Source organism: Athene noctua, chromosome Z (genome assembly GCF_965140245.1).
Source record: "Athene noctua chromosome Z, bAthNoc1.hap1.1, whole genome shotgun sequence".
NCBI lineage: Eukaryota > Metazoa > Chordata > Aves > Strigiformes > Strigidae > Athene > Athene noctua.
In genome coordinates this window covers 4,952,486-5,096,664 of record NC_134077.1, presented here as the reverse complement: position 1 = coordinate 5,096,664, position 144,179 = coordinate 4,952,486, and the positions used below count along the sequence as shown (strand labels likewise).

The following is a 144,179-nucleotide window of genomic DNA, read 5'->3' as shown; positions in this document are numbered from 1 at the left end:
TAGTCCTGGGAAGCTGAGGACCCTCTTGCTGATGTTTCCCCTGTGCCTGTTCTCTAACAGCCAAAAGGTGAGAGGAGGACAACTGCCACTTTACACCTCCTCCAAGTCCTTACAATAGGGAAGGGCCAGTTGCCCTAAAGAGGACTTTTCTTGGGAACCTTTTCGAAAACCTCTACGAAAGAAGCCTGACAGAAAGGCTTACTCGTTCTAAAGTTATTTCACATGAGCAGACCCGAAGGACTTAAAATTTTAAAATCCAAAGAGACTATGCAACCACAAACATTCAGAACAGATGCTGTCCTTCCTGCCTCTTGATGTAGGACTGTTTTGTGGGTTCATATGAGGGTCTTAGAGCCGGTGAGAGCCCAGCTCGAACCCAGCACATGGACCTTTTTAGGAAAGGGGGGTCTGAGTGCTGCTCATAGGACTGTTTGTGTCTTTATAACCAAAAGACCAACAGCACCAGCAACTGTCAGAACTCTAAATGTCCCCTAGAAATAGCATCCAATGTTGAATTCAGCCTGGAAGGTGAAAATATAGTGCCATTGAAGTTCATATATGTTCAGATGCATTTTAAAAGGGTTGGGCCATCCCAGGAACTCTGGTAAAATTTAAGTCCTACTTCCTCCCTGTGGTGGTTTAAGCCCTGCCAGGACCGGAGACCACGGACACAAGTAGGGCACAAAGCCTGGGTTAAAATATGAAGAAATTTAATACAACAGTGTGATAACAGTCTGAACAACAACAGTAGCAATGATAACAACAATAAACAGTAATAACAAGATAAGAATAACAATAAACAAGACAGAAGATATACAGAGAAATACCGCAAATGGTTACAGGCAGCTCGCTCACTTGCTCCCCCCACCAAAGCCACAAAGGAAAATGTTCCCGCGCTCCCGCACCCAGACCTGACCTCAGCATGGTATGAATAACCCGCCCGGAGATCCCTTCCCCCTCTTTCTCTTAACCCTATCCCAGCTGATCCAGGACACTCCCCTCTTTGGATAACAACAGATTTGAGATTCCACCTGGCAGAACAGCTTCACACATGCAGATAAGTCTAAATTTCAATAACCAAGATAACTTGTCTGAAAATTTAGCTATCCAGTGAGCTTTGTAACCATTAAAACCTGGTCCAACCTCTGACTTCAGCACCTGAGTTACGCTTCTGTCCATTTTAAACCTCAGGATAACCTCTGAACCTTTCCTGGAGGGCTTTTGTAAGTCTACAAATGCCCTCCAGGAAAGCACCGAGGGAATAAACTGCCATTCCCACATGCCACAAGTCTTTTCGGAGATTAACAAAAGACCAAGAATCCCAGCAGTCTGCCTGACATGTTAGCATGAGACTTTTGTTGGCCCAGGGCAAACTAAGAGGTATGGGACTGAAAGCATCTCCATATGTAACCTGTCTCTTTAGAGGGAGGAAGATCTGGCAGATGCACAACTCCAGCAAGCAGAAAAGCAAACACACTACAGTGGCCAAAACCTCCCATGCAAATCCCAGCAGCCTCCTGGAGATGCTGATCTCTGACAAGCAACAGGAGCCCAGACTCACAGCTGCATTCCTACACAAGAGCAAGGCATGAAAACCACTAATTTAGGAGAAACAGATTGTTTGCAAAAAACAACCCAGGATCCAGGCACTGGACAAAGGCAGTTATGCCTTTAAGCTCTCACAGAGGACTGAAGCAAATGGATCTGCCAGTGTTAAAGGGTATTTTTAGGCTGCATATGTAGCCGCTTATTCCTGCATGGTGACTCTAGAAAAGGCGAAGACACCATCAGAAAAGGTGTCAGCAGGTGGGAAAGAAAGCAGAGAGTCTCAGAACAGGCTGCCAAGCTGCCTTTTGAGCCATGATACCAGCAAATCAATGCAAGTGAAAAAAACAGTCTCATATGGTCAATACAGACTGCAAGATCAGGGACAACTCAATGTTACTGCTGCTGTAGACAAACAAAGAAAGGCAGAATAACACTGGAGGTTATACATAGCTGCCTGAACACTTTTCCCTGTAGCAGTCAATGAAATACTAAGCATGTGCAAACTATCAGGACCCATTCATAGAATCATTGCAGTTTTGGGTAAAAGGGACCTCTAAAGGCCATCTAGTCCAACCCCTGCCATGGGCAGGGACATTTTCACTAGATCAGGTTGCTCAGATCCCGTCCAACCTGGCCTGGAATGTTTCCAGGGATGGGGCATCCACCACCTCTCTGGGAAACCTCTGCCAGTATTTCACCACGCCCGTGACGAAAAATACCCTCCTTGTATCTAGTCATCTGCTCTGCACAGTTTAATTTAGCTCATACACAGTCCAGCATTAGAGAAAGATTTGAATAGTAACAACACAACGTTACAAAAATACTATAAAATAATGTTAGAGCCATATTTTTTAAGAAAAACCTCAACTGTGGTTAGTTATGCCAAGCATATTATTTGTTTTCTTAAAAATAAGAGTGAAGTCCAAACACAATATGGTTATTGGAAAGAATTTGTCATGCAAGAGCCACTGCAGACATTAATTCCTCAGCCACAAGCAAATCCATCCTGAAATCAATTAGTAAAGCAATTTCTAGAGTTGAAGCCATCCATAAAACATAGGATATAAATAGCTTTATTAAGTCTCTAACTAATCAAAAGATGTGAGTAGCTATAGTACTATTAATTCTGGAAAACAAGCAAGACAAATAAAGAGTCACCTGGAAGGGAGCAGTAGATAATAAAAGCACTAGCTGAAGTTATCAATGGTAGCCTGGCAGCCTGTTGTGGATTGAGTTCTATTAGAAATTTTCATTGATAGAAATAAAATATACAGTTTTACAATGGGACTAATAATTCTGAGACAGTGCCCATACATCTAACATACAACAAATATGTCCATAAAAAAAAAAAAAAAAATAAAACAAAACAAAGACAAACAAACAAAAAAACCCTAAAAACTAAAGCTTCTTCTATAGCTAGAGTGGTCACTCCATCCAGCTCACTTTCGCAGAAAATGAAATAAATATTCCTGTACAAACCAACACCTGACTTAGTACTAGTATATATAAAAACAACCTCCTGAATATTTGCTTTCAAAAAGAAGAGCAGCAGCAAATGAGGGAAGACTAAACAACACAAAGGAATTGCAAGAGACCTCCCAGGTGAACAGAGAAGACCATCTATTCTGTTATAACTAGAGTCCAGTGTAAAACCAGTACATATACTACGTGGTTCTAAGAAAAATGCTGTCTTTAGTGCTCCAAATGTAAGTTTTCTTACTCTTCTATTTGCTCCATGCACCCTAAAATCATTTAAAAAAAAAAAAAAAAACAACAACTTTGCTCTTTGAGAGCATGTTCCCAGCTCTTCTCCCATAAACATAGGTAGTTCTGTTGGTAAGATCAGTCACAGAAGCTCTTACAGAAAAAGCTGAGGAAAGTGCTTTAGATGTCTTGGCTTGGGTATTGATGACTCCAGACTAACTTACCTGTTTAATCACTCTTCATGAACAACCAGCAAAGCCACACTGAGGGCATCTGGAGGGGAGGGATTTGTCTTTTCTGTGGACATTATCTGCTGCAGAGGTCAGAGCCATGCTGTCATCTGCATCAGAACATCTTAGTTGCTGGAGCATCATGCTTACCTCCTGATTTTTTCATGTGATGATCCTTTTTGAGACCCAACAACCCCCTCACATACTACAGGAATCCAGAGCAGACAGAAACAGGTAGTCACACCTCTCAGCCCGGGGAAGATAGTCAAAGCTGTACGGATGGAAAACCTACTGCTATGCTTTCAAACAGTGATGGGGAGAGCAGCTGTACTGTTGCATGGGAAGCAAAATCCAAGCAAAACGTGATGGATTAAAGTCACCTGTCACAGAGCAGGTTTCTGTGTTGGTCTTTACTTTCAAGCTCTGCAGCAGAGCCTGGGCCCTTCTCTCCCTGCTCGATTCAATACTGCTGTGAGCTTAAAACAAATATTGTCATTTTTTCAGCCCTTCTGCAATGTCAAGAATGTCTTCTTCCCATACCTGCAACTACAGATGGGTACAACTAGCAGTGTGAAGCTGTCAGACATAGGGAGAGCAGGCATCCAAACAGGCAGCCAGCACATGAGGCCAGCCAGCATCCCAGCAGATATCAGGAAAGGCTTTATGCTCCAGAGGCGCACTCCAGCAACACGGGGCCTCTCTACAAGCTCAAAAACCCAAAACTCTACAACATGTCCAAATAAGATAAGTCCCTAAAATTTCCAGCTGCTGGGAAGTTGCTCTGTGCTTTGTCCATGCCTGATATCTCCAGTCTACAATTACTGACATATTCCCCAACACTGCAGGCTGACTTGTTATTTTTGTAGATCGCATTTGCCAGGGTTACAGAAATGCCACCACTCTGAGGGTGAGAGTTGTTTACCAAACACTGTCTACGCACTCCCCTTTCAAAAGAAGGGTGTGTTTTGATTTGGAAGATGGAAGGAGTTCAAAGAGCAAACAAACCCTTGATTGTGGTTGATTTTACAGTTCTCAGGGGATCTTTTACAAACTCCTGCAGCTGTTGCCACAGCTGGAATTCACACATCCCAGTGGTGGGATGAAAAGGCCTGGGATAGCTCTATGGGAAGCAAAGGTTTCTTCCACGACATTTTCCCTGGGAATTGAGCTTGGGCACCTCCAACTACAGCTCAGCAGCTCCTGAGCTTCACAGTACAGCATCTTCACTCAGTACAGCAGGGATGAAGCGCGAGGTACACGCAGGATCCCTTCTAAAAGCATCCAACTACCTCACTTGCCTAAAATGCATGAGGGTTCAGGCTGCTTAGCACATCTCAGCAGCTGCAAGTCAAACAGGGCTGTGCACTGAATTGCAAAAGGCAAAGACACACAGAGACATCCTTGACTTGTGAAACTTAGGATGACCTGGAGTCTTTTTTTCCCCTTGCTCCAGGGCACCCCAGCGTGTACCTGACCCCGCTTCTCCCAGTTCCCTCATTTCAACCAAGTGCTGATACCTCTGTTGCTCTGTCATCCCCAAACCTCCACTCTGCAAAAGCACTCAGCCAGAAACCGGGCAGCCACTTCCTGGCTGTGGAGAAAACCAGAAAGGCACAGATGATGACAAACTAGCAGCCAGCAATGGTTTCTTACTGTAGCTAAGTGAGTTTATTTCACTTATGTTGAATTAAAGCCTGTTTAGAGCATCTTCCGTTCCCAGAAATTGAGTAATCCAATACATAAGACTATTTTTTTTTCTTTGTCTACTACAAAATGTGTCTTTACTGCAAATGGATTTATGTCTGCTTGCGGGTGTCCATGAAAATGCCGCCCTGCAGTACTGTTTGCAAAATCCCATAAGCATCTACAGCCACTGTAACTGCACCTCTACCCATTCCACTGATTATTCTTTTTCAGTTGTTCCTACTGTCTGCTAGTTCATTTCTGGATTCTACCAGTCTTCTTTCTCTTGATGATCAGAGCTGCAGCTGATGCACTGTACAGCACCTTCCACTTCTATTAAGAACTATTTGGCAAAAAAATAGTAATCATTAGGACTTAAATGCTGAAAGAGTTTCTTGTTGGAACTATGATAATATTCCGCTCTTTGCTAAGGCCTAACAGATTCATTCCCTACAACCCTGTAGGTTTGTGAGAATGGGTTATTTCCTTGAAAGCAGGCATGCCCTGGCTGAGTCTCACGCCTCTACTATCAAGATAAAGGAAGGGGAAAGGCCATGAAACTTTACCAAGGTGAGATGAGATGAGACGAGATGCAGGGAAGTTAACTGAACTGACTCTGAAATTGCAAAAGTGGATGAAACAGCAAAAAAACCCACCTTGGCTTGTGTCATAAAACTAAGGCAAGTCTGGCCAGCTTTGTCATTCTTATGGGGATCCTGCTGACTTGAGGTAGGTCTGAAAAATGAGCCTTTTCAGATTTGGATCTTTCCCTGGAACCAGGAGAACAGGAGAGGGGTTTGAAGCTGAAATTTAGAATTGCTTCAGTTGCAATTTCCTCTCCAGTCCTGAAATACAATGACACATCTAACCTCAGGCTTACAAAACCCTCTAGTATTTCAGGATGTTTCAATATGACTGATCCAGTTTATAATGCTACGATGACCAGAAAATCAAGTAGCCTTGAGGTTCAAACACATGAAGCAGAGAGCTTTTCTCACTACCAGGACCTGGGCAAAGAAACAAACAGGAACATGCCAAGACTTGGGCAGAAATGATACTCCATCTTCCAGAATAGATGCACACAACAGGGAGAGAAGAGAAGATCTGAAGGTGTCTGAAGCTGCAGACAGCCAGAGGAGAGGCCAGTGTCTTCCAGCCAAAGTGCACGTTATCTTGGGAACCAGTTTGCCACAGTAAGTAGTTGGAGCTAGGAACATGACGGTGAAAAGAACAGTTTCCAGTGGAGGTCCCAGAGGTGCTTGCAACTCAATCTCATTTCCACAGGCATCAGGCCAGCCTAGAGAAATGCCCATTGCTGATAGGAAAAGTGATAGTGCTGCCTGGAAAAAGGGCAGGGAGCACAAAACCAAACAAGGGGAACCAGCCAGATGAATGCACCAGGCTTTTCTTTGACCTGTATTCCACTGGGTTTCATGAGAGATATGACTAACTGGTCTTTCTTGGGGTCTCAGAGACATTTCCTGTGCTGAACACCACAGCCACCTCTACACTAGTGTATGGAACGGTGCCAGGTGCCAGCTTGTCATCACCTACATGCTGAACCACCAGCACAGTCCTTGGCATGGGTTGGCCTTGGCCCACTACATCACTTCCAAGTAATTCTCCACTCGCACTAGCAGCAATGTTTTCAACAAATATCTCAAAAAACCTGCAACTAGAAGAGATGTGTTGTTTGCTAACCCAGCACTCCTACATTCAGAGCATCAGCCTACAGGAAGAGAGTCTGAACCTCTGCTTAAAGTTGGCACTTATTTGCCATGACAGAGTAGAGCTTTTTTACACCCTGCTCTAGCCATAAGACATCTACAACCCGCTTTTCACAAATTCCTGCCCACTCCTACCCCAGGAGACAGAGACTATTGTTGTTAATAAATGGGTTTCCAGAGAGCAGTTGTGCACTCTTGCAGCTGCATGGACTGAGAGGGTGAGTCCTGAGAGCATGTCAAGCTGGACAGAAGGGATAGTGGGTCTCCAGAGCATGTGGGCAGAGGAGGGAAGTGATGTGTGTGCATTAGGAGAAATGCTTATTTTGGGAGCATAGATCAGCAGCAGTATCCAGAGCTTTATACAAGCTCAGAGCATGGTGAGTTTTGACTGGGCCAGGGTCAGGTCACTGCTATTTATGAGCCCTCTAAAAAATGGACATCTCAATATTTGCTCTGATTTCCGTAACTCCACATGTGACTGTGCTGGAGACATACCACGAGAGGGAGTGGGACACCGGAGCCAGACAGCACTCCTCTGCAGCCATCCTGATAGCCACTTGCTAAACGCCATCCAGTTGTTGCATAGAGGAATGTCAAAGAGCAACTTTCTCTAGAGAATTTTTACAGGCCAAAATGAAGGGATAGGAGCTGCCCACACCAGCTTGGCTTTTGGTCCACCCTGCAAAAAAACAAAATCATTTCCCTCAGTGAATAAGTGCAGAACTGACAGACCCCTTGGTACTCTGTGTTGAAACAGATTTTTCCACTCTGCATTTGCTCATAAAAACAAGACGATGAAAAGCAACATGGCCACAGATGTTGATGGGAACAGATTTGCTGATGTTGCTCCTCTGGGCACCCTACTCTTGGAACAGCTTAGTCCTTACCTGGCCAGAGGAATTGCCTCCTCAGCCAGCACATGGGCTGAGCATCACTCTCCCTCAACACACCATGTGGTTATCTCCCCTTCCTGCTGTACTTCCACTTCCATTGCTGCTTCTCCACAACTCTCTGGAGAAATCACAGATTGGGAAAAATTCTGGAAGTGAAGCAGTGGGTTTGGTCATAGTGATCCTTACAGCAGCAGGCTAGACCAGATGAACTGCAGAGGTCCCTTACCTTACCAGAGAAGTTTTGGAGCATCATCTGGTTTTGACACTGTTTCCATAACATCCTCATAGACAAGTTAGTGAAGTATGGGATAGATAAGTGGACAGCAAGTTAGACTGAAAACTGGATGAATAGTTGGGCTCAAAGAACTGTAATCAGTGGCACAAATTCCAGCTAGAGACCAGTCATTAGTGGTGTAACCCAGGGATTATACTGGGGCCAAAACTGTTTAACATCTTAATTAATGACCAGGGTGATGGGGTAGAGTGCAAATTTGGCAAAGATACAAAACCAGGGGTTGTGTCTGATGCACCGGAGGGCTGTGCTGCTATCCAGAGGGTTCTCAACAGGCTGGAAAAATGTGCTGAGAAGAACAGCATTAAGTTGAACAAGAAGTTCAACAAGTCCTACATCTTAAGAGGAAAAATTCCATGCACCAGTACATGCTGGAAGGCCACCCAGCTGGAAAGCAGCTTGGTAGAAAAGGCCCTGGGGGTCCTGATGGACACCAGGCTGACCATGATCCAGCAATGTGCCCTTGCAGCAAGGAAAGTCAACAGCTCCCTTGGCTGCATTAGGTCGAGCTTTGTCAGCAGGTCAAGGGAGGTAATCCTTCCCTTTTACTCAGCACTGGTGAGACATATCTGGTGTGTGGTGTCCAGTTTTGGGGTCCCTGGTACAGGAGAGACAGGGACATACCAAGCAAGTCAAGCAAAGGGCCATGAAGATGGTCAAGGGATTGGTGCATCTGTTATACACGCAGAGGCTGAGAGAGCTGGGACTGTTCAGCCTGCAGATGTGAAGGCTCAGGGAGATCCTGTTCATGTATACAAAAGTCTGACAGGGGAAAGAAGGCAGGCCAGAATTTTCTCAGTGCTGCCCAGTGACAGGAGCTCAGTTGCGGGAGGTGATTTCCCCACCAATGAGGGAAGAAGAGGAGCCCACAAACATTGGCTGTATTTCACACATCCACAGCCCAACCAAGCAAAGACAGACCAGGACTTGAGTTTTATCAATCTGCAGAGCTCCATACGTGGATTTACGTCATGTTAAAGCACCTGTTGGAGTCCAAGAACTGATGCACCTCCCTGCACAGACCTAATCCCTGCAGTGCAACCTGAGCTGAGGAACCCAGGCAATACCAACAGTATAATGGCAATCTGCTACTGAGTGGTTTTCAATGCACCTATTGAAGGCCACTGAGCCTTGAGAGGGTGTGGAGACAGAGTGTGTGAAGCTGGATTACAGCCATTGGAGTCTTTTCTGGCAGAGCTGACAAGTTCAAGCGCTGCACCTAGCTAACGCAGCTAGACATCTCCTGCCTGGGGAGCTAACACAGTCGGATCATTCAGAAATTTCTCTGGGGCAGCTCAGGTACTAAGTCTGGTTGGGATCCAACCAGCAACCCTCTTCTGACCATGTCCATCACTGGGGTCAGTCCAAGGGACGTGCACAGAGCCACCTTCCCACAGAGCACAGCAGGCAGAAGAAACACATCAACCAGTTTCGCCAGCAGAGAGATGATGAGTTGAGCCATAGATTCAGCCCTCTCAAACCACACAGGACTTAGCTGCCAAACACCAGCCCCAGCTGCCTTACCCTCTGCACCAAGTAGCCTTCACACGAACCTAAAATTAAGAGGTAACTCGCTAGTTACCTCTAAAAGTTACCTCTAAATGTTACCTGCATGTTCAGTCTGCACATCATTACAGGGCTGTCCAGAGCTCACCCAGAACTGGTGGCCCACTCCCAGGCAGACAATACCCAACAGCTATGTGACAGGCACATGGCACATCTCGATACTTTTGACAAGGAATGACTTCTGCTGTTTTAGTCTTCCCACCTTGAATTCCAAAGCGCAAAAGTCAGGAATAGATACCTATGCCCTTGAGTGCCCAGAGGTTAGCAATGGACACCTGACTTAGCATGGACTGAATTATACCTGGGAGGTTTTCTATCATTCCCACCCCTCTGCACCAGTCCTGTAGGGTATCTCAGTCCTCATGCAACAAGGAGTGCTTTGGCCATCTAAGGCAGAAATCTGTGGGCACTCCTGCACCTGACTCCAATATGCAGTCTGGGATCTGGCCCAGACCTTTTCAGAATTGTTGGAAATTTAGGGATTCCCTAAGGCACTTGCTGCAGCAGCTAAACCCTCCCCGGAGTTGGCTGCACCTATGATCCAGTGAACCCGTCACATGGCAGTGGAGATCATCACTGCTCTGTCTCTAGTTCACAGAGCAGGATGCTGCCAGGGACCTCATTCCCATGTAGACATCAGCAGACTGTGATCCTGTTACTTATTAACCCGCTCTGATAATCTAAACAAAGCATTGCTCCAAGACATCCATCACGGACCTGAAAGCCAGCGACTTTTTTTGTCAATTCCCCTCCAACGTGTCAACAGCCCCATTAAAGTGACAGAATTGGACAGGGTGGCCCTGAATCTGGTTCCCTGGAGGAATGAGCCACCCCACCACTCCGCAGATGGAGGCAGCACAGCCTGACAGCAAATCCTCCTGTCCCCTGCGCTGCATCCCTTTCACGGAGAGCAGGAAAGATGTCTTAAATGACTTGAGGCCAGGCCTGAGCATCCCTGAAACATCAAAGATGTGAAGCCCAAAACTCAACCCAGTCAGATTCCCTGTGAGAATCTCCCATCCAAATTACTCAATGTATTTCCCTTTTGAGATGCAAGGATTCATTTTACCAATGAGAAAGCCAAGGCAGCCCAAGGAGAAATTAACAATAAAGGGAAAAAAATTAAGTGCACTGAAGTGAAGTAGCTTCCCCAGCAAAATTTCATGTAGCACATACCACTGGGTGCAAAGTCAATGGACATCAGTGTCTGGCTCACTCACAATGGCCGATGCCTGTTTGAGGAGAGGAAGCCTTGCTTACGCAGCAATGTTAAACTAACAATCACTATCAGATACCCTACTCTTAGGAGGGAAAAAAAAAATCCAGTCTCCTGTTAAAAACATGTCCATCAAAAGAAAGGCACCCTAGGAATGGACACAGTGAGAATAACATCACGGCAGTTCACGTAGATGTTGAGGCTATTAACATGGGGCTGGAGGAAGCAAAGTCATAAAGCTAGATGGGTTCTGGTTCAACAATGAACCATTCACTCCAGCACTTGGGTGAAGTTGCAGGGTTGCTTCTCTAAGTGATCACCGTGAAAGAATCCTAAAGTGAATTAAACTGTGGTTTAAATTAGCCTGCCAGGTTCCTTAAGTTCGCTAGTTTTTTGTCTTTGTCCTTTGTCTTATAAATCACTCTCTCAAGGCTTCCCTCTCCAGCCTCTTCTTACTGCCCTTCACAGTGGTTTCACAGCCTTATAAACCTCTCAAATATGACACACTTCTAATATTCCAGATTCCTTCAGTGAGCCAGGGAGGCCAGGTAAAAAAAAAAAAAAAAAAAACAAAAAAAAAAACAAACACCTTGAATTTCTCAAATAGCTGATAAAAAAAGCAATTAAATGATGGAAGGTCACCAGGTCCTTCGTTCTGATGCGTTAACAGAACAGTGATTCCAGAAACTACCCATAAACAGGAAAACTCAACAGGCTGCTGAACACAACACACTGTGTTGCACGCTCCCATGTCAGTGTTGTGAGAGGGAAGGATGCTGAGTTGTCTTGGATAAGGAGAATAGCACTTGAGAGGTCGAGCTCAGGTATACTGAGTGTGTGCTTTGAAGCCTGGAGTCCTTTTAAATGTTGGAGAAGGAGAAAGGACAGAGTTAAAGGAGAGTTAGTTGTTAAAAAAAAAAAAAAAAAAAAAAAAAGCAGCAGGGAAGAGGACATTTGGAGAGGCTGTTGGCAAGAGACCAAGGACAGAGCAAGAGGAAAGGTGGAGAATTCAAGAGGGAACCTTCTTAATATTCACTTGGAGCTTACCAAGTGGGAGGAGAAACAAACTAATTAGTAATATCAGGACAGGAGCCATGCTAGCCTATATAAGCTGGTGGGGCATTTTATTTTTCCCACTTTCTTAGCCCTGCTTTCCTTTTGTCCCAGCCACCAAAGCAACAGCTACCCCTGAACTCATCAGAGAGGTAAGAGCACTCTGTTACTTCCTTTTAATGCACAGCAATAAACATGAACCCTGTTACTGACTTACTGGCTTACCTGGATCTCCTTTCTCCCACAAAATACCTAATAAACAGTGTTTGAACAGTCCTCCTGAGTGGGAGCAGCTAAGGCTCAAGAGGAGCACAGAGGTTAGTCAATGTCACAAGATTTTCCATTACTGAGAATTTTCTAGCAGGGTGAGGATTTATTAGTACTGCTTAGCCTAGTTGGCTGAACCTCTGAGAAAAAAAAAAATAAAAAAAAAAAAAAAAAAGGAACTCTTTAACATCTCCTTTTGCCTCCTTTCTAATCTGCAAAATGAAAAATGCTCAGATAGTAATAATACACAATTAATGTGATAGTGTCTCTGGATTTCTCTGCCCCCAAGAGACAGATCTCTGATAATTGAATTGTGAATGTGCTTAATGAATATTTGAATTTTAGGGATAACTTTTCTTTTGAACTCATGCTTTGAAATGTATCTTCTATGGGAAAAACCTGATTTTTTTTCCAGTGAGGGTCAAGTGCGTTATAACCACTCTGTTTTGGGGAGTGTACTTGTACGTGCATGTGTTCCTATACGTAACACAGCACTGTACTTACCCAGATTTACTAAACCCCCGGTAACATTTCACAGGCTGTGCTGAAATCAGAGTAGATGAGAATCTGGCCCTTTCCTCCTATTGTACTTGGATGCAGGAATTCCTCTAAAAACATGCTGCACCCAGAGCTGGCTGCCCGCACACATCAACAATTCAGAGAATGCAAGATACAATGACTGTGATTGTGCAGTAGCAGCTCCTTGGACAAATACCACAGGGTAATTTAATCCTCTTCATTTACAAAGTAACTTGAATTTTGTCTGGGAGAGAGGAAAATTCCAGAAAGAAGAGAAAGTACTAGATAACTTTGCTACATTTTCAGAGATAAAAGCCCAACGCCTAGCAACACGAGCACTAGCTTGGAAATAACTACTGCCTGGGAATATTAAAACAGCCAATAAAAGCCTCCGTTCCTTTCCCTGCTGCCAGCACAGCACCACTCTTACCGTGCATAACACATAATGAATGTGTGACCAGGCTTGTCTCCATTTCAGCACATGAATAAAAAAGTATTTGCAGGCCAGATGTTGCAGGAGTGCAGCACTGGCATGGAGTCCGCTTCACTGCAGCTTTAACGAGGCATTACTGAGATGCCGTAGGTATGGCGTGACATGGAAGAAGTGTACACAAGCGGAAGAGAAATTGATTTAGGGAGACATTACGTTGCATAAGATCAGTGCTTTGCTACAGGACATTTATTAACTCTGAAAAGATGATTAAAAAAACAAGAGATTAGCTTCTTGGCCCTGTAATGATTTCATTGTCCTGCAAAAAAAACATCCTTTTTTTTCCTTTTCTATTCTCACGGGTTCTGTTTCACAGCTGATACAAAAGTATTTAGATACTTTTAGCGGCAAAGCTCCTTTCTGCTTACATGAGCATCCTTTAGTGAGGATGACAGAGGTATTATCCAACAGCACAAAGATATCTAGGCACAGGGAGGCAGCAAACATCTGGAATCACTTAGAAAAAGCAGTAGTGCCCCAAATCAAGCTCTCACTTTCCATGGTACCCCATGGGAAAATAGTTTTAGACAATTCTTCTGCACTTGCAGCAGAGCACAAATCAGCACTTGCACCACAGAGATGAAAATCACGTTCCGACTCGCTCTGCCTGGGTCCTGCTGCTGCTCCTGTATCACACCAGTTACACACCAGCACTGCATTTCCTACCACATGCATGTCTGGAGCACCCCTCTAGAGCCTGTATGAGGTCAGACAGTGCACTTCAAGCTGTGTGCCTGAGAGCAAGACTTACACAGTCTTCAGTTAAAAATCTGAGATAAAGAAATACTTTCCCAGACTGATAGAAATAAGGAATTTAATTTTTTTTTTAAATCCTGCCCCCTCCAGAAGCTGAGCAGTCTGTTCCAGCAGAATAGACCTTTCACAATTATTTCCATTTCCCTCCTTTATCCACTAAGAAGAAAAGCCCACTTTGACTGAAAACTGCATGTTAACTTAACTTCACGCAATTCCCATCAGAACATGCACGCTTCAGCTTGAATTAAAATTCAGTCACTGTCTTAAAATTCTCTGAACATCTCCATGTATTCTGTCCTTTCTTAAAACGGCTGCTATGACCTACCTCCTCAAACAAGGTAATGTGTTAGCAGATCTTTAATCTGAGCAAATATGGCAGCTTTTTACAGGCTTTTTACAATGCAAAAAACTATTAACATTGCCAAAAAAATTCTCTGCTGGTGCCGGTTTCCAAGGGCTCTGCTGGTGGCGGTTCTCTGCTCCTTTATACTTTCTTTGGACCTCTAAGTAGAAGCAGTGCATGTCCTCCGTGGACTGTTTTTCTGGACAGATGGGACAAGCCCCAGGGCTGCGGTGACAGCAAACCACTGCACACAGGAGTCAGTTCTCACACAGCGCCTGGGGTGTGATCGGGGGGGGCAGTGAAGCCAAAGGGGCTGGATCTGGGTCCTTATGGTGTCATGAAAACCTCACCTGAAACTAAGAGTGCTCTTAGCCTACCCATTACATAGCAGGCTGCTCTGCAGATGATGGAGGTGTTTTGTAATTATTTCCTTTCCCTTTAGCATATATAAGCTGATAGGACAGATGAACCAAAGTTCATGCATTTCCTCTCTAGAGACACGTGGACAGGGACATAATGAACATGAGTTTGGCCACTGGCCAGGAGGTACCCGTGATCACTCCTTCAAGCACTCTGATTTTGAGTATTCGGGAAGAACAGGTATGCAGGGCATTGACGCAGCCTTCATCAGGGGTTAAGTTCAAGCCGGGTTGGTGGAAGTGACTCACCTGGTCACCTGGTCTTTTTGCCATGCCAAACGCATCGAGCTGACTTCATTTCTGCCCATGAAAACCCAGAGCAAAGGAGTTCTCTGGACTTGCACAGTGCAGGACTGCCTCGCACAGCTGCCGTGCCAGCAGCACAGCCCATGCATCAAACACAGATAAAAGTTTTCACATCTCACAGGGACTTAGAGCGTGTAATTATTATATATCCCAGGGTAAAAATTACCTTGCACAAGAAAGAAGCAAGACTCCACTCGGGTACTCACCAAGGGAGAAGTCCTTTCCCCTTCATTCTGGTCCTGATTCAGCAAAACACTGAATTCACCTTGTTTCACTGGGAAGTTAAGTAAGCACATGCTTAATCTACTTCATATGACAAAGCAACTCGAAGTTTTGATGAGTTATGTATTCCAGTTCGACCAGTTTTCTTCTCCAACATGCAAGCGGGCCAGACAGCGACTGACACTTCTTCACATGCACTGCAAAACTGCACATCCCACCGTGCAAAACATCTCCAGAGCCTTGCAGTGCAAACAGCTCCTCACGCAGTGTGCAGGGAAACATACGGGGCATGTTACCACAGGACACATAACATCACTCTGCAAATGCAAATGCAATGGCCCTTGACTTTATGGATTAGCAGCAGAGAAAGCTTAAGTTACATAAAGAGGAAGATGCTTTAAATTGAAAATGTAAATGCAGTTTCACCAAATGAAGATCATTTATCTTGCCTGGAAATTTTGATTTAAGTGAAAGTGCATCCAATTCACTTATTCTATTTTTTCAGAATAAAATATGAGAAAAGCGAAGGTTAATGAATCAAGGTAATGAATTATAACTGAGCCAGGAAAAAGCCTTCCAGCACTGAGACACCATCCCTAGCAACACTCTTATCTTTTTCTCCCTTCTCTAGTTAAGCTCCTTGTCTTTGTGTCCTACACAAAGTCAAATTCAACACTCTTCTACTTCTTACTGGTCCTGTCTTCAGTCTCTTCCATGTGGAACGTATCCTTGCATTAGCAGGGACCTTCCAGAAGGCAGAAAATGTCTATTTATTACTTGTGCTAATATTTACTGCTTCCTGAACTGTCACCATCAGCCTTCCAATAATACACAGTAAGAAACTGGCCAGGATGTACCTTAGCCAGCCATTCCTCTATACAGACTCAGAGCTGCTTAACCATATGTCTGGGTCCGCAAGTGTAATGCCCAGAGGTAAGGCTGCTTTAAATTACTCAGCACCTGTATTTCTGAAGTATGAATTCTCTTCCCCAGCTGCCAAGAAGGCTTTTACTGAAGTGGCAAGTGAGTCAAGGACTAACTCCAATAATCACATGCTTGTATAATTTTATTTAGACCATTAACTCACAACCTAAATTCTTTATTTATTGTACAAGCTGTTAGTCACCAGTGAGACCTGAAGCAGCTCTGTTTCTGTATTCACTCAACAATGTACCTGGTCTTGTGTTTTCTTTGTCTTGACAATTACCAGGAATTAGTCCTGCTATTCAGGAAACTGAGTACACTCCAGGGAAAGGTTTGGCTCTTTTTTAATTTGCTGACTTAATATCGAGAATTGGCCCTTAAAAAATAATAACTTGGCTATAAGACATTGTTTTTAAAATTTGTTGTTTACAGTTTTATGTAAGTCCCCGATCCTTGCGCCAGAATGAAGCTGTCTAGAGCAGTATGAGGTGACAAAGAGTATTCCGGCAGTTCCTAATTCAATGGTCTCCCATAGTGGACCCCATTTTTGCCAAGCCTCTGTGGATGCCCCAAACACCTTATTTAGGCCTAAATACCTCTGTTTGGTCTGTAACTCTCCCCTACATTATTTATGTCTTGATACAGTGCCTGCTAAATTTAATAAGAGTCTTTTCATTAGTCCCTGAGGGTTCCTTAATACAGGTCCCAATATGTGGTCATCAGTCATGTCTATGCTGAAGAGCAAAAGACCAGTGCAGACCACCTAACAGCCTACTGGGCAGCTGGCAGGTAGAAGGAGGCCACATGACCAAGGCAGAATGGAAAACAAGCACTCTGAATTTAGCCTTTAATCTCTTAATTTGCACTGAGTACTTCTGAAGATGGGGCAGCTAGAAGAACGATTCCATAGAGAAAAAAAAAAAAAATGTATGTGAATAATGGAGTGAGACACCATGAACAAACCCTCAAGTGAAGTCCATGCTCATAGGAAAGGCTGAACTGATCCCAATAGGTGACAGCACATTGACCTATAAACCTAAGTGTAGATACCTATTATTGATGGTTGATGGATAAATTCAAACTGGAAATACGGTTTAAGCAGCAGGGGAAACCTAATCAATGAAGCATCTTCCTACATTGTGGTTCAACTTCTACCAACTTCTGCCTTCAGCTTCTATCAAGCTGAATCATGAGGTAGGCTTTAACTCCTGTGAAGCCACTGTCTTGCTCTTCTTGAACTCACCCTTTAAATCAAGAGCTGTTTGATCTCTAGAAAATATGGTATAGCTGAGCCTGGTGTTAATACCAGGTGAAATACCCCTATGACACAAGGCTCAGTGGTTCCTTCTGGTATTCACATCTATGATGCATGAAAGTCTGGAAGGACAGTGCAGGGTCCCAGGAGCACATGAAGAGAGAATGTGCTCATGGAGACATGAGAATCAGGTGTTCAGAGTAAGGATTTTCCTCTTTCTCGCTCCAAAATAACACGTAGTGAGCAATAGTACATGGTAGAGAAAATAAACAGGGATCAGTAAAAGGTATTGTAATTAACTGTCTTTTTTTTTTTCCTTTGAATTTTACCAAAGAGTCAGAACATTAACATGGAAAACAGTGTTGATGTGAAGATAGAAACCAAGGGGGAAAGAAAGTCAGTAAAGCGGAATCCACTAAGCAAAGCTGGGAAGAGAGTCTGCAGAGCTGTTGGGTACATCACGGGAGACATGAAGGAATTTGGAGCCTGGCTAAAAGGTAAAGCTACTTTATTGTGACTAATTAGGGGATTCCAAAGAAAAATTACATCAAAGGAGTAATAACTAACTTCTCAGTAATGTGATTCAAGTTGGAGTAGTACAGAAACTTATCTCTGCCCTGATTTATTTCTGTTTTGTAAGGAAAAAAAATCTCAGCTTTGTGCTGAGATCCTCACACTGCTGAAATCTTGAGGATGACTGAGATGAGATTTACCTCTCAACATGCCATGTACAAAGCTAATTTAGTCCCACAGAACATAGCCCAGGATGGTTATTCTGTGCTCTGCCATTCTTCATAGCATTCTCTGTCCTTTCAGCTGAGCAGTTTCTGTCAAGCCTAATGCCACTGTGAAGTTAAATTACACACAGGTAGATATGTTTTGTCCCCATAATAAATCAGCAACAGTATACATACATGATTTGCCATCTGAGGCACAGACATCATAAATTAGACTGTTCATATGAAACCAGTCCAGGGTACTTTATAACAGGGGACTCTGGAAACCACACTGTTCATGTCAGCTTTCCAGCTGTAAGACTTCAGTATAGACCATTAAAAACATCCCAGTCAGGTTTTACAGTCTTGTTGATTCATTGTTTCAGCCATGCTGCCAAGTTCCACTGCCAAAACTCTTCCTGAGCTGCAAAAAAATATCCCAAGTCAGTATCATCTGCATATTTGTGCGTTTGCTCTTTTTTAATTATTATTTAATTTGATCTCTTCTAGATAAACCTCTCATGATCCAGTTTATTGACTGGGTGCTGCGTGGGATATCCCAGGTGATGTTTGTCAACAATCCCCTCAGTGGGCTTGTCGTGGTTGCTGGCTTCCTAGTACAGAACCCTTGGTGGACACTCACAGGCTGTTTAGGAACAGTTGTCTCAACTTTTGCAGCACTTATTCTGGGTCAGGACAGGTAAGTCCATTCTTTTCTCCTCCAAAACCAGACTGTCACTTTAATGCTGACTTATATGTTAAACAAGCGCCATCGATGAAAACATGTATCTAGCCTTCACTGGCTATGTATCTGGTCTGGTAGGACCAGATAGATCTTCCCACCCCCTGCATCTGATGCAAAGGGACACTGCATGTAACTGTAGAAGGGGTAGTGGCTGAGTGGACATGGGACTCAAGCGTGTGAAGCTGGAGGTTGATGCATAACCCTCGGCAGATCATCATCACACAGAGTCGTGACTGCATAGGGAGGGAGGTGGAGATGTGAGCAAAGCGCCCACAGGGGAGAAGATTTCAAGGTGTTTGTCTCCTTCACACAGATCAGCCATAGCAGCAGGCCTGTACGGCTATAACGGGGTCTTGGTGGGATTGCTCATGGCCGTCTTCTCTGCTAAGGGAGACTACTATTGGTGGCTTCTACTGCCGGTAACACTGGTGTCCATGATGTGGTAAGTCAGATGGCTCCTCTGCTTCTCAGTCCTGCCCCAACGTCCCAACACTGAGACTGAGCCGTTGTATTTTTATGCACTATATAGACTACAATGGGAAAGAAACACAATTGGCACATATGTGCTACTAATTCCGTATCCTTACTTGCACCTTTAAACTCAAATGTAATCCCAAAACAAATAAAATACCCACACAATCACAAATAAACCCGACGGGGGAAAGGAAAATTGATGGCTGATCATATGTAATTCAATGACCTAAATGTTAGCCATATTGCAGCGATGCGTCAATTCATTTTTGTCTCAAGAGGAACATTATATTCACTGTTCCCCACCACTATCAACCACAAGTGTTTCATCTATTTAAGCCATCATATAAAAATGTCAAGAAAATTTACGTCCCTAGGCACAGAAGCTGTTCAGTGGTCCCAAGACATGGTGGTTGATGCTAATGAAAACAAACAACTAATAATACTTTGCTCATATATATGACAGGTATTTGGACATATGTATTTTGCTAGGTATTTGGACAGCAAAAATTCTGAAAGCTGGTCTTTGGCCCCCAAATGTCTAGTTGGAGATTGCTAAACCATACATACCATCAGTCTGCCTGGAGTTCATGTGGTGTTATACTCACTTTAATTAAGCAGACCTTTGATATCAGCCTTTTCTTCTAATGACCCTGATCCACAAGCTTGAGCAAGGACACACAGCCTTCCTCACTGTTCATTCAGACCTGACACGAGTGTCCTCAATTCAATCCACTTCAAGTGATAAAAGAAAACAATAAACACTGGGACTGTGCTGGGAAGTAACTTCCTTAAATCACTGGATCCTCCACATGAGAGGAGGATCTTGGCCTCTTCATGGTCACCAAATTCACCCACATATATTGCATAACACAACGGGAATCCGTACCTCGCTAACTGTCCTGGGAAGGGTAAGCAGTTTACTGAGTGACCCTAACATACCTCTGATTTTATCAGAAAGACTGAGGCAATTAAACAGCTTTTTATAAAAAATAGTGAATTTCCTGCAGTTGTGTTTTTTTCTGTTGGGTCTGGGTATTTTTCCTAGCTGTCAAGCTCCTGGTGAGATCATTTTGTTCTTCTTTCAGCCCTATTTTCACCAGCTCTTTAAGCTCAGTCTTCTGTAAGTGGGATCTGCCTGTTTTCACCTTGCCTTTCAACTTGGCCTTGACCTTCTACCTGGCTGCATCAGGACCCCATAACCTCTTCTTCCCAACAACTGTTATTCAGCCTGCAACAGCAAGACCAAACATCACCTGGGCAGATGCTGAAATGCCAATGGTAGGATGTCTTAAAGACAACGGCCTTCTCCATTTACAAAGAAAACCAGTACAGAATCATATTGTCTTCCTTTATATTACTTCATTGTGGCCTGGCAATACAAAATTGCATTTATAACATAGCTATTATTCAAAAGGTAAAGGTTTACTCTAGGAATTGACATTTTTGAGAGCCTGAAAATGAGAGTCTCTTTGGTATCTTTCACTTACAGTGGATCTAAATGTATATATTATAATCTTCAAAGAGTCTCTAGAATGTAATCACCCATCACTGTGCACATATTGATCAGCGACCCATGGCTAAGGTTGTGCTGAGACTACCTTTTCACTGACAGATTCATTTTTTCCATGTACAGAGTGCTGCATTTTTAAAATTGCATCTTTCTAATTAGAAATGAGCAAGTAAATACTACTATGGAAGAATGGTTGCAAACTTGAGTGCAGGCACATGTTCAGATATTTTTAGTTAATATTTAAGTGGGACCTTTCCAAATAAACAATTTATTCTCCTGCATAGCACCATAAAAATATAGATACTAGAGTAATAGCTTTCCCCTAAGCCTCAGAGGATTATTTTGAGGGGTTCTCAGGGAGAGATTAAGAAAAGAAAGTTGACACTAAATAACAATCCACAAGTGACATTTCTCAAAGAACCTGCATAATTTTATGGAGGCCATAAATGGATTGTTCCACATTGAGGAGCACAAGTTTCTGAGGGAAAGTGTCTCAAAACCATGTCTAAGCTGTGACCAAGTTGGGCTCTGTCCCACCAACCCAACAAGTGTCATTCATACTCCTAGTGAAACCCAAGGGAGTTTCAGGTATATAAGTAGATCAGGGCAATAGCCTTACCTGATTAAGTTCTTGAAATTTTGGCCAAGACATTATTGGTCAATTCACCCTTGTATCTGTCCACTCAGAAGCCAATGTCTTCTCAAAGGTATCAACTACAACTTCTGCTCCCTAGATTCACTGACATGGTCCATAACAGCCTGCAAAAATGGCCGAGTCAGCAGCACATGTAAAGATGATGAGCAAAACCTTTCACAAAAGACATTTACCTTTGCCAGGTTTTCTCTCTAATATCAGAGAACCTCATGGCTAGGGAGCAAGGCATGACTCAGTTTCATTGAAGGAGAAACCCTGTGGAAATGCCCTGCTGTCTCCAGAGAAGTGTCCAAACTTTCCATTTACAGTCCAGAAAGAGAAACAGCATCCAACAAACATCAACATGAGCTTGAGCAAGAAAAATAGATTAAAAAAACAACAAAAAAAAACCAAAGCAAATAACAAATTGTCTTCTTTTTTTTTTTGCCTTTTTGTTTTTCTTTTTAAAATTCCTGCAGCTCCTGCAATCCGTTCCAGTTGGGGTGGGTCAGGTTTATGGCTGTGATAACCCCTGGACTGGAGGAATTTTTCTGATTGCTTTATTTATCTCTTCTCCACTCATTTGTCTGCATGCGGCAATTGGATCAGCTGTGGGGATGTTGGCAGGTAAAGAATTGACTTGTGTCACAGATTTATATGAACGCATGGAGAATAAAAGAGGAATGGCAGTGAAATGAGCACTTAAAGTCACAAATGTTTTTTTCCATTGGAGAATGACTGCTTGAAAAAAAAAATATACATACACTTCTGTTTCAAGAATTCATTTGATTGACCTCCCTATTCTCTTACCTCATTTTATGATGGTGGAAATCTTCAGAAGAAAGAAGCGTATTTTTGGATGAAATGATTTTTTATCATGAAATACTTCATTTCTAGATATATTCTGATGGGTTTAAGAGCGGCTTAATAAAAGTCATAGCCATCAGTCTGAATGTGCAGGCCTCAGGGATGCGTTTAAGGTTCATACGTATGCTCGTTCACTCATATATCTTTTGCTGAAATCGCATGGCTAAATTCAGCTCAGCAGCACCAAGGAAATTCTGCTGTGATCATATTAGATTAAAGTGGCTTTAGTCTTAGACCACAGTAACACAACTGCAAGTAGGAACTCTGTGTATGTATATGGGCTACAGCCTTTAGGAAGCTGGATTCATGCCATTGCTTAGCTGTTTTTTATCTCTTTGGCTAAAGAATGACGCATCTTTGACTTATTTTCCAGCACTGAGCTTAGCAACACCTTTCAGCAAAATCTACTCCGGCTTGTGGGGCTACAACAGCTCCCTCTCATGCATTGCGATCGGAGGCATGTTCTACGCTTTCACCTGGAAGACACATTTGCTGGCAATTGCCTGTGGTACGTACCCTACAGACTTTCATTACTGTCCCGTTCCCTTTTGAAGTGAGACAAGATGCATTTATACTGGAGGTGGGCTGAAGCCAGATGGCCACCTCTAGCCAAGCAGATGGACTTTGGCGGGACTGACGAATGATTGAGGCGGATGTTGGAGCCATTGCTCTAACACAGCCTGACAAAATAAAAGCGGTGCTTTCACTTTCAGCCAAGAGTTGTGTTCAACACAAGAGATGTGATCAGTGGACTGAGGTCTTTGAAATTAGATGCTTAGTTTTGAGGCATTAAATTTGTTTGTCCAGCAGTGCTGGATGAACCGTATTGTTTTTCATATGCTTTTATCATACATAACAGCTCAAATTCTTTCTTCAGAGAAGCACATATCTAAACTTTGAGAAAATCAGAGCTCAAGATCAGTCCACAGATTAGTTAGTACAGTTTCCCCAGTCTACTGAAATGGATACCAAAGGCATGAGCTAGGCAACACAAAATGATTGAAGAATTATTTATAAGGCAATTTCACATAAAATTTCAATATCACAGTGAGCTGGGAGTGAAACTATAGCTCATTCTGTGCTCATATAAAAAAGATTTAGCTTTGTATCTCATTGACCCACCTTCTGCCCTAGAGGCAGGAGAGATGGGGGTGGAAGGGTTATTTTCCTATTTAACCCCATCCATCAAGCTACATACTTTCCATGTCAGTGCATTTTTCAAAAGCCCCTGTTTCCATAGTCACATTTTTCATCACTCCAGTTCTTTTATTGTTTTGCCCTTTCCATGAGCTCCAGGTTAGAGGGGACACAGTGCAAAGGAAAGAACTTTAATAGGGGCTGTCCAGGCATGGTCATAAACATTGGTTGAGTGATCCAGTGCAGTGTGAGAGATGTTTGTCCTTGCTGGTCTCTTCTACGAACAACTGAACTCACCAGGAACTACCTTTCTTTTCCACAGCGCTCTTCAGTGCCTACCTGGGAGCAACACTGTCTAACATGTTGTCTGTGGTAAGTAGTATATTAGCTTTTTTCCAGAGACAGATTTGAACACTGTATATTCTCCTGGCTTGTGGAATAAAACACCAAGAGCACAGTTCAGCCAAAGGTAGAACTGGTCTAGGAGAGGAGATACAGCCTGCCCAGGGGCTGGGTGTTGTTCCCACTGAAACAGGCCACTTAAAATCATCACCACTTCTCATCCTTGGAGTTTACATGACCTTCCACAGCTCAGCCCTCAGCACCTCTAAGATCATTCTATGTCTATATTTTGTGACTGAAGTAATAGAGAAAAAGGCCCTCTACATGTGCAAAGAAACTCTAAATTTTAATTGCCTTGCTCAAGTGCCAAAAAGCAGTCAGTACAACAGCCCAGGGAAAAGCTGAATGCTTCTGGTATCCACTCCTGTCTCATCTCCATCCAAGACCACAGCAGACGCTCAAAGAAAAGGCAGGCTTCTCACTAGAGCTGGTAGATGTTGTAGGTTAATGCACAATGTCAAGCTCTTATAATGAAATCCTGCCCTCCCAGGGAGAGACTCCATCCAAAACCAAGCCAAGACTTCATGGAGAAAGCTTGTTCCAAGCTGCCTGGCTCTGAGTTTTGTTCAAGGGCTGGGGGATCAAATGAAAGAAAAGCACATAGTAAACAGGTGGTTTGTGTTTTTCTTTGCAGTTTGGGGTGCCATCAGGAACCTGGTCTTTTTGTTTGTCTGCATTGACCTTCCTATTAATAACCACAAACAACTCTGCCATCTACAAGCTGCCACTCTCCAAAGTCACCTATCCAGAAGCCAACCGAGCTTATTACCTGAAGATGAAGAAGCATCAGAGGTCTTGCTGTGAGGTATAAATACCCAAGAAGAGGGATACTTGGTGGATTTTAAGACAAAAGTGCAAACTGTTTCCCCAGAAAGTGTGATTTGTATGCTATAAAGTCGAAAGACTGAAAAAAATTGACAACTTCTGAGTGGAGAGACTTTTCCCACCACATTCTTTTGTTCTACTCTGATTAGACAGGACTGTGCTATGTTGGAAGGACCTTTCCCAAGACCAATCTGTAATGATTTAAAAACACATATGTCTGAAAAGACACTTGAATTTTAAGCAGTGGGGATATGACATAGAAGTTGAAAATCTATAGTATTTGTTAAATCCAAGTCATGGCAATCAGACATAAAGCAATAAAGAGCAGAGCATCTCTCATCATCTGATGGGACTCCTAATTAATGGTTAAAACTAGCTTACAACAGTAATAGGATACGTCTTAGAGACCTTGATAGTAGCAGAGAAGTGCAATAAAGAGTACCCTTTGCTAAGTAGAAAATGGGTGGTGAAGAATTCTACCTGCAGGATCTCTCAAGCCCAGTGGAGAGAGATGTGCATTAGCATCATCACACACAAGATGGACAGAGACAAACTGCAGGCAGCACTGCTAACACTCGCAAGACTTGTGGTAAAAATCACAATAATGTCAGGGAGGGAGTGTCTACCAGCCCCACCATTTGGAAGTTTTAGTTTGCACTAGGCTTTAACATTTCACGAAAAAAATATTTCAGGCTTACCCAGTTGCAGGGAAAAGTCTGTAAACCAAAGACCAAGGAAGAAAATGCTGGTGAAAAGAATCTTTTTCTTAAAAAAAAAAAAAAAAAAAAAAAAAAAAAAAAAAACACGAAAACCTTTCATGGTTTTATGTTAATCTCATGATTTTTATTAATACTTGAACTTGGTCATGGGTTAGCAAAGCAGGGGACAGCAGCAGATATTCATTGCTGTCCCTTTCCTATGCAGTAAAATGGCTCTGTTCAGTCCTCACACAAGTAGAATTAATTTGAGCTGATTTTCTTGACTTCTCTCTGTACACCGTCCCCTTCAGCCCACAAACAGTCAGTAGCAAAATGCTGCACTCTCCCAGCCTGCTGCTGAAGTTGCTGCTTGGCCATTTCTCTCCACTCTGCAATGGAAAGGAGATGGTTGGGGAGACTGAAGGACACAGAAGAGCTCTGCAGCAGACCAGCCTTGTGCCACCTCTGCACAGGTTCCTGGGGTCTGCAGGTAGGGAAAGGGGAAGCTGACTTCACACCCAGCAGTGCTGGTCACCTCAGTGGGTGTTAACTCAGCCACCTTTCGGCTTGGCTCATCGAGATACTCCATCTCATGATGAAGCTGACATCTTCATCAGAAAAACTCCATAGGATCAGGTCCTTCAGTTGGCATACAGCTTACACACATTAATGCTGCTCCTGGGAAAGCAGATCGAAACCTGTTCTTTAAGCAGAAGAAATAAAAAGAAGCCTGTGAACAGTGCTAGTCCTGATTTTTGAGATTGGAAAAAAAATATCTTTTTAAGAACATCAAAAAGATCGGAGTAAAAAATATTTGAGATTAACTGCTGGCAGTATTTTCTGGTGAAGTGTTAGGTTTTCAGATATTTGACAGTATTTCTGTATGACTGACACACCAGAGATCACTTGTAAAAATGTACCATTTCCTGTGTTTTACTTGGTAAATAACTACATAATACTGTGTGGAGTTAGTTTTTCAGAGAAAATATTCATAATTTTTTGAGTTTGGTATAAATTCTCCTGTATTTATCATCACTAAGGTCTTTCAAAGACAGGTTCTCTTTTGAATGAGTAGTCTAGAAGACATCGGAAAATAAAATTATTAAATCAGTGTATGGGGGATATTTACGAAACTTCTAACTTCTGCTCTTTATACTTATGGCATTTTGATGCACCATTATCTTCTTAAATGTGCAAGTGCAAAGTCTGCTTCCATACAGGAGGCACAATCAGCCAAAGGCACAGTGTCGTGCCTGCAGAGCTGCAGGCAGAGCTGGAAACCTCCTCGAGACCAGATGCGGACTTGTTCCTAGGGGAGATGCTGGACAGGCCCCCAGACTGGGATTCGATGAGGTCACATTCTGTCCAGAGGATGCACCTCTCCATTTGTCAAACTGTGATAGAAAAGGATATCTTTTGCTCTCTGAACTGACATCTCCCCACCCAGGACCACGCATGCCCCAGAGAGGCAAACATACAAAGTCTAGCTTTCACTCTAACGTCAAAATCTGCACTCGAGTAAGAGTACACACTTTATGACCAGTGTAAATCAGCAGATTTTCTCCGACTAGTGCTATTTCAGCTTGCTGTTGCTGAGCAACAGGGACATTTTGGCAGTACCATAAAGAAACCATATGCATAGAACAGAAAAAACAACAAAAGATGAGTGCCATGTCTCAGCCATTAAAAAGATTTTGCACATCATTCAGAATTAATTCTTCATTTTACGCTATCCAGAGAATTCATTCTTCCCATCACCCCATGCAAAATAACAGTTATTTGATAATTTGACATGTATATCAGTCAGAATATGCATAGCATGCTTTTTCCCATTATGGTTCATAACACAGTCTTTGCTAACAGAACCAATTTATCTTATTATTGAAAGTGTTCTTTTTTTTCTTTCTTTACATCAAATAAATGTTATTCAAGTCACAATTTTTTTCAAGCACTCTTTTTGCATTCTTGTTTCTAATCCACATGTGATATCAGACTCATATTTGTGTTGGGCAGAAGTTTTGGGGTTCTTTCCTGGACTATTTCTCTCTCAGTGTCAGCATAACACAGCAAAAGAGATGTCACCGAGTTTAACATTTCTAAATAAAAAAAAATTTAAAAAATAAAACACAACACCAACCCACTTGAAAACATCTGCTTGAAATCAGATTTTATCCAAAAGTCTAACTCAAATCAATTGCCTCACTGCCATTTCTTAAGCCACTTTAATTGCTTCTGTCTGATGTGAATAATTCTGTCCAGGACTCCTAGTTCCATGACAAGCAACTGCCCCAGTTTCCACCATTTGACACTGGTGTGTCTCCTCCCCTCCAGTACTTTCTGCTATGGTTCAGCTGCCCAGTAGCCCTGGCTGCAGCCACACACCTCAGAGTCCTGCATGGGGTTTGCTGTTGGAGGAAAGGGAAGGGAAAGTGGAAATGACAACTTCAGATGAGAAATTGGAGAATGCTGAGCAAGGACCAGGTCAGCAGACCTCTCTCCCTTCCCAAAGCAGTTCTGCTTCCTCACGGAGCCCGGGGCATGATGAAAGCACCAGCAGCAGTACCAAAACACAGGCTACAGCCTTCATTTCCCCTTCCCCCAGCAAACCAGTATCTGGACAAGTGCAGAAGAGGCCAATATTGAGCCATGCAGTGAAGATCATAAACCCTTGATGATGCTGAACCGGGAGGAGGAAATGTTCAGCCCAGGTTACCTGAGCACCAGACACAAGAGCTGGTTGCAGAAACAGGACCAAAAGCAAGAGGTATGAGTGCAGCACACTAGCATTCTAGATGCTTAAATCTGGGGACATGCAATAATACAATCTCCTTTATCTGATCTTCTGGGACTGTGGTGGGGTTTCTTTCGTTTTAACATGTTGTACATAAGATATAAACAGTATAAAGAATGCTAGTGTTGATAATTATCTAATCTTTTGAATCTTGATATTTAGTGTAAAGTGTAGAATTGGCACATAATTTGGTCATAGCTAGGAAAAATTCACCTGCTAAGAAAGACAGTAGCCACAAGGAAGTAGGGCTGTGTGTTCAAAATAAATACTTGATTATTTTCCCCTCCCTCAAAGTCTAAGCATTACAAAGGCCACTACAGCAAGTGAACTGTTAGACCCAGATGAATGATGCTTTCTCTTTGTCTTGCCATGGAAACCTGCCTTCACGTGGTGAGGCCTTTTTTGTTACCAGCAGCTCAGCTTACTCCAGATTTTGAATGAGATGGGGAAACAGGGGAACTCTCAAAGCAAATATATCCCAATGACTTAAGACCCTCGCTCTGCTTATTCTCAGAGGCACAGATAGATCAAGGTACTTAGTTTCCCATGCATAGAAATGGGAAGTGTTTAAACAGGAGTTGGAAGCCTTAATATTTCATATCTCTGGGGCTGAGGTCCCCCAAAGGCTACGTCCATGCTGATAAATGAAAAGGATCAGGTGCTGGCACACAGACACCCACCCAGCTCGACTACGCACACACACCCTGGCACAATCCCAGCCCTTGTCAACCAGCATCCCCCAGACAGTGTCTAGACACAGCTCAGCAAGCAGCATGGACCTCTCTTGGCTCCTCAGCACTTCTACACCAGTTAATATTTAAAGATGTTTCACTTGCAAAGGAGCTCTGAAGGTGAAATTACCTGCCTTGACGCTGAGCCCTCCCGACTTGCTATTGCGTTTCACTGCAAAGTAAACCAACTTTGCTGCACGACGTTCCTGCACTTCTCGTCAGTAAGAACCCTTTGGTGCCCAACTGTTTGTAAGTGCAGTCTCCCGGTCTTGCACGGGTTGGGGTTCAGCTCCTGCACTGCGGGGCTGCTGCACACCCTGCCTCCAGCATCGGGGCCAAAGACACCCTTGGCACACACGAGGGCCAGACCACAGGAGACAGCAGTGTTGAAGCCCTGCCCTTTGCCTGACACAGGAGTACTTGTCTGGGGATAGAAAGAGGAACAGAAATAGGGGTCATATTAGAGGCAAGGACAGCTCTTAAAAAAAATCAGATTTATTGCTGTGCCAACCTTTTAGGGGGGGAATTTTTGCACCACTCACTCCAAAAAGGCCATTGAATGACTCGAGCGTGGCCAGAGAAGGGCAACGGAGCTGGGGCAGGGTCTGGAGCACAGGTCTGCTGGGGAGCGGCTGGGGGAACTGGGGGGGTTCAGTCTGGAGAAGAGGAGGCTGAGGGGAGACCTCCTGGCCCTCTGCAACTCCCTGCCAGGAGGGGGCAGAGAGGGGGGGTGAGTCTCTGCAGCCAAGGCCCCAGCGCCAGGCCCCGAGGGAATGGCCTCAAGCTGCCCAGGGCAGGGTCAGGCTGGCTCTGAGGAAGGATTTCTGTGCAGAAGGGGCTGTTGGGCGTTGGAATGGGCTGCCCAGGGCAGGGGGGAGTCCCCGGGATCCCTGGAGGGGTTGAAGAGTCGGGCTGAGCCAGCGCTGGGGGATCTGGGGGAGTTGGGAACGGTCAGGGTGAGGTTCAGGGTTGGGCTGGAGGAGCTTCAAGGGTCTTTTCCAGCCAAAAGTATTCTGTGAATCTGGGAAATAAAGATGGGGAGGGAACATAACTCTGCAACCTGGTGGTTCTGGGCATCACCCAACAAGGGTTCTGGGCATCACGCTGAAGAAGGATGCCAGTGAGAGCCAGCAAAAGGGAGGCTGAAAGGGCAAACATGTGACAGAGGAGGTCATGTTGCTTCATGTTATGGCAAGAGCCTCAGAGACTGAGGCAACAAGATCCAGTCTGAGTCTGGATGAAATCCTGCCCACAATACCAGTATTTCAAACTGCCCCAGGGAGCGATGCAGCTGGAAAGCTGGCCCCAGATGTGAAGCATATTCAACTGCCATGAGAAGGTTTTTCTCACAACAAATTCAAGCACTTAGAAGTGAGCAATGAAATCAATCCTGCGATCAAATAACAGTACCTGTGCAGGAAAATACGGCTCAGTTGCGTATGTAACGCTAGAGCAATTGTTTCCACTTTTAGGCCCAGTGGGGTCAATGAGATTATTTTTTTGAGTAAAATAAAACTACATGTGCACATGATTGCAAAATTGGAAGTTCAAATGCCAACACCTTCTAGGAAAATCTGTATTTTCCTTTCTTTTGCCTCCTGTGAAAATATATAGATTAGAAACTGGATGGGAACCGTGGGTTTGGAATACTGACAAAGTACAAATCCCCTCACTTCAGATTAAATATTCTTGGATTCATCAACAGTTTAATCGAATAAGGCTGAGATCAGTGGGAGGTTAAGGATCAGATTTGTTAATTAGTATAATTAAAGAAATCATACTAGGGAAAGCGTGCTTCTGGCATGGTGAGCTGGGAAAGAAAAGAAGGAATTTTTTCAAGTGGAATTTTCCAGCAAGCAGTCCCGGTGCCTCAGCTATAAAGCAGCTATAAAACACATTGTAGTATATACTTTTGGTGGGGGAGGATGTGATACTCTGTAAGAAAACCAGCCACTCTGGACTACATTGCTGCCTGCACAAAGGATTTGCTACAGGTGAAGACACTACTCATAGCGCTATCCTTCACTGTCTGTGGTTTCATACCACATAGATGTAAGAAAATGCAGGACAGCCCAGCAGTGTGGTTTTCAACTTTACAGAAAATCTTTGATTGGTCTCCTAACAATAGAATTATTTATTTATTTATTTATTTTAAAACAAATTAAGGGTTGCATCTCTATCTTTGAACTCCCTTTTCTATTAGAGGCCATTCTAATAATCTCATGATACCTTTCCTTTCCATACCTGCTGCTTATGAGACACAGAAGTAGGCTATTTAAAGAGATAACAAAACTTGAAAACAGCTTCGAAGAAACAGAGAGGGAAGTTACAAACTGAGGTGAGTAAAAGTAACCTCCCCGGTCACTTCCTGCACTGTCATTGCAAGCTGAGCTGGAATTCACCCTCATGCAGAGGGTGGGATGCTCTGCCCTGCTGCCAGGTTACGCTCTGCACGTGTATGGCAGAGGTTGCAACGTCTGTGAAAGTCCAATCAAATGTTCAGGGCAAGACAATTACATGTGTCTAGAAAAACAAACAGGGCAGAGCAAAAACATCTCTAGATTACAAGAAAAAATGTTTCAGAACACCAGTGAGCTACAAATATAACAGCCTGACTATCGTTAAAGATCTGTGCATAAAGTTCTAGGACTTATACTAAAAAAAAAAAAAAACAAACAAACAAAAAAAAAAAAAAAAACCAAACAAAAAAAAAAACCAGAATGGGAACATGTGTACTGAACACCCTGCATAAGAATCCAATATATGTGTCTACACACATAGACACACACTTAGATGTGACTACACACATAGCAGGCAAACCCTCCGCATTTTTCTTTCTCATCTCTAAAAGGAAGATGTATCACACTCTTTTTTAACTTGCCTGTCTTTATCCTTTAGATTTCTCTGTGGTCAGGCAATGCTTGTCTCCTGCTGTGGTCTCTGTGATAATAATGTCTGGTACTCACCAAATGCTGTCCCAGTAAAGGCCCAGATACATCCTGTTTGTCTTCAGAGACTCTTCTTGAGATGCCAACCTTTGGAGCCTGGTAGCTACAAACACTTTATACAGTTCATGGGGGGAGAGAATTATTCAAGGTGGAGAGGGATATTCAAGGTAGAGAGAGAAGCACTTCAGTAATTCCATGTACACCAGTACACCACTTTCTGAAATATTTAGCCAAGTGGGAGCAGCCTATCTTTCTCTGTTGACCACAGAAGGAACTGAGGGCAGCTAGACACCTGCTTTAATGACAACCAAGTTATATGGGACAAATCTGGGCTGTGAGTGTGGATCCACAAATGTTCTAGGCCCACAGTGAAACAGCTCCCAAGAGGCACATGACTGTGTATTGGCTAATATCCAGCTTAAGCCTAAATTCAAGATTAGATCCTCAAAATTCCTGCCTAACTATGTGTTACCTATAAAGTAACCAGAGGACCACAGATAAAGAAAACTAAATTTAGGTGTCTACATGTTGCCACCTACATGTGTATTAAGTGTCAAAGTCCTGCTCTAGCCAATGGAGATACAGTCAATGCAGTCCATGGAGTCCAGACAGCAACTCAGCCGGCCAAATGTGGAGGTCAACTTTAGGGCATGCTGAATCATTCTCTAGACCCCATGGACACTACTGAGTAGAACTACAATGATCCTAACAAAAGCCTGAATGACTACTCATGCGCATACACCAACAAGTAGGTTTGTCATCCTGGGAGGTGACAACACCCATGTGCACAGCTCCTTGCTCTTGGACATGTCTAGAACCACCGGAATCCTGAGCCACCCACACCTGGCCAATAATCCTCCTGAATGAAGTGCTCCTTCCTCTTAACTTGCCTAAAGGTCTAGTTCAGCAGGAAACTTGAGCATCTCAGGGCGTGCTCACTGACCCACATACACAAGAGGAGGAAGAAGTGGTGTTCCTTTCTCTGCCCTGAACGGGTACCTGTACTCAGCACCATACCACATAGGCAGATACTACCCTTATCTACCTTGCTATATGCTCTAATAATCTCACATTGTGTACTCATTTGAACAGAGACTGAATTCTCTACCCTACTGTGTCATGAGTACTGGAAGGCTCCTGAGAAAACACTGAGACAGCCTAGTGGGCTAATTCTAGGTGGTAGCTTAAGAAATAGGCAAAGACTCTAAGTATGCCGCATCCTCCCCAAAGCCTTTCTACCAGGCAGTCCAGAAACTCCCTGCCCACCACGATGCTCTCTTGGTTCGCTGGTCATGCCAGTGAATCATGAGCAAAACACTTGGGGGTTAAGAGGTGGATGACTGAAGGATCCCAGCACTCCTGTTCTCTGGGAACGGAGCCTTCATATGCTATACAGCACCACACTCCAGAGAGTTAGATCCTATAGAGGAGAGCAGAATCCATCTAGTTTTGTTTCAAGTTGTGATTCTGAACCCTGGTTTCTCACACAAGGAAAGAGAGAGGGAGGTGGAAAGCCACGTTACTTTGGAGAAAGCAAAAACATCACTCGTAAGTGGAAAATGCCTCCTCTCTAAATAAAACTGCGAGTGGGTCTTTACTGCTCTTGAAAATACAGAATGGAACTACACACTCAAATTATGACATTTTCTGGGGTTTAACTTTTCATGGGAGAACAAATACAACATTGATTTATTTGTGCTGAGATGCTAAAAACCAAATAAGACTCTCAGCAAGCAGTCAAGGGGAATCTGTCTAAGGCCTCTTCACTGCTTGTCTGTAGAAATGTTGTCACCTCACCTGCCAGCCCCAGTGAACTGACCATTCATCTCATTAGCTATCCTGATGCTAAACACTTTTTGTGGGGGTAAAAAAGGTAGATGAGGTTTTGTTAGTGATGACAAACAGGCCACGTAAGTAGTAGTTTGTGTTATATCTGTCTCCCCTGACCTGAACTTTCTCTTGTCTGCAGGTCAAGAATATAAGAAAATTTCCTATATCTGGAATTCCTATATATATTTCATTACACATTCCCAGCTCATCCCCATCTTGCCTTTCTGTTGGTTTCCTCTACTCACATGACAGTGAACACCAACAATAAGTGGCAGCATCTGACAGCAAATGCAGGATCCTCAGCCACCTCCTGCTCCCTGGAATGTCCTGACTTTACTCTCAACCAGAGGAAGGTACAACCCTTTCCTATGTTCATGCACTCGCTGCACATAAAGCAGCAATTTTCACCTGAATAGGAAGATCCAGAATGATAAACCCCTTGACACATCTCTCCAATTTACTTCAGCATAACCCAACAGATCACTTATCTTCAGTTTACCCTTATCTAGACTGCATAGGTGACTCAACCCTACCTACGCACAGAATTTCTTCAAAATACAAACTGTCCCTCCCCGGAGAGATAAATCCCACTTAACAGCAAGTGTTGTGTGGTGGTGGCTTAGCAACAAGATGCACCTTTGTGTGTAACTTTTCTGCCAGGCACTGTGAGCAGCTAGGAGGTTTGCTATGTGTAATGAACCCAAGTTTTTTCCAAGAGACAAGGAACACAGCAATAATTTGGAACAATTAAAAGTCAATTAAACAAGCCCATAGGGATATTGCCCCAAGAAACCCCTTCCCTTTTTGGCCATCCCACCATGAATGGCTCTTTGAGCCTTCCCTCCCTTTTTCATTTTCCCGTTCCTGGTTTGATTGCAGTCTGTTGATGGTGATGTACATGGGCACGCACCCCTCTGGGGAAGCATTCTATCTTCTCCACCACCACCACCAAACACTTTGAATTTTACTTACTCTTTAATATCCTTAGCCACAACACCCTCCTACTAGAGCTTGTTCTGGGGCTCCCTCAACCCCCATTCCTGTCACAGCAGTGTCCATCCATAGGCATCCATGAGCAGGACTCTTGCTGGAGTTCACTCAACCCTTGCTGCCCTCAGCAGCTTGTAGGAAAGTACATACCATTCATTTCTCTTCCGAAACACCTAAAGGCATAGGATTTCATCTCTGTGGGGTGAAGAATGACGAAAGACATGTGACCTGGCAAAAGAGTCCACAGCACCAGAGACGTGCTCTGTCCAGGTACAGGAGCAGCATTCCCAGAGGGCTAGGACAGCAAAAAAACTATCACAGGGGCATTCAGTAAAGGCTTCATGTGGGCAGATTACATACCGTTTGATCACCCGTCATCTACATGATACAGAAGACACTGTTTGATTACACTAGTTTAACTGGAAAAGACCCAAAAACGGATTCAGGAAAGAGAGGATCCACACAGCAGTGCAGAAGACAGACCAGCCCATCCAAAACATAGTGGGGATTTTACATAAAGGAGCATGAGATTACATTTAGCCAAAACATGAGTGATACAACATTGGGAAGAATTTGCCATGTTACAATTTTTTATTTTACTAAGCCGAAGTTAAAGGCTGAAAGCTGATACAAAGCAGAGAGAGACGAATGAGATTAGTTCTGAAAGGTCAAATGCCCACTAACATAGAAAATGATAGATGTTGTGAACTGAAAGTTGTGCTCGGGATTAAGAGCAGAATAGCAGGAACAGCATAAGATCTATCTTTATCCCTGAGATGTTTGCAGATGTGCTGAAAAGAAGCAGAGGGGTGTTACAGGAATAAATTACATCTAATGTGCTTGAGATATGGGCTCAGTTAGATTGAGACATCCAGACTTTCTCCACTGAATATCAAAAGCTTTACTCTTTAGTAAAAAAAATGTTTATTGCTTTATACTTTGCCTGCAGTGAATATTCCAGAAAAACACCTTTCCCCTGACTGATACATCTCGGAAGCTGAAGTTGTCTCTCATCTTCAGCACAAGCAAGGTTCAGGAGCAGCCGGTGCCAAAGAAGGATTTACACAAAAGGGATGCAGTCTGCACAGCTCCAGCTTTAACTCTGCTGGGATCTTGTGGAATGGTCCTTCACAGCAAGTTAAACCACCCATCAGCTCCTTTCCAGTACAGCTGAAAACCATAGCTGTGAGCGTTTCACTGCCTCCCAGGGTGTCAGTCCTGCAAACAATCAGGAATCCACAAGAACTCACATAGACCAGCCAGGCGAAACCAGTGACACCCTTCAAGCTAGAGCACATGGCAGGCCAAGGATGTTTGAAGCCTACGATAGCAGAGGAAGAATGTCAGCAAGAATGCCGTGCAGGAAAGGCACACTGTCCTTACAACAATCCTTCTCCCAGTGGAGGCTGCTAACCTGTATGTCGCAGATTTACGTCATAAAGCTCAGGAGGTAACAGAGGCCCCATTTCAGACGTGACCCATAATCATGCCAGCAAGTTTTGCACGTTCATTTGTTCCATTGTCCTTTCAAAGAATGATGGCTATTTGTAACCCTTGCAGAAACCCGTGCTTTTAGATCAAGCTGTGAGGAAGCAACAAAAGAAATGCACCCAAACAGCTCTGACTTCAGACGCATGGAGTTGTTCATGTGCTCCTCAAATACATATAGCCAGATTTTTCCTGATCATGGGAGAGGTAACCACATACCAGTGCTGGAGAAGACAGTTGCTTACAGACATGTCACAAAACCATCCAGGATTTAAGTTCTTCTGGGAACCTATCCAAAAGCATTCAAGGATAACTGAGAATCATTTATACGCTCAGAGAAAAAGGGCTAAAGACCTGGATTATTCAAAATAATCAACCCTGACAGTCACATGAGTGATGGCACATCAGAAGATACACGTGCCTGTTCTTCCTTCCTTTCTTAAATCATGGGCTAATCTTTCTACAGTATGATTATCTATTACAAAGTCTTTTGCCTGCAAGAACTTGGCTCTGTTTCATCAATATGGGCTAGATAAAAATCTGTATTACAACACTGACACAGGTTTCCCAGAAAGGTGGAAACATTCCAGGCCAGGTTGGACGGGGCTCTGAGCAACCTGATCTAGTGAAGATGTCCCTGCTCATGGCAGGGGTTGGACTAGATGGCCTTTAGAGGTCCCTTCCCACCCAAACCAGTCTGTGATTCTATGACAAAGTCACCTGCAGTCTACTCCTTGAAAGCCTACCAGCTGATGGACTTAGTCACTCAGCTCCCTAACAGAAACCGAAACCTCCTTTGCCTCTTAATACTGAAAACTACAACATGGGCAACCTAGGGTCATGTATTTTTACTCCTTTAGTTACTTAAGGGCATGCTGCAACAAGGCACACCAAGATTTTTAAACACACCAAGATAAACTCATACTCAACGCAAGTGGATTGTGGAAACCCCAGGAAGTGCTGGCCTTCAAGGACAGCAGAACCTCTCTAGTTCATGTAGCTAAGGCTTCTTAGGATGTCATGTGACAAGCAGAAATTTGTGAGAAACCCGCCTGCCCTGCGAGCCAAGAATTGCCATTAACTGCTCCTTCCATTCATCATGTCCACTCCTAACCAGCACATTCCCCTCCCTTCCTGCTTTACCAGATTCTCAGCTTTACACTACCGGTATTTTATTTACCCTGCAGCACGATCAAATTTCATCTTGTTGATGCCCTGGCTCCATCCTACCATGCTTTAATGAAAGCAAAAGGGACCATGGCCAAAGGTCACAATCCATAAAGGGGGTCCAGGATTGGAGAACAGAGAAATGACTGTATGTAACTGTCCACCTCACAGAAGGGCCATCCTGCCCTCATCTCCCAGGCTCTGCTGTTCTCTGACACTGCAGCATCATCTTTGCCCAAACCCAGGTTGTCGTCTTCACCCCACTTTCCCACCATGTTTCCTCAACTTCCCTCACTTTGCCACCTCTGTGTCAAGCAGGTTCCCTCCTCTGGTTCAACTTCACCTTCTAATCTTGCCTGGTCAGGAACATTGAACTTCAACAAGGTCCTGCTGGTGAGTCAACAGCCGCTTGCACACAGGGTTGTAGCAGGGTGTATTAAGTGATGTAAATGGATCTATTGTTTGCTTCAACCCTGTGAGTGGTGAGAACTGATAAGAACAATGCACTCCCCATAACACTTCTCCTCCACGTTATCAGCCTCTGATCTTAATCCCAGGAGTCAATGTCATAATCCATCACTGTTAATGAGTGTGAGCTCCCCTAGGCAGGGGCCTTATCTCACTTGGCATCTAAAGGGCCATATGAGGTTATGGCAATAGTGCAATTAAGTAAAGGTTACGTTGGCCTGGAAGTGTTAGGACTGGCTCTTTGGGAACAATTCATCAGAGACCAGAGGAAGCAAAGTAAATGACTTTATATGTTACAACTCACATGTCTCTCCCCGGCACTTCTACCGCTAGGATCTTCTAACCCAGCAGATCTCAGTCTCAGAGAAACTGCCAGCCTTGGGCACCCACCAACACAGGCATGCGAAGTGGTGTGGTTTAGAGGCAGGATTGAGCGTGCTGGAGAAGTGCTGAAAATGGTTTGCCATCTATTGCCACTAAATGTTCCATTTACAACCAGAAATATTTCCTGAGGTCAAGGTAAAGAGTAAACACACAGGCAGCAATACTTCATCAGTATGTCCTATTCAGCCCTGTTGCCTGCATGGATCAAAACACCACACCCATTGAGCAAACCAAACTCTAGAAGAACAACCCCAAATAAGATCAAACAGCAACACAATCCCATCTTCAGTCTGCCTTCTGGGGAACCACTGCCATAGAGAGCAAAAATGATCCCCTCTCCTGGCTCTTCCAGGGGCCGGTCACTCCATCAGGGCAAAGACAGTTGCTGCCTTTATTTCATCTAATTCCTGTCCCAACTAGACAGGAGCTGATCTTGCACTGACAGGCTCTGCCAAGATTTCAGGTAAAGGTCTCCTCTGTCATAGTACCTACACTGCTTGCCCTCCATACAGGTCATGAGCTACCTACAAAAATTATTTGCAGCCCTTAAAGGCCAAAGTGTCTACAATGCCTTTAAGATACACTTGCCTCTTCCTATGACTCAGCTGCAGATTTAACTGTGATGTAGACAATCCTGGGACAATCAGGTCAAGGCTGTCAAAGCATATTGCCTCTGGACACAGCTCATTGGAAAGAGTGATTGCTCAGCCTTGCCTCATTCATTACCTCAGCAGCTTGGCTTCATCTCTGCAACTCACCTTCCCTCCCACACCTGCCCAGCCTGTCTGGACAGGGGCTGTGGGCACTGTGCCCTCCCTCACTCCTTCCTACCACACATGGTAACTCGGTACCTACGTCAAATCCAAGTATTGGAGTTCAGCTCAGGATAAAATGGATGAAAACAATCTATGTTACACTAGAAGTTATTATACCAGGTCCGATTGGATGGTGTAGTGGTCTCCCCTGGCCATTCAACCCACCCTTGAGAGCTATCACTTTCAAACACACGTTGGACCATATTTAAGAGCATGTACGGCGGCAAGATACCCATGCAGGATGGAAAACCTGTGGTTGACGCTTACAGGTGGGTGAGCTGAGGAGCAGTCAAAGTATTCCTGGAGCTGCACAGCAGCAGATAATGCCACGGGGAGAAATTCAGCTGGAGCTTGCCAGCAAGTGAGGGGAAATGGCTGAGCAGTCTAGGATTAATCACATTTCAGGAGCATGACAGCTTCGGGCACCAAGGTTAAAAAGACAAAACCAAAACCCCAAGCCAGTAATAACAACATTATGGTTGTTTCGCATTTGCATCGATGAAACACTATAGGCTGTCAGACATTAGGAAGGACAAAGGACAACAGAATGGTATGTTTCTGGGCAAAGATGCCACAATAAACTTCACTGTAGAGAGGCTGACCACGGGATCTCAGGCAAGGCAGAGTGTGAGCAAAACCAAGAGGCAGAGAGGTATTCTCCAGAGATACATCCTAGAGAGAAGGGTTTCTCCTCATTGCTGCAGATTTAAATCTAAGGTCTTTTGAATCTGCTTTGAGCCTGCGAAGTGAGACAGCACAGAGGTGGTGGTGCCCACAGCTCAGACCGTGCCCTCAGTCCCACTGCTTCACGGGCTGAGAGCGTTGTGTCAAAGGAAAGTTCAGGACTTGCTTCAAATACCATGTGGACTGATGGGTACAGCCAGTACACACTCCTTTCCAAGCTGCAGCTTAAAGGAGCGCAGCTCTCATCCCAGAGAAGAGCCATCAAATCTACAGCTAAAAGAGCATAAATCTCTTAAATCACCAGCTGCTCTCATTCAGCAGGGAAAGACAGAGCACATAAATCTCCACATGCTCACTTTCAGTAGGAAGGGTAGGCAGGGTCTTCTCTTCTGTTGGCATTTCAAGCGCCTTTAATCAGACACGTCATTTGGATTAGGCTAAAGGAGAGGTTTAGCATCTCTGTTTTGCCAGCTGGCTCAGCCCCTTGCTCAGGCTAATCCCAGCGTCACACAGAGACCAGACCTTCAGTGATTATTTGTATGACAGGATGACCAGGGTAGGGGAGGACAGTCAGTGGTTGGTGAGTTCACATGGGTCCAAGGAGCACTGTGTTCAGTCCTAAAACTTTCCATTGCTGTCATGAAGCAAGTGCATATATATCCCTTGTGAGTCAAAGGTCTCTTAGGCTTGCCTTTCTAAATGGCCACATCAGGCATTTTAGGGCAAAACAGTGATTAAATGAGGTGTATCTACACTATCGGCTAAGCCTGGGACCAAGTCCAGTGCTGAGATTAGACAACACCACTTTGCAAGGATAGTTGTAAACAGGTGCCCTATCCTGAGCTCTGTTGCTGCCCGGAGAAGGTGGACATTGGCATTATCATGGCCACAGGCTCATTCTCTCACAGGCTTTGACCTACCCTGGTGTGGGCAAAATTGAGCACACCGTGTCACTGCGAGTCTGCAGGTGTTCCAAACACAGTTCTTCATGGTCACAGCAGAACTGGACTTTGAACAGGCATCGACAGGGACAGAAACACACGGGTCTGGGAGATCAGAACTTCATCTCAGTACATGGATGTGACCGCAGAAGTCAACAGACAACAACTTACTCGAGAGATGCTTTCTCTTTCCCTCTCTACCCATAGCAAGATGCAAGCTATGTTTTTCATACAGTAATTGCCCACTAGGAGAAAATTACCCTAACATTCATTTAACTTTCTTTAGCTGACATTCACCAGAGGCAACAAGGGCTCACCAGCACCCCCATTGCTGCTCCATCAATTCGCCGCTGCAGCTTTGGTGGTAGAACAGCTCAAGATGATACGGCAGCCAGGAAAGTTTCCCAGGTCAGGAACATTTGTAAGGGGCTGAACAAACACCACAGGCAAGTGCCTGAACCTGTACTTTCAAATTGGATCAGCAGGAGCTTGACGCAGTGGTGACCATGTTCTGCAGCAACCTCCAATGCCAGCAAGCGGATCAGTGTCACCTACAGGAATAGTGTCTGGCTTTGACACCCTCCATCCCTCCCACCCCTCCTAATTTCCTTGCACTGTAAGTGTACCCGTTGATTTTTTTTCTCCGTCCAGCTTGGTGAGGATCAAGAGAATGCACAGGGGAGATCAGCAGCCCACAGCAGGTCCCCGAGAAGGGGACCATGGTTCAGCTTTCTCCTGCTCAACTGGCAAAGACCAGTCAGAGGGAAAATTCCTCTGCCCTCCTAGCTTCACCTCCCAGCTACTTCACAGACCCAATCCTTTCAGGGAAGAATGCCAGATTTGACAAAACATAAGGCTTTTGCGTCGAACATGTGCAGATTGGCACACTCAAAGGACATGGGGCAGGACTTACACATGCCACTGAAGTAATTGAAGTAGAAAACCTTGGAGCTGAAACTAAGACCGAAAGGGAGGGAGAGGGAACAACCAGCTTCACTCTGGTCCTTGAATAAGAGGGTGCATTATCAGTACAGGTACAGTTAAACAGGAAAGATAATTGCTTAGTTTCTCAGTAACAAACCTGGGACCAGGAGGCATGAGCTCTGCCGTGCTCATCTCCATCTACATGTTGCAACCTGGGTGCACATCACCACCCCCCAGGACCAGACAGATGCTCAGATCACAGCAGTTTAACACGGTGGTCAATGGAGAAGGATGCAAGGTTCCATGGAGCAGCTTCTGACAAGTCCAAAGGGCTCTGCCAACAAGTTGCTGTCTGCCAACGCATGTGGTGCAACGGGTATCACGAACAGAGGGCACATCTGCTAAGAAATCATCCTGGCACGATTCTGGGTTGCCCTCCAAGTTTTGTCAACCACCTATCACAAAACACTGCAGGAATTTCTCAGGGAGTTAGGAGAGATGAACACTCGACAAGAGGTTCACCTTTACAAGAAGCCTGGCAGCTGGGAAAAGTCAAAAAATAGCTGGGAAATGCTGCTGGCCGTGTAAAACATTCACACTAGCGAGATATAGCCATCTCGATCAAATTATTTCAACACCAGTCACCCCTTCTTCTGTGCTTTCTCCATCAGACAGCGCTTTTAAGTTGCAGTCTATATGGTACGGTACATAACTCCTTACAGTGCCACTAACGCATGGTTAACAGAGTCAAAGCGACACCCAGACACCGTACATCTCTCGCCTTTCTCAGTGCCCATGAGGCCACCACCAGGATTCTGGGCAGACAGAGGAGGCAAAGCCCAGGAAGGAAAAGCTGATGTTGGCTCTTGCTGAAGGCAGTCTGATTTAGTCAGTACCATCTTCCAAAGGCAGTCTTCAAAACCCCAGGAGTGCTGTTCACAGGACCAGACTCAGCCATAAAGGTGGGGGCATATGAGATGCTCCCCTTCAGCTGCCCAAGAGCATGGCATGAGCTGGCCGTACCACTGGCAGGAAGGGCAGATGTCTCCATGTCTTTGGCTGAAAATTTGCTTCTGGCCTATATTTGATTGCTACTTCCTTGTATCTACAGGTTCCTCTGGTTTTTATTTACAGGTTCTCTTTATTTGAATAGGTTGATCCATTTTCTGAGTGTGAAAACCCACAAGTTTCCGTTCTCTTCTCCTTCTCCAGATTCCATATATTTTCATAGCACAAGAAAACACCAGAAACTAGGGTGTCTCCGGGGCCAGATCTGAGATTGTTTCCTCTGTACAAGCTCGGAGGGAAAATATTAAAGTAGCATAACAATTGCTGTCATTACCTACAGCCCTTAATAAAACAGATTTACCAGGAAGAAAACTAGTATTCAGCGAATACGGAAGGCATCCTGGTTTTGGTGTTGGACCAGAAGCAGCCTTCTTTACAGAAATCTTAGATATTATATAAGCACAAAATGGAAGAAGTCACCGATAAGAGATCTGTGGATCATATAGCCATAGACGGTTTTGTTTATAAAATTTTATGACTGATTCAAATAGTTATAAACATTTTCAGCTATACGTTTTCAACTCTATTTTAATTAAAATGCTTAATTGCAAATAGCCATCTCATTGTCTGAAAATAAGATTATTCCAGAGATAGAACTCAAAGGATTCATACTTCTGCACTGATTTACCAGATATTTGTCTAGGACACGCTGGAGTAAACATTTGAGAGGACGAGGTTCATACTAAGTGTTCACCACAGCTACTCTTTACATTAATCATTTCTGCTTCACTGTAACAACATGTTTTTAGCACGGATTTCACTTCAATCTTTTACTTCAATTCACTGAGCCCCACTGTGCCATGAGGGGCAAAACGCTTAATGACAGTCACAACACCAAAAAGTTTACATCACAAATAGAATCAAACAGTAAACGGAGGAAAATGGGAAGGTACACAGAAAAGGCACATAACACGGATGGGATAAGGATAAGGTTTTTTTATTTGTTGTTTCCACCACCCCTAACATTAGGCTTCACTGCTGGCAATGGCTTGCACTATTTTTTATAGCTGCTAAGGACAGTTTGCAAAGGATTTAAAGCACTGGGTCCTCATCCTCCTGCTTGAGGTATGCGTAGATATGCACAGGGACTGAGCAGGGGTCTAAGTCATCAGCTGAAATAATAACACCTTCTACTGAGTAACAGCAGGTCTAAGCCACTGTAAATAATAGCTAGGTACTCTCAGACACTCCTCCAAAAAGCCTGGGAAAACAGAAATCCCTCCTTTCACAGACACTCTTTGACCAGAACGAAGAAAGGGTTCAGAAAGCAGCAAACACTCTTAATACTACCAAATCTCTACGTCCCTCTTGCTAAGAAGGGAACATAGGTGGAAAGTTTAAGGTGAAGAGGTGAGGAGCAAAGGGGGAGCCCTGGCATCTCTGCTGGGGGAAGGCGCTGGCTCTTGGCACAGCGCAAGTGGCGGCAGCATCTTCTTGCGTTGACTCCGGGAGCCCTCCAGCGGCCGCACACCCACGGCGCGGGTGCCCACGGAATCGTGCGGGTGCCGCTGTGCCCGTCCCCCGCAGGAGCCAGGCAGCGGGGCCCTACAGCAGCACAGCTGCTGAGATGAGAAGAGGGAGTCAGACATCCTCCGGTCAGAAGCAAAAGCGGCAAACCCCAAGCTAAAACCAGATTGGGAATACATGGTCCAAGGGTAGATTTAACAGCATCGCGGGATCACCGTCTGGGAGATGACGTGGAGGATGGTCAGCTCTCCACACGCCCCGGGCTCTGCAGATCAGCAAACTGCACAGTAAATCTGCTCACGCTAGAACCACAAGGGAAGAGCAAGCACTTGCTCAAGGATTCTGGGCAAAAGCCGGAGCTCAGCTTATTTCAAATGTGGGTTAAGAAGGAGGAGAACGACTTGTGACTCGTCAGGGTCATGGGAGTCCAGACGGAGCAGGGTACCAGGGGACACCAGAGCGCTCTGCCACCACTGAGCCTTGGCACAAGGGCTCAGATGGTTTCCAAAAAGGAGGGGGTTTGTTTTTTTTTTTTTAACACCTGGAGGTGACAACAACCAGTAAGCATAAGAGGTAAAGCACAAGTCAGCTTGCAGACTCCAGGCTCAGGAGGAGGAACTGCCTCAAGCCAGGAAAGCAAGGGTCTTGGTTGCCACCTCCCTAGGCAGATGGCAAGGACTTCCTCGAGACTGGCGAGTTGGTAACACCTGAAAGCCACCCCCCTTTTTCCCCATCACACACATGGAATGGGTGTTCACAGCCCCCAGCTGCAGTCCCCTTCCTTTAGCTGGAAAATGGTAATACCCTGATTCCCTCTGGTGTATTTTTCACATGACTGACCACAGATCTATTAATATCTGAATCCAGAGCTGGTTCAGCTAGACAAGTCATTCCCTCCAAGGAGAGGAAAACCACAACTTCTTCCATCCCTGGAAAAAACCTTTTGTGACCGGCAAGACCAGCAGCTCAGATGTAGTAGAGAGGGTCTGGTTTGCTGAGACACCTCAGTGGAGAACGTCAACCAGCATGAGAGAGTTCAGCTTGTTTCTCCTGTGCCTCCTTCGTATCTCCAAGAAGGGTGAGTTCTGAGCGTGCTATGAATCCCTGTCTGATCAGGACTTTTCTTCTCACTCTAGTCAAAACGCCAGGGGAATGACCAGGTATAATAAACTCTCCAAGAAGTGCACATCCATCATGTTGCTTAAAAGAATCCTGAAATTCCAGATACATGTGAGAATACTGGAAAAACTCAAAAGGCTTGACTCTGCAATTATCAGAGAAGTCTCTATTTGTTTGGGTTTTTTTTTTTGCATTTTTTATTTTTTTAAACTTGCGCAGGGAGTTCATCTAACTTTCCCCCTGCATTGTCAGTTGGATGCGGCATTTCCATTACCACCCACAAGTGATGTTTTGCACTCCTAGGAGTTACTATGCAACAGACACTAAGTGCACTGAGCACTTAAGGTCACATTTAACCTCAAGTATGCACTTAAATTCCATTAAACTCAATGGGATTTGCCTAGATATACTGTCAAACAGTGTTTGCTAGAGCAAGGACAGTGTCTGTGATGGTCTCCAGCTCTTGATCTTGTCTTCATAACCTTTCCATTGACAGCTAGCAGATACATTGACCTGACAATTCCTTTCAGGAGTTACCTCCTGTAAGGTGCATAGACTGTTTTCCTATGACCTTCTCTGTTTCTTGTGAGAGCTTCAATTCCAGGAACAAATGGAGGCTGCATATTAGCAAGAGGAAGCCATGGAAGACCTACCATGCTGAAGCTTTAAGGTTAAGGTTAAATTATACACAATGCTGCCAACTCCCTCCACTCAGCCTAGCCAAACTGTGTTTTCACAGAACTGGGTTGAGCTGGTAACATCAGAAGCACTTATTTTAAAAATTATTTCTCATGTGTAAGGCAAGGGGATGTGTCTGTGCTAGAAAGAATGCTCTTTACTTAAAGATTTTTTTAAAAATGCAAACCAAAAAGGTGGCAGAGAAAAGCAAATGATGTACTCAAAAGCACATGATCTGTAGTTCTCCAAAAGTAAGGGTTAGAGTGACATGCTGTAAAGTAACCAAAATAACATGAAATAAACTAGAAAGAAATAGCATTTTCTGTTTTCACTGCCAGGTGTCCTTGTGCTCAAAGTCTATGAGCTTCCTGGAGCTTCAGCGGTCATGTATATAGATTACCTAGGATGCAAAAAGTACTCTCATCTTACAATAAATGACAAGGCAGCCTGACTCCAGATCTCAGTAATCAAAATACTGGCTTGGCACTGATTCCAGATGAATAAATTAATGGCAAGCACAGGTCCTACACTGGCTTTTGTCCATTGTGCAGCACACAACAGATTAATACAAGCTGCACCGCCACAGAGGTATTTGTCAAATATCATGGTGACCAGATATATGAACAAGCAACAAGTCTTATCTTGGAGTTTACACAAATAACCCAACAGCTGACAATGCCCGCAGACCACAGTGAAGCCAGACAGACCAGGGACGGGTGGCAATGACGCACAGGACACCTTTACATTTTTTGCAGCTATTCCCAGTTATTGAGGGAAAAGCTCCTGATTTCGTGAAGTCATCAACTGAGTTTTATAAAAAACAGGAACATAGCCACAGACATTCCTGAGGCCACAACCTGCTGCTACAGCTGTTGTAACTAGCAAGACAGTGGATAGCTACACATACCAGTATGGAAAGTACTGCCTACAGGTGTTGTTTGTTGATGATCTTGGTTCCTGGGAAAGAAAAATGGATGAGACATTGAGTTTTCCCTATATACTTCAAGGTGGGGAGCATCCATTCGGGTGAAGGCTATTTTTGTCACTGGACAAAAATTATCAGACTGGGTCTGGTGGCAGTGAGGTTCAGCTCCTCAGACTGCATTAGGATTTACTGTGACCAGATTTGGCCAAGAGAGAAAAATCCCAACTGTTGGTAACATCTCAGCTGGAAAACTCAGGACTTCCCTCACTATGACACCAGGACGAGGCCTGTCTGGGAAGATACTGTCAGCTGGAGTCCACGCAGTAGCAACCTGCTCTGCTAAAGGGGAGATGCTTTCTGCACTGTCAAGGGCATCCTCCTTCCTAGGACAGGAGCTGATACAGGGAACTTGCTGTTCTCACCAGCCTCTGTAAGATGTGTATCTTCAAGTCTTTACTGAGATCCTGTCTCAGCTTACGAGTAAGATGCCACCTTGTGATGATAGCAGCACTGATCATCACAAACATCAGCTGTTGCTGCCTTCCCCAGGGGTAATATATCAGTGTAACAAATATTATAAAGTAGGAGTGTGCGTGTGTGTGTGCGAGCACTCAAAAGTGGGGCTGCTTCAACTACTGTGCACTTCAGTGCATAAAGCCACCAGATTTCTGAATACATACAAAACTTTTATTTTAACTTTCTGGTTTTTTTAAAGAAGTCTGTTCCTCCAAGCATACAAACATCTATTAACGGCAAAAGACTGTTACACAACTTAAGGTGCTATTATTCACTTGACAAACAGAGGCCTGATTAGGAATTACATCACTTCCAACATGAGCTAGTCAGTCTGCTGAGCTCTGCTGCAGCCTGGTAGCAAACGCAGCCACAGTAACTGGGCTGCTCCATCATCTGCAAGTCCTCAGCAAGAACATCAAGCAGCACAGGGCCCGCCACGGGTACACAGCACCCCTTTTCTGACCAATAAGACAGTAAATGCAGGAAGGATGCCCCACTTCCTTCTGAAACACCCCAGATAAATCAGTCTTGATCATCTCTTTTTGCTTCTAGGTGTGCAGTCCAACGGCTGGTCCGTTCACGTCCCATCTGATGTTACTGGTGAACTTGGGAAGATGGCTATCCTGCCCTGCACTTTCACACACCCCTACAAAACATTTGACCGGACCCTCACTGCCATTTGGAGGATCAAGGAACCTTACAACGGCACGGTAGTTTTCAAGTGCATTAGTCAGAGTGCCAGCGAGCTCTGTAAAACTGCCATCAGCTACAAAAACAAATACAAACTGCTTGGCAACCCCCGGCACAAGGACCTTTCCATCAGGATTGACAATCTGACCTGGAGTGACAGTGAGAGATACTTCTGCCGGGTGGAGTTGTCCGGAGATATCCACGACAAGTATGAAAGCAGGAATGGGATAAAGCTGCATTTGATTGGTAAGAGGGCGTGAGAGGCAAACAAGGCAAAGCCTCCTGTAGGGAAACAAGAGCCACAGGATGTGGAAACTGATGAGATGGTAACAGAAGTTGACCCGAGATTGTCTTCCAAAGGTTGGCTTTCCCTGCTCTGTGGATAGTTTATAACATTTGGGCAGGGAATACTCATTGCTTTCCACAGGCTTCCAGTATCAGGCGATGAGCACAAGTCAAGGAAGGTAAGGAAAGAGGCTCTGGCTGCTAAGGTAAGAGACAACCAAGTTCTGGACATCCCACTCTGCCCCTGCAGCACAGGAGCTGTGCAGGCAGCAGAGAGGCACGGGAGGGTCAGCAGCCCATCTGGTGGGGTCAAAGACTTCCTCTTCAACAGAACCTAAACTGGAGAGCCTGGGTGCTGAGCACACATAAGCACGAGAAGGCCTGGATGGTAACACGGGTTTGGAAAGCCAGGATACCTGGTACTGATGTGCCATAGGTCCAGACTTCTCTGGAGCAGGAAACATTAATTACAAACAACCTGAAAAAACAGCTCAGATCAACAAAAGTCAAATGCTATTCCCATCTCCCAGATCAAGGGAGCGCTGGGAGACCCAGGTGGTCTCAGAAGCAGACTCAGGCTTTACCCGTGAGTGCAAAGGTGCCGCGTGTTGGATGATTTTGGTTGTCAACTGAAACTGCTTTACGCCTGCTCTGCACTGTGGGCATCCAGATGGGACCTGAGGATGAGCTCAGTTACTGCTTGGGAAGTTCTGTGTAGTTGAGGCTCTCCTTCACTTGGAGCAGCTCCTAAACACCCACATACACAGCATGACCAGGGCAGGATGGCAGCAGATCTGTCTCTCAGGGCCTGCCTAGATTTTAACACCAGAGGAATGATAACACACACAGATATGGTACCCAGGCTGCACCCTGCTTCAGGAATGGGCCCTGGCAGTGTGAATGGGAGGGGTTAAATAACACTTAGAATGTTAACTTAGACACCAAAACACAGACATGGGACACACAACTAACACAGCTATCTTTCTTGTGGATCAGTCCTCCAGCCTCAAATTCCTCCTGCATTACACAGGCACAGGGGAAGATGTGCTGTAGGTGGTTGCAAGCTGTGTATTTGTTGTCTCGCCTGGCAAAAAATGAAATCAGTACTGAACTCCTGCTTTTCTTCTGTTAGTTCCCTTCGGTTTTCACAACGCCTTTCAGAACCACATGCATTAAATGGGTCAACAGGCCCAAGAAGAGAGGATTGATGGGTAAGAGAAGCTTGGTCATATCCTTAGCAGATTAGACCAAAGATAACATGTTGAACAGCACATCTCTCAGCGTTTTGCACGCCCCAAATGATCTTTACCGCCGTTCACTCAGTCACACAATTGCTACAAATTCAGCATACTGTATCTTGGCATGGGTGTGCTACCCCAAAGCAACCAGGAACCTACACCAACTGTGGGGTGGTCACTACAGGGTTGGAAAAAAAAACATCAAAAATAGGTGGTAGCAAGGAATGCCAATGTTCCCTGACAATAATTTCCCAAATCCGGCAAGTCTCAGGCACTGAGCAAAGGGCTTACACAAGCAGATCAATCCATCTGAAGGAAGAGCCACAAGAAGCTGGCAGGAGAGCACTGTGGTTGCCTTGTCCTGGACCATGTAAAGATGCAGCCGGTCCGAAAAGGTCACCAGCTGCACCTGTGCCTACGTCACGGGCAGCACTGGGCTGCGATTCACGGTGCAACTGCAGACAGCAGCCCATCTTCAAAGGTCATCGCCCTGCTACAGCACAGTGCCTTGCCATCTGCCACCACAGAAGGTCACAACAGCTGAAGCTGACCAAAACTCAGAAAACAGCGTAAGGCAGTACAGGGATAAAACACAGCGTACACGTCCTTGCACCCAGGCTTTGCTGGGTGAATCCCTTTGCTCCTCTATCCAACACAGCAGGGTAGGGAAATCTAGGGAAAGTGCCAAGAAAAATAAGGAAGGGGAGGTTCGATCCCGACGTTACCCTGATATAACACGCTGAGGGTCCACCAAGACCAAGGTGTTTTGCATTAGACCTGCCTTTGAAGCCTGACTCATTTTCCCTCCCCTGTTGCACTTCCCGCAGCTGCCCCCAGGATCATTAACATCACCGTCAGCTCCAATGGGGATCGCACCTTCCAGGCACGCTGCACCGCCGAGGGGGAGCCAGCACCTGCTCTGACCTGGACCGGACCACCCTACAGCAACCTCACCTCCATCACCAGCATGAACCACCGCGTCACCAAGGAGCTCCGGTACCTGACCCACGACGGAAAATACACCTGTACTGCTGTCAACAGCCACGGGAGAGCAGAGGGGGCTGTGTACTTCTATAAATTCAAAGCATCCAACACCTCTTTCTTCCTGATCCTGATCTTTGTGCCGCTGGGAATTAAAGTGCTCATTTTGCTGGTGATACTGAGCTTCACTGTTTTCTCAAGAGGAGGTGCGTATCGCTCTTTCCCTCGGTAGTCTTCCTCCATCAGACCGGTAACCAGCAATGCGATATGGCAGAGAAAGTCAGGAAGGAGGGGTTGGGTTTGTTTGCAAGGGGGGGTTAAATGATTATGATTTCCCACCCTAGAAGGATATTTCTAAGAACAAGTAAGAGGGACCTCCTGGCTGGCTGGTCTCAGTCTGCAGTCAGGAGGTCTCCTTAGGGAAGGGACCTTTGAAAACACAGAGGTAGGAGTTCCCTTGCACCCGAGGAGAAAGGTTAAACTAACAGATGGGCAATTAGCAGAGAACCTGCTGCCTACACAACCAGATTATTTTTTTCTTTCTTTCTCAAAGCAGACTAGTTTCTGCCTCTTCCCCTGTAGCCATGGACAGGATTTACCCTCACTGCATCCCACGCAACAGTTTAATCTCCTGGGGTGGGCATCCTCATTTTACTGACCACCTGTCTCAGTCCCCCAGCCTTGCTACCTGGGTGCTCCCTCATCGTTTGTGAAATCCCACCTCCCAACCAAACCAAGGCCATGAGAGCAGGGAAACTACAGCTCATAGGAGATGAGAATCAGCTTGTGAACCGAGGGAGGAGACATCCCAAGAAACCCAGAGGCTGCTGGCACCCAGCCCACCACCCTGCTATGTGATGGCATGGGGAGTAGGGGACCAGGAGGGATGCTGGGCTCTGCCTCTCAGGCTGGGTGAGATGTCACATCACTTTGACTCATCTGTGGGGGCAGTCTGATGACAACACTTTGCAAAAGTCACCTCTTCTGATGTAGAACCTGTAAGACCAACCAGAAATGCTTTGCTCCTTATATTCCAGGGCCTAATTCCCACCCCCATGAAGAGGACCACATGCCTGATGAAAGGTCTTCTCCCCGTTCACTGGAGTGTCACAGCCACCCTCCAGTGCAGCTTCCCAACAGCTCTAGGTCAGTCGTGGCTCCACAGCTCACTCCAACCACATTGCTAACTCACATCTTCCTTCCCACTTCACAGGTCCCTCCTCTGCCCCATCCAGCCTGGCCCGGTAAGGAGATCTTACCTTCTACGTATGTTATCCAGCAGGAAGGTGGAGATGACTAAGGAGAAAAATGCAATGTGCCCTTGGTCTTGGCAACAACATTCTGGCCTGAGAGCAGGCTCCTGGGACAAGGACAGGGTTGAGCTGATGGCCAGGCAAGACAATGTGAGGGACCAAGGCTTGGTCAGGGCTGAGAGGAGGCTCTGCCTTGGGTACAGCTGAGAAGAGACCCCACCAATGTGAGGACAAGGGGCTGGGGCAGCAGGGTGGAGAGACCATAGATGCTGTAGTAGCAAAGGGCTAGCAGAAGTTTAGGTGGGCTGCAGGCCCAGAGCATGGTAGGAAGCCACATTAAACTAGCAAAAGAACAACCCACCAGAGGGACAGGCAAGGGGAACAGGCTGGGATGGGGTCTGTGACAGGCTGAGGAAGGATGAACGAGAGAGGGGAACCTGTGCCACAGAAATCTTCTCCCTTTGTGCTCCAGCCTCATAATGGGGCAGGAAAAATGCCTGCACCAAAGATAATGAGCTCTGCCATGTGTGGAAGAAGGTACCCAGCCCACCTCAGAGCCAGCTCAGGTGTGGCAGAGCCCCATTCTTTGGCTGGTATCCATCCCATGCTCCCACAGTAACCCTGGCATTTCCCACTGCCCAGCCCAACACCAATCCTGGACACTCCTGACAGCTGTGGTGGCCAAGCTAGAAAAAGATGGCAGGAGGAAGGGGTGGAATCAAACTAAAAACCAAAATCAACCCTCAGGCTAAACCTAAAAAAGCTGTGTAATACTGTGTATATATATATATATATACACACACACACACGTTATATATACTATAATAATACGTCAGTATAATTACACCTGCCCAGGGCTGCTCCCTTCCAACCTGAGTTATCCTTACGTGATGCCTCTTCCCTCACCTTACCCAAAGATGGTCATTTCAGCAGAACAGTCAAGCACACAGCATTGGGACACTGCCAAAGAGGCAATGGGGAATTTAATCCTACAGTTACATTTGTAAAAGCATAGTTTTGCTGATTTAACAGTGTCTAAAACATACCACACCCTTGACTGTATTTGTATAGACATATACATAGATGAAAGCTTAAAAACCAAGATCCTCCATGCTGTAGGTGAGAAGATCCTTCTCAAGGGAAGTTTGTCACAATCTTGAGGCTCTGGGCAGCAGGACAGGAGTAGTAGTTAATGCTAACAGTGTAGATCATTCTGGATACTTTAGTATGTAAAGCATTACATGCAGTTCAGACACTTAAAAGCTACTTGCTGCAGAAGGGAGGATCCATGTCAGCCAGAATTGCAGACACTTACTCTGACACTCCTAACTACTAGCTGAAGCCACTCAAAAAGTCTAAGAGTCTTCATCTCCTTCTACTGCCAGGCCACAGCTGCAGGACTCCACCTACGAGAACTTTGACCGCAGACACGGCGGCAGCCAGACTTTGCCGACAGAAAGAAGAGCGTCAAGACACAGCTGAGGACCGGGGCGGTCTCATCCACACCCGCTCGCACGGTTCAAATTCCCATCCGCCCTGTTCAAGGGTGCCTTTTCCCACTGAACACAAGACTGACGGTGACTGATGCACTCAAGGTCAAGCAGGCCTTGCAGGTGCATGACTTCCATCCCTGCTGCTGTGCTTACAAGCAAGAGAAACCCTTAAAGGGAAAATGGAAGAAAAGAGAAAACAAAGAGGGATGGAGCTGGGAGAGCAGAAGAGGATCTACACAGGATGTCAGTTCTAACCAACCTCTGTGTTGTCAGATAATGCTTAGAAGCAGGTAACAGTCTACCATTTTCTCACATCTTTTTGCTTTGGCATTTTTCAAATGTTACTTCACAAAGCGATTCTCGCCACTCCACTTGTCAAACCACATGCAGCTTGCTAGGGCCAGCAAGTGAACTATTTTTGTGTTTTAAATACGGGCTGTGAAAAAAAAGCACTACTGGAATTTCTGCTGTGTTTTTTGTTGTTATTATTCCTCCTTAACTCCTTATTTAAGAGTTTAAAGGAAATCTTAACTTTCAAGAGGACTCCAAGCAGAAAGAAAAAGAGGTTTTCCAAAAGCTGGTAGAGCTGAAAGCAAGACATGTAAAGGGTGGTCTGTATTGTAACTCTCCTGCAGCTCCTAGTGCCCATGTGTGCAAGTGAGCAGAATCTCAGAGCTTTGTGATAAAATATGCTGTGAAAGTGTTCTAATAAATAAAATTGGCTTTTCTTACCAAAAAAAAAAAAAAAGAAAATTATTTCTTAGGCTTCCATCTCTGTATTACATGAAAAAGTTCCTTTAAGGCCTGACTACCCATCTCTTACATTCTTCTGAGATGGAGTCACTGCTACAGTAAAGTCACTGGCCATCCAGAGACAAGTCTCTAACCCAGCCATGAACGTGCTCTGAGACCAGGTGAATAGACCCAGCTTATGGTACAGGACGATGCAAGCCAACCTGGAGTCTTGGTCAGGCAGGTCCAGGACGGGGCTGTGAAGAGCGACAGGCTGGCATAGAGGATAAGGAGAAGGAATGAAAAGAGAAGAACCTGCCTTCAGGTTTGTGTAACTGGATTCGATGCTCTGTGCAATCATTCCAGTGCAACAGCTCCAAAACTCTTCCCCTAACAATCCGGCTTTCTGGTAACAACCACCACTGGCCAGGAGCCCAAGCTGCTACTGAATTACCATTACTGAGTCCTGCCTGCAAGCTCAGCCCCAGCCTGGGAAATTTTAAAAACTCACCTCTTCATAACATCTGCACTGAGGAACTAAGGCACAGTTTTAAATAACTTGGCCAGGATAACAAGGAAAAAAAAATAAAAAAATAAATGCAAGGAAATATTTGAACCTGATCTTCTAAATCCCAGCAGTGGCAAAGCCGGGTTTAATAAAAAGAGGAAGAGAAAAAGGAAATTAGAGCAGAGAGCGTAGTCACAGACCAGTAAGCTGTTTCACAGGCGCCACAGGAAGAGAGAGACCTCAGAAATGTTAACTGGACAAACTGAATTGAATTTCTGAGCCCTTATGATTTGTAAACATACGTTAGAGCAACGAGAACCCATTCCTATCCATGTGTGGGATTGAGGCTTGGTTTACAGGATTTTCCTCTTGAAAACTACTTCTTTACCTCAAGTAGTTTGGGTCCAAATGGAAGAGTCAGACCTCATGCCCCAAAACCACCCGAGAAGTACCCTATGCTCGCAGCGCTGCCAGCAAACACACATCACAAAATTGCTGCAGCAATTCAGACGTGAGGAAACTCACGGCTCGGCACTGTTTGACTTTTACTCACCTGGTTTCCAGTGCACAGCTCACATTAGCGCAGCAAATGGGAGAACAAGGATGTGCAGGTACAGGAACCCACCACACCCCTGGACACTAGGAAAGGCACAGAAATGAGCTGGCCTGTGAACCCTGCCCCTCTCCCCCGTGAGGGATGTCTTTAACCCATGCAAACCCCTGCAAGACAGATCTTCAGTGGGAAGAGTCTGCTCTCAGCATTGCTCTCCCACTGCCTCTGAGAAAGCTCTCGTACCTTTTCTGAGAAATCAGCACAATCAGGTGTCTCAAGTGGGGGAACAAGCAGGAGAAATTAAGAGGTCCACATGCAGTTAAAGGGCTACAATCTCACCAGGGTAATGGAGATGCTGTGGGACAGCTCACAAGCCAGGAGTGCTTCCTTCAGGAAGGACAAGAATTTTTCCCAGCAAGAGTGGTCCGAGAGTGGAACAGGCTGCCCAGGGAGGGGGCAGTCCCCATCCCTGGGGGGGTTTCAGGGCCGTTGGGATGAGCTGTGGGGGATGTGGGGTAGGGAAGAACTTGTAGAGTCGGGCTGAGGGTTGGATTCGATGATCCCAATCATTCAACTTGATTGATTCTGTGTTTCTGTGACAAGCTGGGACAGTAGGACGAGGAATTATCCTTTGTATGAGAGCACAGCGGGAAGGCAAAGGGCACTGGTCAGGCTGGATGACAAGACAGCTGAGAACTTATAGGTCAGCATTAGCAGGCCAACAGACACAGGTGATGGTGTGGTGGGTACCCAGTGCAGGCCCAGGAGGTACATAAGGAAGAATCTCCATGTTGGCAGGCCCTGGTCCTCACAGGGGACTCAAACCAAGCACTCAAACCAGGATATACTGGAAGGACAAAAGACAGCAGGGCACACGCCAGGTGGTTTCGAGTACTGACCTCCCTCTGGCCTGACAGATGTGTTCCAGTTCCTCCCCTCCTTTCCCCCCAGTTTATGCATAGTCAGGGTTTGGCCATTGCTCTCTTGAACACTAACTTCCAGAATAAACACCACCAACTCCCACCAGCACACCACCACAGCATGCTGTAGTCAGCCTGCCTAGCAAGCACTGATTGCACATTTCATGCATCTTACGGTTTTTCGTACCACTGACTTAAGTTAATGCCACGTTCAGCTGTTATGTCCATTTCCCTATTTGGCATTATTTTCTTGATAAATACTTCAGCTGCAATCCACAGGCAACAATTCATACCGATTCAACAACTGCTGTGCAAGTCAGACATTCAAAAAGCCACAGCTATTCAGTCTCCAACTAAACTGCAGGGATTACCCAGAAGGCACACTTGTTATTATGTACGTGACATTCCAATTTAATCTCTTTCCACTGCAATCTACAATGCTGAACACAACACAAAACTCAGTTTTCCTTCTGAGATTACCTGGCTGCATTTATGATGTGAACAAGAGCACTATAGTTGAGGGTAGGAGGGAGGGTGGGAGATGCTGGGGACGTGAAAGTCTTTCCAGTAAAACTAGAACAAAAATTCAGTCTGTTGGGCACCATTTGGAGAAGACGACCCCAGGCTCGATTTCACATCTGCAACAGAGAACTGCCAGTGGATCTGTTAGTTCCTAAAAGTGCTCCCCTGTATGTGAGGAAAGCGCTGGTTCAGACGCCTACCCCTACCATGCTCACTAAGCAGCCAGAAGATTGGTTTGTGGGTGACACATACAGCAAAAAGCAGCAGCTCACACTAAATTCTCCTGCTCCTGAGGACCCACCACAGTATTATTCAACACAGTGTTTCAACCATGATAAAACAAATACATTTTTATCACAATTAGTAGACCGAGGAATGGGAAAAAAAGTCAACAGCATAATTTCTATTACATTTTAAGCAGCAAGTTATTAAAGAAGCTGTTTCAATGGTCAAGACAAATGGACATGATAATGGTGCCAGTGGTGTTTGCTGACAGGGGTGACCCCAGCCTGGCCTGGCCTTGCCCACCAGCAAAGCCTCAGCAAGAGTGCTGCACCACCAGCACAGTTTATTTCCCTCCACACTACCAGCTTTCCCCTCATTTGGGATAAATACCAAATTCCAGAGTCTGGGTCGGTTGTGAGAGTGCTGGAAGAACAGAACCAGTACATCTCCCTGCAGCCACATTACCACAGAGGTTTGGGGGATTTCATATGGACAGAGAATCATTATTTCTGCCATTACACAGATAGGCTTTCACCTGGGCTCTGGGCACAAAGACAGGCTGTTGTCAAACACATGTTACATCCCAGATGTCAAAGAGAAGAGTCTCCAGACCGTCATCAGCTGAGCAACTGCGTGGCATTCCCCCATCATACTTCCCAAGAACATTTTTGTATTATCTGATGTGGGTTCTTCTAGCAAGGTAAAAATATCATGGCATTTGTCACAAGTTACTTGATTTTTCATTTTTTATTTTGCATGGTCTTTGCAGACAAAGCATGTTATAAATACATCTGTAAAAACTCAACAGCTGAAACAATATCTCATTTGAAAAGTGCATGTCAAACACATTTGACTTTTTTCACATTTTTATGCAACTGATCAGTAACACTGAATCTAATAAAGCCAGTGCTTTTAAGTCTGGGAGGGGGCAAAAAGCAGCAAAATGTATTCTTCCAGACAGAAATTTTGCAAAACAGTCTGTTAAAAAACATGCTGCATTGATATCTGGTTAATATACAGAGGGATGTACATATGTATATCTATTTATAGGCTCGCAGATAGAGCAAAGAACTCTAAGACCACATTAAGATGACGGTGATCTAATGACCCAGCTGGCATAGTTAGCAGAATCTGTCAAGAAAAAGGTGATTTGTTCTTCAGCACCAGAACCACAATTAAGAGCAACTCTTCAAAGCATTATTGACCAGACAGTAGGTAGCACATTTCCTTCCCCTAATGACCACAACTGATGTTATAACATGGTTACACGTTAAAAACGGAAAGGTACAATTAATGGAGGAAGAGAAGTGATCATTGTTCCTTCATAGAGGTGTACAGTCTGGGACTACTACTTGGGCCACCTTAAACAGATCAGTTATAAAAGGGACAAAGTTAGATGAGCAACGGGGAAAAAAAAAATCACCTTCTGTTTTCCCTGAACAAAAGTGCATCTTATGATCAGACAAGGCAACAACACCAGTAATCATTCAGCTGAAGGAATAGATTTAATGGCTCAGGATTCACGCTTTGGCAACAGAATTTTAACAAGTAATCACCAAATTCAATACAAGAAATACTTCTTCACAGTGTCATCTAAAATCCTGTTGTGTCATGCCTAGCTAGGCAGAAAAGAATAAACTTAAGAGGTGGGTGTCCACCTGTTAAATCGACATTTCCTAAACAACCAGAGTTTCAAAATTAAGGAATCCTATCCAACATGAACGTAACTGACTGCTCCCCTCTCAGACACTGCAGATCCAGAAAATGTGTCTCTGGATTTAAATCACCTGGCTCAAATAGGACTTGGCTAGAAGTTACCTGAATTTAGTCAAGCAATATTCATGCAGACTCACTAATATTTAGAAAATAGAAAAAACCCAAGTTCTTTAGTTCAAATTTTAGTTTGTATTTACAGAAGTGGGAGAAGATTGTAGGCATGCCTTTCAACTACTGATTTCTGTGAAATCACCAAAAAAAAAAAATCAAAATTTACAATACTATCTTTCCAAATACATGGATTTCCTAGACGCCCAGACACACATTCCTATAAGATTCAGAGGTATCCTGATTAGGAAAGCCAAAACCTCTTTCACACACAATCCCCCACTCACTTTGAACTGGCCTGAGTGATGACACATTGGAAAATAAAAAAAGGCACAAAGCAAAAACTTAAGATGCTACAGGATGAGCTTTGCTGTGTAATGATTTGTACACTTATCCCCAGGTATCCTCCTCTCAGATGCGCACCATACACAGGAAGATACTCAGTTTGTTAACTGAGAACATTAATTCCACAGGCCTACAAGTCAAAAGAAGAGAAAGAAAATCTCAGAGGAGAGAATTTGCCAGTGTACAGTTCCCATTCACACTTCTGACTTGAACTCTGAAGGCAAAAATTACTTGTGCAATAACAACATTACATGTAAACCAGAGTAATCAGTGTTATATGGTGATTCTGCAAGCTCAGTGCTGCTATCGTATGCTGTCCAAATAGTGCACTTCTGGGTACAGAGTGTTAATAAGGAGAGCCAAGAGATTATTGCCATCTCGAAGACAATGTTCTGGATGCTTGATGAACTGAGACGCCTGGGAGAGCTGCTCTTGATAATCCATATATTGTTTGTTCAATGCCATAGATTCAAGAGCATTCAGTGCCTATAGATACAAGGGAAAATTCTGTTAGCTGTGTGTACTTTGGTCTGTAACAAACCAGTTCATGAGCCACCGCATGCACAATTCCACTAGAAGATCCACGTCTAGTAGAGAATCTGGAGTATTTGGAACAAACCATTTGTAAAATACATTCACATAACAGTGTTTCAAGCCAACTCATATTTTTCAAACTGTTCTCTCCCAGAGATCAACACAACTGCTCTGTCAAGGCTTTTTAGGATTCTGTAACCCAAATTTTGTCAAATATTTACTTCATGAACTCAAGACATGGTTTCAAGGAAATTACACTGAACTACAAACTGCAACACACTTCAGGTTGTTCTTATGAACACCATGACTTCCATAAAAGTATTGTTTTGCTCCCATTAATAAAATTACAATGACAATATCAAGTTAGAAATTATATGTAAAAGAGCCTATGCTGACAGCACCAGCCAGGGCAAATGTTGGAAATGTCTGACGAAGTTTCATTTGTTTTTTAGAGAAGAGAAACAAGTTGCACTAAGTAAGTTGCTTTGGTTTCTCATCAACTACTCCTTCCTCTTCTCATGCACTTACTGAAACAACATGGTCAGTGCACATGCTAAAGGAGGAATGCTCCTTTGCCATAGGGCTTTTAAGCCCTGATCTCACATATATAAGTGTTAGTGTGAATGTAGTCCTGCTTTACCACTGAAGAGCAGTGCAATGACAGCAGCACTGTTACTTCCTGTTTGTTTGAAGTTCCTTCTGCCTTCCACGTTCCAAAGTTTTTGAACTCAGGGTTTACAGACACTCTTAACAGTAGGTAAGATTAATGCCTTCATATTAATGAAACTAATGCCTTCATATTAATACAGAACACTGTTTGAACAGTTTTACCTAGGATCACTTTAGGTTAGGGCTCAGACACTCAGTCCTGATACCAGAGTTCAGCAAACTCACATCATCACCTAGCCTACTCTGCACCTGGCCTGGTCTCTGGCAAATTCCAGGATGGTGTTCTGATGTATAGCAAAATAGTGCACAAATTTGGCATACACCCCCTTCCCTGAAAAGACAAATGAGAGCAACAAGGTATTTTTGCAATTCAGAATTTAGAGCCAGGGGGTAAAGCAGTAGCAAAAAAAAGATCGAGGGCATTCAGCGTTGAATAAAACCAACGAGTTGAGAGCAGGATTTATCTTGAAGAAATGCTTGCAGTGACTCTTACAAGCTCCAGCCCACGAGCTGAGCAAGCAAAGAGGGCACGTCAAGAAGCCAGCAACTGGCACACGCTACCTGCTGGGCCTTCTGCGACAGCTTTGGCTCTGACCCCGCTTTCAGGCGGACTTGACTCTCTCCAGGAATCTGCACCAAGAGGAAGGCAGACAAACTGCGGGCAACCACCCGAAACCTTGCATGGGGAAAAGGACAGAGAGAGAAGGTCATATCAAATTTGCAGGTCCTCAACAGCAGATAAACTGGAAGTTCTATCCTGTAAGATATCTCTTGCACGAGGAACATAGTAAAGGCTTTAGAGAACTTTTTTCAATGCACTAGAAAACAAATAAATCACTTTAATACATAGATAATACCATAGCATACATACTAGAAGATAATATAATACCACACGTATGAAATATTACGTCTGTTGCAAGCTTAGTTGAAGCCTTGAGGTCACATCTGAAATACTCCTTCATTTCACAGCCTTTGAAACATTCTTATCACCAAAATCAAAGGACGAGTTGAACAAGACTAAGATTTCAGAGCGATTTCTACAGGATTGCATCCCAGAAGGCCTTTATAAACACAAAGTTATATTTAGGTGCTGCACTGAACTGGTGTTCCACAAACATTTACGTACTACTTCTTGGCAGTCTTTCCACGGTGAACTTGACTTTAATACCTAACAACCAAACCTGGTGTCTCTTTGGAGGATAAAGTGAGTAACAAGCAAGTGCATACTTTGAGCTTCTCTTAATATTTCCAACACCTCAAGATTAAGATGGAAAACCCAGCATGCATGTGATCATACAAAGCTCTTGTCAGGTCAACTAGAACATTCTACAGACCAGGTGAAAATAACCTTCCTCTAACAGACTCCCTGAAAACTTTGCTGAGATCAACATTAAGTGGGAATCATAACTGCGTTTTCTTTCATTTTCCACCACAAACTTAGCAGAAGTTCACATTCACTTCTTAACTAGATTAAAACACTCACTACCTTTTTTACTTTGATGGGCCCAAACAGCTTTACAGATCTGGGGACAGCATGGATTCAGAACATCTTCTGACATTGCACTGTGCAGTCTGGATCCAGTCTGCAGCTTTTTTTACCATGATGACTCAAATCAATTAATTCACCATACCTTGAATTCTTACCTGGGTGACAAAGGAGATTTCCTGCCTAGCCCAATAGCACCAAGTATTCCAGAAGTCAGTCTCTCTTCAGCCAGCTGACTCTGCCTGCTCTGGATTGACAGCAGTGTCTGAATGACAGATTCAATCAAAATGGTGTCATCTTGTTCCATCTGAATCAAGGATAACTGCATGGCCTTATGCCACCAAAGAAACAGCTTTGCCTCTTCTTTTGCTGAGCTTTGGGTAAGATTCAAGGAATAATAAAGCAAAACACAAGTTTTTTTAAAAAAAAGCATCAGATCCATAGCTTAAGAAGTTTGTATCCCCATAAGGCTCACTAAGAATTCAGATGGTTAATCAATGACAGCTAATCTTGCTATATGAGGACAGCATAACTATGCTATTCCACCAGTTATTACACTGCTGTAATTGCTGCTGTTATGGATTCGATACAGACATCAGCTAGCACCTTTTAAGGGCCTGTAAGAGTACAATGTTCCCTTTTAAGCTTTACAACTGAGAATAAACGATATTGCAGCCCTAAGTGGATTTAAACTCGTCTAAGACTTGGTATAAAAGGAATGAAGCTGTATATCTATTTTTACTTTTTTACTTTCCAATAAAACACTTTAGGAAGCACTAGCTGTTGTTTCCACAACAATTTAGATTTTTAATATGATCTTCTAGAAAAGGAAACATTGAAGTTTTTTGTTGAGTAAAGCACAAAGTGAAGTTCCCCCTATGATATTTTTAATCATCCCCCAAACAGTTTACAGTTTAAGTTAACAAGCTCAGATTTTCCACATAAAGCATCAGCACGAGTTTCCTGCATCAGACTATCCTCACACTACTCTGTCCAGTCATTTCCCATCCCAGGCACCCTCAGCTGCAATGTTTAGAGCAAGATTTAATTTGCTGTCTTTGACAGCTTTGCTGTCTCCTTCACGCTTTGGCAATCAAATTACTATGGTACCTGCAACAGCGAAAGTATTCTTTGAATGTCAAGAAACAGTGGGAATGTACATTTTCCCAAAACATTCTTTCACAGCAAATATGAACACTATCAACATTAATATGGAAAAATATTCACCGTGTTTTCTATGTTCTGGCAATGTCAGCAGCAACTGTAAGCACAGTCGTTACATACTTTAAGTACAAAGTATTACCATTTTAACCCCAAAGCTACTCATCCTTTCCCCCCAGAACCCTGTTATCTAGTAAGCTGGATTCAGATTTGGTTCAGAGCTGCTGACAGTCTCCACCGAGCAGCTTTGAACACCAGGTCTCCAGGAGTGTCAGAGTATTTAGCACATAACTCATCCCACCTAGTGGACATTCTGCAAAGTGGAATCCACACTGATTTAGGGTTTGCTTAAAGTAATTTTAATTGAGGACAAATCCAGGATGCCACTGAAATCAATCTTCTCTGACTGAGAACTGACCAAAACTGCACAAGCAGTGTTCAAGCAAATAAAATTCCTTCTAATGTTTAACCACAACTATCAGTGTTGGCACTGTTGCTGGGCAGACTCTGTAATAGTAGATACAGGACCGGCCTTTTCATCCAGCAACCTGGTAAAATTAACCTGATTAGCCTGGCCACCTAATTATACCAGCTATACAACTATAGTCTTATTTAAAAGTCAAGGCATGTTCAGAAGCTTTGAGTTCCTTACCTTGGGTACACTTGATCCAGCCATTTGCTGATGGTTAGCAGGATTTTCATTTCATTGGTAAAAGTTTGGTCAGTGTTTAGGCACTGCAGCAGGTAGACATACAGGGTTAAGTAGCTTCCTAAAGACAGGCACTCCTGCAGAAATTCTTCCATGGTTAGCTCAGGAACTTGGAGGGAGGCAAGTACAGGGCCCCAGCCTAACTCTTGGTGGTAAGCAAAATCTATAAAAACCCCAAAAGGACAGAACAGAGTGAGTGAGAAAGCAGCACTTAGTAAAACCTAAGAAATAGAACTACTTAACTGTGATCCTCAAAGTTACAAATTTTGAGCTGGTTTAGCTGTTTTCGGGTAATCAGTTTGTCACGCAACTCTGATGGAGAGAAAAGAAAGACTCCACTATCATAGGGTACCTCGTGGAGGTCAAGGCAAGATGTTTTCCCAGCATTCAGTCGGGATTAAATTTGAAAATTTTAGCAATGGAATTTAAATATTTGTCAGGTGTTCTGCAATCTGATCATGCAGAATGTGGAAGAAAGCAAAATGTAGTTCCACAAGGATTATGCAAACAGAAAACAAACAAAAAACCACATCCACACCAAAAAGACCACACATTACAGAATTTCAGAGTTTTACCAATCAAGAGTATTTTTTTTTCTTAAATTAGCCTATAGAACACTACAGGAGGGGACAAATTCCTGTTTTGTTCTCTTGGGATGATTTTTTTTTTTTAATAAAAAAGTCCTCCCCTTTGGCTGGAAAAATGGCAGCCATTACACAGAGCAAATCAGTTTTCAGAGACAGATACAGTTCTTTGGAAAATACATAATTGGAGCAGCTGAAAAACCCAAACCACAGTAATGTAACTTTTCTACATCTAGTTACTATGGCACATATATATGTGGCAGTTAGGAGCCACGAGATACAAAGAAAGTAGCTCTGATTACAGAAGCCAGACTAAACCCCAGTTCCAGTACTGGGCAGTGTGAAGCTATAAGGATTCCAGACTATTTGTGTTTAATGGGCATCCAAGACTGACCAAGGTTAAGACAATCCGCAGTGGATGTCAGGCTCCTACCTTTGTTGAAGTAAGCAGTGATACAGGCTTCTGTCGTCTCTGCCATGTGTCGCACAGAGGCCAGGCTCTGACACGCTGCTGTGAGAAGGGGCATTGCTAGCAACCCGTGCACTCTGCCTTCGATCCACTTCCGTAAGCTGCCCCGTAGTGACTCAGCTGTTGCAACGCTGGAATTGTTCATCATCATCAGCGTTTCTGTGAACAGACTGCTGAGAGCCATATGACGTTTCTGCAGATCCGTGTCTAAAAGTCAGAAATAAGAGAGCCATTTCAGTAAATAGGTAATAGAACCCGAATTCAACCACCACTGAACACTTTCTGTAGATACCTGGAAAAGCCTCTTGCTCATTACACACCTCGATTTCTTGTCTGTATGAAACTGCAGTAAGACACCCATTCCTTGCAGTCTCTTTCCTTGATGAGACAGTCATCATTCACTAAACAGAGGCAGCTGATAAGACTCCAGAGTACACTGGAGTCCATGTTTCACCTAGGGTCTTTCACCATGACTGCCGTGCAAATAAACTGAATGATAAAGCACGTTTGCAGTCTCTGAGAACTGGGGTATTAAAACACAAAGCACAGCTTAGAGTGGAACAACCAAGATTTTAGATGATTGCATTTGAAATACGACCGAGATGAGCCCTGAAATGTTGCAATCCCCTCAAGCATTTCCAGAATTCTAGATTTCCTGCTAATCCTGGTGTTCAGCCCCAGAATATTTTTTTTTAAACAGCCTCTTGACATTTTCTGAACATGTTAGCATGGGCCGCTTGTAACAGTACCCTCAAAGCACAAACCTCTCCTGTGGTTGGCTCTTGAAAGTCTAACTACAGAGTAGATCTTTACACATATTGATGAAAAAAACCCAACATTGTTATAAAAGAAAATTTTCAAGCAACATCAGGCATTGTAGAAGAAAAAAATGTCAACAGGTTATGAAGAAAAGTTGTGCACAAAATGAGATTAATCACTGGAAAAACACTGCCCAAAGAAGTTGAGACCTCTTTGTTATTTGGAAGCTCACTGGACAAGACCCTGAACAGCCTGATTTAACTTTGAAGCTAGCCCTGGCTGAGGAGGAAGTTGGATTACATGTCTCCAGAGGTCCCTTCCAAATAAAGTCATTCTGTTAAAAAAAAAAATCCCCTGGGACAGGTCCTGGTGCAGTGCCCAAGGAAGAATCCCGGCCTTCTCCTCTCCAGCAGTTGTCAGCAAAAGGTGCTGCCCCCAAGACTTTTCCAGAAACCTCCACCAGCCCCTTCCAAACCTCACACCACCCCTTGCCTGCCACTCTGCATCAGAGATCCTCATACACTCCACAGCCTGGTTGAGCAACACGGAGCATTCTCTTTCAGCCCTTTTAACACAGTGTGCCCAGGGGTTCACGAAACAGAACTATTCCTCTTACACCACAGCTCTTTCCTTCAAGATTTCTCAGCTACAGGGAATGTCAGCAGCAACAGGCAAGCCTTCACCTTCACCTCTCTTCAAGTCATAGTTTTGCTGACCATGGCACTGTCCTGCAAAGCTTGCCTAAGTCACAATACAAGTACTGAGAGACAGTTATCACTCTCGCAGATTTTCAGACACTTTCTGTTCACTCTTGCTAGCACATCTGTGTGGGTTATGGACAGGAAGACACACAACTCCTGAGCAGGTATTTCTGTAGAGTACAGCGAGTCGACTGATTTTACCTGAAGTTTTAGTCTGATAGAGGAAGCTCAGGGTGGTACTAGTACTAAAATTAAGATCAATATAAATGCTGTGAGTGTTGACACACCATACTTCTGGCATACATCAATACAAATCCACTACTACAGTATAATCAGTTTGCCCAACTGCACAACAGTTTAGAATCCTTTCTTAGAAGCTGATCCCTCTGGACCAAGAGAGTGTATTTGTGTCATCCTTCCTTTTAAAAAATATACTCAAATACAAAATAAAATCACAAAAAATAAAATTAGACAAAGAATCCCTCAAGCTTCCGTGTATTGGTCAGTTTTAGTCACAACATAACCCATTTTTTTCTGTTTGTTCTGCCACTCTTGATAGCTCTCTATAGGGTAATGTTCATGTTTTTGTTTTGTGCTAGTATGCCAGCTACACATACTATTTTTTTACAGTTTGACTCAATGATCTTAAAGGTCTTTTTCAAGCTGAATGATACTGTGATCAAAGCAACATGCCCTGTTGCCCATAAAGGACATATTATAGTAATGCAAGAAATTACATAGTCACAGATGTTCAACAATCCACGCAGTAGAATAAAGAATCCTGACAGCTTCCATTTCTTTAAATTTCTTTAATACAAACCTGGAGGATTAAAGATGACTACATCATCCAGCAACTTGGACATTTCTTGTTCCAAAACTGCAAGAGTAATCTTTCCACTTTGTTCTAAGGTGCTGAGAAACTGAACCACCTGGCGAATGTATGCTCCACACTTCAGTGTTGCATCCTGTTAATCAAAATTAAAATCAATTAGAACAAAAATCATGCCTAGAACTCTTTTCCACGCTCTATAATACACAAAAGCAGAACGTTGCAAATGACAACAAAAGCTCAGAGACACGGCAAAACCAGTTCAACTTACAAGGTGGATGTGACTATCCAAAGATGCACCAAAGCCTGCTGAGATTTTCAGGAGCTTCACTATCAGTTCAGACACAGCATCCTTCGCAAGGATCACAGAGGGAGGATAGTGGCTGTTGCAGTAACTGATGATGCTTTCATAAGATGAAATGCCCACAAGCTGCCAGGGAAGGGAGCTTGTCTGTCCAAGAAGATTTATGAGTGGTGATTCCTGAAGATTCAAGAGACATTAGTCTAAGCTTCACCTTCTTTGCTGTTTTAAAATAATTTACAGTACTCGATACTTTAAGGATGTCTTTTAAGGAAGCCCAGACACCAAAATTTGAAAGAGACAGAGCAGAAATCCCACAGAAATATAACCACTGGGAGCCTGGCTGGAAAGCAACTTGTCATTCAAGCAGCAAGCCAACACAGGTATGTCACCTCTAGCATTCTCATAATAGTACTCAGACTGCTGCAGCAGCTGTATCCAAACACAAAAGTCAATGAGAGACATTAAAATCTGGCATGTAAACATGTAAAGACAGCTAGAAAGAAATGGAGACCCTACAAGGTAAAGTTACTTCAATAGAGGTTTTAAAAAAGGCATTATTTTAAAAAAATAAAAATTAATCTAAGTTCACAGCTGAACCAGGGACAGAAGCCAGGTCCCTGAATTTTCTGTTCAGTGAATCATCTACCAAACTGGGGGACTCCTCAAGAGCTTATTTTCATAAATACCATCCTGAACAGCAGAGCAGCCTACAGTGTCCACAACGCACAGAGGTAGGGCAAGTATGCAGACAGAAAAGTCTCTCATCTACAAGCAGCAGAGTCTACCCTCAGCTACCACCATCCTCCTCTCACAGGTTCATGTGCATCTGCAATACAAGAGACCCTGCCCCCAGACACTGAGAAGCACCAAATTTCTACATGTTGCAAAAAGAGCAAATACTGGAATTGTGTTGACAGTCAACACAGCCTAAAGACTTTAAGGATCCAGAACTAATCCAAATTAGATTACATCAATAAGAACATGACACTGGTACATCAAGTACTTCTCAAATTGCTCACGCGCTGGAACACAGGGCTGAGCAAGTTTGAGATGTAGGTCAAGGAGTCACAGGAGTGTTCTGGGAGTAAACAATAAGTGACAAGGTGTCAGTTTTACACATTGCTGGAGGCTGGGAGGAAATTCCTGAGACTGACTCATATACTTTGTACAAGCAGGTATCTTTTGAAGCTTGAGAAGCTTCTGATAAGCAAAAATATTCAGGTCAAAGCACATGAACTCCGGTAATTTTCCTAAATGGGAATACAATGTTGATCAAAAGCTGCTGGTGATATCTTGACACAGCATCTCGTGCAGAAGACGCTGCAAGCAGGAGAAAGCTGGCAGATGTGAAATGGAAATTCTTGAAGACTACCCAGACCCTCTGGAAGAGTCCTACAGAAGTAATGGACTGAATGAGACTGTGCTAGATTTACCTACACAGAGCTCTTAGCAAAAGCAGGGTTTGGAAAGGTCATCCTAACACCCAGTGTTCCTCTTTTCTATTTCCAGAAATACTAGAATGCAACCATAAATGGGAAAAGTGCTGAGATATCAGAGACGATCAAATCATCCTTTAGAGAAAAGGAACAGGTAAATTCAACCTAAGATTCAGCAGATGAAGTAATCTACCCCCAGTAACTCATCAGAAGCAGGTAGTGCCAAGCTTCTTAAAGATATATCTGGTCTTCAAGATGATGTTACAGCATTGTGACTTGTCATCACATCACATGGAGTTAGGAGGGGAGCATTTTACAGTAAAAAACAAAGGTTTGCAAAAAACAGTTCTGATGAAGGACTGAACAACACTTACTTGTAACTCCTGAGAAAACATGTTCAAGCAGACAAATATTTTCCTTTTAGACAGCTATGAAAAACCTACATTCAGAGCAAATGTTGGTCCTAACCTCACAGGGACTAATTTCATTGCTGAGCTGTGCTTAACACAACCAACCTGAGACATGATCAGTACCAAAGACCAGGTTGAAAAACAGCACAAACATACACAGTAACACACAAAAACGGGCACAAGTTTTTCATAAACAGGATTCCTTACCATCTCTCCACAAATCCATGTTTGTCACTCAGAAAAAAAGAAGCAAGGTACAGCAGAGATTTACATGCCTGGCCACAACAGAGCGACTCAGTGAGCCTCCCCATTTTTCTCACAGCACCACAGCTGCTCCAGGCACCAATGCCACTGTCAGAGTGGCTCCAGCACTCACCTTGGCAGACTGCACAAACCAAACCAGGCAGGTACTACACATCCTTTTGACTCAGGCTGCCAGAAAAAGTTTCACCTGAAGTTATATACAATATTGCACATGCACATATATATGCATGCACAATACATGACCTATACATAGGGCATATAACACGTACATATATATATGCACATATATTAGAGGTGCATATGTAAATTCTTGCTAATACTACCTTTCCTTCGCATGTGTTTATAACTAAGGCTCTCCAAAAACCAGGAAAGAGAAAAGGAAACAGACATTTTAATTAAGGGCTGGTTTAAGAGACAAGAAAACTGTACTACGCAGCATCCCATACTTAACAGTGAAAGGAAAAACAACTGCACAGTGTCTTTATGTAACAACAATTTTTTTTAACACTGATGAAACTAATATATGTATTTGTTCTTTCCAAAACCTAGAGTGTCATTTTGTAACTCCAGGAGACTTTATTTGTTTGCTTACTCTTTACAACACTACTGGATCACAGCACCTACAGAAGCTTGTTAAAATGAACAGCACCTCTTCTTTTTTTCACACAAGTTATACAAAATGCCTCACATAAGAAATTAGTCCTGGCCATCTCTGGAATACTATTTGGGGTACTTTACCTATGCAAAAAACCCACTTTAAGTTAATCATTCTGCATGTAAGAAAGAAGTCATATCCTTTGTCCTTGCTAGCAAATGATTATTCTTCTAAGACAGACAGGTATGACCCTTTCCAAAAGTTACCTCTTTGCCTATAAGTTGTTCCTCTTTTCCCAACAGGACCATCATATACAGCAAGCAGACAATCATGTTGTAAGTCTGAGGATGAGGGTTGGGATTCCAGGCATCAGAGAGCACACTGACCCAATTTATTTCACATAAAACATAACCCAAGAATAAGAAACAACTCTTGGGGCTGCCTCTTTCAATCTAGGAATGAGAAAAGAGGAAAAAAAAAAAAAAAAAAGACAGGCTCATAAAACAACGTATGATATAAATGCTTTTTTTATACTTTCAGTTCCTTAGCCAAGTATAAATCCACAGCAGCATTTTAGGACAGCAGAGGAGTAGACAGATGCCACTTCTCCATTGCACTTTGTCCCCTCAGATTTGCACATGTAACTTCCTAACCCTCTAAAACAACCGGTACAGAATACCAAGCTGCTGCAAACCAGAAAAGAATAACCTATTACAAACTCTTAGCTGCATGACTGAATCCGTTTCTCTTCACTCTAACAGAAACTAAGGAACTCTGAGCCTGTTTAGAACTGCATGAAGAACTCACACCAAACAAATAAGTAGTAAATTCTGGAGCATTTCTACACCTGTCTGCAAGTATGTATTAAAGATATATGCAATAAATGAGACATTCAGATAGAGCAATGATAGATTACAAAGACTGACAGCTTTACAACTCCCCACAACTCAGAGTCAATAGCATTCCTTCACAAAAATCAGTAACAAAATGAGAAGCTGTGAATGCCACAAACTTTAAAAGCTTACTTGCTAAGAGAACTGTCTCCAGCTCTCCAGTTATTTTCAAGGGCAACACGGATTAGGAACTTAATTCAACAGATGCTGTGTACTCACTTTAAAGAACTCTTCCATAAGCATCTGGTCTGGATGCATTTCCTTCCATGGAAGCCTTCTGAACTCAGTATGGAAAGTATAGAGAATAAATTCTGGCATTTTCGGGGCTGTGCAACATTCACAGTAACGCATTATATGTAACCAGAGAGGCCCATGGTGGCTTGGCAGCAGTTTATCTAGATTCAAAGAAAATAGTTGAATTAACAGAAAAAATTCAAGGAAAACTTGATTACAGAAGGAAGTCCAGTTTTGAAGATGAAAAACCATAAGTGCAAGTCACACTAAAATGTATTTGTCAAAGAAAAAAAAAGCACATTAAGATTTTAGATTTTTTTTCCCCAACTCAGCAAGTGGGGAAGCTTGTGATTTCATGGCCTTCCTTGGTCTTTTGAAAAGCTGGTGCACAATAATCTGAAGTTGTAAAATATTCCTTCCATGTAGAAGTTCGTTGCTTTTATGCTGGGTTGTTTTGCATTGTTTTGGTGTTCTGTTTGGTTTTTTAAGATATTTATCTCTAGCTTTATAAAACACACAGTAAGATGTTATTTTAAATTATTTATTCTTACAAGATAAGTTTGAATCTAGTTCATCCCTCAAAGTTGTTAAGAGGTACTGTGAAATTAGTTTTTTCCATTCCTCTGTCTAACTACACATTAGGCACAATAAGCAATTCTAAATAAGAGCTCAAAATGATCAGTCCTAGAGATTAAATTACCCCTGAGACTGGCTGTTGAGACACATGTATTGGTCATCATGACACGCTACTGAGTATGTTTTATGGGAACAGCATACAGACCTGCAATGAAGTCAGGCACTTCTCATGACAGCCCATTTTGTTTTGCTTTCCTTCACATTAACTTTGTTATCCAACAGATATGCTTTTATCAATCACGTTACCTACCCTTGCCAAGGGAAAAAGCTGTCTGTTAAGGATGAAATAAAGAAATGCTCCTGGCATCACTGCAGTGATCATTTTGGCTAACAGTTCACAGCAAAGAAAAATCCCCTCATGTCCCACATCTCAAAAATCTTTTTCGGTCTGATAGAACAGAAAGTGACACTAATTAAAATAGCATGGACTTCACCCACCTTTAAAGCTCTCATGCAAAAGCTTGATGCAATCCGTAAACAGACAGACCACAGTGGATGCTACGGCAGTGTCACTCTCTAACCAAGGGTAGCAAGGCTGGTTACTTCAAAGAAGTAGAAACAAAGAAAACAAATTTCAGTGTGAAGTTACCAATCATAAATACATAAGTGATTTAAATATTCTAAAGCATAGTAAATCAATACAGCACAGGTACCAGCAGCTCCCTCAAAACTCAACTCTTTGGGACCATCCTCTTCTTCCCTAGAGCAGGTAGATACTTCAAGGCCACACTGAAGATCCACAATACCAGTGAGTAAGCAGAAATTACTTGTTTGGTATTTTGTAACTGAATCAAAGACCAAAACACAAGAACTTCTGAATTACAGCACACACTACCTGTAGTCAACCTTCCAAATAAGTGCTGAAGGTGGACTCACAACTCCAAAAGCTTTGATTTTGGAAGAAAATAAAATTTAAACGTGCATTACAAGTAACTGTCTTGTCAGTAACGAGGTACCCAAGACAGTAGATCACCACAGGAATGATTTAGCCTGAAGTTTCTTTACACACCACTGGCATTGGGGGTTGGACTTGCTTGGCTAAAAACAAGTTTTGTTTTAAACTAAGGCATTACAGATACTATGGAAGCTAAAAAAAGAAATGTAAAATTCAAGTTTCACTGCTCTCAGAACTGAATGCAATCCATGTTTTTCTCATAACCAAGCTGTGGTCAGAAACAGGTACTTCTTGTATCTTAAATAATTATACAAGACAAGCCTTGGAAAACTTGATTTAAGTCATGAATTAGTTGCATAATTATTAAGGATATGACAAGTAACAGCTATTTAAATTGAAGGTCACAATAGAGTCATGAATTAGATAAACAGGTAACAATGAAAGCCATTCTTATACAGCTAAAGCCCTTAATTTAGCAAAAAATAATTATAAAATGTAATATATACCTTATATTTTCCTTATCCAAGACCAGTATCCATGGCTTAAAGAGTCCAGCAATGACTGAATATAAGGACTGCAATTCTAGAAGCAAACAAAACAACTAAGTTGCTTTTTTCTTCCTTCTAATCAGCAACAGTGAATATATTACACTTTTCTAAATCTGAATACAATGTCCTTTGCTTATTCCAACATTTAGGCAGTTCTTCCTGGTTAAATAAAAATTTTAAATACAATATGCTTATTAGTAACTCTGGTTAACAATACGCTTGTTTTAACAACAATCAAGCATTTGGCATTGCTTAGTTGTTTTATTAATATCACTCACTAACACATCTGAGATTGTGACGGTAATGATGATTCACACTTTAAACATGCATATTCTAAAATAAAGGGTGTTTTGGTGATTTTCTCCAAATCAAAATCACACCATGATGAAATTCAGTAGTATCTCATTCCCAAACCTCTGCTCAGTGCAAAAGCTGTTCTTTTTCTTTGAAAAAAGTATGATCTCTTCATAAAATATTTTTAAAGCAAGCTCAAATATAGACACATGGCCATGAAGTAGCATCAACATTTCCTATCTGTATTTCAACATTCTCACCATTGTACAAAAGCAGCGTAAGAAGATTTTACTGTATATTTAAAGGGTCTTTAACAGAGGAAATTAGAGAAACTCTGTGCCTGTTCTTAAATAATTTGCTTTTAAGATACATTACCTGATAGAATTCTGTTGCTGCCAACAGGCTCTTGGGCTAAATTGGCAACTTCGGTGTCAATAAGTCGTTTAATCAGATACTCCAGAAATTTATTCACTTCAGACACATAAGGACTCCATTTTGAAAACAGGCCGTAAGTCCTGAAGTCCATCGACGCCAGTCGGAGTTTGAAGAAAGATGTGGAAAACCATTCTATGGTCTCTCTAACCTGTAAAAAGCAGGAAGCTATTAATCAGTTCAGAAAGACCATACAGCAGTGCTATTTGTCACTAGTGGGAATCAGCTGAAAAACACTACAAATCAACTGAAGAGGCACACACCTGTTCTGCAGAGAGAAGAATTTTTGCAGCATCCGGCAATACAGGACTTTCAGCAGAATCACTCTTCTTGAAGCTTCCCTGTTCAGTCACCAGTCGACTACATCCCAAAGCTTTAAGTGATGCCTTCCAACAGTCAGGGCTTAGAAGCTGCTCTGATGAGCCTTAGAAGAAAGAGAAAGGAATGCATTTGTGAAAACCAGGAGAAGGATATTAGTCCCTTTCTCATTATAAGTCAGAGAAGGTTGAAATTAGAGCTCCCTGCTACATATAAAAAAAATAAGGCAAGTCATGAGTTTGAAAGCCCCAAGTTTAAGGGCAAGAGATATCTCTAATTACCAAACATAAGTAATTTAACATTCCCTTTTGGCATCTACATGCTCTTTTAGAGAGTCTCCCAGGCACTCAGTACATACTTGGCTACAGACACATATTAAGAGACAGTTGCTGCCTCAGCACATATGGCTTGACAGAAAGAAAGTACTTTGCTCTCATTTCAGAAGCACATCAGATTATAGGTAGCACCAAATGTCAACCAAGACATTTTCAACAAATTTCAGAATCAGTCCCAGATCTCCATAATTCCAGTTCTCTGTTTGACACCGAAAGGTGCTCAAGAACAAGGATGCTGCATTAGAGACTGTTGCATAATTATAATTAAGTGTTTCCATTAATAGAAACCTATCCTCCTCCTGTAATATGAGCTGAAAAACTGTTATCACCAACATGCATACTTTGATCTGCAGAAGAATGTTTCTAGTAGAGTTAAAATATCTCTAATTAAAACATATCACATACCATGCACATAGAAGTGCATACAGAAACTTAGTTTAAACCATTCTCTATTGTTGCTATTTAACTCTACTGTGTGCAGTTCATATTTTTAAGCCAGAAGAGTTCTGTATGAAAGGCTTAGTGTGCATCGACACACATACTCACTTCGCACGAACAATCTTAGGAAATCACCATAGTGATCAGGGAACTGATACTGGAGGAGGTTAGTCCAATGCTTGCAGAAGATATTAAATGGCATCAAAATATCTTCTTCAGGTTCAAGGCCACATGCATTGAGAGCCAAGTGAATAGACTCCAGAAGCTTGGTACGATCAGATAGAGGTGGCTTAGCAACACTTAACCACTGCGTAAGGTCAAACTAGAACAGAGGACAGGAAGCATTTGTAAGTAGAAGCTTTAAAAGCCACAACACCTTTAGAAGGGAGAAATTGTCAGGGGAAAAAGAAATCCTGAAGTTTTCATATTTAAGAAAAAATGAATGAATGAATTTGTATCTCATTATCCCTAATTCAAAACCAAAGCAACGCTCACTAAAGGTTATTATTTAGCATACTGCAGAAGTCCCTGAGCTTATGCAACAACCATGGGAGGGGTTTTCAGATTCATAAAGATATGCATGGATTTCCACGCTTCCGTACCACTGCCAAACACACACTTACAAGCATTAGACTGGGCTAATCCCCATAGTCCATAAGTTTTCAGGTGAAGTTGCAAAGTTTTTGTAGCCTCTCAGCCACGTGTTCAGACCTAGGTCAGCAGGGACAATGCCTATCACTGCCATTAAGTACAGCTCAGAGTCATGCCCAGAACAGGTTCTACAGCTCTTGAACCCTGTCTCTGAGAGGATCAGAGTGATATTGAAGCCTGAGTATAACCGTAATTTCTTCACTGACAATACAAGAAGGCAGTATTGTGCAGCCCTGAAACAAGAGATGTGCAAATGATTTGCTCTTACCTTTAAGATAGGCAGAAAGGACATGGGTGCCAAACAAATGGAAGATTCAAACTGTTCCAAGTTACTGCTTTTATTTTTAAGATACCTGTGATTCACTGACTATTCTGATGAATTATGTCTGCAGAGGTATCAGGCAGAAGAAGCCATGAAGACCCTGCTTTAATTTCAAGAGTAAGAGCACACTGAAGGGTAAGCTCTAGGAAACACATACTAATACTGTCTGGGCCAGGAAAGGACAGTTTAAGCTTCCTGTTTACTTTTGCCTCCAGCCCCTCTTGAGCTTAAACACATCACATACCATCCAGGATGAGCAACAGCTCTACAGAACCTGTCACCATTATTTAAAGCACCAGATTTGCACTAGCTTGAAGTCACGGTATTTAGGGAAGAACACCCACAAACGAGACACAGTATTTAGCAGTATTTTACCTTTGTCAGCAGCATAAAGACAACATCACTGTTATCCTCACTCAGAAAGGCCACGACTCTTTCGTACAAAGTCACAAATTCACTGGGAGAGGCACTAGGAGTGAAGTAAGGAGAAAGGAGAGTACAGAGCCTTCGATTATGCAGGATTGTCTGGAGGAGACGATTGCACTCTGACTTGGTCCCACTGATGAACACCTGAGAAAATTGGGAATGATGAGGAAAAAGGCCCAATGGATACCTATTGTAAAACACAACCCTTAGAGCTTTTTGTTAAGTCAAGCACAATTTTGGTCCTTTTTTAAAAAGGGAAGTTTTCTGAAAATTGACAGACTGTATCAACTAGATACTGCTGTTCCGCAAGATTAAAATGTAAAATTAACCTGCTTCCCTAGCACACTTAAGAACAGCACTCGTGACCTCACACATTGTGTAAAAATACTTAGAAATACAATTTTTGTAATGGGATAGCAAAAGAAAACTGTTCCAGATTTCAGCAGCCCTGCCTGATATTACAAAAAATTTAAACAGAACTATGGCTATGAAGAGCTTTTCAGCACTTCAGCTGTCAGAAGCGCTTAAGGACAGCTGCACATGGAAATAAATTGAATCTAAGAGATGAGAATAAATACCTGGACCCAAATCAGAAGCTAATGCTTTTTTCCTCAGAGCTCCCATGTAACATTACCACCACCACACACTTATATTCTCTACCAGCAATCTTCTGGCTAACTCTCTACACAAAGGATACTGCAAGGCTGTAGAAGAAATGTGTCTAAATACAGAGGTTAGCAAGACATACATCAGCTAGAAAGTCACCAGTAACAGCAAAATATATGCCAAAACACTCTTCTACACACCGCAAGTACCCAAACTTTAGTTACCTGGCCAAAAATCCAGATTACCTTAGCATTTAACTAATATGGTGAGCATTTATTAGCACTAAGCAGACATCTCAGAGCAACAGTTTTTCTTCTGCTTATATGCAAGCTTGAACTCTCCTAAAGACCATGTATATTATACAATTAATTGAAAGGAAAACAGGGCAGACACTTAGAAGTTAATTTTCAGGCTTCTGAACCTTTTAGACCGCCAATAGCAGCAGGCAATTGGAATAAGTATTAGGCATCCAAATATCAGGATAAACTCACTTGGCCTAGAATTTCAATGCAGGATGTGAAGAACTGCCTTGTAGGAGGATTGCGTTGAGTTTCATCACACACATATTCCACTAATGTAAAAAACAAACTAATTCCAACTTTCTTAATTGCAGGCACGGGCTGTACCTTGTAGATATTTATTAAGGCCCTGCAAAAAAAAATCAGATTAAATTTACATATGGAAAATAATCTGTGACAATAAAGAATTGTTTCTTGCCAATATATAGCCTTGAGAAGGGTTATTTCTATCTTACAAGATAAACAAGCATGGGTTCACAGATTCACAGCATGGCTGAGGTTGGGAGGGACCTGTGGAAGACATATGGAGCAAGCCCCCTGCTTAAGCAGGGCCACCTAGAGCCAGGTGCCCAGGACTATGTCCAGATGGCTTTTGAGTATCTCCAAGGATGGAAACTCCACAACCTCTCTGAGCAGACTGTGTCACCCCTCACAGTAAAAAAAAAAAAAAAAAAATTGTTTTCTGATGTTCAGAGGGAACTCCTGTGTCTCAGTTTGTGCCCACTGCCTCCTGTCCTTGGGCATCCTTGAAAAGAGCCTGGCTCCATCTTCTCTGTACCCTCTCTTCACATATTTTATACATTGATAAGAATCCCCTGAGCCTTCTCATGGCTGAACAGTCCCAGGCTTAGCTCGAGTAATTTTGCTGCCTGAAACAGGTACCTCCAAGCCTTAGAAAGTCTCCATAAACGGAGTCAGAAAGTGATCATCAAAAGATGTTTCACGGCATAGTTGTACAGGTTATTTCTCCCTCAAATCATGTGTTTGGCATGTTCTCAGGCCTTCTCAACTACATTTGTACTGCAAGAAAATTTACCTTTTTTTTGTAACAGGTTCAGCAATAGAAGCATTAAAACGGAATGACATTTTTCTTGTCTACTGCCTAGTAAAAATTTTATTGAGCTCAAACCCCCATCTTCACCAAGTCTGAATTAAAACGTCTGAAGAACATGCAATTCCACAGATGTCAATCCCAAGAACTAGCTCATCCACAGAATTTTTCAAATTAATGATCAAGAATGAACATGTAGAAATGGTAACCAAATATTTTAACCTGTACAGCACGTACACTCTGTAGGAAGCCAACTACACTGAAAGAATCCCAGCAGAAATCTAGATTAAGAATGGTGTTGCAAAACCAGACCTCTGGGAAGAATTCTAAAGTCTTCAAGAGGAAGAAGGCCTTGTAGTAATCCATTTATTTACCCCCACAATAGAAGTTATATTATACAGTCTTCTTCCACCGCACAGTTTTGTTTCACATATTGAAAAACTACTTCAAACCATAACTCTCTATCAAAGAGCTACATCCTGCACCATAACAAGGAAAAGCCTACAGAGAGAGATATTAAAAACCTATAGTTTAGCCTATGGCTGAGACAGCTGCAGTACAAGTTTGCCACTTCCTAAAATTTAACATATCATCCCTGTCATCACTCAAAGTGCTTTTGCAGGTTTAGAAAGGCTATTCTAACACACTGTACAATAAATTGAAGTAAAAGACAATACTGTGTGTCCTGTGGAGGCCGAATGACCTTCTGATAATAGTTATTCCTTTAGAGGTCTGTGTCACAAACATACAGGTCTCAGGATTCCAGCTTTGTTGTTGACCCAAGCTGATAAGCACTACACAAAACACATACACAGGTTCCACATTTTAACTCTAACATACAGAAAAAGAAATATAAAACACCACTACCTAAAACAGTGTCTGAACAACCTACGTTATAAAGTTTTCCACATGTACTGCTGCTTCCACAACACCCAGAGAAGGTGGCTTCATAGCTTCTGCCTGCAGTTGTCTCACTTCTTTATGCAAAGCATAAAGCTGCTGGCTCACAACTTCATTTTTATGTTTCCCTTCAAACTAAATGACAAAAAAGACAGACATTCATTTCAGAATAATATTTTTTGCTAAAACTCTTCAATGTTGCACCTATTTGTAAAAAAGAAGCAGAGCCCAGTAAGAGAACTCTGAATATGATGGTATTCCATCCCCCAAGAGCTTTGATCAGAGTTAGTTGTACATTGTGCCCAAGCACACATCCTTGGTTGTATTCCTATGTAATTATCGCACATTAATATAATTCATGTCTTATGTAAGACTTTTAATCCACAGGGACTGAATCTTAAAGGAGATCAAGAAATTCATATACCAAGCAACGTGATTACTTCTACAAACATTTTCATGCTTCTATTCCTATCAGTGAGCATATTCCCACATTCACACATTGGGAAGCAGTTCACAATGAATGCTATGAGCAAAACAAACTTTATGCAACAACTTATTCTTCAGCTGTTGATCTGCATCTCCTTTTGAGCATTATGTTTTAGGTATATCAGGTAACTATTATGTGCATATAGATTTATTTGGTCAATTGCCACCATTCATGCAACCATTCAGCCATTTCACTTTCATTATCCATGTCTAACAGCCCCAAAACAGAAGTGATGACAGGTCTCTAACCTGGACAGTTAGAAGAGCTGCTCCTTGACAGCCTTTATTTGAAGTTCCTCGGCACTCCACATGGAGGGTGATCTGCTCTTCCCGATTGACATACAGCTTAGGTATCATGTCCAATATTTCACTATTAAGAGCAACATTCTGAGATTCCCAGAGAGCTGCAGTTCTGAAAAGCATTTATTAATAATGTTACTAAAATCTTTACTGAAAACCAACGTTAAGCATTTATAAGCAAGAGATGAGACTTTAAATTTAATGTGCTGTACAAAGAACTGTGACGCTTTCCTAGAAAACATGAAAGGTTATTAAATGAAATTGAGTATAACTTCAAAGTAATAGCACTTCTAAGTAATAAAGAAATAGGTTCATAAGAACAAAACTACTCAAGTCTGCTGAGTTCTTTTTAATTATTCTATATAACAATGCAGAAGGAAATTAAATTGATCACCTTCTGTAGGAAATGCCATTTTCCACCAGACAAAAGGAGCTGGACTGTGGGATGATTCAGTCAAAAAAAAAAAGCCCACCTAAAATTGCTGCTGGAATTGTTTTAGACACATCCTCTCTTGGGCTTATCAAGTTTTGGATTGGTTTATAATATTGCTATTAAATGACTACATGGGGTGAGAATAGCTATAGATTCAACAGCTGTGTTTAAAAATAATTCAGCTAGATGCTCTTAGAAATATGAAAAACAGAAAGCCTTTTTCACTCACAAAGCTAATAGCCCCAGAAATCAGATTTCTCTCTTGAGGGGTTCAGTACTTCATACTGCAGCCACTACATTAGTGTAAAATGGTTAACTAGCTTACTGTCAACAAATCTAGGCTAAAGGGAGTCTTTACTTTAGGAAGTATGCCAAACGAGAAAAGAAATTGTAGGAAGTTAGATGTCAGCTGATGCGATCTGTCATTAGATAAGACTTCTGTAGTCTTATCTTAGTTAAAGGAGTGGAATAACAACATGATAGCCAAGAGGAAAAAAAAACACAACAAAACACAGGACTAGAGGCAGAAGTTAAGTACTGGCAGTTCAGTGCCAAAACCACAAACGAGGATGCTGTAAAGGGCACCTGAAGACACTGCTAGACACACTAGTGAGGCAGAAGGAAAACAGCTAGGTCTTACTTGGCATGTCGCTGCAAGATGTTAAGGTCCGTGCGCATGAGCTGAATTGCTTCTTTCTGGCTTACTAGACTGGCAGAGGAAATAACTGGCACAGGAGCTTTCATTGTCTGGAGGGGAAGAGGTTGCTTGGGAACATCAAACTTCTTTAAATTATTCATTATCCTCTCTTTGGCTAGAAAAGAAAGCAGAAGCAAGTTTTGTCATAAAGAAAAGGTTACAAGAAACTGAACAAAAACTTTTGTTTTCACATGAAACATTTTTAACAGCAGACATTTCTCAGAATTCTCCTCTTAACAAAACAAACAAAAAAAAAAAATCACTTGACTGATCTTCCTGGTTTTGTTATCGAAGTTTATTTCACACAGCTATTTTCATGACCAGCTCCATCACACAAACATTAGGATCCAAGAGCCCATGGCTTTCCTTGTTTCCCCTAGCCACTCCTACCTGCCACCTCTCCAATTTTCCTCTTATTACCCTCATCTGTCAGAGGCTCCCTGACCCAGTCTAAGCCAAATTCATCTTCCTTCCCCTACAATTCATCCTCACCTCTTAATCCTGTCAGCTCCAACTCCTTCCAAAAACACAGCCTCTCTCCTCCTGCTGACTCCCATTCAGTTCCTTTGCCCAAACAGTGTCAATTAACCTATGAAACTGTTACAGTTTCCTTTTATTCCCTTTCTTCACATTTTTAGTCAGCACCCCAGCAAAAATCCAATCTCACCATATCCTTAATATCCTTACCATGACTATTATCCCCTTCTGTGCTAGAACAACCCTTTCACCATACCAAAATTCCAGGCAAAGCTATTAGGAACAACAACAATAAAAACCCACACACCCCAAACACCAAACAACCCACAAACCAAACAGACAATCCTTCCATTTTCAGTTATAGTGGTTTTTGCCTTTGCTTGCAGCAGTCTCTCTAAACTTTAGGAAAATTCAGCCTGTCCATGCTCTGTGCAGAGGAATCTTTGGGGAGCTCACCCATGAAGCTCTGGGCACATCATGACCTGCTGTCCTGTGATGTGGCAATCTAAGCCAAAAACATCGATGTTAGCCTCTCACATGAGCATCTTAGTGAAAACAGCACAAAAACCTCATGCAAAATGCTGTACCCAAACAGAACAAACTATACTAACATCTTTATTCACAGACATCATTATGTTCCTAAAGAAACCAGAACTTCAACATGCTAATAACTCCTTCTGGCTCAGTTTCATTAACAATATTCTTATCTCTTACCTGCTAAAGGGTTGGTGAAATCCGTTTGCCCTGCAGAAACACAAGTTGTATGTGATTCCAACTGACCCTGCAGCCAAAGGTTTAGAGCCTCCTGAGACTCATGATGTACAAGTTCAACATTGACATACTCCATCCACAAATCCTAAAGCACAGAAGAAATAACTTACCACCATTCTGGTCAGTACCATATACTGTGCAAGCACCCCAGTAGTTGGGGAACTACAGTAAGTACATAAAACTAGATCCTGCAGTTTAAGTCATAGAAAGATTATTACCGGGGGAAAAAAATTGACAGAGAAAAGCTGCAGAATTTTTATCACATACATGATAAGCCACCAAAAAAGCATTCATGACACTTAAGAGAAGAAACCTGACAAGCACACATGGTATATTTTCTAATAAATGAGAAAGCATAAAGATTATTAAAACTCTGTTCCTAAAAATGGAACACAAAGGAAACTGAGATAGTCTAAAACATCATGGCACGATTAGCTGTCATCAGGGTAAAGCAGGTTGCATTTCCAGTCATCACATATACTGGAGGAATAAAAACAAAGCAGGCGTGAGGAAATGCCCTTCCAAAAATCTCTCCTCAAAGGTTTTTTTAGCTATACTAACTCTTTAGGCATAATGGAGAGAATAACATACCCTCCCCACTCACTAACTTGTATTTGAACCTGACATATTACAGACTACCAACATGATTTTGGCTCCCAGTCTTTTGTCATTTAAAGTTCCAACTTCAATAATTCTCTAGAATTACCTTAAGAACAGTACAGAATAAGGACTGTTCTCACTAAGATATGAGAGAAATCTACTCATGAGTTCTCACTCAAATATAGAGGAAGGCAGTCTGGGCACAGAATTTTTAGGAAAAGACTTCGAGCTGTGAAGGTATCCCACATGCTGTACACATATTAAAGGCCAGTGACACCAAGTCTCTCACTAGTTTAGAGAACCCACTTTAACAACTGAATTTCGGATCCCAGGTTGCCAGTGTCATTAGCACTTCACCTGTTGATTCTGCATGACTTTAGCAAGTCTGTGTGGATCATATTGCTTCGGTAAAGAAGGAATGTATATGTCTCCTTTCTGGAAACTCTCTTCTTCCAACCACAAAACAAAAACATTACAAAGCCTAAGAAGAAAAGCAAAAGAAGGAGAAAAATAAATCAATGTGAACTTTATGCATAGCATGTATTACAAAGCAGTCTCATTCTGGGGTTCAGAGTTAAGGCAACAAGTAGTGCTACAAATGACACAGCTCAAAATGCAGATGTTCCAGGTGATTTGTGCCTAGCTGACTGTCAAAGACCAGCAGTGGAAAGAAGCTATTTAAAAAATATGAACAGTAATATATAAAGAAAAGGAAAACATTTATACAAATTAACATGATCCACAAACGGAATAGTCTCTTATGTCAGAGAATCTCATCCACAACCCCTTTCAAAAGGCCAAAGGAAAAAACAGAGTACATTTGAGAAGGTTTGGCTTCTCACCCCATCACTTCTCCAGATTGCCCCTCCAGAAGATCACACTCGAGTTACATCTTTTTCTTCTTTTCAGACTTATCATGGCTACTTTGTTCTAATTTTTTTCTCTGCTAACACTGTCCTTTAACATGAATATACCTCTTCCTTCAACTCACATTATTCTACTGCATGGCACACTTTATAATCATAACATCCAAGACTTCCTGACAAGAAAGAACTCAAATGTCATTAAATCTTCATACTGTGGCATTAAAAAAAAAAAAAAAAAAAAATCACTAGCAACCTCCAAGTCAGTGTCACTGGTGAAAAAATGGAAGTAGTTTAATTCCAAGAGTCAGCCCTCATGAACAATACTAATATGTTCCCTCCTGTCTAGGTGGTCATTAAACTTCCTGAGCATAAGATTTACTTGGCTGTAGAGCACTCTGGTTTTATGTTGGAGTGGGGAACTCCTTTGAAGTGAAAGAATAAAAAATATTAATCAAGTTACACCCAGCGAGCATCACCAAGGAGGATTTATGATCTCCCTTGTTTGTTTGTACCTAACGATTCCTGAGGGGAGGGAATCTTTCAGAAGCTCAGATCCCATATACCAAACCCCTCTGAACTAGAAGCGCTTTCCAAATAAGCCTTTCAACTAGTTTCTGGGAATATTCAGATACTGTAATACTGCAAACACTTCTTCAGGTAGACTTCTCAGACCAAAAGTCTCCGTGTAACAGAACCACGAACTTCTGTACAGCATAGCAGCAGTTTCAGTGTGCAGGAGATACGTAGCACTTAGAAGCTACCATCCCTTAGAAAGTGAGCGTTCATCAGCTGAGTCACAGTGAGTGACCATGCCCTTCTCAGCCTACTCCAACATGACAGTCTTGTGCTAAGGTTTTTCTGTGCCACTTTACAGCTGGCACAGAGCACGCTTGTCACAGCTCAACTTTAGCACGCTAACCAGGTAAACTGCACTGAATTATGTGGTGGAAGTCCCCAGTCTTAATTCCCTGATGAAGTAATCTTACTCAAGACATAAATTTAGGCCCTGGTCTGTGACAAACAGATGTCTACACCCAAAGTAGACTTTTACATTTATAGCTAGTGAATTATGTATCAGTAGCAGCTATGTCTAAACAACAAATACTTTATCAGCATGGGGATACTGTTAATTAAAAATCAAAGCTCTCTCCTAAGGGGAGCAACAACTCTATCAACAATGTTTTACTTTTAGTGATAAAATCAGTCCCCTCAAATAACACAAGTTGTGTCAGAGAAACAGATTTGACCACAACGATGCACAGAACAAGCACCTGCAGTACATCTAGGCCAGTCAAGGGTCACATGTCTCCCACAGCTATGACTGGTCTAGTAGTTGCTCAGGTGGTTGGACTGAGTAAGACTGAACTGGGCAGGCTTTTTTTACCTGACAAGTTCCTTATGCAGTTCTGGTGAAGTGAGGTAATCTGCCGAGCAGCTCGCCTTCTCTGGTGATCTCTCACTGCCCTCTGCAGGACTGTCCACTCTCAGTGCTTTACTGGCAGCATGGTGAAAGTCTGCTACCTCTATTAAGCGCTGCTTCATCTCATTTATTAAGTTAACATGAGCCGCACTCTGGAAAAAACGTCTTCCAATACAGCCATCTACAGGTAATCTAAAAATGCAGAAAAAAGCACAACACAGTCTTGTTGCAAGTGTCAAATCAGCATCTCTGCACATAATTCGGCTCTTTAGAGAAGCTGCTGGTACACACTGCTTTCAGACTCAGTCTTGGCATGAAGCACTTAATCTCATTTGCAGTGCAAACTTGTTAGTGCTTGCCAGACCATAAGGCTAGAGCTCTTATGGTCAAACTCACCCATACTGTGGTCCTGGTCGGTGAAGGTAAAGGAGGAAGAATTTCTGCCAGATTAGTGGCATGAGAGGGTGATCCGCAGGGGTAGCAAGGGCCTGGTGAGCCCAGCGGTAAATCATGAGCCTCTGAAGGGAAGGTACGATGGGCAACTTCAGCTGGGTCTGTGCTTTCTGCAAAAAGAGTGTTTTCAGACAAGTACTCTGCTGCAGTTCCCTGTAACAGGCTGTCACAGATTAACCCAACAGAACAACACAGCATGAAAACTCAGCCATTATGGAGGAGAAAACTTTGGAAACGTTCACACATCTGTTACAGGTCTTAGAGGAAGAGCTGCCCAGCTCACAGTTATGTTGGACAGGTGTTAGAGAGCAGTGCTACACCTCCGATGCTCAACAAAAATTAGCATGACTGCTCTGGGATGCAAGGCCAACATATGGCCCATTGGTGTTACAGTTAATTAATTCCACAGAGGTAGATGTTCCTGGTTTAGACTTTTGTAAGAGCAGTGATGTGAGAGAACAAAGCAGCAACAGTGAAGCACACAGCACATTCCAACCAATAAAAATAAGTCTTAAGCCATGTGAGGATGCAGAATCCTGCAGCATGCTACTTTTAGCTTTCTCCACACTAAATTCCAAACAGCCCTGATGAAAATCTAAGATAAAACTAACATGAAGAAAAAAAAAAATAAAGAAAAATAAAATTTCTCTTTGCAAAAGCAGAACAAAGGCAAAGTAAAGTATGAGCAGTGGCACACTTATTAGCAACACGGAATGCTACTCCACGGACCCACTAAATCATTAATAAGTCATATGTCAAGCTTGCACAGACTGTGCCTGAAGCAGGGGAATGGGAGGTTTTTCTGAGTTCCCAGGTCTCAGCACAGATCCTGGCACTACCTCATTCCTCACACTAGACCTTAGGAATCCTCAACACCCTTTTCCACACCCAACCCACATACTGTCTCACTTCTCCAGCTAAACTGAAGCATGCAAGCCAAGAGACAAATGTTCTCCAGACTAGTCTCCAAGGATGCAAGACATGTCTGGACACAGCCCATGCAAACCTATTGCCATAGAGCTTCTAGACTACCTTCGCCATTAAAACACACCAAGACAAGTTGAAGTGAAGGACAGCCTAAAAATTACACTTCAAGACTGGACAGCGTCAGTTTCCACTTGCTTCATTCCGGAATTTTTAACTGAATTTAAGCAAAGAACCTGGAAAATGCTGCAATACAACAGGCTTAAAGCACACCTGACTATGGGCCTTGTTAAGGGAGAGACCCAAATGGTTCTGAAAATAATGGAAAATGATTCATCAAATACAAAGTAAATCCCAGACTTCGGCAAAATTCAGATCATTTAAGAAATGATCTTTGATATATAGACACATTTTCCCACTTGTAAAATAAAAAATCTGCTCTCCTCATCTCAGTGGTATAGAATAAATCCACTGAAGGTCATGAGGCATTCAAGTGACTCAGAAAGTCATGCAAGAGTACTAACTAGTGACTAAAGTTTTTTGTAAATAACGGTATATTAAAAAAACAGATATTTGCATATGGTAGTTTTTAAATATTCAACTCAAAATGTCAAAGAAAAGTTCCCTGAGGTATAATTTTCCCCTGGAAAGCCAGACAAAGCATTAGTTATGCTTTTATCCTGGGAAGAAAAAGTACATAGGATAAAAACTAAACAATACAAGAGAAGGCTTTTCCCCAGTTGAGCAGTTCTCTCACCTTCAAAGCTTGATCAGGAGTTAAAGCATTAATAACTAACTCCCACTCCACAACTCTGCGAAGCTGTGAATCTTCTTCAAATATTGACTCCATATTTAACACCGTCCATGAAAACCAGACCTGTACAACACAGTGATAACAGAAACACTCATAATAAAACAGCAGGAGTAGGATCAGGAAGCTTGCTGTTTTCTTAGGAGGAATATGTCTTTATTCGATTTTCATTACAAAGTTGCAAAAGCAGTATCATATCTTCACAAGAAAACTGAAAACCAGTTTCCTCCTTATCTACATTCAAACTTCTCCTTTGTGTTTTGTACAGTCTTGGGAAAGAAGGGGGAAATCTGAGACAATTGACAGAATTATCCAGAAAGTTTGGGAGAAAACAAACTACTTGAACACAGTAAAAAAAGATCTCCTCCCTCCCCCCTGCACTGCACCTCTTCACTTGGTATAACACAGGGGTTTTTTTTCTCTTTTTCCTTTAACAAGGAACTTCCTTAAGCAGAGAAAAAAAACAGTATTCAAAATATTTATCAGATAAAGACTAGTAGAAAAGTCAGGCTTTACATATTTTTCTCTCATTAAATAAACCAAGAACAATTGAAGATTAAAAGAAATCTGAACTAATAAATCCTATTATATGAATTCTTGGACACAGATCAGACAAACTCCCTCTGTGCAAAATGTCCATGTTCCCTTTAGTGTAATAAACCCACAGCATTCTCTTTGGCTAAATTAGGATTTTATCACAAGTCACAAACTCTGGGATAGGAAGAAAGGAAATGAAAAAAAGTCTGCAAAAAACTGCAAAAGCAGAAAAAATAAGCCCTAGACACCTGCATATATCCCAGGGTTGTTCATACAGCACCCTCATACCACTTACCTGAGAGGAATTGGCATTGCCCTCAACAAAGGAAGGTGTCACATTGCCTGCCACAATCCAGCTAACAAGCGAAGATAGCAGACCTTTGTCACAATGATAGCCCAAAGCATTCTGCATGGGAACACAAAATATTCAGGCTTTCTTTGTAAGCATCCTAACAGAAGATTTACAAGCTACAGATATAACAATCCACCTTCATTCAGGTTCCTTCCTTTCTGTCTCATGTTGCTACTGCCCAGCCTTAGTTCAGCCAGCCACCACGGACATGCCTGCTTGTACTTTATTTCTTTTCAGTGAAAAGGTTCTGTTATAGTGACAGTGTCTGTTTCTTTCAGGAGAGGAAGCTCTACTTTTGTTCTAAACACACTATCAAACATTTAAAATGCAAAGACCACAGACTAAAATACTAGAATATAACTCATATGAATGAAATCTGTTCCAAACAGGTTTTTATTGCTATTATTAAAATATCTGACATTTCATTAATCTTGACCTACTCAAAGACAATCATGACCGCTCTTACTGCATTGCAGGAAAATATATCCTCATCAAAATTAGAATGAGCAACACACAAACAGACCATCTACTCAACAGCCACACCAATACAGCCCCTATTTACCTTGTGTTGTTGGTAAAGCAGCTTTTGTATGCAGTCCTCTTGACTGTACTGAAAAGCAACTTTACACAAGTCATCCAGCAAGAAGAGTGTTGCCCGGTCCCTGTGCCACAGTTGCTGGCTGGTGAGGACCTGAACCCAGAACTCCAGTACTGCAGCCGGCCCTAGTCCATTTGGCTGGTCACTCAGAAAAACGTGAGTCTGCCAAATTAAAGGGCAAGATTATGCAAGAGACTGCAGCTTCAATTATAGCGTAAGAATTTACTGAATAACGGTTTAACTTAAGGCTGTGGGCCTATCCGTAACAAATAATTTACAACAGTGTTCTCTATGCCTATGTAAAAACATCTCTGCCATCTCCAACCTCCAAATTTCTGCAGATTCTGCAGCCTGGAGAGCTGAGCATCTTGTGAAATCAGCAAAAACATGCAAAAGCCATGAGCAGGACCCCTGTGACCTGCCAGTATAAATGGCACCTACTTCTGAAGTGTAGCCTGCTATTCCTGCAAAAGGACTTACCAGAGTAGGTCTGTTTCCCTTTAGTCCTTAATGCTCTCTAACATTAGTGGGCCTTGGTTCTTGATCTCTCTGCCCTTACTAAAAATACTACTGTCCCCTAATACAGCAACATTTTTTCATACCACAGCCATAAATTAATGGTCAAAAGCAAAGCTTTCAAACATTAACATATAAGCTGCATTCCTCAATCAACACTGGAGAAAAAGTAGTGCTGCATATTACATTCCCTTTTTAGGCAGTTTTGACCTGGTATTAGAAAATGTGTTTTCCAAGAAATGTCGAAGGCACATATTGTTGTCATGTCCAGTGTCAGGCACACTGCCAGATTTAGGCAAGCTAAGCAGAAGCAGAACCAAATCCAACTATTCATGCTTGATGCAGGGCACTCAGTGTCTACAGAACTGCAAATTCAATATCCCTCCTAACCTTGAACCCTAATTCAGCTGAAAAAGCCTACCTGTTTCTAAAAACCTCACTCCCACCTTTTTTTTCTTAAAAAAAAAAATCTTACCTGTACCATACCACTGAGCAGCTCAATATTTTCTCCATAGCTCACTCCCATCAAGTGCTGTGTTACTTTATGGGTAACCTGCTGTGTCACACCTTGAGGGACTCCACTATCCAGATGAAGGAACAGTTGGATATAAGATAAAAACCTGGAGATGACAAATGAAATTATTTCTAAAATTTCTCCTACTGCATAATATACAGAAAACCTGCTTTTAGAGAATTTAAGACTAACTCAACAAGACTGGTGACATTCATACACAAGGACTTTAATTCACAACCATGCTTCACTTGAGAATGCTCCAGCACTTGAGAATGCTCCCAGCTGTTGCTCAACTTACCAGTAGGGACACAGTTATCTAGTACTCCCTGCTTGTCTTTCTTACTCATCTAAACACTTGTAAATACAGCCGTGGCCCAGCAACAGTGATAATCGTCTACGTGAAGTCAGTAGAGTGCACTTCCACAACTGACTCCTCAACCAATGTCAAAAAGTAACTCAGCAAACAAACCAGATGTACTTCCCCATCATCTGCGTCACACTCCCACTGGATGCAAAACCCAGAATGAAGCCTGATAAATTTAACCGTTAAGATTATCTTTCATTGTTCTCTATCAATAAACATATTAGGAACATAAAATGCTTACTGTTCATTCTTCAGGAGATAATACTGGCAAGAATAAAATAAGGGTAAAATTTTATCCAGCACGTGGACTACTGTTCTCAGATATCTAGACTGGACGAGTACACCTAAAAGAGGGATCCCTTCAGCACAGAACTTCTCAATGCTGTCAAAACAAAAAAAAAAACCACAGGCAAATAAATAAAGATACATTGACTATCAGCAGAATGGGAGACAGTGGGGTGGGGGTTTTTTGTGAAGTGAAATGTAAAGACATTTGTATCTTTACACTTCATCTTTGAAATCCTAAACTGCTAAATCCACAGTTTTTACTTCGGCTGTAGGAGTCATTCAATCATTGACAGATTTGGCATTTCCTGCCCTTCTGGGGGTTTGTGACCTTCTCTTCCAAAAGTCACTGGAAATGCTGGTCTTCATCCACCAATTTTCAATCCATTTAAAGCACAGCATTCTTGCCTGACCTAACCAACCAGCCTCCCTCTCCAGGCAAAAGAAGAACCTGCAGAGGGAGTTTTGTATTACCTATCTTTGACATCTCCTTAGGATGGATGATGATCTGGACATCTTTCTTCAGTACCTACAGATGGAGCTCACAGGGTTTCCTTACAATAGGTACTTCGATGGTGGCAGTCAGCTGAGATGAATCCTACCCTTACTATACAGAGACCTCACTAGTGGCTACTTATTTGGTACATTGCTCTGCATAAAGTTTTGCTAACTGAGAAGGGGCTGCACATTAGGCAAAGGTGTAGAACAGTAATCCTGTTTCTACTCTGGGATCATGAAAATGAAATATTATATTGTCACTAGTATACACTGCAGCTCTTTGTTTCCTCTGCTCATAAACATAACTGACCCTGAACTTCTGCATCTGATAAATATCAGTGTTATTGTTTAGATAGGAGAAGGATATCAAATAGTTCTTTGCAAGGCGAAACCAGGGGTGGTGGGAGAAAAAACACCACCCACAGAACTAAAGAAGTTCCTTGTTTTTCATTCCACGCTCAAATTAATGTAAAAATTTCCACTCAAACCAGAACACCTTCCTATCAGTCTCAAATTATTCTAGCGCTTTGAAGCGGCGTGTATGTGTCTATGGTATAACCTTAGCATCAAGCAACGGCTTGGGGAATGCATTGGGTTTGTGTGACAAGGTTTTGGTAGCAGGGGGTACAGGGGTGGCTTCTGTGAGAAGTCGACAGAAGCTTCCCCCATGTCCCATACAGCCAAGGCCAGACGGCTCCGAGACAGACCTGCTGCTGGCCAAGGCTGAGAACATCAGTGATGGTGGCAGCACTTCTGGGGTAACATATCTAAGAAAGCGGAAAAAAAAAAAAACCTGTGCAAAGGCAACTGCAGCTGGAGAGAGAATATATGAAACAACTCTGCAGCCACCAAGGTCTGTGAAGGAGTGGAGGAGGTGCTCCAGGTACTGGAACAGATTCCTCTGCACCTCGTGGTTCTGTGCCCTGCACCCATGGATGTTAACAGGGGAGATCACCTGCAGCCCCACACCAGAGCAGGTGGATGTGCCCGAAGGAGGCTGGGACGCTGTGGAAAGCCCACGCTGGAGTAGGCTCATGGCAGGACCTGTGGAGTCATGGAGAGAGGAGCCCATGCTGGAGCAGGCTTGCTGGCAGGACTTGTGACCCTGTGAGGGCAGTCTGTTCCTGAAGGGCTGCACCTTGTGGGAGGGACCTACACTGGGGCAGTTTGTGAAGAGCTGCAGCCCATGGGAAGGACTCACGTTGGAGAAGTTTGCGGGGCACTGTCTACAGTGGGAGGGACCCCATGTTGGAGCAGGGGAAGAGCATGAAGAGTCCTCCCCCAAGGAGGAAGGAGCAGCAGAGACAATGGATGATGAACTGACCACAAACCCCATTCTCCGTTCCCCCTGTGCTCCTGGGGGGAAAGAGGTAGAGAAATCAGGAGTGAAGTTAAGCCTGGGAAGGAGGGGGTTGGGGGAAGGTGTTTTAAGATTCGGTTTTATTTCTTACTACCCTACTCTGATTTGATTGGCAAAACACTTACTTTTCCCAAGCTAGGTCTGTTTTGCCCATGACAGTAATTGATGAGTGATCTCCCTCTGTCCTTATCTCTACCCACAAGCCTTTCGTTGTGCTCTATCCCCTGTCCAGCTGAGGAGTGATAGAGCACCTTTGTTGGACACCTGGTGTCCAGCCAAGGTCAACCAACCACAGAGGAGAAGAAAGCCAAGACAATTTCTCTTCAAAGGAAAAAAGCACTATTATATGAAGAAAAATATGTCCAAATTTTGAATATGAGTAAGAGATAATTAAAAGGATGACAGATTCAGGAAAAACAGACCTGGAAGAGACCGATTAATCTATGCCTGGCTCTGTACTTCAATCAACTAAAACATTTGATTATGCCCAAGAACCTTACCTACAAACCAGCTGAAAGCACTGAAAAAGACAGTGCTGGAACACAGTCAGGCTTAGGACATTCAGTATCAGGGTTATAAAGAGCTCTATTTATCATTACCAGCAGGAGTGTTTTTTTAATCCTGACTATTTTCCAAATACTCTGATGTAGCACTGCTAAAAAATAATTACATGTAGAATAACCCTTTCAGTAAGTGTGGTTAAAAGTTATTCCTGCCCATAGCAGTTATGCTAACCCCTCAACTGCAATACTGTTTCTAATGACTATATTGACCTGACATGCAGAAGGCAAAAATTAGCAAAATAAAAGAAATGGCATATTGTTTGAAGCTACAATCCCTGAAAGACCTCTCAGTCCCTTCAATGAGAAGTCCTTTATTCTTCAAACACACATAAAGATGTTAATAGCCCTCAGTTCATCATTAGATAGGTTGCTCAGTCACTGGGGCCATCCATCCAAGGCAAACACGAAAAAGCACTTACCTGTGACCCAGCATGGTCATTGCCAGCGCCAGGTAGCAGCCGATGGGGATGTTTCCTTTAACAGCCTTCAGGAGGGGGTAAAGTGTGACCGACTCCGTCATGTCGAGCACTCCGTCAGACGCAGGGACCGCAGGCCAGCCATGCTTCATGCCACAGTCATTTTTGTGAAGCTTTAACCTTAAAATCAAACACCATGCCCACTGATTGAAGGAAGTCTCTGGGGTTTCTCCATAACGAACAATGCTGGCTAAGTAGGAGACCTGGAACCAAAGCAGCAGGAACAGAAATGAGAGGAAGCACAGCCATATTACAGCACATATGGCACTAGTCTAGGATTTGGGTCAACTTTGGATGAGTTTCCTCTTCCATCACAACACCGTGACATGAGATCAGAGCAATGGTAGTTACTTTTCAGATACACCACGTAGCGCCACCAGTTAAGTTTATCTGAAATCTCTGCTTCTATGGCCTTGATTTCTACCACCTCTCTCCCCCTACCCATCCCTTTTGGTAAAGGCTATCAACCTATACTATTTGGGTAAAGTTTTCCAAACTAGGTATTGGTCTTGGATTAGATTTTATTTTTACTTCTTAAAAAAACCTCCAGGCACAACCTTTAATAATGTTTAAGGCCATTAGCGAAAAAAACCTGTGTCAACCAAATGCCAAAAACCTGGCAGCCTCTCCTCAGAAACAAGTTTGACCTGTGGACAAAGTGTATGTGTCATAGATGTGTCCATTATCATGAAGACCCTGTGTAGATCAGAAGGAATTACAAGTCTTTGGGCCAAGCATGCTGTGACAGACCAACATAAACTACAGAGCTGAAAGTCAATGCAGATATTTCATCCTCTCAGAGTGGGGCTACAAGAACCACTTTTCTCTCAAATTCCAGTTACAAGCTCATGCAAGACCAACTCACGGTCTTGTGACACACTTGTCACATCACAAGTGGCAACCAAGGCTGAAATAGCCTTAAAAAGAGAACTCATCTAGCTGGCAAAAGGCAACAAACCATGATGAAGCAGAGCAGAGAAGCAAGTCAAAAGAGCAGAGGATAAGGAACATTCAAAGTGTGGAAAGAAAAGACTAGGTAAAAGCAGCACAGAGGAAGCGGGGAGAAGAAAGCACTGTACAAGAAACACTGAGAAGACAAAGCACAACTCAGTGCTAAAAGCTCTGAATAAATAGAAGCATCTTGGACTGAATATGCAAAAAAGGGATTTTTAACCTTGATCTCTATTCTTCCATTCCCCTTCTGTAACCTGGAGCCATACCTTCATCAGTCACCAGTGTGCTGTAAAAATCAGTGTAATGTTTGTAGGTGTTGAGGTACCACAGCACTGGATCATTACTGAAATGCTCCTAAAATCTTGAGTTTTTAAATAAGGTAAGACTAAGAGATGGAGATACAGGAAGGATGTCTCTTACGTTCACCAGTAATAGTAAGTAGTCTTTCATTAAGCAAGTACTGGCCAACTCTGCATGAGTAAAAGCATGCTTTTCAAGAACAGTTTGCAAATATTGAACTACAGGCTGGATAATAATGCAAACCTACAAGGGAGACAAAATTTCTATTTCTCATAGATGTTCAGTGTAAGTCTAACAGTATCTTCAAACAGGTTTGTGAGAGCAAAAATATTGAGAGTTGGTATATTACGATGTTCTAGCAGTATCAAGATAGCAAACCTTTTAAAAAGAAAAAGAAGACAAGGTATTGGCCTGCAGTTTTTCATATCTATCACTATGAGTAAGCTATTGTCTGTAATTCTGAAGAAGGCATACCTGTTTTATGCTTTCAGAAAGCAGCCCAGTATATGGTTTCTGGGAAAGATATTTTTGATATGCTTCCAGGACCATCAATGCAACTTCAGAGTGGACAGCTGGATCCAGATGAAGAACATCCTGATAAAAACAGAACTGCATGACAAAACTTGACTCCTTCAAAAGGTCTCTAAAACTGTATCATTCAGTTGCACTACAGAGAGATAAATCTTAATTTGAACTTAATAAGGTATTAAGTGTTGTAATACCTAGGCAAAACCTTGGCCAGTAAGAAAAATTCTGGCTCAACATTGAAGAATAATGAGCTTACATTGGGCAATATAAAGCTCAACAGCTAGATTATTATTTCCAGAAAAGAAGTGACCATAATCACTTCTTATGTGCATTTGGCAGATTTCTAGCAATTAATCCAAGGATTATTTATATCCAAAAGACATTATAGCCAAAGATGGCAGTACAGACACTGGAAATCTTGCCTTTAAAAACAAAACCACAAGATACTATTTTTTTGTATCAAAACATAGTAATTCCTCTTATCAATTGCCACAAGAACTATTTTTCCCCATATCAAAGTGTACAGACTTGACGCTGTTATAGCACAGCAAAGACCTCACAGTTAATTTTTCCTATCATTCCTTTGTTTTCACATGTCATCAAGAAACAGAAAGAAAAAGGCAATCTTCATCTACAAATATCTGCACAACAAAGATGAGTTCAGTACAAAACAAAGCACAGATTACAATGCTAAACTGGATCACTGAAGACAGGCAATGTAATTTTTTCCCTCCCATCTATTTATGTTTCTCTGAAAAAACGTTCACCCTCAACTGGATCCGGAGCTGATGGAGCTACTGGAGTAACCCATTTTAGGGAATAATTTCCAATCATGGAAATAATGCTCAGGGCTTTGAAATTGCTGATTTCCATCAGTAGTTTTCCTGCAATGTGAAAAACATACCTGGATACCAGCCTGCAAATTAAAGTCACACCAGTCTCATACACATTTCTGGAGGAGTCCTCTACTTCTGCAGCCAGAGATATCTTAATCAAGTGACTCAAAAATAGTCCTGTCAACTGTTTTATTGTTTACAGAGAGAAAACTCCTGCTTAATTATCTTTTTTTAATCTCAGCTGCAGCACTACAAGCAAGCAACACAAGCAAATCCTCGGGTAGAATGCTGCCAAATTATTGTGAAGCTCCCATCCTATGCCACCAAGTGTACAGCCATCATCTAAAAGCATGTAATTAACTGTTTTCAAATTCAGTTATAGTCCCAGGTTGAGTAACGCTTTTACTCTGTAAAATTGACCAAGTTCAGGCCTCCTGTTTTTAATACGTACATGCTCACCAAATCCCCAGTTTAGTCCTTCCAAGATAATGCAGGCTAGTTTATTCTCCACTGTCGTTAGACTGTAATTTAATAACCAGTCACGAATCAGTGCTATCTCAGACGAAGAAGGCTTCCACAGGTACAACGGCAGTTCTTTAAACAGATATAAAGAAACCTTTGCGGGTAGAAGAGAAAAAGACTTATCAGTACTCAATATGAACAATAATCAGCATCATGGCGTTCTACCTTGAAGAGTGAAATGATCAAAAAAACCCACAGATTGGTCTTAAACACAATGCATTCATACCAAGTTGCATCTTATAACAGAGACTGATATGGCCTCTGGCTTTAACTGGGTGCCTGCTTTAGATGGATGTTAGCACTCACCATGCCAACTTTCTGGATGGTGTCTCTAACTCGATCCAGCAGTATAGAAATAATCTGTGTATGGATGCTGGCAATTGCTCCCAATAGCTCTCGACCAACTTTTGAAAATGTCTCTCTTGTGGAGAGACTAACATAAGACACCTGAGAAGATGAGCAGAGAGAAGTTACTGGTTAGGGCTGACTTTCATTAACTGCAATAAAGTGTCTTTTGGAAAATACAAACTAAATTGGTCTTGGTGATCCTGGACAAAGCTGATAAATGCCAATATTAAAACTGAAACTGATTGCCCTAGAAGATAACAAAATTATTAGGTCAGCGTCAAAAAAGTCCAAAACTAAACACAGGAACGAACACACACTAAAAAAACCAACCCCAAAACCAAAACACACTAGACATCATGACAGAAAAAACACCACACAAGGAATTTCAGAGCTACAAGTTAGATCTGTGCAAGAAAATCAAAAGCAAAACAAAGATATTTTTGTTCATTTGTTTCATTCTGGCTTGGTCTACACAAAAGCTGTTTTTTTTCTCCCAGAAAAACATGCACTTCACAATATTTTAATTCAGTACTAGATTATAAACTTCAGAAGTAGCACTTTCTTAGGTCCATGATAGAACAAACTACAGAAGCCACAAATGTTTCACACCTGTCACTTAGGAAAAGAGCACATTCATTCTTTTCCCGATTGGACCAGTAATATTACTCACCTCATATATCTCCAGAACAATGATTTTGATAAAATCCTCGTCAACATCAGCCCGTTTGGTTTGTGCCATCTGAGCAAATGTGATGAGCAGACAAATTTCTTCTGAGCTGTTCATTGATTCGAGATACTTTTCAAAAGTCTCAAGATGCTCTGGGTCTAGAAAAAACATCACATGAAAGAAGTATAATAGAAGAATTGTTACAGGACATGCATCATCAACATTTATGTATTTATTGACAGTCCAATCCCAGAGAAGAATCAGTGACAAAGCAATTATCACTGGGTTAGTATCCTCTCTTCAGAAGTGACTGGTATCAGCTGCTTTAAAATAAGGTGCAAGACACACCATAATATGCAGTGAGTCTGTATGATTCAGTAAATACGCTAGTGTTCATAATGAAAGCTAAAACTGCTTCAAGATCAGTTGGAAATCCATTTTTAATATTATTTTAACTTGCAATGTCTATCATCCACAGGAAGAAAAAGTGAAAAGATTCAAGCAGTTAAAAATGTTATTGTGGTTTTGGCTTCCATTAATTATCAGAGTAATTAATTCCATAGATTAAGTTCAAATTATATGAAACATTTCCAGTTTTAATCAGCACACAGTCAAGAGAAGATTAAAAATAAGCCCATCCGAATACAGCAGAGAGGCTTTGATCAAGCTGAGAGACTCTGCCTATTCCCACATATCATGATCTCAAGCAGCAATTAAGCTGGGAGATCATTTTATGCCAATTACAAATAAAAATACTTCAAGCATTTAGCCTTGGGCCTAGATTATGTCCAAGAGTTACAAGGAAAGGTCAGTTTCAGTTTCTCAAACTCAAAACAAGAGAATTACTGAATGCACTTGTTTGGAACATATGTCTGAATACAAGAGAACTAAAGTTACACAGAACAGGAAGGCTGAGAGATGCTTTCATATGAAATCAAGGTTTCCTCTTTAAACCCAAGAGTGACACATTGCCAAATGCAAATAAAAATTTTACTCCTCAGGGTAGGGGACAACAGGAAGGAAAGGGTACAAAGAAACCTGAACAGGACTTTAAAATATTTTATTTCTTCCAAATAACTTTAAATAGAGTCTGTGCAGCAAAGTAAGTATTTAAAGCCGCATTTAAGCTGTAAAACGGTTTGCAGAGTGGTGTACCTCCTCTGAAGCCAAGGTGCCAGTAAACACTGCTTACAGTGATCTTATAGTAGTTGAATATATTGAAAAAGCACTCATTGTGGCACTCAGTTACTTAACCTGCACAGGCAGGTACTCAGCATGCTTGTGATTTAACACTTTCACTTAGGTTACATTCTGTTTTAAGGGCTTTCAAGCATTTTACAACTGTACTTCAACCTGAGAAGGTCAGACTTGTACAGCCAAAATACCTCATGAACAGCATACTAGAGGATTGTGCAATTTCAATAAAGAGTTTTTCTATGTAGCAAGATAAACTACACTCCTGATAGATAAAACGGACACACAGGGGATGTCTCATCCATTCATCTCCCTTTTATAATGCTAACTTTTATCGTTATAGCAGAAGTTATGGAGCACTGTGCTTTTTGTCATTGTTTTGGGTTTTTTTAAGGTAATGCAGAAGGACTGCAAAAAAAAAAAGAGACTATGCTATTACCATAAATAAAGGCATAGCAGAAAGACCCACAGCATAGCAAAGGGGTAGGACACACAGGACAGCTATTAGCACAGTGACATCTGCATCTGTTTCATTAGGCATAGACCCACTAAGCAACAGAGAATGGGTTTGGAGGGGGACAGAAAATAAAAAAGGATTTGGTGAAGTTAAGAACAAAGACCATAAATGGAAGGAGGATGCCAGCTGCTGAGCACACGTGCACTAAGACCTTCTCTGCTGCACATCAAAGCTCTGCAATCTCCCAGCTTCTTGCTTCAGCTGTACCTTCCTCTTCACTGCACCTGGGGTCATCTGTGAGCTCCAAACGCTGCAGACCCCACACCACCCTCAAATCCATGCCCAGCCATAGCTTTGGACTGAAGGACTGAGACAAGGAAAAAGGGAAGAGAGACTTCACCCAAATCCTATCATCTCTCAGTGGGGCAATGACATTCACCACAGAGCTGCTACTTGAGTCCATTACCTTCCTCCTCTGCACGTCTGATCACACTAAAATTCAAGTTCAGGGACACCCTAAAAGTAAATCGCACCTCAAATCTTGGTACTGGCAGTAAAGAAACTGTAACCAGAAATGTTGTTCATCAGGTTCTCACTGCCAGCTGCAGCAGAAACAAATACAAAACTGTTAATCCTGCATTTAAAAAACTGACAGAGAACACATGCTTGTACTCACGAGTATCAAACAGCAAGAAGAAACACTACTAGGTCATTGCTTGTCAGTGAAAATGTGTGTTCCACAGTAAGTTTATTAGCACTTGGTCCACTCAAGAATAGCTCAAGTAACCAGACTTCCAATTATTTCCCCAGGGAGTTGTTTTCTATCTGGTGGCTCTCACAGTCCAGAGTGAGAGCTCCATCACTGCACTCCATTTTATCCTGCTATTAATATCCCTTAAAAGCAGCCATGCTCCCACCTCTACATATGCAAGTCTAAAGCTTCCATCAATTACCAAGGTTGGCTGCCACCTGTAGATTAACCACTCTTAATATTTCTCAAACTTAATTTGGGAAGGGAAAACAATAGCAAAGGTTGTCTCTCAAGAGAATGTTAAAGCCATGGTCTTCTAGGCTATGAATTACAGGAAATTCAGTCAGCATTATATTGGTGTCAGTCAAAATATTTCAGAAGATCAGAGGGAATTCACTGAACGAACTGTTGATATTCCCGGTCTAGACATTTGTGAAAAATGGTATTGTGCTGACATAACCCACTGAGGAGAATGAAGAGGATAAAAATATCCTGCATCAGCATACCAGGGACTTTAAAACACAAAAGTTAGCTAGAAATAAAACAAAGCCTGAACAAAACAAAAAAAAAAAAAACAAAACAGTGTTCATTACTTCAAGAGCTGTAAACCCAACATATTATATTACGTTCTCTTTGTTTGAGATGCATTAAAAGTTTCTTGCAAAAACAAAACTAAAGAAGTTCTACTGAAACAGTGTAACTTTGGCTGGCAAGTGCTAATCAGACAAGTGCTTCATTAACTATACACAGCTACAGTCTAGATATCCCTTCTCCCACTCTGCATAAATTGCCTTAAACATAAGCTGAGCTTGCAGAGAGTCAAAACAATCAGTAACCTCTCAAGATTGCCATTTTCTTCTGCTTCTCCATCAAAAGACTTGGTTGATATAAGTAACAACTATCTGGGCTACCAGCTACCTGAAAAGTAAAACTGACAGCGAGATTTGTTCTCCCTGAAGACAGCACAGCAGCTGTCAAGTAGGGAGTTACTGCTTTGTCTACCTGTCTTCCTGTCAATCAAGTCCTGAAATATTTTCCATGAGGGTGGCAAAGGGAAAGTAGTGTTCCAGTTGGCTTCTAAATAACACTGCTATAGCTGAAGCCACCACAATCACTGTGGATGGAGATCAACACAGGACAGAAGTCAAAGGGAAACAGAAAGAAGAGGTGGCATATAGGACAAGAAAAGCATCAAAAGAGGCTTGAGATAAGGGAAACATCTGTAGTTGTGAAAGATAAGCAGAGCTCCCACAGTGTAGGTCACCGAAGACAAAAGTAACAAGTTTGGGGGAAAAAAAAGGACTGGAGTATTTATAGAATTGTCAACAGCTCACAAAAAAACAAACCACAACAAAATGAACCCTAAGTGATATAAAATTCTCAATTTTAGGATTTATATCTCACTCTCCAAACACTACTGGAGGTCAGGATGGGACCTGATACAAGAACACAGGAGATGTACCTACTGCATGGCACTCTTGCAGTTCTCTGCAGCAGCCAGTAGCAGTCACTGTCAGAGAGAAAACTAAAGGACAGTAGATTTGATAACTCCTGTTAAAATGAGAGTTTGGGCAAAAAGTACTGGAAGACCATAAACTGCCCTGGACATTTCTAAGGCCTCTGGACCAGTCACACTGCTGAGGGTGTATTTAACAATGGAAACTGCCAAGAGTTAAATCTGTAGCCAATGGAGCCAAATCAATTAGAATTGGTTCTGAGTGTAGGAATTCTACCTTTGAGTCTTTGTTTGCAGTCTGCCGGTTGCAGAGTAGAGCAGAGCTTTTCCAGGTTCTCGTTCTCTGCACAGTGCATGACAAAGAAGAGCCTCCAAAGCATGTTGCTGGATAAAGTTCCATACGGCATCTCAGACATAAACAACCAGACTCCCAACCTGTTGGATTTGAAGAGGTAGATAGAAACAGTTTCACCCTGATAAATCCCAACATTTGAAAAATGAGAGACACCTGCATCTCCGCCATATAACAGAATTAGGAATGTGAGGATGTGTCTCAAATTCTGAGTTAACCTCATTTTCAACTGAACAAGTCCTCAGAACTTCTGTCAGAGGCTAAAACTCAAGGCATAATTCCTCCCCATCTTGATGCTACCAACGTGATGAAAAAACCTGCATATTGCAGTCTTGTTTAAACCACTGAGTATTTAAAGCTACTCCAAATGCCGGTTTCAAATATCTAACTCCAGGATGAAGCCAGTTATCAATCACAGAGGACACCCTACCTTTTTGCCTTCAGAACATGTAGAACAGCTCTAAAAAACAGCTCATCAAACTCCAGTTGCAACTTTTCCACAGAGTAAGGATGTACTACTGATCCATATTGTTTATTGCCACTAACATACTGGGCCCAGTGGTCACTCACATGACAAAGCGTCATCCTACACAGCAGAACAAACAAGTCAAAGAAAGATCATTAAGTATGTCATCACCATATAAAAACAGAGACAAGTGCAACTAGATCAGAGTACAGTCACAAGAGACATGTTCAAGCCTTTGTCCTTTGGTTTCCAGAGACTTCCATATAAAAAGCATTTCCATCCCCTCTTCAGACAGGGTTAGTCTAATATTCCTGTATTACCATTCCCTGGTTTTGCTATCAAACAGTGCATAATATTCTTTTATACCAAATTAGTTTCTGTATGAACTTTGGAGCCTTAAGGTAACTGTACACGATGAAATGGCAGTGCATGCAAAAAGCTCATACAGGAATAATTACACTGAGAAAGTTACTGCTCACAAAGCAATACATAACAACACAAAGAAATACACGGAGAAACACATGTAATAACACAAACATGGATTTTTGTTTCTGATTTGACTTTATCCCCCCTTGTAAACACACCCATAGAAGCCATATAAAATGACTGTTACGAGATTTAAAAACAAAGAGCACTTTTTAGGTTTCAATCACATTTGCTTACTGCAACAATATGATATTTTTCAAGAAGCAAATTAAAAACCTTAAAACAATTCTGGATAACAACAGAAAGCAAGCAGTAACACTGGTCATAAATAGGAGTTAGTCAAGAAACTTTGATGGATTTCAATGACTTCCCAAGACCTTCCCTGATGGAAGTCAGCCTGGTGTTCCACACTTACCTGGCTCCTTTGTACCCACAGCATTTAGATTCCACAACTTCCCACTTCACAACTTTAGAGTCAAGGACCCTGGGATTTCAGATTCCCAGACTGACCAACTCTCAGAGCAAAATCTACCCAAGAAGTGGCTGGGTTTTCCAGTTTGGTTATGTGGGTTTGGGTTTTTTGCTTGTTTGGTGGTTGGGTTGTTTTTTTTTTTTAGCAGCTCTGAACTTTAAAACAGGCTGCATGAAAAAGATTTAATCATATCACTGACAAAATATTCTCTTACTTGATCAGCTGACCAATTCGCTTTACAAACTGTCGGTAACATGCTCTGTTAAACGTTTCTAACCCCACAGACAGAAGTTCCACTAAAGAGTTTGCAAAAGCAAAAATCTTCATCATCTCCTGGGGAGTTGTTTTTTCAGGAAAATAAGCACCTAAGACAAGACAGAAATGTAAATCTCAAAAAAAGGTGTGAATTCTGGATTTTTTTTTAAAGTAACTTAACAAGCACTCAAAACAACAGTTCACCATAGAGCTGGCAACAGTTCATTGTTTGCCAGCTATATAGTGAATTGAAATTTATGTTTTGTTTATGAAATGAACAATAAATACCTGTTAAATACAAAAGTACAATCTAACAAGCAATTATCTTTATGTACTTGTCCAGAGATTTAGCAAAATAAATAATGAATAAATAATTGGAGAAAAAAAAAAAATCACAGTAATATTACAGCTAAGAGGCAAAGGGGAAAAATGAGTTCTGAAAGCATATCTGTGAGTAACTACCAAGCAGATCAAAACTAAGGAAAAGGACCAACATTTCACATGCTAGTATTGCTATCAGCTTTTAAGTGATCCCACACACGGCATATGCTTCCATCTCATCTATCTAGTCTGTGAGCTCTTGCACAGGTTTGTTACTACTTCACTCAGACATTCTCATAATTCAGCAGCATTCTTGGCAGTTTCAGTTATTAACATAACTAGAGTAAGCAAAATGAAGAATACTCTTTAGCAGCTGACTTACCTCCAGACTTAAAGCCAAGGAAGTGCTGAAACAGTTCGTGAAATGGAAACTGTGACAACAGGGCAATCAAGTCATCTTCCAAAAGCAGAATCCAGCTTGTCTCAGGATCCTCATCCTATAGACAAACACAGTTGCTTTTAGTAGCTTTACAGTAAAATGCACAGTAAAAGGGCTTCAATACTGTACTAATTACAGTTTGATTGTAAGAGAAAAATCAAAAAAAGTACAAAAGAACTCTCCATCCCACACATAAGCTCCTAAATTCCTCTTCTATGTGTGTTTCTACACAAAAGCCCTCCTCAGCTAGGAAACGGAACCAGAGGCAACACTACGTTAGTCCAACCCAGCTTCTGAAGGGAAGCACCTATTCAAACATAGGTCTACTTCCATGGTCCTTTTGCATGTAATAACTCAAATATTTAAATTCTATCTGTTAACACTCATTCCTGGAAGCTCCACTACCTAGTTATACCACAGAGATAAAAGAGCAACATTGATCCAAGTTCTGAATTATGCTTTTTTTAACTGATCAAATCAGCTTTTCTTCCACCATTTCACAAAAATCAGTACTGTAAGCTTTAGCAAAAGCATAATTAAAGTAATCATTTGCTGTACCTCTTCTCCTCCTTCATCTACCAAGGTCCAGTTTCCAGATTCTTTGCCAGATGAAGAGGAACTTTTCCTTTCACTTGGTTTCATATGGCACATGAAGTCTACACGATTCCTGATTTAAAGTGAAAAATCAAGTTTACAAAAAATTAGAAAATTAAAAATTCTGAATTAAGTCACCTTTTAGTTAAGAGAAGATATTAAAAAAACAGATACAAGATCAAGACAGTGACAAGTATATCATAAAGCTGGCTGGCAGAAAAGGGCCTGGGGGTGCTGGTCAACAGCCGGCTGAACAGGAGCCAGCAGTGTGCCCAGGGGGCCAAGAAGGCCAATGGCATCCTGGCTTGTGTCAGCACTGGCGTGGCCAGCAGGGACAGGGAAGGGATCTGAGCCCTGGGCTCGGCACTGGGGAGGCCGCCCCTCGCTGAGGGGGTTCAGTGTTGGGCCCCTCACCCCGAAAAGGCCATTGAATGACTCGAGCGTGGCCAGAGAAGGGCAACGGAGCTGGGGCAGGGTCTGGAGCACAGGTCTGCTGGGGAGCGGCTGGGGGAACTGGGGGGTTTAGTCTGGAGAAGAGGAGGCTGAGGGGAGACCTCCTGGCCCTCTGCAACTCCCTGCCAGGAGGGGGCAGAGAGGGGGGATGAGTCTCTGGAGCCAAGGAACAGGCAATAGGACAAGAGGGAATGGCCTCAAGTTGTGCCAAGTAGAGCTGTTGTGGAGGCTCTGCATTCTTGTACCTACAGTTGAGAGCATCACTCTAGACACCTTAAGTTAGCCCTTGTTCAAAACACAAGCATCAAAATGCACTGGCAATATGCACACCCTCAGGATACATTTATTTTTCCAGGCAGCTCTAAATGGGAAATGGGAAAACAAAACCCTTTAATATAATAGCCTCCAATAATCAGTTCTCCCACATAACTCAGAATGACAGACCTAAGAAGATCAGAATGACAACCCTAAACACCAGCAGTCTGATTCTTTGATGTTAAAATTTGGGTGGAGGGGAGGCAAGTTATGTATTTCATCTGAAGCAGGTTAACAGTTTTCACTACTGACTAATCTCATTAACTAGCTTCTCCAAGAACCATGTCTTCCTTATAGATTAAAAAAAAAAGATGAAAAATAAAGAAAGAAGCCCAGCCAACATTTACACGAACTTAGCAAAACCTTTATTCAAGGGCTTCTCTTGCAGAGAAAGTATAATGAACAGGCCATCGTGCAAGGCAAGAACTCTATTTCAGAAATCACAGTAATAAAACACATGGGTATGTCAGTCTTCATGAGCTATCTGACAGCTAGAAAGCAAGCTGCATCATACCATGCACAGTAGGAGAATGTACTACCAAGGCAGTATTTTAAGATAAATGAGTAAAAAGAGTTTGAATTAAACTCTGAATCTCTTATTTGTGCCTGCTTTTACATCTTTGCCTGCAATGAACTTTCAGAGATTTATGAGTAAACCATGTGTCACCGTACTCTTAAATAATCAGAACATATTTATAAAATCATATTCATACTTACTTGACAGGAGACATAAGCAAGGCAAGAGATTGCATGAAATGAAAGACACCCGATGGGTTATCCAAGACTTTGATCTGAAATTAAATGCAAAAAAATCTAAGTATATCTAAATAAGTAAAACAAAGGGCAAACTAGTTTTATCAGAGAAAATCAAATTCTGAATTTCACATTTTCCACTGGCTTCTTTTCAGACTAAAAGTATTCATAAAAGACAGCACCCGTACCCTGGAAGAAATATTGCTATGGCAAAATATTGGGACTTGCCCCAAAAAAGTGCTTACAGAAATTGAGGGAGGTAAAAATAACATCAGAAGTTCCACAAAAAAAAAAAAGACAATTTCTTTGCTTCACACATACTTCTGGGCAGCAGAGGAAATTGGTATGTTGGGCACAGGGGAAGCCAGGAGCCTATAATGTTAGGTTAATGGTTGGACTCTGATCCTAAGGGTCTTTTACAACCTAAATAATTATACAATTCTATTCTATCTCTTTATTTCATTTGTTCCCTTTCCCATTAGTGCAATCACATTCCTTTCCCTACGGCTAGGTTTCCCACACCTTTGCACTGCTGGAAGAGCAAAAATGCTATTTGCAGGAACCCCCATGTGCCTTTGGATATCTGTATTCCCTTTGTTCACAAAGGGAACGCTTCCTCTTTCTCCTGAAATTACCTAACTAAAACTTTCCAGGAAAACCAGTCCCATTTCAACATGCAGGATATAAAAATCTACTCTTCCTCACACCTTATACATCAGAGAGCTGCCTCTAATCTCACTTGCCTCATATACAGTTGCTACTTCAAATCCAAATATTCTTTCTATTCTTGGAGGGCACTCCCAAAACCTGCTGCTGCATGAGGCCGCCTGAGGGGCACCACAAGTCCTTGACCCCTTTCATGGAGTCTCTCTAGCCAAGAATGAGAAATCTGTTTCACTGTTAACCTGCCCATAGTTAGGCTAACATGGGTAAATACATTCCTGGACAAACCCCTCACTGTCGCCACGATTCCACACACCTGGAAACATGGTGTCAGTCACAAGGAATTGACAAAGCACAAGACACTCTCCTACCCACCCAGTCCACTTCCACTCCAACTTCCTGACAACAAAGAATTTAACATTCATACCTGAATGAACGGACAAGCCCATTTGCTGATCCCAGCTGGGCATCGAAGGATGTGGTTGAGGAGGAAGAGATGGTCACCTAGACAGCCAATTCTTTGCAACACTGACACCTAAAGTGAAGTACATTGGAATCCTGTGAACAGTTTCAAGGTTCATTCCTTTATAGTCTTGCTAACTAGAGTAATACCATTTTTTTCATTTCTCTTCCCATGCTTTCTAAGCTCAATTTTCAGAGCAAGTTACAGAAGAAAAATATTTAAAAGTCTTCTTGCTTGGCTTATAAACCACAAATTTTTTTTGGTGTAGAAAAATTAATTACTGTAACATTGCATTAAAAACTAATTTATTGAGAAATCAGTGAGAAGTTTCTCAAAAGTGACAAGTCTGAATAGTTTCACTTTCAAAATAAGTAAAAGCATAACGAGTATTAAGTTCACTTTGAGCAGTGTTGGCTGCTCAGGTGCCTGACCTTATTAATGCTGCTGACCTCCACTGACTTCATCAGACAAGGGAATTCATTCTAAAGATTGACTAACAGATTCTGTTCAAGTAGAACAAAACCCCCCCAAAAAAAATCATCACACATGGGACAGCACGAGAAATAGTAACACTTTCAGAAACAACTCCAGAATTCATGCCGTGTGTTGGATCAAACAGCTATATCCATGCTTACTCCCTCACCAGTCTGTGCAGCCACATGAGAAGGTCACTCTGAAACTGAGGATCTTCGATAATTCTGCGAGTGAAACTGAAAAGGACGCTGATACATTCCTTCAAGTGGCCCAAGTCTGAAGAAAGACTTTCTGACTGCTTTGAAACTGTAAATTAAAAACAGGATTAAGAAGCTTCAATGAGCAGCTCTCTGAATAGTAGCATAAGTAGTGGTTTTGAGGCTATATAGAAAACTTGCTCTCTGTATCTATAGATACCAAGACATCTCAACACAGCTGCCTGCTGCATCTGACAGAAAAGGACATTTCAAGTACTTTATTTAATCTTATAATTAAGCACTGGACACTAATTACAAGAAGAATATATGATTGGAATGGGCTGCCCAGGGCAGGGGGGGAGTCCCCGGGATCCCTGGAGGGGTTGAAGAGTCGGGCTGAGCCAGCGCTGAGGGATCTGGGGGAGGGTCACAGTTGGGCTGGAGGAGCTTCAAGGGCTTTTCCAACCTAGACAATTCTGTGATTCTGTGGTTACTCTCACAAAAGGCCTTCCCCCAACTAAACTTTGTAAGAACCACTATTTACTACTCAAATAAACTCCGAGAGATAAGGTCAAACAGAGGAGGACTAGGAAGGATAAATATCTGGGTCAGGAATACTTTAGCTAAATGCTTATATTGGCACAAACCCAAATAAGTAATATACCTAGGATGAAAACCAAACAGATTTCTAAGTATTAGAGCTGCAAAATGGCCTCCCACAGTCTCCCAAGAGGAAGTCAAGCAGGAAGAATATCCAGTTGATTTTAGAATTATGCATAATCAATCTAGAAAAGGTTCTGTACTATACATTGCTTCTGAAAACAAAGCATCGGAGTCCAGATGTCCCTTCCCACCCGGTGTTCCTCTATAGTCGTCAGCAGCAGTATGCAGCTTAGACAGAAGGCGGCACTCCTGCATTCAGCTTCCACCCTCCAGGTGAATAAGGTAAGAGAACTGGAAGTTTTTCCAGTGAGAAAAATGTTTCACTGATCCTTACGTATGATCAGTAGGTTTCAGGATCAGAGGAGAAACACTTCAGTATACAAATTCCACCACAGGACTCCTAAACTACAGGCAAACAAGGTGCTGGGCACCCTGAACAGCATGGGGAACAGTCCAGACCAGCAACACACCTTGCTCTTGTTGTTGAAGAGCCACCGATCTCAGCAGGGACGAGCTGCTGAGCAACCTGTAGACATAGGACTCCACCTGCAACCGGGACAACACTGAAGTGTACGAGTGCAGCACCAGGGTCTGATGCACGTGCTCTGCTTTGGCTTCAAACAGCTTTTTCAGTTCCCCCAGTACATTTTCATTCAGCTCCACTGTCTGGTAGCAATGGTGGCCTGTCACTTTGCAGTGATCTGCACAGACACCCTGAAAAGAAAGCAATTATTTTATATAAGTGGCTTTGTCATTTTGTTGGGTCAAATGTGCTGACAGAAATTAACCTTGATGTAACCCTTTCCTCAAGAGATTTCAAAGCTTTCATAAAAGGGGACACTTCACAAGTGGAAAATACATACATCTGGGAACATCCTACATGCTTTTTAGAGCTGCTGATTACTTGAGTCATACTGATGACATCTGAAGAAAAATTACTCCATAAACCCTCAGTAACTCACAAACAGACATGAAGTGACTTGTCTGTATCACCGACAGATGTGAACAAAACCAGGTGTCTACTCCCAGTGAGTGCATATGCTTCTCAGTTTAGAGTTCCATAAATATCTGGATCTGCTACTTTAAAGCTAAAATGGAAATATTTTTTTTTAATTCCCAGAACTGAATATTTGTAGCAATTCCCCATTGCATGTTTAATTTTTTTCAGAAATTAACTGCACTCTAACTCTTTCCCAAACTGGAAGTAAGAGCTGAGGCCAGTATTCCTCTGTCCTACCTCCAATTCTTCAGCACAAGAAAATCATAATACATAACATCCTGTTATTTTTTTATGCATGGTTCAGAGCCAGCACTTTGGAAGCTTAGCTTGAAGGTATCCCTGTGTTTTAAGTAAGTGGGAAACTAATTTTAAATTGCTATAAACAACTATTCTGGACGTATAATAAATAGTGAATCAGGACAGAATAAAGCAAATAGTGAGCTTAGCCAACTGTACAATGCCCAGTGGGGATGTAAGAGTGAAGCCAAAATTGCTTTCGGTGTAGAAAGTGATCAACACAAAACTGGGTAGCCAGTGAAGTTCAGTGTTATTCCCTAGTAAAAAGGAAAATACTCAAATCTTTTCAGTGGATGCCTCTCACTGTCTCAACTCTGAGGAACTGCCCAGGAGAGGCACTGCACTCACAGAAGTGACAGTAAAAGCTACCACATACCTTGGTATTTAGCACCCCTGGGTAATTTTGATGACATGTTGGCTATAAACAGGATCAGAGTGCCAGAACAACTTCATTTGCTACCACTGTCCAGCTCCAAAGACAAGTGACACAGAATGTGTCTGGGGAAAAACTTTTCTGATGTGTGCCCTAAAGAGCTCCCCAAACCCCTCTGGTTCGCAGACAGAAATGCTAGAGTACCATGACCACCCTGGAAGGAGCTAAAACCTCAGCTACACTTATGGACCAACAATTACTGAAAGTGGATGGACACTCCTGCTGTTTTGAGTAACAGGGTCACCCACAAGCCTGACTCAAGCTCCTCTGCAGCTGCCACCTGACAGCAGGACAGCCAGCAACTATGTCCCATCTGGCCTGCTCTTGTAGTGACAATTTTCACTGACATCACCACTACAGTCATTCTGAAGTCCTCCTCCACCATGTATCCCCTACATCTACCTCAAGTACTGCAGCACAAACTTCACCTAACACTACACGCAGAAGTGGTGGTACACAGGCTTCTTCTGACTGACTACACACGAGTCTGACTCCAAAAGAGACCACTAACAGAGATCTCACTTCTCTGCACTCAGAGTTTAAAAATCAAAGAACAAACTGTCTTAAATCTCAACAGGATGATACCCTGAAGTACTGGGGGTCAGCAGAGAGACAGAAAGCAAAAGCATCATCTCTTAAAACAAAAGAGATTAAATACAATAAACTCAACAGCAAGTAGAATTGATGTCTGGCATCACATGAAATAGTTTGAGTTCAAAAGTAGCTTCAGCAACAGCACCTGCACAGTTTTCTGTTGTTCTTTAAAAGTCCATAATCTCCCGTTAACATTTTGACAGTCTGTCGTCATAGCCTGCAGCTCTGCCTCAGCCAGCAAGAGCTGTTTCCTGCAGCGCATGTAGTTCAGGAGCAGTTCATAAAATTCGTGTCTGTCCTGATGAGCAATACTTTCGAATTCCTCTGCATAGGAGTCAACATTCTCCAGCCATGAGCACGGCTCAAAAATTTTCAGCTGTTCTCTGGTAAATGGCACCAGTTCTGGTTCAGCTGGGAGCTCTGGATACAGTCTTTCATTGTGCAACAGTGGTTTAACTGCTATTATGGTTGGTCTCTCATAAGACAATTCAGCTGACAAGTCTGGATAAATGGGTTTGAATTCCGAACGCTGAATACGTATTTTGGATTTCTCAGGGAGCTGCGAGATGCTAAGAGGAAGCTTCTCCGAAGAACAGACAAGAGGATTTTTAACATCCGGTATGTTTTCAGTTCCTTCGCCCTCTACAAAACCCACTACTGTCTGAGAGACAACATCATTGGAATGAGAAGTACTACTCAATAACTCAGAGATTCCTGATCTGCTAGCAGCCGCCTCCACAGGGCGGTAAGGTTCACCTGACTTGCTTTCTCCACTCTTCTCAACATCTCCCCCACATTCCTCAGGGGAAGGATCAGCTTTCAACTCTTCTGCATCTGTGGGAGGCTCTAGAGTTGCTGCCAAAGACCCTTCATTTTGTGAAGGCAAATTACTCTGGGGGATGTCACACACATCATTTATAGTTTTTCCACCCTCTACTTCATCACTGAGCTGAATTTCTGTAAATTCTCCAGGAAGTTCCACTTGCACTTTACTGGTTTGAGAAGACACTACTGCTACAGGAGGGAGGAAGACGTCATCAGACTCTTGTATCTGGGACTCGTCACTACTTTTTTTCTTTTTTTCCTAGAAAAAAAAAAAAAATCACAGTGTCACTATCCAGTGAATCTCACAGTGTCACTATCCAGTGAATCTCACAGTGTCACTATCCAGTGAATCTCACAGTGTCACTATCCAGTGAATCTCACAGTGTCACTATCCAGTGAATCTCTCCCTCCTGCATCCCCAATCCCACTATAACCAAAACTAGTATTTGCCAGCATTCAAACTCCAAAGCCCCTTTTAAACACATTACTTTTCATAATACTAATGGTAAAAACAAATGTACCAAACAGATCCTTCATCTTTAGCTGCCCTTTGAAGACTGTCTATCAGAGTCTATTTTCTTGGTCAGTTCTTGAACAATGTTTCAACATTTCTACGTAAAAAGCTATAATATCACAGGACAGAATGTTTCATTAACATATAAAATAATCAAAACAACAGAACCTGGACCTCTAAAGAGAGTCACTAGATTTCACCATATTAAAAAAAGTTACTTTGTGATTAGTCCTAAATTCTACAGAAATACTCTAATGAATGGAAAAATATTTTCAAAACAGTAATTTCAGAATAAAGAAAGTCTGGAATGCACCCTCTAATTTCATTCAAATCATCACAACACCTGTACAATTACAGAAATACTTATTTTCAATAGGCATTACACACTAGGGCTGCTAGAAAAACCTAGCAGTGACATTAAAGTTGTTAACCAATTGCCCACTTTTAAATTATGATCAGTTTGGGGGCAACCAGTTCCTAGAAACCTAATCTAAGGTGTAGATTAGCCTCGTTCCCAAATAACTGTGATGCACAAGAAAAAAACAAAGATTTTGTCAACTTGCAAATTGTTTGCCAATTTCTAAATCAGAAAATCGGCAAAGTGTTTTGCCAATTTGTAAATTGTTTGCGTTTACCTACCAGTTTATTAGGAGCAAAACTGAAAAAAAGTTAGGTTACAGTGCTCCAGTTTTCAATGACCTGGATAATATAACAAAGAACAAAGCTGAAATTAACTTTCAATATTGCTCCACAACTGGGGAAAACATGCTACTCTTGAGAACTTGCTGACAGCGTCACATATACTTTCACTAAACATCTGACATGACTTGGCCTTGTGAGAAGTCACACATGAAAACAGCTCAAATCAAGGCCCCAGCTAATCTCCCATCTCAAGCCTATTTTTACCTGAAACATATGTTCACAGCTTCTTTATACAATGGCAGTACACTGCCTTTGCTTTCAGACTGTCTTTTCCAGTATATTAAAAACCTGTAAACACTTATGATCACAAAACACTTCTGACACACCCCAAAGCTAGCTAAAGCTACAGGTGAGAGGTTAAAAATAGATCAGCACAATTCTTTAAACTAGGACTTATTATTGTTTATGACAATAATCCTGACGATTAACTCAAAGTCAGTAACTTCCACAGGATACTGTATCCCTAGATCATATTTTTAGCAGTGCACCGATCCACATATTTTACAACACATGATGTTCCTTTCCCCTCTACAATCTCCAAGTTCCCTCCTGCAGTCCTCATACAGGAGAAACTCCCTTTATCTTTGACTAGCATCCAGTATTCCTCCCAAACACTGCTGTTAGATAAAATAGTTACTTTTAAAATTTATGAAGTGCCTTTCAGTTCTCACTTTCCAAGGCAAAAAATGCCATAATCATTAACAGGGATTTCATCTGAGAAAGGGCAAGAGAAATCATGTTCTCAATTAACCTGAAAGCAAAACCTGCTGTTCTCTCTTCTGAGGGTTTAGCCTTGAAGTCAAACATGATGCCTGCTGGTTAGCCTTGCCCTGGGCCTAACCATTCACCTCTCCTAGCATATCAGTGAACAACATCTCAGTCTCCAAGGTCACCTAATATTTTTCAGGAAACATCTCTGGGAGTAACTGAGTGCTACCTACTGAGACACAGCCTTACCTTCACCAGCTCCAGGTTCACTGGTTTTGCGACCTCACTGCGTTCAAATCAGTCTGCTGTTAACTGGTGCTAGAGAAGCTTAACTTTGGGGCTACTGTTTTCAGAAAGCCTTGGGCTCCATTCCACTACTTGGCAGCTTCGCCAGTCTTTCTCCCAGCTCATAAAAATTTCAGGTTTTCAAAGAATTATGGCCATTTCTGAGGGATGGGAATGGCAAAGTCCTTAATGTGACAGGGCCCCAAACTGCCTCCTCAAACACCCCTGACTATTAACTGAGCTGAGCACAATAATACCAACAAAAATATCAGGAATGGGTCATGTGTAACACTGAAGGATTCTGAATGTCCACATGACATCGCCAGTGAATTGTTTCATGGTGAATTACACCTGGAAGGGACAGCCAAAGACAGCAGCCACTGGAGTCACTGTACACATGTCATTAATGACCTACCATCATCACTGGTGACTCACCACCTTCCTGCAGGGAACTGATTCTCTTAAGCCAGCAGCCTTACAATTTGACCACCTTGCACATGCTACGGGGTTGAATCAAAACAAAAACAGTGACACCCCTGGGACTGCTCTTCCCTTGAGCTCAGAAATCACAGCTGCAACTGACATTTAGATCTAACCCTTTACAGAACAGCAGTCAATCGATTCATTAATTTATCCTCATAGGTCTTTGACAGCCATGATTTCAATGCCCTTGCTCTATCTGGTACAGTTTACAATGCACAGAGGTTAAGCAATTAAAGAAACGTTTCTATTTCGACTCAGCTCTGGGGCAAGGTATTTCATTTCAGATCATTTCCACAAACAACTGAAATTCCACGTAGCACAGCTGCAAAGAAAATAAAGTGTTCGGAAAGCTGTTGGTACTAACATCATGAATAAGGAACACACAATGGGATTAAAACCTAGGAGGGTTTTAATTAAAGCCTAGGAGGGTGTTAATACTTAACAACAGCAGCACCAACTATTTGAACATTTCAAAGCCAAACCCATACATACGGGGGGTACCAAGACTGTCATTCCACACTACACCAGAACACTGCTAAGTGCTGTCAAGTCCCACTGCTCTACAGCTTCACCACTGAGGCAGCTCCAGCTGCCTCGCTGTGCAGAGTTATTTGAGAAAGCAGTATGTCGTAAGAATAAAAACCTTGTTTACATTCTTTTACAACACAGGAATAGCCTAAATCTTCTTAGAGCGCTACAGAGAAGCGCAGATATTCAGGACCACACACCCGCTCCCGAGGAGGAACAAGCACGGATATATAAACACGGCCGAGAGCAGCCACCCTTTCGGCCCCTTTAAAAAAAACAAAAACAACAACAACAAAATTAAAAAAAAAAAAAAAAAAAACAAAAAACCAAACAAAACAGAAAAAAGGAGTAAAATCCAACAGCAGCCAAAACCCCTTGACCAAAGTCCCACAGTGTGTACTAACGCTCCTCACACCCCCCCCAGCCGCTCTAAACCCCCTCCCTGCCGCCACAAGCGGGAGGCGACACCCCCGGAGCCAACGCCCCCGCCCCGGGACAGCGGGCTGACACCCTCAGGCGCTGCCCCGCCGCCACCCCCTGGTGCCGGTCCCCCCACCTTGGGTCTGCTCTTGGCGCGGGCCTTGCGAGGGCCCCTGACCGCCTCCGCCATGGCCCCGGCCCGCCGCGGCGCTGCTCGGGCGGCTCGGAGCGGCCGCGACGGAAGAAGCGGGTCTGCCCCGCCCCCCGGGCGCTCTCGGCCAATCAGCAGCGCGGCAGGTACGGGAGGGACGGAGGGACACACCGAGTGCGCGAGGGAGCGGGAGGAGGCCGGGCTGCGCTGGGGGGGCTGCGGGGGGCCGGGTCCTCCACGGGGGCCCGGGGGGAGGCCAGGCTCCCTCGTAACGGACCTGTGGGGAGGCCGGCCTTCTCTATAGGGGCCCGGGAGGAGGCCAGGATCCCCTGTGAGGATTTGGGGGGAGGCCGGCCTTCTCTATAGGGGCCCGGGAGGAGGCCAGGATCCCCTGTGAGGATTTGGGGGGAGGCCGGCCTTCTCTATAGGGGCCCGGGAGGAGGCCAGGATCCCCTATGAGGATTTGGGGGGAGGCCGGCCTTCTCTATAGGGGCCCAGGAGGAGGCCAGGATCCCCTATGAGGATTTGGGGGGAGGCCAGCCTTCTCTATAGGGGCCCGGGAGGAGGCCAGGATCCCCTATGAGGATTTGGGGGGAGGCCGGCCTTCTCTATAGGGGCCCGGGAGGAGGCCAGGATCCCCTATGAGGATTTGGGGGGAGGCCAGGCTTCTCTATAGGGGACCAGGAGGAGGCCAGACTCTCCTGTAAGGACCTACAGGGAGGTGAGGCTTCTCTGCAAGGGGGAGTGTGGGGTGAGAAGCCAAGCCCCTACTACTGAGGATGGGGGGTGTGAGTTCTTTTCTGCCTGCGCTGTAGCAGGACCTGGAGGGGCAGATGGAGCACGGCAGCCTGTCCTGTAGTGCCTGAGGCTCCTCCAGCCTCAGCAGGGCTGCTGGCTCAGTCCGGGGGTGGCAGGCACCACAGCCCCTTCTCATCCCTGCTCTGGCACCCAGCCGTCCCCAGGGAGCTGCAGCTGGAGCCAAACCCAAGTACCGCTGGCAGCAGAAGTCCCGTTTCCCTGACAGGTGAGCCCCCGCAGAGCTCAGGCCCACCTTGCAAAAGACACCTTAGTTGAGGAGTTAATGATCTCGAACAAGCAGTGTCCACTCTATTGGACCTTGTACTTAGGGCTTGAGAAGCCCATATATTATTAACGTAATCTATAATTTACAATACCTGTGGGAAATGTAAACTGTATGTGGCTCAAGGCAGGGGATACGTTGACCCTGACTAGGACGCTGCTGCATGTTCAGGAGCCAGTGATCCTCCCAGCAGGCACAAGGCTGTGCTGTGCTGCACAAGTTCCTTGGCCACAGGATGAGGTCAGTCAGCTTTTGGTAATGGGATCTGCGGGCAGCTCCAGCTTAGTACCAACCGATACAGCACCTGCCTGGCCCTGCCTGTATCTGGAAGTGCAGCAAGAAGAAGTTCTTGCATGAACATAATTTACGAATAGAGATGTCTTCTTGCAAGTAATTTATATATTGGCTCTGTGTGAGCTGACACAGGCAGGCTGCAGGAACAACCACAATGTTGAAATGCATGGATGAAATGCAAACACTAAATTTATTCTTGTTACCTCGCGACCTGGGGGATCTCTGCAGCAGCACCCGGGCAGAGGCACGCAAGCAGGGATGCAGGCACCGTGGAGCTCAGTCCTTGCTAACCAGAAAGAGGACAAGAAAGAAAAGATCTCAAATCTTCCATCTGTATATATCCAGGATTTTTGCATGTGTTGTTTTCCACTGTGCTTTCCTACAGCAGGGCAGGAATCTCAAGGAATTTTTATAAGGTGCTCCTGAGTCTCTCCCAGGGCGATGTTATCTAAATGTAGACATTCTACACGTCAAGCAGACAAAGCTAAACAACAGTTAGTATGATATATGTGGGTTTTGTCACCCCAGTTATAATACAAGTCACTTCAGTGTGTTTGCAATCTTCCTCGTCAATCTTCTCTTGTATTCCCACAGGCTTGAAAGACCAAAAAGGGGGAGCTCTGTCAGACTCTGCCCAAAAGCAGGCTGCCCAGCTTCTGAAGGGATGTAAGATTTACTCGCTATCTGTATTCTTATTCTGTCTTATTAATGCCGTTATCTTATTAAGGCATTTGTTGTCTCTCTCTCCCTGTGGGGCACCCTTGAAAGGGACCAGAGGAGCTGTGTGGACAACACTGCTCTGAGAAGCTGGCACAGCTTCTTTATCAGGGTCTGTAGGGAGGCCAGGCACTTCTGTAGGGGCCCAGGAGGAGACCAGGCTTCTCTACAGGTGCCTGGGAACAGGCCAAATTCTCCAGCACCACTTGGAAGACAACCAGGCAAGGGAAGTTACAAGATAAAAAGCCACTTCAGCACTTACGGGCACACAGACTTACTTCCCAGTATCTCCATGTCTGGACACTCCTCTTCCAAGCCAGGGTTTGCTTGGCTTTAGGTCTGTTCAAAGAGCCGGTGTATTTAGATTGGAACCAGCACCCCTATTTTAGGATTACTTCTGTGCATTTAGTGAATGTGCAAGCCAAGTTTCAGCCTCACTGGGGTCCTCGGCACCCAGAAAAGCCTGACGCCATCTATTGTGGTCAGTCAGCTGAAAAATCCCAATAAAAAAACTGTGCAATGTATTACAGAGTAGATACTCTTTCAGCCCTATGTGGTGTGCAGTTGATGGCTAATCACAAGTACTTGTTCTCATGCCATCCCTCCTTGGAGTGTTCTCTCCCACAGCTGTCTTGGTACTGAGCGAGCACTGAAATAAAGGCTGAGCAAGGATATGCTCTGTAGGCTTCCTTCCAGGAGAGGCAACTCACACAACCCGAACACCTAGGGTGCTTTGAAGGTGTACCAGCCCCAGCCCCGACAGACAGTGAACGTGACAACCTTCAGAAAAATAAAAAAAAAAAAACACATATCCAGCACACAAGTCTCAAAACTTATTTTTATAATATGTATTTAAAGAACTAAGACTACAGCAGGCTCCTTTAGAAGAATATTTGTACGCTTGGTCTTTCAGAAATAAAACAGGACAACTGGTTCCTTGACATGTGCGCTTTGCATAGTTCATTATAATGCAGCAGGACAGATGTTAAAGCTCACTGTGATCTTCTCTGCACAAGGAAATACAGTAAAAGCCCCAGGGACTGGGGAGCTTAGGCATACACTGAAATCATGCAGATTCAACTTGAAGAACATCATACAACTAGCAGCTCCTGTTGCTCCAACGTTAGTCACCTGGCACCAGGTTTAGACAGCTAAACTGTGTCTTCATGTCCTGTGTCCCTGTGTCCAGTGTCATAAAGCACTGAGGAGCTGTTAAGCAACGCTGCACACAGGGACTTCAGAGAGACCAGCAGCCCTGAGGCATGGGAGCTTCTGAATCAAAGCTGTATCATATGTATGGTAACATAAAGGGCAGAAACTTTGAGGAGACTTGTTCAGAAAACGAGTTTCATGGCTCCGGCCCAGCGTTAGCAGCTATGTTTGTTTCCGCTGGTGCACAGTCAGAACAAGTCCACGGTTTAGGGATTCCCAGAAGTTAATCAAATGGGGGTTTTCAGAGCCTATCAGGGACAAACTATACTATGAACCTAAAAAAAAATGCAAGCCCCTTGTTGCAGAGGCGGTTGGAAAAGCTGACCGGCATCCTTCAGATCCCCAATAATGTTACAAGGTGCAGCACTTTTCAGTGTGTTTGTGGCGGCACAGCCTCTCACTAGGTAGCTGCACTGTAGAGTGCTGCACCAGGCAAGATGCAAGTCAGCTTCCAGTAGCAGCGCTTAAGCCTGGAGCACATCTACAGCTGAGCCAGACACATGGTCTAACTGTTGGTGCTCCTCTAAGTAAGTGCCCTGAGAGACACGAGCTAAATTAAACCTAAATTATAAGTGTAATCACCATTAATAAAAGACTTCAGAAACGAGGAAAAGTATAATCTGAGATCTGAGTGGAATACATATGCCCTGAACACAAGCCAGCATGCCCCAAACTTCACACAGTGCTCCGCTCAGCATGTATGACTTCTTAAGTTATCTGGGGAGTGGGAGGCTCCAGCCTCTTCTAGATGGCTACACTTCAGGAGAACTTCAAATCAAAAACTTCTTCTGACACAGGTCACCCCTGTGTCTGGGTCCATGGCTTGTATTCCTTCTCTTCCTGAGTGTGAAGATGGGATATCCACACAAGGAGTTGGCTGATCAAAGGTACAGATTTTTAGTAGGCACTTTCTGAATGTACAAGTAATTATCAGAGTCCTTAAATACTTTTTTAAAATGGAGAAGCACTTCAGCTCTGCGCAGCTGGGAATAACTGGAAACACCACCTCTGCCATGCTGTCCAGTCCGACAGTGTCTTCTGCCTGGAGAACCTACAGAACAGGATCAGCAGCACCTAAACCACAGCTCCAGCTCAGACAGGCGATGGGAGGGCTGACATGATCATCGCTCCCAGTCAGCCACCTCAAAATGTCATGCCTTAACCAGTGGCCTTTCTTTCTCCACTGTCCCTCCTCTGTGTAGCTACATCTCATTAAACCCTTTCTCCATCAAATGTGAGTACTTACTGTGGCTATTAGTGATGTATCAAGCTGTAGCCATCAACTGTGGCATAATCAGGCTCACCTGAGACATAGAGTACAAAAAATTAGGTTTGCTCATGAGAAGCACTCGTTACATGACTTTACACAGGACAGAAACACCACATACTGGCCACCCGTGTTGAAGGGATGGGAAGCAAGGGAGCAACCCGTGTTGAAGGGATGGGAAGCAATGGGAATGAAGCTCAAAGAGATGACTTGATTTGCCAAAGAGCCAAAGCAGGACCTCATTTTACCAAGTCCCGCTGCAGTATCCCATTGCTGAAGTGACCCTGGGAACGGTACAGCTCGTGCTGTTGAAGCACAGAAAGGCCCAAACTGCAGATACTGGTGGGATCCCAAGCGTAGACATCCTTAAGCTTCAGAAATGCCCACATACAGCGCTTCGACAAGAACTTCTCCCAGGTGAAACCTTGCCTCCAGAGTCAGTGCCTAACCTCCCAGCATCACAGTGGGGACTGGACTTAGAGCCTAAGAGCTTCACCTAAAGCCATCCCTTTAGACAGCTCATGATCTGATGAGGAAGAGCAAAAGCAGAGAGTTCCTCTGTGGGGCCAGAAACCCCATAAAGCAAATAACTCACCTGGTGCACTGGTCGGGGTGGGTAGAGGTCCCCTCCTGCACAGAAGGAAACGCAGAGCTGAGGATCTACATTGCCCTGGCCCTGCGCTCCCCAAAAGCCCTCCCAGAGCTTGGTGAGCCCACCAAGAGGTTTGGCCAGGCTGGGCTTTATGGAGACCTGGTACCAAGGTGTGTCATGGTGGGCTCACCACCAACAGGCTGCTTGGCAAACATGGAAATTGAAGCTGATACGGTGAGGGAGATGAAAAAGTAATGAAAAAGCATTAAGTTCGGGAAATATTCACAAGGGAGACTCAGAGCATGCCTTTTTACATGCCTTTGCCCAGAGTGAGACATCAGGAAGCCATAATTGGACATGACTCCTCTCCCAGTGTGACAGTCGAAGTGGCACACTCATCTTTAGCAACAGTCTTCAGCCCTGAATCGTCATCTCCCCCCTCTGGCAGAAGCATCCTTCACCGCGTCCTCCCTGCCCAGCTTCTGTCCCAGGCTCTGCTGTTCCTCCCTCTACCCATGCACAGTTTTAATCGATCGACCTCTCCTCAGATAGACAGACCACATGGAGAACCATGCAGGGAAGCTCAGAAGGTTTTGTTCTGGTATCAAAGGCTGCTCTGAAAGGTAGCTCAGATAGTTCCCAGAGAGAGCAAGACATGAAACTCAGGGTCCAAGCACCGCAGCCTCTCATTTCCACACAGAGGACTTCTGGAATAGGCTTGGTACAAGAAAAAATCAGCAGACCCTCACCACAAGCACTTTCAGAATAAGAGTCCCAACCACAAGAAGGGAGAAATGACCCCAACAGGGGGAGCAAAAACCTCTGACTGGGCTTAAGAAGGTTTTTGGACAGCTTATAGTAAGCAGCACATTGGCATAACTCCTGATGTGTTGGACTACATATCATGGGAAATATTTTCCTCTAATACTCCCAAGTCAAGCCTTCCATAGACTGAAAGCAACAAATTATGGGAGTTTTGGGGGAGAGCATCCTCTGCGATAGCAATTGTGTATGTTAATGTCCCTTACCTTGATATAGGTACAGGAACCGGACTTCTCACAGGAGTTGCATTTCTCTGTGTATTATAGTAGTTTTCATAAACAACAGGAGCTAGGAGAAGTTAACAATAGTAAAGTCAGACCTTTTGTAGTCATAAACTATTTTCATACTAACATTCAGCTTCTAAGTCTTTCCTCTCTCTGGAAAATGCCCAATCGGGAAATCAAAAGTTACAGAAAGAGGTGATTATCTTCAATGACTGGGGATAAGTGGCAGACTAGTGCTGCGTGTCAGTGAGTGAAAGGAGGGATGTTGCAGTATCAATGTTTTTTGCATCTAGAGTGATGCTGATCAGAGCAGCAGCTCCACAAGAAGTACAAGGAAGTCAGCACTACTTTGTGAGATTGTACTGAACTCTTACCTGGAGCCAAACTTCCAGTTTTGCGTAAACTTACAAAAAAATCAATATCCTTCTCAATACTGCACATTTCTAAACTCTTGCGGATTTCCTCATATTTCTGCCAAGGATGAAAAAAAAAAAAATCATTTCTAGACATCAGTTCAAAAAACAAAAGGTTTTTTTCCAATCGTTTATCACACATGGGGTAAAAACCCTGTGCTCGCCCAGGACACAAGCGTCAGTGGTAGGGGAATCATAGAATCACAGAATGGTTCGGGTTGGAAGGGACCTTTAAAGATTATTTTGTCCAACCCCCCTGCAATAAGCAGGGATGTCTTCAGCTAGATCAGGTTGCTCAGAGCCCCGTCCAACCTGACCTTGAATGTTTCCAGGGGATGGGGCATCTACATCCTTACAGGGCAACCTGTGCCAGTACCTCACCACCTCAGAAAATGTGGGAATCCCAGAGGAAACCTCATCCTCAAGCACTCTGATCAAAACTTTCTGCCTGCACACTCATGGGGATGTCTGCTGGCTGATCAAAGGCCACAGCCCAACTCAGACATAACACAGCTCAGTGCAGAGGAAAGCAAATTGGGCTCTGAAAAATTAAGGTATGGAGAGATCTTCATTTGACATACCTCGTCATTCTGGACACAGTCCTGGGAGAGCTGGTTGACGTGAAGCCAGAGGGCATTGCGGAAGTAGTTGATCCGCTCACACTCCTGAGTTTCGAAGAACTGTAATGACACAGACAAACCAGCCGTAATGTCTTTAAAACAAGAGCAAATATTTTTGTATTCTGAATGTTTCTCATCCCCAAATATGACTATAAAGACAACTGTCCTCACTGAGCAGCAGGTGGTGGTGGTATCCTGTAGGAAACATGGAAACCACGGGTCCTCCAGTTTGTCCAGAGGAGAAACCATCCCTCGACAAAACCAGGTATTTCAAAGATGAGTGTTAAGCTCGGGAAGGTCTGCAGGACCGATGTGGATGTGGTCACCCAGCACACTGTGCCCTCTGGGGAGACCAAGCCAGCTTCTAAAGGCAATGTGTGTTCCCTATGCATCCCATGGTCCTGCAGACCCAGCTCACTTCACTCCCACAGGTACAGAGCAATAAAAAAGCATTGGGGATGTACGAAAACAGAGGCATTGACTGGTTGGTCTTCTCCCTGTTTCCTGCCCAGACCTTTTCCAAGCAGGTTTAAACCCAAGTATTTTGAAGTCTGCTGTCTGGTAGACCTCAATTTCACATGCCTTTATATATTTCCATGAAAGATAACCTTTCATCCCAAGTGTATGTATGCACTTGTTATCAGTCATGACCTTTGCAACACACCAAGGAGAAAACCTGCACATGATCCACCTGCAGAACTGAAACTACTGCTTCTCATACCCCACCATGAGGGAGGCTTCTGGAGACCTCAGACAACAAAAGCACACCAGCGCACACCACATGGAAGAGACAGCAAATTCCACTTCTAAAGAAAAAGTAAAATAGAAGCCTGAGGAGAAATAGCTTGGGAAGACATGAGTGTGGCTGGGGATGGACAGACCTTTTACAAGCTTGCAGCAGACCTCAGATAAAACCTGGATCTCTGCAGTCCCTGCCTATCGTTGGTCACAGATCACAGGCGGCTGCAAGGAACAGGTCAGCAGCAGAGCAGCTGCATGTGCAGTCCTCTCACCACCAGCTCTGGACTTCCCCAGTATGTGCAAAAAATCCTTCCTAGGCCACTTCGCTATGAGACAGTCTGTTTTAGGCGGATAGAACCACTCAGAGGGGTTCTCACAGTACCACGTGGTCTGTAAGCTAAAAGGCAAAGGGCTTCTGGTGCATGAAGATGACTTCACCGACCCTGCACCCACAGCCTGCCACCAGCCTTTGCTGCAAAGTCATTTAAAAGTCTTTCAGAGTTTCAGTCTGCTGGGTGGTCTTGCAGCTCCAGCACATGTTGGCCTCAAGTCACCAGGTGTGCAGAGGTGACCATGACCATGACTGTTCAAGACAATGGCAACACTGAACATGCAGGCAGGTAATGGGCAAAAATGTCACTACTTAGTGCATTGACTGTCAGTTTTAAAAGGTGGTGGAAGAAAAAAAATAAAAACAAAGAAGGAGTGGAAACCTCGAAGTAGTGGGACATTGAATCTGGAAACCAAGTGTGAGACAAAAGCAGAGTTAGCTGCAACACCTGCCGGAGGAATACACAGAAGGCAAATCTGCTCTGTCTCTGACCTCCGCAGCAAGGGGACAGACATCCAGAGGACTACACTGCCATGTGAAGGTGTTTTGGGGCATTTACCTCGCAAGCTTTGATGTGCTCTTTCTGCCATTCTTCCCGAATCTTCTCCAGTGTGGTAACGTTCTGCTGGTAACTCCGGTCTGCAAGAGAAATCACATTGTCATCTGATTAACATTCATTAAAAAGAAACCTTCACTAGAAGGTAATATGTGAAGCCGGAAATGTCTGGGATGTCATGGAGAAATCAGCAGTAACGTATGAGCTCAGCTATGAGTGGGCACTGCAAGGGAAAAGAGAGCTGCACAGCACAGCGGAGGGTCATGCCATGGGAGCAGCCTTGGTGGGACCACGAAGGCTTCTCCAGGGTAGGTGCTCACCTCTGGCATCTTGGGTACATGTTTCTGAGGAGTCATGACTGACCCAAGGGCTGGAGCTTAGCCAAGAGCCTTGCCACAGCTTCACAACCCCCCTGACCCAGGAAACACTGCCCTCACCCTCCAAACGCGGCCGTTTCCACACTCACCAGAGTCCTCCAGAGCTGATTTCGTCTGAGCCAGCTTCAGGAAGAGCTGCCAAAAATGGGAGAGAGAAGAAAAGTAGAGGAGAGCCTTGGTGCATCACCAGCAGCTCTGCAGCCCAACCAGGGAACACCACCAGCCCTCCCGTGTCACCCCAAATCCCAGAGCTGGGAAAAGAGACATGAGACAGGAGAGTTGCAAGAAGAGACACCATTTTCTCCTCCTGCCCCACGGCCACACCCCTCTCTGTACCTTCTCCTGCTGCTTCTGCGTCACCAGGTTTGCATTGCGGTGTACAGCCTGTTCCGCCTCATCCTTATCCCTGCAGCGCTGCTCGTAGAGCCGCTTGGCCTAGGAGAGCCACCAAAGGGGCAGGAACGTGTCAGCAAGCAATGAGATGCAAGTACAGGACACGAGAGGCTTTGGAGGAAAGCACAGCCTAGGAGTGAAGAGGCAGGCACAGGCTGACAGCTGAGCAGGGGATGGCACACAAGGTCCCAGGTGCCCTACTGCCAGGGCAAAACCCAGCTTACAAGACAAGCTGCTCTTCACTCAAGATGAAAAACTCATGGCAATCAAGTCCATGACATCTAAATTACTCTTATCAAGCGCTGCAAGGCTAACACCAGACATGTCCCACTTATACTCTTCAATTTTGCTGAGCATGCCCTGCACACCACTCAGGCAGACACATCGCAGGGACTTGTAGCAGAGGAGGAAAACCTTCACATTTAAGTCTTCCTCAGCACCATGCACGTGCATGTCAGCAGCATTAACCCATGCAACAAGAAACAGCAGCATGTTGCTTTACCTCCATGGTCTTCTTGTACTGCAAATTCCTGTTTTTGTGAATTGCCTCCATTATCAGCTCTATCTGTGGAGATAACAGATCCAGAGTCAGCACATCACTGACCATCAAAGATCCAGGATGAACTGTGTAGCTTAGAAAAGGAAGAGGCACAGATTGAGATGGGTTTAAGGACCCTCTTCTACCCAAACCATCTTCACAGAACCCATCTGAGACATTCATCTTTCTATGTTTCTATCTAAGCTTTCACTGGTGTGGCCTACAAATGCAGTCCCAGCAATACACATTACTGTATTGACTCCACATGGTCTGGCAAAATTGGGAAGTCCACTCCCCTCCGCAAGGTCCAAACCAGCCCCTGGTTCTAGCAGGTTTTCCTCATTTTCCAGACAAAGGAATCTCAAGCCAAAAGAACTTAAAAGGATTGCCAAATTTAGCAGACCCTATGGGAATCATACAGCACTATACTGGGGCCAGTTCTGTAATATCTCTATCAGTGATCTGGGTGAAGGGATTGAGTGCACCCTCAGTCAGTTTGCAGATGACACCACGTTGTGTGGGAGGGTTGATCTGCTTGAGGGTAGGACGAATCTACAGAGGGATCAGGACAGGCTGGGTCGATGGGCCAAGGCTGATTGTGTGAGGTGCAACAAGGCCAAATGCTGGGTCCTGCACTTGGGTCACAACAACCCCCTGCAACACTACAGGCTTGGGGGAGAGTGGCTGGAAAGCTGTCTAGAAGAAAAGGACCTGGGGGTGTTGGTCAACAGCCGGCCGAACCGGAGCCAGCAGTGTGCCCAGGGGGCCAAGGAGGCCAATGGCATCCTGGCTTGTGTCAGCACTGGCGTGGCCAGCAGGGACAGGGAAGGGATCTGAGCCCTGGGCTCGGCACTGGGGAGGCCGCCCCTCGATTCCTGTGTTCAGTTTTGGGCCCCTCACCCCAAAAAGGCCCTTGAATGACTCGAGCGTGGCCAGAGAAGGGCAACGGAGCTGGGGCAGGGTCTGGAGCACAGGTCTGCTGGGGAGCGGCTGGGGGAACTGGGGGGGTTCAGTCTGGAGAAGAGGAGGCTGAGGGGAGACCTCCTGGCCCTCTGCAACTCCCTGCCAGGAGGGTGCAGGGAGGGGGGATGAGTCTCTGGAGCCAAGGAACAAGTGAGAGAATGAGAGGAAGCAACCTCAAGTTGCTCCAGGGGGGGTTTAGATCAGATATTAGGAAAATTTCTTCACCAAAAGGGTTGCCAAGCATTGGAACATGCTGCCCAGGGCAGTGGTGTAGTCACCATCCCTGGAGGTGTTTAAAGGAGTGTAGATGTGGCACTTGGGGACGCGGTTTAGAGGTGGACTTGGCAGTGAGAGGTTGATGATTGGACTCAATGATCTTAAAAGTGTTTTGCAATTTAAATGATTCTATGATTACATATATATGCTTTAAAAAAATTCTCGTTGAGGCTGGAATCCCTGGATCTGAGCCCCTGCTATCGCTGGCCCCAGAAGGTGCACAAAGGAGGAGATGTGTCAGTGAGAAGGAGGAAGTCAGAGGTTGCCGCACAGTTCACCAACACAGTTGCAACATGTAGGAAGGAGCTCAGGGCTTCCTGGCAGCAGTAGTCACCGGCGGGGCACAGAGGGGGCTGGGGCATGGCAGGAAACACCGGTTGGGAACAGCCCATTGCTGGGGCAGCATCAACACCGTGTGGCAAAGGCATGTGCTCCTGTAGTGCCTGACCTTTTTCCGATGCAGTTTTTGCTTTTCCCTGAAGTCTTCCATTTTCTTTGCTTCCTCCCGAAGGGTTTGCGCCAGCTGAATGTGACCCTGCCCCACATTGTCTATCTCTGTAATGAAAAAAAAATACCAAAAATACATATATATATATATATATATATTCCTAAAAAGACTCAGTTGCTCTAGCCAACTTGTAGCTGACATCAGACTGACTCCACATCATACATACATCCCCTTGCAGAAACGTGTAAAAGCAGCAGCACTTTTGAAGCAGCCTCCAAGGAGTACTTATCTATGTGAGGTTGTTGTAGTGTACCTCTTCTGAGATATGGTATCCTTATTTTGGTTTTGGTTTTGGTTTTTTTTTGTTAATGGGTTTTTCTTACACATGGGCAAGTGTTATTTCTTGCATATTTCAATGTGCTTGCTATACAGGGCTGGTAATTTATATTGTTCAGAATATTGCCTGGAAGATCATTTACTGAATGCAGCAGATTGGTACAAGTCTTGAAGGATATCAGGTTATCATAGAATCATTTAGAATCATATAATCACTGAGGTTGGAAAAGACCTTTAAGATCATCAAGTCCGACCGTTAACCCAGCACTGCCAAGTCCACCACTAAACCCTGTCCCCAAGTGCCACATCTACACTCTTTTAAACACCTCCAGGGATGGTGACTCCACCACTGCCCTGGGCAGCCTGTTCCAATCCTTGACAACTCTTTTGGTGAAGAAATATTTCCTAATATCCAATCTAAACTCTCCTGGTGCAACCTGAGGCCATTTCCTATCATCCCATCACTTGTTATCTGGGAGAAAAGACTGACCCCCCCCTCTCTGCCCCCTCCTGGCAGGGAGTTGCAGAGGGCCAGGAGGTCTCCCCTCAGCCTCCTCTTCTCCAGACTGAACCCCCCCAGTTCCCCCAGCCGCTCCCCAGCAGACCTGTGCTCCAGACCCTGCCCCAGCTCCGTTGCCCTTCTCTGGCCACGCTCGAGTCATTCAATGGCCGTTTTGGGGTGAGGGGCCCAACACTGAACCCACTCATGCAGGTGTGGATTACTGCATATGTGTGTGAAGAGATCAAGGCGAGCCAGTCCAACAGACTCCAGCTGAGCTTCTGATGTACAGTGCAAGCACAACTTCTGAGCTGCAGTCAGCCCCAAAAGCCCAGGAGATCCCCAAAGGGATGCCACCCATGCCCTGGACACTCTGTCCCAAAACCCAGCTGAACTGAGCTGGGCCAGGAGGATAGCCTATGCCTGACCCCAGCATCGCACTGTTTTGGAGCTTTCTCTGCCATTTTCTTCCCACATTGTTGGCAGCAGGTTTTGGCACTGCCAAGCGTCCTGACAAACACAAAGAAGAATAATTACTTACGTTGCTTGAAAACATCCAGGGATCTCTTCAATGTGCTGAAAAACAGGCAGAGCATTAAAAAGAGTGAGAAGACACAGCCAAGTGCAGGCATCAGCAAAGCACCTCTCCCAAACCAGAGAGCAAGTCCCTCAACCAATGCCAGCCAAAGCAGCTTGAAGCAGGTTTATTTACCCTCTTTACACCTCCGTCCTGTTCCCTCTCAGTGAGTATAACACAGCTCACTTGATTTGAGATCTACTTCACATCTTTTAAACACTGGATGCAATTAAAAATTCTGAATTTCATAACAAATGTTTCAGGCAACCTCCTAAAAGTATCATTTGGGACATATGAACACCTTCTACACGGGCACTGGCCAGTGGTTGGAAATGCAGGGAACTCTTCTCCCTATTAATATTGTACAGTGAAGATTTCAGAAACTGTAAGTAAATGTTCAGAGATTATCATACCTGACACATATAAAGTACAGAAACAAAGCAGGAAGCAGAAGGTGCCAAGTGTCACTGGGAAAATAGAGACCTACTCAGGAAGCCAACCGCAGTGGCCACAGCACCCTTGTGGGGCGGTAACATGCTGGGCTTTGAAGATTTGCATGGTTTGAGTCAAGGAAGTACCTGTACTTCCCTCTAGACACAAAAGATCAGCACAAACCCAAGGTCTCATGATCCTCAGCCCCCTGCTGCCCACATCTCTCCTGGGCATCTGCAGTGCTTTGGTTAGTCTACAGCTGGTGGGAACTTGGTGGACTCCAACTCATTTGTTGGCAAAGCCCAACCCAACTGTGCACCATTCATCCACAAGCCCCATTTCAGATCATCTTCTGGTAGCGTCCCAATCACATTTCAACACTGTGTTGTCTCTCACAGCCTCCTTCCTTCTTCTCCTTCATTGCTCCAGGTAAGGACACCCATAAAAGCAAAACACACACAGGACTGTGAACTTACTTCAGCTCTGTCTGCCCGCAGGGCTTCTTCTTTGACAAGTTAATGAGCTCTTTGCCATATTTTTCTTCTATAATTGCCCTGTTGGGGAAAGAGAGAAATGAGAGGAAGTTCTAATTTCAGAAACTGATAGTTGTTTGCAGCAGAGGCCAAGACCCGCTCTTAACACCCTCCCTGTCTCCTGACCTGCTGCAAACCAACTGTGAACAGTTCGCTGAAAGGAAGACTGTTGTTTGCAGTCACCTTCTAGTGAACAGCCTTTCTAGTGAAAACACTTCATTTTGCTGTGTCTGTGGTCCTGATATGTTGCTCACACCATCTCCCCATGTCCGATGGGTGCAAGGACCACCTCCACAGGAGATGGAGGACTAAGCAGCCAGTGCAGCTGGTGGCTAGATGCAGCCAGGTGAGTCACCTGAGTAGTTTTTAGTTCAGTTTCCTATGGGAACAGTGCTTGTGCGATCACACATTTTCTGCATCTTGTTCCATCCACACAAAGTACTTTTGAATCTGATTTGTCTGATCTAAACCAAATGTGACAGAAGGGAGTAGGCACCTCAAAAACCACTCAGACACCATACATGCACCCCAATACACAGCTGGGTCATTTCAGATCTTCAGGACTTTTTAAAATGAGGCAATAGATAGTCTCCCCTGCCTGCCTCTGGTCCTGAGGGAGAACACTTGAAGAGGCCACATCTTGTGAGGTGACATAAACAACACCTTTGAGAGATTGTAATGTCCTCCCCTGTTGGAAGACGGAGTCAAGGGGAAAGAAAGCCCATGTGTTTCAGTCTAAGAACAACAATCTTTCTGCAGTTCATTTGAAATCTGTACAGACAACGAGGGCTGGACTTGCTTGGTCAAATGTAGGTATCTCCATGTGGGCAAGCCAGCTGCCTGCAGTCAGTGGAGAGAAACAAGTACTGCTAGAGGCTTGTATTGGCGGATCTACTGGATAAAATGAACAGCTTCCTAAAATGTCTGCATCTCTAATGCACCTGCAGATGCCTATGTTGTTCATTTCTAGAGTTTGGATTCACCTAACTTAACTCTTTAAAAACTCCAAAATCACGCAGGGAGATGGAAAAAATAAAGATTAGAAATTGACTATTTTTCCTCTACCTAACAATATTCCCATGGACTTCCTTTTGAGACAAAGCATCACATCCAACAGGCATGTTCTCCATGGCCGAAACCATATAACAGCTGTGCTGTACGTGGAGAACTGGGCCATGTTCAGAAGGGTGCCAGTAGCAAGTACAGGTCCAGCCTCTAATGTTCTCCTTCTAGACACTTTGGTGGGAACCTACACTTCCTTCAACAGCAAAGAGGAATGGGGTACAGGGTGTAGAGGAGGGCTTTTGCACTTTCTCCGTTGTCACCGTTCTCAGAGTTTAGCAAGTGGTTCCTCGAGCAGCTGGAAAGCCCAAATTTTCCTGGAACATGGGATTACAGCCTAAACAAATGTAGGTGCATTAGATACTTTTAACTGGAGGTTCTTCTCCTCTTCATCCCCATTAAATTTGTTCCAGGCTGGTTTGTACCACGTCTTGTATTCAGAGGTTTGTTTTCTCCAGTTCTCAATACCAAAATTACATTCATTCAGGGTCGTTCTACAACACTCTTCAGATTTAGCCTTTGCTAACCAGGTGAACCATAAAGTCAAAACACAGGGCCAGACCATCTCAATTCTGCCTTTGTAGCCACAGAGCCTCTACTTAGGTCATATTCTCAGATTAATAAATGCAGTATCTAATGCTACTACTTTTTAACATAAAATCTGTGGGCTGTCCATAATGTACAAATAGAAATTCAGGACAAAGTTGTGCCTCCCCTATGCCAAGGTCTTCACCTGATCTTCTGCAAGCTGAACTGCAAGGTGAACTTCATGGAAGAGCGTGTGGCCTGGGCAGGGCACTAACAGCTGCAAACACATCAGTACAGAGGTCTGACAACACGTAAGACTGAATTATTAAACTGCTCCTGATTCCCCTTTCTTTTTAGCTTCAAAATATGAGCATGAAACTCTGGGCACTATCCTGAGCATGGACCCATACCACAGCACCAGCCATGCAAGGAAAGAACAGTGTAAGAAAACAAGTTCCTCATCAGACAAAAATCAAAGGTGGTTAAATACAGTGGATGTTAAACACCCACGTTAAACTTGACAGAAACCAAACTGGGAATATAAGGAGAAGTAGTGCCACCACCTCACTTCTCAGGTCAGCCCAACCTGTTTTCAGAGGCAGCTCCATACCTTTCCTTCAAAAAGTCTTCAAACTCTTTGCAGTTCTTCCTGCTGTCATTCAGATGTTGAATGATGCTGTCATAGCCAACTGTGCTCGTCAGATCCGTACTCTGAAAACACAAGACCAGGAGTCACATCCTCGTCAGTGCAGTCCAACAGCCACTGCCACCTTCAGAAGCATTTGCACAAGTGATGGCTCAGCCTGGAGCAAGTGTGAGTGCCTCTTGATGAAATACGATCTTTTAGGGGTGAGAGAGGCTCCAGAATGAGAACAACGGTGGCAATTTGGGACAAGGCATTTCCATGACTTTCAGAAAACAGAAATGCTTGGTCCTACCACATCCTATTGCTCCCCCCTGGCCTAAGCACAGCTGGCCCCACAACATATGGCATCTCCTCCTAGGAGCTTAGCTGTCAGCTCTAATTTAACTAAATCAAACACTAAGAACCCTCCAATTCTCTCTATATAGCCCCTCTTACTACTGCTCCTCCCAGTTTCTTCAGACATGGAGATTAATCTTGGTTGGAGGTGACTTGTTCTATTCTGGGCATCACCTTCATGTCTATCTGTAGGAGTCTACACCTGAGCTGGAGGTGAATTTATCAGACCTTCCTACACAGGATCAGCTATGGGCTTCTCCTCCTGTCCTCACAGTAATGTATGGATGCACCCAATGACTGGTGCTGCAGCAGCCTTCTCTTTGGCCTTGTAAAAAGGAACACTGTCCCACACATCACTTCAAAACACCACTGCAAAGATCATTTCCCTAAGCACCAGGTCCTCCCCACCACTGCTGTATGCCCTCCAACACATTGCAAAGGGATAGCTTCTTCACTCCGCACAAAACATCACAGCCATGGAGAGGTCCTGCCTTCAGCATCCACAGGGCCAAGTCCCATCTTCCAACTCAGGCCTCTCAGCCCTGAAGTGCCACTCACACTTCCCATAGTCTTCTGAAGGATCAGTGCTTTGCTTCAAATTACCTCTCAAAAACATATATTGTACGGATGCTTATTAAAAAAATAATGCCACAATGATGTAGGTGGGCTAGGGTGAAGGTTGACTAACTCTACCCCATTCTTTTCTCATACCCCTGCCTGGAAGCAAATAGGAAACAAATTAGGACAAATAACGGATTTTTTCCCTATGACTGTTGAGTATTTACCACCCTGGAGAAACAGGCTAAGAGCGAGGCTCCTAAGTGCTGTCATAATACAAAGAGATGCTCTGACCATGAATCCTCCTTCTCTGGAAGAAGCCTGAAGCAGATGCAGGGAGCTGAGCAGAAGGTGCTACCTGTCATCTTCTGCAAAGAGAAACAGTCAGTGTTGCACAAAACAGCACATATGGGAGCAAAAAATATAGCGAAAGAGGCTGCAGAAAGGAAGCAATGGTAGGAGCAGATATGAAACTCAGGGAAAGGAAGAAAGAGTCACAAACGGTCGTTAAGAAACTTGAAGAGGAATAATGGCAGGATGGAAAGATTCAGAAAAATGTTTGAAGCCAGGATGAGAGTATGCAGAGAACTGGGATGAAAACATGGGCAGCAGAAGGGGGGATTTCCTGGGAGGTCATACCCCTTGCAAGAAATGAGGAGGACAGGACTGGTATTTGTGATAAATGAAGGATTTAATTATGTTGACTTCACTATAGAGTCAATGACTTCAATGCCAGTGACCAGAAAGAAAGAAGTGAAGTGGAAATCTGGTGGAGTGGGACCTGCAGGAAATCCCTGGGTATCCCAGACCAGCTTTGCTCCGTCCGTGGCATGTACAGGAAGAAAGGACTGTGGAGCAGAGGCTAAGCAGAAAGCAAAACACTTTCTATTTCTTTACAAAGCACAAACTTCCCTCCAAAATGGTTTTGTTACTGATAAACCCACTACTAGTTCTCAGTTTGCATTGTGTCTTTGCTAATCAGGTCTGTGAAAAAGGAAACACGCTTGCACGGAAGTCAGTCCTCAGTTGCAAAACACAGGAAGATCCCAATTTGACTTCCTATCCTCGGTTTCAAAGGAAATAAGATGGATGCAGAGAATAACTGTCGGTCAGTGCGAGCCTGGGCAGGGTGGAGCGGTCAGACCCCCATCACTGTGTGTGAGGGGGCACCCAAAGGCTCCCACACCCCACCCTGCTGCTGGGATACCTGGGCTTGCTGCGTCAGGCAGAAGTTCCGGGGGAAAAACTGGGAGCATCCATCAAAAATGTGCACTAAGCTCTTAATTTTATCACTCGTCCTCCTCCAGTAGAAGGATTTAATTCCAGCACGTATCTCCTAAGTGCCAAGGCTGAACCAGACATCCCAGTGCAAGGTGCATATGAAACATGGGAGGTGACAGGGACCGTGGAGGTTTCCCAGAGAGCTGCTTGGAAGGCAGAAGGAGCTCCTGATCCAGAAGGAGCTGGACAGGGTTGAGACCGGCCTTTGCAGCACCCTTCTGGGCAGATGTTGGCACGGAAAGAATAGAAAGGACCTGTGTGACTGCCTGTAGGGTGTCCCAAAGGCAGGGCTGGCAGGGAGCAATGAAAGAGGAAGGGCAACACAGCAAGCACAGAGCCATGGGTGCAGAGGACAAGATTTAAAGACATAATCAACTAAGCCAAAGACAGATACGCAGGATGGAGAGTTGCACCAAGCCCCCCTCAACCAGAGGAATAAGGGAGGATGAATATTTTTCTTCCCACCCTGCAGCACATCTGTCATGGTCCTCCCCACTGGGCAGAGCTCTGAGCCCACGAGCTATGTGGGGACAGCCCATGGAAACTACAACTACAAACCGATGACAAAGCAGCAGCTGATGTTTCCCAAGCCCACAGGACTCAGCAGGACGTGCACCCCCCCCCCCTTCCCAACCTGCTGCCTGGATTTGCACCATCCTCTCAATGAGGGGAAGGAATTTCTGTGCTTGTTGTGATATTTTGGGGGTTGTTTGTAATTTTATCCAAGCGAAGCTAAAATACTCTAGTGGGGATCTGAAGTAACATTATGACATTGTGTGAGCCACAGCTAAAATGCAAGCTGCTGAGCTCGACATTTCCATCTTCTACCCCACTTTACATGGAAAACTCTCTCCAGACACACACCCTACAAAGCCATTGACATGGGAGAATCAGAGAATCATTGAGGTTGGAAAAGACCTTTAAGATCATCGAGTCCAACCGTTAACCCAGCACTGCCAAGTCCACCACTAAACCCTGTCCCCAAGTGCCACATCTACACTCTTTTAAACACCTCCAGGAACGGTGACTCCACCCCTGCCCTGGGCAGCCTGTTCCAATTCTTGACAACCCTTTTGGTGAAGAAATTTTTCCTAATATCCAATATAAACGTCCCCTGGGGCAATCTGAGGCCATTTTCCATCATCCCATCACTTGTTACTTGGGAGAAGACACCGACCCCCTCCTCGCTACAACCTCCTGTCAGGGAGCTGTAGAGGGCGATGAGGTCTCCCCTCAGCCTCCTCTTCTCCAGACTGAACCCCCCAGTTCCCCCAGCCGCTCCCCAGCAGACCTGTGCTCCAGACCCTGCCCCAGCTCCGTTGCCCTTCTCTGGACACGCTCGAGTCATTCAATGGCCTTTTTGGGGTGAGGGGCCCAACACTGAACCCCCTCAGCAAGGGGCGGCCTCCCCAGTGCCGAGCCCAGGGCTCAGATCCCTTCCCTGTCCCTGCTGGCCACGCCAGTGCTGACACAAGCCAGGATGCCATTGGCCTTCTTGTGCCCCCCAGTCCCTCTCTGACTGGCAGCTCTCCAGCCACTCCTCCCCAAACCTGTAGCCCTGCTGGGGGTTGTTGTGGCCCAAGGGCAGGACCCAACACTGAGCCTTGTTGAACCTCATACAATTGGCCTTGTCCCATCAATCCAGCCTGTCCTGATCCCTCTGTAGATCCTTCCTACCCTCAAGCTGTCTGTCCCAGCCTTCCCAAAAATGAAAGGTTTGCGGCACTGCACTGCTCATGAACCATTCCTTGGAAGATCTTGATTTACGCAGAGCTCTTAGGATCTCTCTGCAGCCTTATCTGCTTAGAGAAAGACAGCAGGAACTGTATCACTATTTCAGTAGTCAAATAACACCGTGCAACAATAAATAGCTGTGCTATTCTTGCTCACGGTTAGTACAGGTTCAGAATCTCTCAGGGTCCTGCAAAGGTTGCTGAAACCAAGAAAAAGGCTTGTGCTGGTGCTTGCAGGGAGAAGGGTGAGGAGATCAGGAGATGCTGCAAGAGGCTGCAGCTTCTCCTCATCTGGTAACCAGATGGGTGCAACACGACAGACAAAACTCATTGCAGGTACAAAAAAGACTCGCTGCAAATTCGCCCACCTGAGAACGGCATCCTGCAAAAAGCAGCTTTTTGATTAATAATTTGCCATTGGAAGTTGCCTTCCCCAATGCCAACACACCTACCCTGCTCCTCCCAGAGATACTGAGAGCAACAGACCATCCCCTCGATGGAATTACTTCTTCCCGCAAACCCCACCTTGTTCCTTTCAAACGATGACCTGAGAATTTCATAACGCTGCAGATAAACTGCACACACCAGTCCCCCATTTAGAGAAGGACAAGCAGGAGTAAGGGGAAGTGAAACCGCCCAGCCAGCATCACACTGTGAGTCAGCAGCCAGGGAATGAACTCAGGAGCCGGGAGCTGGCAGCCTCCCCCATCCCCTGACAGCGGGGACACAGAAAACAGAGTTTATCCCCAGCCAGCCTCAAAAGGCTAAAAAAAGTTATTTGCAGGCACCAGCACTCCCATACTCTACAACGAGGGGCAAAGCATTTTTCCTCCATGCTTCCTTTGTGCCATTTTAAAAAGAGAAGCAATAGCTCTTTCCGATGTGTTGGGGGTAAATAAGTGTTTTCAGATACTTTGCCACATGCTTTGTTAGAAAATTAAATATGCCAGTGCAGCTTTTACTGCAGATGACTTGCCTGAGCCATGGGTTGTTTTAGCATCATTGCTTTTTCTTGGCATGACAATGAAATATTTGAGAGTGCCTAAAAGATTTAGATACCTAGGTCCAATTTTCAAAAATCATTTGACCAGGCCAACCTCACTGAGAGTCAGCGGGACTCAGACTTCAGCATTGTGTGCCTATTTTTTTTTATGTTTTACCAAATGTTTCTTTTCAACGCACCCTGCAGTACACTGCAGAGAGCAGTGCACTGGTTTTCTGGTCTCATTAAAAGCAAAATGATCAAAAATCCACACTCCCAAGTTGCAAGCTGTTAGCCAATAGATGACACTTAAAAGGCTTTTTTAGTGTTATCATAATTTCTATTTTTCCCACATAGTTTTACAGGGCTGAACTGCTCTGGTGAGCCACAAAGCTTTGCTATTGGGTTACCTGAAATACTGTGGAAGAACAGGGTTGGGGAGAACCAAGCACATAGGAAGAAAATTATTAAAGGGAAAGAAGAGACCTCGTGTAGTAAAAGAAGAACAGCAGCTTGCAAAAACAAATGAAAACAAAACCCCACACTTGCTCAACTTGTGGCAATCACTACAGGCAGGACAAGGGGAAATAAACATGATCTTTGACATGTTTTTATTTTTGCACATCTCTTTTGCAGGCAGCACAGGCTGCAGGAGGGAGCATCACATGAGCCAGGGCATTTGGGGTGAGGACCTGCATCTTTGGGCACCTCTGGACCTCAGTGGATGCAAAAGAGCAAACCCCTTTATTTAAGGAAAATTATCATCTTGTGCTGAGACCTAAGGGCATGAGCAAACTTGGATTCAGAGAGCAAAGTCGCAGTGTGCTTTACCGACACAGCGCATCATGAGCATCACACCATGAACTTTGTCAGGGACCAGGTTCCAGGCAGTGAAAGACTCACAAACACGCGTACCCCCACCGAAAAAAATCAGAACTTCTGGGATTTAAAGCTGAATTAGTCCACAGAGAAGGCTTGAGGCACAGTCCCACTACCCCGGTAGAGCAAGGGGGGACTGCAGCTTAACCCCACAAAGAAGTCCTGCGGTCGCCATTCACAAACAGCTGCATTTCAAAGGTGGAGTGTGCAATACCAAAAACGGTTTGGCTTTTAGGGGGGTTGGTTATTTTTTAGTCTTTATTCCATCAACTGGAACATCCTTTCCTCAGAGCCCTTCCAAAATCTCCCCTTTCCCATCTGACCGCTGTGAAATTTGCTTTGGCAAAGAAGAGTTCTCCTTCCCTTTTCAGCTTAAGCAAAGTAATTTAAGAGGAAAAATTGCAGGAGGAAGTTTGCTCTCTCTCACAGCACTCAACAGCAAACCAAAGCTGGGTGAGCAGCCCTTCACACCTCATCTAAATTTATTTTCTTCTGCACATTTCTCGTTCTCCCTCTCCCTCCCCAGCCCTCACAGCTGATGCACAGTCACCCATGCGTGGCGTGGAGACTGCTTGGGGTGGTACTTGCCTTTTCCACGGGCCAAACAACCGCAGCAGGGCCTCGATCTCTCCACTGAGTCATGACCATCACGCTCCCACCCAACCTCTGCCCCAGCTGCCTGCCCCAGGCATGTTTCCTCAGTCAGGGGGGCTGAAGCCTGGCCTCCAGCCTTTGGAAAGGAAAAGGCCAAGCAAAATCCCTGGATACACTGAGAGTTTTGGGCTCAGCAAGAGGATTATTCAGTAAACAGACCTGTTTGCTATAAAAGGGACCAGGCAGGCATGAGCACCCCAGACAATATCCCAACTCCTGCTCACCTTCAGGGCTTGAGGCAGCTCCTGCCTGAAAGGGCACAAACAAATTAATTTCTAATAATTATTAAGACTAAACGGTGAGGTATGAAAGCTTTGCTCATGTGTTGTTTTATTTGTTTCTCAAGGACTCCTGACTCCTCAACTGTTTCCTTAAGTCTCTTTGTTTAGGTGAGATTAAAAACTCATTAGGCTCCCTACATAAATCACTGATAGCAGACTCAAGGACTTTAATGGACACTTGGACAACTCCTAAAATAGGAAAACTAAAATAAGGGTGACTGGAACAGAGACACAGAGACTCTATTATAGGAAAGATGATTCTGCTGATTTAGGAAGAAGGCACCTGGACTTTACCTCACAGCCATGCTCTGGAAAGAAGTTCAAGCAGCAAACACCGTGAAGAAAACCATGTGCTTTTTCCCTCGACCACCAAAGATCCTCAATCTATTTTTACTACACATGCTCGGACTATGTAAATTAATTCTGGGAACTCATTATCATAAGACACCCCTTTCCAGGAAATCTAATGAATATGTCCCTTGGTATTTCTTGGGAGCCCTTATGATGAAGAATCCCCAGGGTGACCCCAGCGCTAGTAATAAAAAACACCTACTTTACAGTAAAAAGATCTTTTCATTGAGTCAATTTCTTTGTTTCATGCTCCTATAATTTCTCCCACTCAGCCTCCAGGATCCTCCTTCAAAAAGCACCACACCGCAGCAGGAGAGGAACAAACCGAGCAGCGCTAGCCGAAGTCACCCCATGGCAAGGAGCATTTCTTCAGTCCAGTGTGGCACTGAAGCACGACAAACCACGTCTACTCAGCGCTCCTGGCATCACAGTTATTCCCCCCAGCCTGGGGGATGCTGCCACCACCCTCGCATCCCTCCCCTCCTGCACATTTGCAAAGGGAGCACTGTGGAAACTTCCTGGCAACACATAGCTGGGAAAGAGCTGCCAGATGCAAAGCTGGCTTTTTTTTTCCAAGCCAGGTTCGATACCTATGTGGGATTTACCTATTCGACAGATAACACACTAATGATGTGGGGCAAGCCCGGTGCTCTGCACTTACCCCTCTCATTCCACAACACACAGGAGCCCCAAACCTGGTGCCTGCTCCACTCAGGGCTCATGAACCTTTCCCCTGTTCTGCAAGATGGAAGCAGCTTCCCAGGCATCATCTGGAAAATCCTGAGTGCCCTTCACAGATGGAGACTTTCAGCCTCAAAAGCCAAAATTTTGTCATTTATTTCCTAGTTACCTACACACCAGGAGGAAATGAGCAGCCACAGCACCGATGCTCTGCAGTGGCTGTTGAGAACTTCTCCATTCCCACAAGCAGCATTTAGACTCAAAAGAATAAATCGTGGTTTTCCCAGAACCCTGGGTTTTGCTCCACAGCTCAGCAGCCGGCAGCAGCACACGAAGGACTCGCTCCGAGCCCAGGATTAGCTCGACACCAAGGGATCTTTTTTGGCCACGGTGTCTCCAAGTAGTTCACCGGTGGCCAGTTAATATTCTCAGTCCCCAGCCTGGCGCCAACTTCCTCCAGCACGGCAGCGGCAGCTCACCAGGCGTATTTTGGCTGCCTGGGGCACATCTCAAAGCCACAGCTCTCAGAGCACGCGAGGACGGGCAGCGCCTGCCGGGGGATGCTCAGAACCTTCCACAGCCACCCCAGGACCACCACGGCGGCTTGGGAGCCAACTCTGACCAGAAAGGGGTGACCCCCACTCCCCAACACCCTACCCAGCTGTGATCCCTGCCTCCAGCTGTGACACCCACCCCACTCCCGGCTCCAGCTGGGTCCCATCCCCTCTCCCCCCACTCACCCAGAAGTGGTCCTTGAACCGTGACTCTCGCATGCTGCTGCCACCACCGCTGCCACCGCCGCCTGTCCCGTCCCGCCCCGCCCCGCCTGCCCGGTTCCACCCCACGGCACAGTCACCTCCACCCACCCCACTCCCTGCGTGGACGTTGGCCGTGCGCTCCCGGGTGTCTGTGGGCTGGAGATGGGGTGAGGATGAGAGGGACGGTGTCGCTCCGCCACGGGGGGAAACCCACGAGCGACGGTCAAAGGGTCTGACCCACAGTGGGAAAAGGAGCAGAGGGGGAGCACAGCCGTCACCTCCAGACCACCCTGTCCAGAGGTTGCTGGAGTGTGTTGGGAATGTTTCACCAGATGCATCCTGTTCTTCTCATTATTTTTTTAGGGGCGACGAGATGCTCTTTGAGCGACCTCTGAGCGGTTCTTAAAATTAAAGATGGAAGCAGATGAGCTAGGACACTGTGTGCTGGAAAGCCTGAATCACACCCGCTGCCCTGACCTGCTGCCTCTGCTTCAGCACAGGGACAGCTGAGACAGTCCAGTAATGTAAAAAAAAAATGGCATTTTCCACTTAATTAAGTCACCTGAGGCCACTGCCACTTGGCAAACATTTCTGAGGTTTATACTGAAGAAACCAGGTTTGCATGGATTTTTCTCTCTGTGTTCATGGCTGCTCTGGCAGCAGAGATAGGGTCACATCTGTGTTTCAGATCTGAGTCACAGATCTGGCTTGGGTTGGAAGGGACCTTAAAGATCATCCAGTCCCACCCCCCTGCCATGGTCAGGGCCACCTTCCACCAGCCCAGGTTGCCCAAAGCCCCGTCCAACCTGGCCTTGAACCCTTCCAGGGAGGGGGCAGCCACAGCTTCTCTGGGAAACCTGTGCCAGGGCCTCACCTCCCTCACAGGGAACAATTTCTTCCTTACATCTCATCTAAATCTCCCCTCTGTCAGTTTAAAACCATACCCCCTCATCCTGTCCCTACCCCCTGATCCAGAGTCCCTCCCCCCTTTCCCGCAGCCCCTTTCAGCCCTGGGGGGCCGCTCTAAGGTCTCCCCGGAGCCTTCTCTCCTCCAGCTGAACCCCCCAACTCTCCCAGCCTGTTCTCACAGGGGGCTCCAGCCCCCCCCAGCATCTTCGTGGCTTCCCCTGGCCCCACTTGAGCAGGTCCTTGTCCTTCAGCTGTTGGTGCCCCAGAGCTGGACCCAGCCCTGCAGGGGGGTCTCACAGAGCGGAGCAGAGGGGGTTTCAAAGTTCTGAAGAGGTTCTACAACCTCATCTATAAGCTGAGGTACAACCTGTCCAGCTTCAAGCACACAAAAAACTCCAAAGTGTGAATTCTGGAATAAATGTCAAGTTTTCTCCACCCAACCTGAGTGCACTTTAGGGACAGGCAGATAAGCCTGGCTGGGGTTAAGACCCAGCACGAGCAGGACAGAGCAGCGTGGCTCAAGGCAGGTCAGCTCAGGGCAGGGTGCACAAACAGCCACCACCAGCCCCACAGCAACAGCCGCCCATCAGCTTCAGCATCACCCGCAGAGAGCGGGTGTCACTGCTGTGCTGGCAGCCACACGTCCCAGGACACGGCGCTGAACCTGTGCGTTTCTGGGATCTTTCTGTGATTTTCTGCTCTCTGGCTGACGTGGCCAGACTGACCCGATGCACACTCCCAGCAGAAGAGGGTCCAAGCCCTCACCACCAACCCAGGCCACCCCAACCCACTCGCTGTTTCTCAGCTTTCCAGCACCATCCCACAGCCACAGCACCTCTTGGGACTAGCAACCGACCCCATCAGCCCCACCATCCTTCTGTCTGACCCGAGCAAGTGCTTCAGTGAGGAAATTACCTCCTTCTTATGTCACAGCAGCAACGGGGCAGAAATTGGAACTTTGGAATATTAGTCTTAATATAAAGTCTGAAAGGCGCAGGAGCAGGCTGTGCCCGTGTGCCGGGAAACAAGCAGGGGGGAAGGAGACCGGCCTGGCTAAACAGGGACCTTGGGCTGGATCTCAAGAACAAAAGGAGAAGCTATTGCCTTTGGAGGAGGGGCCAGGTCTCTCATGAAGACTATAAAGATGTAGGGAAGTTATGCAGGGAGAACATTAGCAGAGCCAAAGCACAGCTAGAGCTCACCTTGGCCACAGCTGTTAAGGATAACAAAAAACATTTCTGTAAAGTCGTTAACAGCAAAAGGAGGATTGGGGAAAATCTCCCTCCCTTACTGGATGCAGAGGGAAACATGGTAACTAAGGGTGAGGAAAAGGCTGAGGTGCTCAGCACCTACTTTGCCTCAGTGTTTAGCAGTGGAACTGGCTGTTCCCTGGACGCCCAGCCTCAGGAGCTGGGAGATGGGGAGGGGGAGCAGACTGAGGGCAGCACAGTTGGAGAGGAGGTGGTCAGAGACCTGCTGCACCCCTGGGATGCACACACGTCTGTGGGAGCGGGTGGGTTACACCCAAGGGTGCTGAGGGAGGTGGCAGATGTGCTCGCCAAGCCGCTGTCCATGATTTACCTGAAATCATGGCTGACTGGGGAGGTGCCATTGGACTGGAGGGTGGCACATGTGACACCCATCTACAAGAGAGGCGGAAAGGAGGATCCAGGAAACTACAGACCTGTCAGTCTGACCTCGGTGCCAGGGAAGGTCATGGAGCAGGTCATCTCGGGTGCCATTACAAGTCATATAATGGGCAACCAGGGGATCAGGCCCAGTCACATGGGGTTATGAAAGGCAGGTCCTGCCTGACAGACCTGATCTCCTTCTACAACAGGGCGACCTGCTTATGGGATGAGGGAAAGGCTGTGGATGTTGTCTACCTTGACTTTAGCAAGGCCTTTGACACCATTTCCCACAGCAGTCTCCTGGTGAAACTGGCTGCTCGTGGCTTGGATGGGCACACGCTTCGCTGGGTAAAAACTGTCTGGATGTCCGGGCCCAGAGAGTTGTGGTGAAGGGAGTTAAATCCCGTTGGCGGCCGGTCACGAGTGGTGTCCCCCAGGGCTGGGTGTTGGGGCCACTCCTGTTTAACATCTTTATTGATGATCCAGACGAGGGGATCGAGGGCACCCTCAGTCAGTTTGCAGATGACACCCAGCTGGGTGGGAGTGTTGATCTGCTCGAGGGTGGGGAGGCTGCAGAGAGACCTGGACAGGCTGGAGCCATGGGCTGAGCCCAACTGGGGGAGTTTCACTGAGGGCAAATGCCGGGGGCTGCCCTTGGGCCACAACAACCCCCAGCAGCGCTACAGGCTTGGGGAGGAGTGGCTGGAGAGCTGCCAGTCAGAGAGGGACCTGGGGGGTGATTGACAGCCGGCTGAACAGGAGCCAGCAGTGTGCCCAGGGGCCAAGGAGGCCAATGGCATCCTGGCTTGTGTCAGCACTGGCGTGGCCAGCAGGGACAGGGAAGGGATCTGAGCCCTGGGCTCGGCACTGGGGAGGCCACCCCTCGCTGAGTGGGTTCAGTTTTGGGCCCCTCACCCCAAAAAGGCCATTGAATGACTCGAGCGTGGCCAGAGAAGGGCAACGGAGCTGGGGCAGGGTCTGGAGCACAGGTCTGC

The 144,179-nt window shown here is 44.0% G+C and overlaps 4 protein-coding genes across 5 annotated transcripts; 2 read left to right on the top strand and 2 right to left on the bottom strand.

Annotated features, from left to right (window-relative positions):
• Positions 1-11,883: 11,883 nt before the first annotated feature.
• On the top strand, positions 11,884-27,350 carry LOC141973577 (urea transporter 2-like). The gene is made up of 9 exons (XM_074932301.1): positions 11,884-12,064; positions 17,748-17,910; positions 18,640-18,829; positions 19,188-19,316; positions 20,434-20,626; positions 21,972-22,119; positions 22,733-22,867; positions 23,819-23,868; positions 24,533-27,350. The coding sequence occupies exons 2-9, from the start codon at positions 17,763-17,765 to the stop codon at positions 24,707-24,709; spliced, it is 1,170 nt and encodes a 389-aa protein (XP_074788402.1). The 5' UTR covers positions 11,884-12,064; positions 17,748-17,762; the 3' UTR covers positions 24,710-27,350.
• A 17,793-nt stretch (positions 27,351-45,143) lies between these two features.
• SIGLEC15 (sialic acid binding Ig like lectin 15) lies at positions 45,144-53,284 on the top strand. The gene is made up of 5 exons (XM_074932945.1): positions 45,144-45,195; positions 47,908-48,291; positions 50,396-50,755; positions 51,763-51,793; positions 53,188-53,284. Exons 1-5 carry the CDS (start codon positions 45,144-45,146, stop codon positions 53,282-53,284), a joined length of 924 nt encoding a protein of 307 aa, XP_074789046.1.
• A 4,957-nt stretch (positions 53,285-58,241) lies between these two features.
• On the bottom strand, positions 58,242-115,751 carry EPG5 (ectopic P-granules 5 autophagy tethering factor). 2 transcript variants are annotated; one of them, XM_074931920.1, is made up of 44 exons: positions 115,658-115,751; positions 111,202-112,140; positions 109,203-109,446; positions 108,042-108,178; positions 107,363-107,470; positions 106,237-106,310; positions 104,716-104,824; positions 104,101-104,215; positions 103,357-103,507; positions 102,209-102,364; positions 101,704-101,861; positions 97,572-97,726; positions 96,860-97,000; positions 96,483-96,647; positions 95,142-95,261; positions 93,357-93,616; positions 90,473-90,613; positions 89,829-89,973; positions 88,802-88,999; positions 88,183-88,293; positions 87,297-87,416; positions 85,559-85,725; positions 85,127-85,354; positions 83,234-83,357; positions 82,220-82,361; positions 80,972-81,143; positions 79,848-80,010; positions 79,105-79,247; positions 77,354-77,510; positions 76,206-76,400; positions 74,966-75,179; positions 74,030-74,190; positions 73,710-73,917; positions 72,999-73,074; positions 72,036-72,139; positions 70,947-71,122; positions 70,101-70,286; positions 67,097-67,306; positions 66,817-66,961; positions 64,501-64,743; positions 63,427-63,646; positions 61,772-61,987; positions 60,689-60,803; positions 58,242-59,410 (listed from the first exon to the last, which is right to left on the bottom strand). In XM_074931920.1, exons 1-44 carry the CDS (start codon positions 115,709-115,711, stop codon positions 59,228-59,230), a joined length of 7,749 nt encoding a protein of 2,582 aa, XP_074788021.1. In that variant the 5' UTR covers positions 115,712-115,751; the 3' UTR covers positions 58,242-59,227. The 2 variants fall into 2 exon arrangements, with proteins under 2 accessions (XP_074788021.1, XP_074788022.1); XM_074931921.1 differs by lacking the exon at positions 70,101-70,286.
• Positions 115,752-117,574: 1,823 nt separating this feature from the next.
• On the bottom strand, positions 117,575-140,675 carry PSTPIP2 (proline-serine-threonine phosphatase interacting protein 2). Its single transcript, XM_074932102.1, has 15 exons — positions 140,627-140,675; positions 132,115-132,215; positions 129,858-129,935; positions 128,914-128,948; positions 127,538-127,644; positions 125,815-125,877; positions 125,256-125,354; positions 125,009-125,054; positions 124,546-124,625; positions 122,876-122,974; positions 122,256-122,352; positions 121,864-121,945; positions 120,839-120,873; positions 120,223-120,280; positions 117,575-120,027 (listed from the first exon to the last, which is right to left on the bottom strand). Exons 1-14 carry the CDS (start codon positions 140,657-140,659, stop codon positions 120,231-120,233), a joined length of 1,005 nt encoding a protein of 334 aa, XP_074788203.1. The 5' UTR covers positions 140,660-140,675; the 3' UTR covers positions 117,575-120,027; positions 120,223-120,230.
• Positions 140,676-144,179: the final 3,504 nt, after the last annotated feature.

Excerpts from the sequence above, each read along its gene's own strand:
- SIGLEC15 (XM_074932945.1), top strand. The coding sequence starts at position 45,144 with ATGAGAGAGTTCAGCTTGTTTCTCCTGTGCCTCCTTCGTATCTCCAAG. Across the intron at positions 48,292-50,395 it reads GATAAAGCTGCATTTGATTG|CTGCCCCCAGGATCATTAAC; the intron begins GTAAGAGGGCGT and ends CACTTCCCGCAG. Across the intron at positions 50,756-51,762 it reads CACTGTTTTCTCAAGAGGAG|GTCCCTCCTCTGCCCCATCC; the intron begins GTGCGTATCGCT and ends CCCACTTCACAG.
- EPG5 (XM_074931920.1), bottom strand. The coding sequence starts at position 115,711 with ATGGCGGAGGCGGTCAGGGGCCCTCGCAAGGCCCGCGCCAAGAGCAGA. Across the intron at positions 85,726-87,296 it reads CTCCTGATCAAGCTTTGAAG|AAAGCACAGACCCAGCTGAA; the intron begins GTGAGAGAACTG and ends CTCTTTTTGCAG. Across the intron at positions 64,744-66,816 it reads AGTCATCTTTAATCCTCCAG|ACACGGATCTGCAGAAACGT; the intron begins GTTTGTATTAAA and ends TCTGACTTTTAG.
- PSTPIP2 (XM_074932102.1), bottom strand. The coding sequence starts at position 140,659 with ATGCGAGAGTCACGGTTCAAGGACCACTTCTGG. Across the intron at positions 125,878-127,537 it reads AAAAACTGCATCGGAAAAAG|ATAGAGCTGATAATGGAGGC; the intron begins GTCAGGCACTAC and ends TTATCTCCACAG. Across the intron at positions 122,353-122,875 it reads ACTGTGTCCAGAATGACGAG|AAATATGAGGAAATCCGCAA; the intron begins GTATGTCAAATG and ends CATCCTTGGCAG.
- LOC141973577 (XM_074932301.1), top strand. The coding sequence starts at position 17,763 with ATGGAAAACAGTGTTGATGTGAAGATAGAAACCAAGGGGGAAAGAAAG. Across the intron at positions 17,911-18,639 it reads ATTTGGAGCCTGGCTAAAAG|ATAAACCTCTCATGATCCAG; the intron begins GTAAAGCTACTT and ends GATCTCTTCTAG. Across the intron at positions 23,869-24,532 it reads TGTCTAACATGTTGTCTGTG|TTTGGGGTGCCATCAGGAAC; the intron begins GTAAGTAGTATA and ends TTTTCTTTGCAG.